A 117,090-nucleotide genomic window follows, 5' to 3' on the forward strand; every position below is an offset into this window, starting at 1 on the left:
GATACTGATTCTCCTTGTGAAATCCAGTTCCCACTGTGATGTGGATTGTGCCTACACTGTATATTCATGAAATCTGTGAATCTGTGATAGCAGATTCTACTGTCTATCTGATGGACCTTCTAAAATCATCCTCATTGGTCTATATTTGAGAGACTATATTGTGAACTATCATTTAGTCCTACAAATCCTATTTATTCTTTTTACCTAAAATACAATGATTCTTTATATGTATTTACTATGTTTATTTTTTTATTATTTTTTTTTACATTCCTGTACAGTGATCCCTCAACTTACAATGGTTTCAACATACAATGGTCTTTTCTGGACTATTGTAACTTGAAACCAGACTCAACATACAGTGTACAGACAGTCCAGATCTGTGAAATATGTCATTGGCTGGAAGAACCGACCAATCAGAATGGACATTTCACTGGTAAAACCCCTGTATTACTGAAGTGTATGCACTGACTGGTGTCTGGTAGCGCCCCCTACAGTACAGAGTGGTGAGGGCGGCTCCATGTTACTTTTTTAGGACATTGGCCCTTATCTACTAAGAGTGTTGTGTAGGTTTCTTTGTGGGTTTTAATTCCCTACAATTTATTTTCCACGGTATTTACTAAGGTTTCCCTACATTTTCCACTTTTCCTACACTTTGCTTTTTTTATCCACATGCTCTGATCTGTCGGGTTTTCCTCAGCTCAAATCCACCACATTTTATGTGGAAACCTTAGTAAATATGTTGGGTTTTTGTGAAAATGTCAGGAACACGCCCCTTTTCGGGGAGACCACGTCCCCTTTTCCCGGCGACCATGCCTCTTTTTCGGGTTTTCTTAGCAAAATGGAGAGTTAGTCGGGGTTTTTTTTTTTTTTCAATTCTGGCGCAAAATCTGGCGCAGACAGAATTTCTGGCGCAATGCGACAGAATCTGGCGCCCAACCCGACAAAACATGTCGGGTTTGCAATAGTAAATGAGGGCCAGTGTGTGTTCTGTACAGGACCCTGAAGAAGCTCCTGTCCTCTACATAGACAGTGATTTACAGCTCCCAGAAGATCTTTCTTACTTTTATACGTAAGGATTTGCTTTATCTATATTAGTTATCTACTTATTTTTCTTTAATTCTCACTTTTTCCTATTTTTTGGATGACATTTTGGTGGCTTCAGAACCAATTACCAGGTTTCCATAGAGTTATGGTTTCAACATACAATGGACGTCCTGGAACCAATTAATATTGTAACTTGAGGGACCACTGTATATGGTTCTTTCCTCCATACCACATCCATGCATCTGACTTCATATGCTTCTCTCTCAGGTTTGATGGACCGCCTGCATATAAACCACCACCACCATCTTTGAAGCTGCAGACAGAACAGGTAAAATATACCTCCTGCTTTACAAATACACTCTAGGTCTGTGTTTCCCAACCAGGGTGCCTCCAGCTGTGGCAAAATTACAACTCCCAGCATGCCCGGACAGCCAAAGGCTGTCCGGGCATGCTGGGAGTTGTAGTTTTGCCACAGCTGGAGGCACAATGGTAGGGAATCACTGCTCTAGGTACTTGCCTTTTAACAATAATCCTCTCTCCTATTAATCCCCATCCCATATGGTGCGGTGGGAGTCACTTCCTAGGAGGACGTCTGTGTCCTCCTGTAGAACATGTGCTTTCCAGTAAACAAATGCTTTCCTCATAGGTGATATTATTTATTAGATTAAAGGGGTTATCCAGGAAAAAACTTTTTTTTTTTTTTTTATATATACTGTATATATATCAACTGGCTCCAGAAAGTTAAACAGATTTGTAAATTACTTCTATTAAAAAATCTTAATCCTTTCAGTACTTATGAGCTTCTGAAGTTTAGGTTGTTCTTTTCTGTCTAAGTGCTCTCTGATGATACGTGTCTCGGGAACCGCCCAGTTTAGAAGAGGTTTGCTATGGGAATTTGCTTCTAAACTGGGCGGTTCCCGAGACACGTGTCATCAGAGAGCACTTAGACAGAAAAGAACAACCTTAACTTCAGAAGCTCATAAGTACTGAAAGGATTAAGATTTTTTAATAGAAATAATTTACAAATCTGTTTAACTTTCTGGAACCAGTTGATATATAAAAAAAAGTTTTTTCCTGGAATACCCCTTTAATATTACTGAAATATTATTTCTATGCCATGTTGTCTTTTGCTGTTTACCTCTCAGGGTGCATTCACACGGCCGTCTGTCCCCGTTTTTTTTTTTTTTTTATCCCCGTTTCGGTTCCGTTCTTGCAGGCTGTGTAAACGGATAAAAAAAAAACGGTTTAAAAAAACATCCGTTAACATCCGTTTGTACCCGTCTGCACTCATTTCCTTTTTTTTTTTTTGACGGCAGAAAAAAAGGCACATGCAGTATTTTTTTTCTTCAGTCAAAAAAACGAAAGAAAAATACGGATACAGTAAATTTAACACTGAAGTCTGCATCCGTTTTTTCAATCCGTTTTTTGATCCGTTTTTACTTCTGAGCATGCTCAGAGCAAAAAAAAAAACATATATTTTTTTTGGTTTATTAACTGAACAATAACGGAGACAAACGGATAAAATCCGCGTGCATCCGTTATTGTCTGGGTTTTTTTAAGTATGTTTTTATTTTTGACGGGAAAAGAACAGGACGGGTATAGACGGCCGTGTGAACGCAGCCTAACTCTCAAGTTGGGGAAAAAGAAATAAGTAAATAAATAAATAAATAAATAAAATACATAAATAAAAACTATTTAATTAATAAAATGGAGAAAATGAAATAAGCAAATACATAGATAAAATATATGAATAAAAAACTAAAAACAATTTAATGAATAAAATAATAATATAACTATATAACTATATACCGTATTTTTCGTCCTATAGGACGCACCGGTGTATAAGACCCACCCAATTTATAGGTGCAAAATCTAAAAAAATAAAGATTTTGAACCCAAAAGTGGTCTTCAACCTGCGGACCTCCAGATGTTGCAAAACTACAACTCCCAGCATGCCCGGACAGCCGTTGGCTGTCCGGGCATGCTGGGAGTTGTAGTTTTGCAACATCTGGAGGTCCGCAGATTGAAGACCACTGCATAGGAGGTAATACTCACGTGTCCCCGCCGCTCCGGACCCGTCACCGCTGCCCTGGATGTCGCTCCATCGCTGTCTCCGTGTCCCCGTCACTCTGGAACATCTCTGCTGCCGACCGGGTATCCTCGCTCTCCGTCGCCGCCATCACGTCGTTACGCACGCCGACGCACGCCGACGCACGTACGCGACGACGTGATGACGAGGAAGGAGAGCGCCGGCCATACAGGGGATCCCTGAACGGAGAAGACACCGAGGAGGCAGGTAAGGTCCCTCCCGGTGTCCTGTAAGCACTAACCCGGCTATTCAGTCGGGCTGTTCGGGACCGCCGCGGTGAAATCGCGGCGGTTCCGAACAGCCCGACTGAACAGCCGGGTTAGTGTCACTTTCCCTTCAGATGCGGCGGTCAGCTTTGATCGCCGCGTCTGAAGGGTTAATACAGGGCATCACCATGATCGATCATGTCCTGTATTAGCCGCGGGTCCCGGCTGCAGGGACCGCCGCGATAGGGGTATATTCGCCGTATAAGACGCACAGTTTTGGGGAAGAAAAAGTGCGTCTTATACGGCGAAAAATACGGTAACTATATAACTATATATATGTAATATATATATATATATATATATATATATATATATATATATATATATATATATATCATAATTTTTGGTAATCTATCTTCAGGCAGATCTGAATATATTAAGGCAAAGGGGAAAGCGGGAGGCGCCCGTGTACATTAAATAGTTCCGGTCCTACCAAAATGGTGGGTTTGTCTATATCATATAAATATATAATATAAATAATATAATTTATATGAGGTGAACTGGGGTGTTGCAATAATGCTACAGGGTCTGGTGGTATTAACCCTTACTTGTCGTGATGCCAGGGTGGGTTTGCTTAGTATTAGAGATCCTAACATTAGAGAACAGATCCTAGTATTAGAGAACAAGTGCAAGAGCGTGAATTTAGAGACTGCAGCCCCTTATATATCAGGGGGGCTGGACTAATCCCATTGGTTGCAAAGCATGTAGATCCTGATCACATGGCATTAACACATGACCCAGGAAGGTCCTAAATATCTGTACAACCATTATAACCTATCACATGACCTAGGAAGGTCCTTTACATTTAAATTACCTCTATATACATTAAATAATATACAGTAACACATTTATGTGAGGCGAACGAGGGGTAAGCCCTGCAGGAGAGCCCTGTGGAAATGGGGGGACTCTAGCTGAGGGGACTTTAGACAGGGACATGACAAGGTCATGTACCGGGACATCACACACACACACACACACACACACACACACACACACACACACACACATATATATATATATATATATATATATATATATATATATATATATATATAAATATAATATTCCAAAAGCACAGGGCGGCACTAAAGCGATCCAGTGAAAAAATTTGGGTGAATAAAACAATTTTTTCGCTGTAGTGCTGCCCTGTCTTTTTGGAATTGTACAGTTTAGGACTTAGTGGTCGAATCTCTGATAGGACTGAGCACCCGCTTGGATCCCGGGATTGAAATCCCACACAGTGCCACTGTTTTCTCTGTATTATATTATATAAAATAGATGGTGCTCCATACTGAATACATGAAGGCTTAGCTGAGCATTCACACGTATATGGGGGTGGGGATCAGAAGAAATAACTGTCAGGTGAACATGCTATCTTATATGTATTGCTACTAGAGATGAGCGAATTTACAGTAAATTCGATTCGTCACGAACTTCTCGGCTTGGCAGTTGATGTCTTTTCCTGCATAAATTAGTTCAGCTTTCAGGTGCTCCGGTGGGCTGGAAAAGGTGGATACAGTCCTAGGAGACTCTTTCCTAGGACTGTATCCACCTTTTCCAGCCCACCGGAGCACCTGAAGGCTGAACTAATTTATGCAGGATAAGTCATCAACTGCTGAGCCGAGAAGTTCGTGACGAATCGAATTTACTGTAAATTCGCTCATCTCTAATTGCTACCTTTAGAACAGCGGTCGGATGGTTAATCAACAGCTATTTCTCCCCTCCCCATACCCATGCACACTCAGTTAGACAAAGCTTGCATATATTTTCAATAGAAGAGGTGGATTAAAGTGACCAAACCTCTTATGGGGTGTGCACCCATGGCAAAATAAAGAAAGGGAAGATCAAAGAAATTACATTTTCAATACTGATCCTTGGAAAACTTTTTTTTTTAAATCAACTGGTGCCAGAAAGTTAAACAGATTTGTAAATTACTTCTATTAAGAAATCTTAATCCTTCCAGTACTTATTAGCTGCTGAATAGTACAGAGGTAATGGTTTTCTTTTTGGAACACAGAGCTTCTCTGCTGACATCATAACCACAGTGCTCTCTGCTGACATCTCTGTCCATTTTAGGAACTGTCCAGAGCAGCATATGTTTCCTATGGGGATTTTCTCCTACTCTGGACAGTTCTTAAAATGGACAGAGATGTCAGCAGAGAGCACTGTGTTCCAAAAAGAAAAGAATTTCCTCTGTAGTATTCAGCAGCTAATAAGTACTGGAAGGATTAAGATTTTTTTTAATAGAAGTAATTTACAAATCTGTTTAACTTTCTGGCACCAGTTGGCTTAAAAAATGTTTTTTTCCCCCACAGGAGTACCCCTTTAATCCTCTGCTATAGATATCTGGCAGAGGCTTATTCCCATCTTTCCCTTTCGGCTGAGCCTGTATTTTATTTTATTTATTTATTTATTTTATTTATTTACATAGCGCCTACAGACTCCGCAGCGCTTACAATTATGGGCTACCATCCAATACATGGGAATGTATTGGATGGTAGGAGGAATATCTTTTGTTGTATTACTATTGAAGGTGTATGGTCACCTTATCTAGTAGCAGACGCACAAGCAATGGCTGCTGTTGGGGGGAAAGTTGTGACCCCCTATATGCATTTGATCAGTAGTCTCCAAGCTGTGGACCTCCAGATGTTGCAAAACTACATACTGTACACCTTGCGCTGCTCCAGACCAGTTTATCCGCCATAAATGTTAAAGGGGTATTCCAGGCAAAAACATATATATATATATATATATATATATATATATATATATATATATATAATATATATATATATATATATATATATATAATATATATATCAACTGGCTCCGGAAAATTAAACAGATTTGTAAATGACTTCTATTAAAAAATCTTAATCCTTCCAATAGTTATTAGCTTCTGAAGTTGAGTTGCTGTTTTCTGTCTAACTGCTTTCTGATGACTCACGTCCCGGGAGCTGTGCAGCTCCTATGGGGATATTCTCCCATCATGCACAGCTCCCGGGACGTGACATCATCATTGAGCAGTTAGACAGAAAACTTCAGAAGCTAATAACTATTGGAAGGATTAAGATTTTTTTAATAGAAGTAATTTACAAATCTGTTTAACTTTCCGGAGCCAGTTGATATATATAAAAAAAAGTTTTTGCCTGGAATACCCCTTTAAGGATTTCCAGCGCTGTTGCTTGCCATGATATGTACATTGTTCTAGTAATTCCGCCAAGAAGGAACAATAATATGACTGCTTCAGTGTTTGTGCTCTACAATATCTCAAGGTTATTCTCCAGCTTTAGCGCCAACATGAATGGTGTTTTTTTTGTTTTTGTTTTTTTTTTTTGTCTTTTTTTCTTTTGATACTACTCAAGGTTACCCAGTGCCTTTTGTTACTTTTTCTAAATACAATTTGCTTTCCTGTTGCTGTTGGGTTCATACATCAAGGTTAAAGAGGTACTCCGGTCTAAAACTATTTTTCTCAAATCAACTGGTGCCAGAAAGTTAAACTGATTTGTAAATTACTTCTATTTAAAAATCTTAATCCTTCCAGTACTTATCAGCTGCTGTATACTACAGAGGAAGTACTTTTCTTTTTGAATTTCTTTTCGGTCTGACCACAGTGCTCTCTGCTGACACCTCTGTCCATGTCAGGAACTGTCCAGAGCAGGAGAGGTTTGCTATGAGAATTTGCTCCTACTCTTGAAAGTTCCTGACACAGACAGAGGTGTCAGCAGAGAGCAATGTGGTCAGACTGAAAAGAAATACAACTTCCTGTGGAGCATACAGCAGCTGATAAGTACTGGAAGGATTGAGATTTTTTTTTAAGAGAAGTAATTTACAAATCTGTTTAACTTTTTGGCACCAGTTAATTGGAAAAAAAAAATGTTTTCCACCGGAGTAACCCTTTAAAGTCAACGAAACAGCAGACTGAGCCTAATGTAAGCGCAGTCTGTAGTTTCTTGTTAGCAGCCGGCTGGCCACACACAATAGCTGAGCTTCGGGTCAATCCTGTTGATTTTAGCAGGACTGGCCGACTATATAATGCAGTGGTCTTCAAACTGTGGAACTGCAGATATTGCAAAACTACAACTCCCAGCATGCCCGGACAGCCAACGGCTGTCCGGGCATGCTGGGAGTTGTAGTTTTGCAACATCTGAAGGTCCACAGTTTGGAGACCACTGAGCTAATGAATATAGGGGGTCCAAACTTTCTCCCGACAGCAGACATAGTACTAGATAAAGCACCGTTGGCTGTCCGGGCATGCTGGGAGTTGTAGTTTTGCAACATCTGGAGGTCCACAGTTTGAAGACCACTGAGCTAATGCATATAGGAGGTCCAAACTTTTTCTCCCGACAGCAGACATAGTACTAGATAAGGTGACCATACACCTTCAATATTAATCCAACAAAAGATATTCCTCCTACCATCCAATACAGGCTCATCCGAAAGGGGAAGATGGGAATAAGCCGCTGCCAGATATAGCACAGGGTTAACGGGGTACTCCGGTGAATTATTATTATTATTATTTTATTTATTTTTTCATATCAACTGGCTTCAGAAAGTTATACAGATTTGTAAATTACTTCTATTAAAAAAAAAAAAAATCTTAATCCTTCCAGTACTTATCAGCTGCTGCTGTTGTATAGTTCTTTTCAGTCTGACCACAGTGCTCTCTGCTGACACCTCTGTCCGTGTCAGGATCTGTCCAGAGAAAGAACAAATCCCCGTAGCAAACCTCTCCTGCTCTGGACAGTTCCTGACACGGACAGAGGTGTCAGCAGAGAGCACTGTGAGCATACTGGAAAGAACTACACAACTTCCTGTGGAGCATACAGCAGCTGAGAAGTTCTGGAAGGATTAAGATTTTTAAATAGAAGTCATTTACAAATCTGTATACCTTTCTGGCACCAGTTGATTTGTAAAAAGATAGTTTTTCACTGGAGTATCCCTTCAACCCCCTTGATGATAAAAGGATCAGTATTAAAGGGGTACTCCGGTGGAAAACTATCTTTATATATATATTTTTTTTCAAATCAACTGGTGCCAGAAAGTTAATGATGATAAAAGGATCAGTATTTAAAATATAATTTCCTAGATCTTCCCATTCTTTATTTTGCCATGGGGGTACACAGTGCAAATGTGAACAGAGCCTTTATGTTCTCATTATAGATGAGCGAACTTACAGTAAATTGGATTCGTCACAAACTTCTCAGCTCGGCGGTTGCTGACTTTTCCTGCATAAATTAGTTCAGCTTTCCGGTGCTCTGGTTGGCTGGAAAAGGTGGATACAGTCCTAGGAAAGAGTCTCCTAGGACTGTATCCACCTTTTCCAGCCTACGGGAGCACCGGAAAGCTGAACTAATTTATGCAGGAAAAGTCATCAACTGCCGAGCCGAGAAGTTCGTGACGAATCGAATTTACTGTAAGTTCGCTCATCTCTACTTCTTGTGTCTATGATTTGGTTGGCTGAAGCAGGGGAACATATGTGGGCCTATGCTCTGACACAATAGCAAGGCCTATACCCTACACAAGGTTTCCCTTCGGCTGTCCAGGCATATTGGGAGTTGTAGTTTTGCATCAGTTAAAGGCACCCTGGTGATCCGAGGGGGATGAAATGGTACAAGTGAGGATCAGAGGGGGAATAAAATGGGCACAGGGGGTATGAAGGGTGTGATGAAGAGGCACAGGGGGTGATGAAATAGCATAGGGGGTAGCAGATACATTTGTAAGGCTGATATTGGATACTGGTATCACGTTGTGCGTTGGCATCGCGCAACGTGATACGCGCAATTGGTGGTACGGTGTGTCCCCACACTATGCATGTTTAAAGTGTACCTGTCGTCAACAATTTTTTTTAATAAAATGTAGATAATACCGTTATATGTATATTTGAAATATACATTGATAAAAAATTGTGTATATTTTTGGGCGAAAAAATGCTGTCCCTGCAGCTATTGCCTGTGTGTCTCTACGAGGAGTCCAAATACAGGAAGTGAGGGCAGGACAAGCAGCGTTCTGTGCAGACTCCTGGCTTGTCAATCATCCTGATGTATGAGCCAGGAGCATGTTATAGAGCCTCAGTGCACACTGCCCTGGTTTTCCTTGGTTCGCAGATCCCTGCTTGTCCACCCTCACTTCCTGTATTTGAACTCCTCATAGAGACACAAAGACAATAGCTGCAGGGACAAAAATATACACATTTTTGAACCAATGTATATTACAAATATACATATAATAGTATTATCTACATTATATAAAAAGTTTTTTGTTGACGACAGGTACACTTTAAAAAGGGTGTCGCCAACATGGAAAGTTTGGAAAGCTCTGGTCTAGCTGATCTGAACATCCATGTGTAAGGAAGGATGGGGAGAGAGAGCTGTTGACCGAAATAACATCTGACCGCTATAGTAAGGATATGGAGGCCTCAAAGCTGATAAGGGAGCAGATCACTTGCCCCTGATGTTTTATCAGGATTGTGCGTTGGTCCAAAAAATAGACTACAGCTAAATAGACTGAGCTACGGTACGACAAGTATGGATGTTGCTGTGTCGCCTGGTGTGGAGGAGGGGTCTACCGCACTCCAGCAGACATGGCCGTCACTTCCTTCTGCTGATTAATGGGGGTCTGATGACCGGGACCTACTCTGAACATAGATTGATAGCCTGTCCTTAGGATAGACCATTAGTGTAAAATCCTGTAATACCATTGGCCATGTACCTGTTCTAAATAGTTTGAAGTAGGTGCCTTTAATCATTCCCTCTGATGGGCCCAATCCACCATGATAACAGCTGCCGGCATCGGAGATGACATCTGAAGCACATCGGGCAATATGTACACATTTTCTTCAGTCAGCAGTGATCATTTTGTCTCTCTAGACGTCTAGATTATCAGTGTAGACGGTAATGATAGGTCATTTTGGCTGTCCGGTCTTTCCCATAAATAGACTGAACAAACACAAGTGAATGATTGGTCAATTAGAGTTAAAGCTGGATGCAATACTGAGCGTTACATTTCGGGTTTAAAATATCCACCCGTCTGATGTACGACATTGCCGGCACAGGCTCAAAACTGGACTGCACTTTTCGTCTAGGAGAAAACTGGGTTAACCAAAAAAGTTATGGCTGCACTACCAGAGAACCAGAAGAAGGTTTACAGCTCTATCCAAAAGGTCTGGCTGAGGGCAACCCAATCGGAAGAGGACTTTGGAGCAGATCATTTGCTACTTTGGGGGTCTGTCCCATTTTAGGGGTTAATTAATAAATACTTACTATGCCTCATTGATGATGGACCTATGATGCAGTTTAAAGGGGTACTCCACCCCTAGACATCTTGTCCCCTATCCAAAGGATAGGGGATAAGATGTCTGATCGCGGACATCCTGCCACTGGGGACCCCCGCGATCTTGGCTGCAGGACCCCAGACATCCGGTGCATGGAGTGAATTGTGCTCCGTGCCGGATGACTGGCGATGCAGGGCGGAGGCTCATGACATCACATCCATGATCACATCCCCTCAATGCAAGTCTATGGGAGGGGGCGTGCCGCGCGCTATTAGCCAAGAGTCCCAGCTGTTACTAGGTACTGGGCCATACCCGCTATGATGTGGGGCCACACCGTGGCCCCACGTTATAGAAAGGGAGAGGACTCGGGACATACTGGTACGTTCTGGGTAATCAAGGGGTTAAATAGAAGTAGTTTACAAATCTGTTTAACTTTCTGGCACCAGTTGATTTAAATAAATAAATAAATAAATTTAAAAAAAGTATTCCACCTTGTTACTACTACTGTAGGCAGGAATTAATTCACGCAACTCTCTGTTTTCAGTCTGGGAGGATTCACGTTTCTTTAGTGATATCAGCCGAAAAGAATTTAGTGGGTTGGGTTTTATTTTGTTTCTCATGCCGGGAAGTCCAAAGTCCAAAACGGTTATGATACACAATTGCTTCGTAAATATGTGCGGCCAACAGGCTGATACTAAGGTTAGTGAGGTTATCATAGTATCACAAAACACTTTGGCCCAACTCACCGGTGCGTTGTCCATAAAGTAGTGTCTATAAAGTGTGAAACAGCAGTGTCATAGGACATTTTTAAATTGTTGATATTTTCTAATTTTCCTTTGAGGGTCTTTTCACACGGCAGAATTTCCGCCTCAAGTTAAAGGGGTACTCTGGTGGAAAACATTATTATTTTTTTTAAATCAACTGGTGCCAGAAAGTAAAACAGATTTCGGGGGAACCCACAGAATCCCTATTAATGAACCCTAGAGATAATTCCTATTTTGGATCTTCTTCTAATGCTGGAGGATTCTGCACCTTCATCCCTTACATTACAGGAACTGTGTAATCCTGAATTAAAGGGGTACCCCAGTGAAAAACATTTTTTTTTAAATCTACTGGTGCCAGAAAGTTAAACAGATTTGTAAATTACTCCTATTAAAAAATAATTACCCTTCCTTTACGTTTTAGCAGCTGTATGCCACAGAGGAAATTCTTTTCTTTTTGAATTTCTTTTTTTTTTGTCTTGTCCACAGTGCTCTCTGCTGACACCTGATGCCTGTATCAGGAACTGTCCAGAGCAGGAGAAAATCCCCATTGCAAACCTATGCTGCTCTGGACAGTTCCTGACACGGACAGAGGTGTCAGCAGAGAGCACTTTGGACAAGACAAAAGAAGAAATTCAAAAAGGAAAAGAATTTCCTCTGTAGCATACAGCTGCTAAAAAGTACTGGAAGGGTAAAGGTTTTTTTTATTAGAAGTCATTTACAAATCTGTTTCACTTTCTGGCACCAGTTGATTTAAAAAAAAAAAAAAAAATCCACCGGAGTACCCCTTTAAGATTCTCTAGGTGTGGATTATAGGGGTTGTTTGTATGCACTTATAGGGTTTATAATAGGATATGTCCAATTGGGATCACCCGATTAAAGTTATTTAGATTTTCAGTCACTATAAAGTCGGTGTTCCCATACCGGTGAGTTGTAAAGAACAAACAATTGTAATATTGTCTTGTTTGTTTGGTTTTTTTCAGCCTTCCACACAAGAGTCTCTACTGAAGAGCCCTGCACCCCAACATGAAATTACATACGATGAGGAAATGGTAATAAATACAAGTCTCCAATATCCATTTATAATTTAGTCTGTGATTTCAACATGTCTGAATAGAAAGGTGAAGATGGTGCAGATAAAAGGAAGGACAGAATTAGAGATGAGCGAAGTTACAGTGATTCAATTCGTCACGAACCTTGCAGCTTGCCGGTTGCGGACTTTATCCTGCATAAATTAGTTCAGCTTTCAGGTGCTCCGGTGGCTGGAGACTCTCCTAGGACTGTATCCACCTTTTTCAACCCACCGGTGCACCTGAAAGCTGAACTCATTTATGCAGGATAAAGTCCGCAACCGGCAAGCCGCGAGGTTCGTGACGAATTGAATCACTGTAACTTTGTTCATCTCTAGATAGAATGCAAGGGTGGATATATACATGGGTTGTTGGATAAAGGGGTATATGTATGAATGAGTTAAAGGATATTCCAGTAAAAAAAAATTATAATTTTTTTTCATATCAACTGGCTTCAGAAAGTAAGGCTGGGTTCACATCACGTTTTCTCCCATACGGGAGCGCATACGGCAGGGGGGAGCTAAAACCTCACGCTCCCGTATGTAATTCATTTCAATGAGCCGGCCGGAGTTAAACGTTCGGTCCGGTCGGCTCATTTTTGCGCCGTATTCGCTTTTTCCCCGGACATAAAACTGTGGTCAACCACGGTTTTAGGTCCGGTTGTAAAAGCACATACAGTGCAAAAATGAGCCGACCGGACCGAACGTTTCACTCCGGCCGGCTCATTGAAATGAATTACATACGGGAGCGCATAGAAAGGCATACGGGAGCGTGAGGTTTTAGCTCCCCCTGCCGTATGCGCTCCCATATGGGAGAAAACGTGATGTAGCCGTAGACAGATTTGTAAATTACTTCTAATAAAAAAAATCTTAATCCTTCCAGTACTTATAAGCTTCTGAAGTTGAGTTGTTCTTTTCTGTCTGACCACAGTGCTCTCTGCTGACATCTCTGCTTGTCTTGGGAACTGTCCAGAGTAGGAGCAAATCCACATAGCAAACCACTCCTGCTCTGGACAGTTCCTGAGACAGACAGATGTGTCAGCAGAGAGCACTGTGGTCAGACAGAAAAGAACAACTCAACTTCAGCAGCTGGAAGGATTAAGATTTTTTTTAATAGAAGTAATTTACAAATCTGTTTAACTTTTTAGAGCCAGTTGATAGAATACAGGGGTAGTTGCATGAACAGATGGGTTAGATGGACAGGTGAAAATAGGAATAGTATAAAAGGATAGATAGGTAGATGGAGAGGTGGGTAGATAGATATTATAGATGGATAAATAAATAGATATGATATAGATATGAGATAGATATACACAAGCGGGAGGAAGCAGCACATCCAAACAAAAGATAGGTGCCAGCAGGTCTAAGAGGCATTGGTCCCAGCCCAATATCAGATCTACACAAAAGAGGTGACCACAGCACACAGGAGTATCAAAAAGTGCAGGTAACTTTTATTCCACGAACAGGCAGTGTGAGGTTTCTGTGTTATCACAACACCAGGCTCATGGAATAAAAGATACCTGCACTTTTGATACTCCTGTGTGCTGCGGTCACCTCTTTTGTGTAGATAGATAGATAGGAGAGAGATAGGAGAGAGATAGATAGATAGGAGAGAGATAGATAGATAGGAGAGAGATAGATAGATAGGAGAGAGATAGATAGATAGGAGAGAGATAGATAGATAGGAGAGAGATAGATAGATAGGAGAGAGAGAGATAGATAGATAGGAGAGAGAGATAGATAGATAGGAGAGAGAGATAGATAGATAGGAGAGAGATAGATAGATAGATAGGAGAGAGATAGATAGATAGGAGAGAGATAGATAGATAGGAGAGAGATAGATAGGAGAGAGATAGATAGATAGGAGAGAGATAGATAGATAGGAGAGAGATAGATAGATAGGAGAGAGATAGATAGATAGGAGAGAGATAGATAGATAGGAGAGAGATAGATAGGAGAGAGATAGATAGATAGGAGAGAGATAGATAGATAGGAGAGAGATAGATAGATAGGAGAGAGATAGATAGATAGGAGAGAGATAGATAGATAGGAGAGAGATAGATAGATAGGAGAGAGATAGAGAGATAGGAGAGAGATAGAGAGATAGGAGAGAGATAGAGAGATAGGAGAGAGATAGAGAGATAGGAGAGAGATAGAGAGATAGGAGAGAGATAGAGAGATAGGAGAGAGATAGAGAGATAGGAGATGGAGAGAGATAGGAGATGGAGAGAGATAGGAGATGGAGAGAGATAGGAGATGGAGAGAGATAGGAGATGGAGATAGATAGGAGATGGAGATAGATAGAGAGATAGATAGAGAGATAGGAGATGGAGATAGATAGAGAGATAGATAGATAGGAGATGGAGATAGATAGAGAGATAGATAGATAGGAGATAGATAGATAGGAGATAGATAGATAGGAGATAGGAGATGTAGAGATAGATAGGAGATAGATATGAGATAGATAGATATGAGATAGATAGATAGATAGATATGAGATAGATAGATAGATAGATATGAGATAGAGAGATAGATAGATATGAGAGAGAGAGATATGAGATAGATAGATATGAGATAGATAGATATGAGATAGATAGATAGATAGATATGAGATAGATAGATAGGAGATAGATAGATATGAGATAGATAGATAGATAGATAGATATGAGATAGATAGATAGGAGATAGATAGATATGAGATAGATACCAATTGTCATATTCATGAGCTTTAATAGTAACCCCAGTTTTCTCTTTTCAGACACCCCCCAAACTCAGAGAGTCCTCACAGCCTCCGCTCCATCTAGAAGTAGACGACTACTTGGAACAAGAGAACCCAATCTACAATGAATATACCCCTCATGAGGGGGACTCCCCGAGAGAGGACCAGGGCTTCGTGATGTCTCCTGCCGTGTACGTTTGAGGAACACGAACTTCTGTAAGGGGAAAAGATGGAGCTCCTGCCTGGACAAGCTCACTGACCTGCCTTTCATGGACTCTTGTCTTTACACCACAGCGCAGAGCTATATAAGCGTTAAATACCGGAATGACATTCTGATGCAAAGCAACGCATGACACTATGTTCTGCCATCAAGACTGGGACATTGGCATGAAAGGAGGTCCGGCATAGACATTGCACACAGTGACACACATAATGCAGGGATATTGACATGGATTGTACACAGTGATGTCGGTACTGTATATATACTACATTGTGATACAACAGTGTTTCCCAACCGGAATGACTCTAACTGTTGCAAAACTACAACTCCCAGCATGCCCGGACAGCCAATGGCTGTCCGGGCATGCTGGGAGTTGTAGTTTTGCAACAGCTGGAGTCACACTGTTTGGGAAAGTCTGAGATACAGTGTTATGCACAAAAGTGACGGTAAGTGTGAATCAGATGGGTCCGGGGAGTGTGTGGTTGTACGTATGTAAATTTTACATGGGTTTATGATGAATTCTTCACTAATACTGTGATTAAATATCTGAGGTCTGTGACTTTTGTTGAATATTTGTGGTCTATTTTAATAAATCATTAAATCTTTTTATAACCCTGTGAAGAACGTCCATTCGTTTCTAGTTGATGTAGCAACCTGTTCTGCTGAAACCTTTCTCGTGAAAGTAGAAAAAGCCTCAACTCAGGATCTTGATGGAGATATAAAGGGCCAGAATGGGTTAAGAAGAGACAGGGGGATCAGTAAGGTGAGTAAGGGTATGTGAACACGGCAGAATGGTTCCGGGCAGACATTCCGCAGACAGCGGGTGCTGACAGAATACGGTGATGCTAGGAACGCTTGGAAACGGGCCGGCTTCATAGACGGCAAATGCATTTCCGAGTTGATTCTGCCGGAAGAATGAACATGTTCATTATTTTGGCGAAGGGCGAAATGGAAATTTCCGCAGCAGAAAAATCTGCCACAGAAATTCCACCATGTGCACAGTGCAGCAGAATCCCATTGAAATGGGATCCCAATGGGATTCCGCTGCAACTGAATTTCTGCTTGGAAGTTCCGCCATGTACACATACCCTAATACTTATCTTATTATTGTATATATGTGTGTGTGTATATAATATATTTATTTGTGCTCAGGGCTTCACATTTGTGCTCTTAACAAAGCGGTCAGATTTGTGCCCATAACCGCGAACGGAGGGCACGCCTTTAGAGGGCAAAAAGTCACTGGGTAGGATAAATAATAGAATTCATATCCATAAACCAATACCACAACCACTAACACCAAACCCATATTTAGACTGTGACTTGAGTGACAGAAGTAAAATCTGTGAACTAGCTGTCCTAGTAATCGATACCTAGTACTGAGGAGCTATAGGTCACGCCCACTCTGGAAGAAACACGCCGGCACTGGAACAGGACCGGGCTGCCCTACTAGCTAATGTACACATCTTTCACATACTTACCTATGACACCATGGCAAGAGTAAAACCGATGGATACCTGTCAGGCATAACATGAGACTTATCGAAGTCCCTGCTATTAAGAGGCCAAAAATAAACTGTTAGCAAAAAGAGACACAATAACAAAACTACATGACAGACCTTCGGTGATAATAAACTTGTAGCGCCATGTCGCCTGAAAATCAACTACACTCGAATAAACACCTTACCTGAAGACTAACCATACCTTAACTGCCAAGCTTCCGACTGAAAACTGAACTCAGGAGTGATGTCCCGCTGCGAATGACCGATTCCTTCATCGTCAAGATGCCTGTAAATGTGACAGGTTAAAAATAACAATCTTACCTGTAGGCAAGAATGGTCTTTCCGCAACCATTGTGCCTGTAGCTGTGACAGGTCTTTCTGCAACCATCTTGCCTGTAGACGTTACAGGTCTTTTCGTAACCATCGTGCCTGTAGACGTGACAGGTCTTCTCATAACCATTGTGCCTGTGACAGATCTTTGGGTGACCCTTGTGCCTACAGACGAGCCAGGTATGAAAGGTATGCAACCACCTATGTGTCATGATGTTGTTGCTCTGAAGACGTGTCAGTAAAAACCACTACGCAGTGGATGCCACTGCAGACGTGGTAGGTATGAAGGGTATACAACCGCCTATGTTTCATGATGTTGCTCTGAAGACTTGTCAGTAACAACAACAACAACAACTATGCAATGTATTCATCTGCAGACGTGGCAGGTATGTTGGGTATACAACCACCTATGTGTTGTGATATTGTTGCTCTGAAGACGTGTCCATAGCAACAATTATGCAGAGCATCCCCTGCAGACTTGGCAAGTATGACTGGTATACAACTGCTTATGTGTCGTGATGTTATTGCTCTGAAGCCGTGTCAGCAACAATATCTAAGCAGTGCATCCCCTTGCAGACGTGGCAGGCATAATGGGTATGCAACTGCCTATAATCTCTCTGAAGACGTGTCAATAACAGTAAATATGCACTTTGTGCCCCTGCAGACATGGCAGGCATGATGAATACCATGATGTCAACAACTACTAGGGTAGTGCATACCCTTGGAAAAATTGTAAGTTAAGTGCTGAGTGTAACATAACAAGCTGAACAAATGAGTGACTGACTTGGTGACATATGTGATACAAATGGTATTGTTGCTAAGTGTAACATATCCGCTGTAATAATCAATAGCCAGCACTTCCACTGGAACTAACATACATAGTAACACAACTGGAAAACATATGCGTGATTTCAAAGATATCCAACACATGCATGGGGTGATGACTAAAGTAGTGCTAGCCAATGAACGTTATAAGCCTATCGAGTATATATATATAAATTCTAGAATCGACATCTGTATATAAACCTATCTATGCCAGGTAAATGGTCATGGCCGTATGACTGATATTAAAACTAAGAACCTATGTACCATATAAATGCTGTGTATAACTGCACAGTGTAAAAGAACATGAAAAGCTATCAATACTTAACAGTATAGTAGTATACACATTGAATGTATGCCCTGAATAATGTACTGTGTGAGTACGATGAGCCCATAAAAACAATCTAAAGCTAAGAGCAAATGTACCGTATAAAGCTATGTGCGTATGCACCGATATGCGTGAAAGTACCGCAAATGATGAGCGAATATACCATATAAACTATATGAGCGAAAGTACCATATAAGCTATGATCGTATGTACAGTAAAAATACTATAAGCATATGTGCCGTACAAAATGTACAAATGCCACGAGCATCCAAACAGCACAAACGCCATGGGCGCACGAACACAGATGCCACGAGCACATGAACACAAATACCAAGTGCATGCGCAGCACAAACGCCACGAGCGCATGAACAGCACAGACGCCAAAAGTGCATGTGCCGCATAAAAGCTATGAACGAATGAACAATGACAGCGTATGAACAGTATAAATATCATGAGCAAATGACCGTGTAGATGCTATGAGCGTAAGAACTGTTTCATGTCAAGAAACGTATGAAAAGTATAAATGCCATGAGCATATGAGAGTATGAAAGCCATGAGTGTATGAATAGTATACAAGCCAGCTAATGGACAGAAAAAATACCATGAGCGTATGGACAGTAAGCAATAAACATATGAACTGTATAAATACTATAAGTGTATGAACTGTATAAATGCCATGAGTGTATAAACAGTATGAATGCCATGAGTGTATAAACAGTATGAATGCCATGAGTGTATGAATAGTATACAAGCCAGCTAATGGACAGAAAAAATACCATGAGCGTATGGACAGTAAGCAATAAACATATGAACTGTATAAATACTATAAGTGTATGAACTGTATAAATGCCATGAGTGTATAAACAGTATGAATGCCATAAGCGTATGAACAGTATGAATGCCATGAGTGTATAAACAGTATGAATGCCATGAGTGTATAAACAGTATGAATGCCATGAGTGTATAAACAGTATGAATGCCATAAGCGTATGAACAGTTTGAATGCCATGAAACCTATGAAATGGTATAAATGCCAAAGCGTATAAACTGTATATAGTGGTCCCTCAACATACGATAGTAATCCGTTCCAATCGGACCATCGTTTGTTGAAACCATCGTATGTTGAGGGATCCGTGCAATGTAAAGTATAGGACAGTGGTCTACAACCTGCGGACCTCCAGATGTTGCAAAACTACAACTCCCAGCATGCCCGGAGAGCCAACGGCTGTCCGGGCATGTTGGGAGTTGTAGTTTTGCAACATCTGGAGGTCTGCAGGTTGAAGACCACTGATAGAGGAAGTTGTACTCACTTGTCCCCGTCGCTCCGGACTGTCACCGCTCGTCACCGCTGCCCTGGATGTCGCCGTCCATCGCTGTCGCCTCGTCCCCAGGGTGTCCCCGACGCTCCGGCAAGGCCTCTGCTTCCCCGGCATCCTCGCTCTCCGTCGCTGTCATCACGTCGTTACGCACGCCGCTCCTATTGGATGACGGGACGGTGTGTGCAGCGACGTGATGATGACGATGGAGAGCGCCGACGATGCAGGGGATCCCGAGGAGGACGCGCCGGAGCCCCGAGGACAGGTAAGTGATCGTCAGCGGAGCACACGGGGCACCGTAAACGGCTATCCGGGGGCAGCTGAAGCAGTCTGCACTGCCGGATAGCCGTTTATGCAATGGCCCCGACATACAAAAGCATTGTATGTTGATGCTGCCTCTGAGAGGCCATCGTATGCTGAAATGATCGTATGTCGGGGGGGTCACTGTAAATGCCATGAGCATGTAAACAGTATGAATGCTATGAACGTCTAAAAAACATAAATGCCATTAGTGTATGAACAATTCAAATGCCATGAGCATATGACAGTGTAAATATCACGTGTGTATGAACCGTATGAATGCCATAAGCATATTAAGAGTAAAATGCCATGAGTGTGTGAACAATATAGATGCTACGAGAGTATGAAAAAATGATATAACTATGAGCATATGAATAGTATAAATGCCAAGAGCATAAGAACAATGGAAATGCCATGAGCATGTGAACAAATAGAAATGCCACAAGCGTATGAACTGTAGAAAAGCCATGGGCGTATGAGCAGTATAAACGTATATAACTGTATGCACGGGTAAATACCAGATGTAAATGTGAGAATGTGTCTCATTGACAGACAAGCGATACCACCCTACTAACAAAAGAGGTTGCGCAGCAGCCAAGGTGTGCCAAGAAATGACATTACCCTGTATAATAACGTTCCCCCCATAAGTAAATGAGTGACCAGCATATACAATGAGTGAATCTATATCCTGTAGTGTAAGAGCAACCGAGAAGCAGGGGATCAGACAACATCCGTAAATGGGCACTGTCACCAACTTTATTTTTTGATATGTTGTAGTACTTATGTACTACAACATATCTCTAATATATTGTCATTATTTTTGGGGGAATTATCAAGGTGAAATTTACGTTTGAAGACCGGCCACTAGGGTCACCCTCCTAGTGGCCGGCTGCAGCCTGGCGTGACGTCATGCCTGAAAAAGGACTGATTTTGGCCTGGCAATCAGTCCTTTTTCATTTAGGCTGCTCTCGCTCCCTGCCTGTCAATCAGACAGGCGGGAGCGAGCGCATTGGCTCCCCGGCCACTGGCTGGGAGGCCACTCCTCCCGCACATGTTGTCGTGGCCGCTGTCCCCGCACGCCCGCTGCCGGACTCTGCAGGTATAAGAACGGAGGGAACGGGGTATTATGCGGCCGGGGGGGGGTTGTGATGGAGGGAACGGGGTATGGGGGTTTGACGGAGGGAACGGCTAGCGCCGTAGCGCCGCATGGCACTAACTTATAGTTTATCTACACAGGGTGCCTCCAGCTGTTTCACTACTACAACTCCCAGCATGCCCTGACAGCCAATAGATGTCAGGGCAAGCTGGGAGTTGTAGTGGTGAAACAGCTGGAGGCACTCTGTGTAGATAAACTAAGGGCGGAAGTGTTGTCCCCAGCAGGCATCAGTGATGTGGTGCCTACTGGGGAAGTCTGCCTGGTAGCGAGCACACTACCAGGCAGACAAAAAGTTATTTTTAATATAATAAAAATAAAAATTAAAAGCAGGGAGGGGGTTAGGGATAGATTGGCAATAGGCAGGGACAGAAAAAAAATATATAGGATGGTGGGAGCTACCCTTTACATTTTTTTATTTTATTTTTTAGCATGCCATAGTCAAATATACATGAGAATTGTAGCGACCATATATCTGGTATAAAACTTGCCGTGACCGAACGCCTGATACATGTGTTATGAAGTCTGTATATCAAGTAAAAAAAAAAAACGTATGCAAGGTATTTGTGTTGTAACGTCCTCATAATGTAGAGATGTATGCATGGAATAGTGATGTATGTGGTGTGGTAGCGTGTCTAATCTATATGTACTAGTTATGTGCCTGGTATGTGTATGTATGGAATAGTGATGTATGTTGTATGGCAGCGTGTCTAATCTATGTGTACTAGTGAATGTGCCTGGTATGTGTATGCATGGAATAGTGATGTATGTTGTATGGTAGCGTGTCTAATCTATATGTACTAGTTATGTGCCTGGTATGTGTATGTATGGAATAGTGATGTATGTTGTATGGTAGCGTGTCTAATCTATATGTACTAGTTATGTGCCCGGTATGTGTATGCATGGAATAGTGATGTATGTTGTATGGTAGCGTGTCTAATCTATATGTACTAGTTATGTGCCTGGTATGTGTATGTATGGAATAGTGATGTATGTTGTATGGCAGCGTGTCTAATCTATATGTACTAGTTATGTGCCTGGTATGTGTATGCATGGAATAGTGATGTATGTTGTATGGCAGCGTGTCTAATCTATATGTACTAGTTATGTGCCTGGTATGTGTATGTATGGAATAGTGATGTATGTTGTATGGTAGCGTGTCTAATCTATATGTACTAGTTATGTGCCTGGTATGTGTATGTATGGAATAGTGATGTATGTTGTATGGCAGCGTGTCTAATCTATATGTACTAGTGAATGTGCCTGGTATGTGTATGTATGGAATAGTGATGTATGTTGTATGGCAGCGTGTCTAATCTATATGTACTAGTTATGTGCCTGGTATGTGTATGCATGGAATAGTGATGTATGTGGTGTGGCAGCGTGTCTAATCTATATGTACTAGTTATGTGCCTGGTATGTGTATGTATGGAATAGTGATGTATGTTGTATGGCAGCGTGTCTAATCTATATGTACTAGTTATGTGCCTGGTATGTGTATGTATGGAATAGTGATGTATGTGGTGTGGCAGCGTGTCTAATCTATATGTACTAGTTATGTGCCCGGTAGGTGTATGTATGGAATAGTGATGTATGTTGTATGGCAGCGTGTCTAATCTATATGTACTAGTTATGTGCCTGGTATGTGTATGTATGGAATAGTGATGTATGTGGTGTGGTAGCGTGTCTAATCTATGTGTACTAGTTATGTGCCTGGTATGTGTATGTATGGAATAGTGATGTATGTTGTATGGCAGCGTGTCTAATCTATATGTACTAGTGAATGTGCCTGGTATGTGTATGTATGGAATAGTGATGTATGTTGTATGGCAGCGTGTCTAATCTATATGTACTAGTTATGTGCCTGGTATGTGTATGTATGGAATAGTGATGTATGTGGTGTGGCAGCGTGTCTAATCTATATGTACTAGTTATGTGCCCGGTATGTGTATGCATGGAATAGTGATGTATGTGGTGTGGCAGCGTGTCTAATCTATATGTACTAGTTATGTGCCTGGTATGTGTATGTATGGAATAGTGATGTATGTTGTATGGCAGCGTGTCTAATCTATATGTACTAGTGAATGTGCCTGGTATGTGTATGTATGGAATAGTGATATATGTTGTATGGCAGCGTGTCTAATCTATATGTACTAGTTATGTGCCTGGTATGTGTATGCATGGAATAGTGATGTATGTGGTGTGGCAGCGTGTCTAATCTATATGTACTAGTTATGTGCCTGGTATGTGTATGCATGGAATAGTGATGTATGTTGTATGGCAGCGTGTCTAATCTATATGTACTAGTTATGTGCCCGGTAGGTGTATGTATGGAATAGTGATGTATGTTGTATGGCAGTGTGTCTAATCTATATGTACTAGTGAATGTGCCTGGTATGTGTATGTATGGAATAGTGATGTATGTTGTATGGCAGCGTGTCTAATCTATATGTACTAGTTATGTGCCTGGTATGTGTATGCATGGAATAGTGATGTATGTGGTGTGGCAGCGTGTCTAATCTATATGTACTAGTTATGTGCCTGGTATGTGTATGTATGGAATAGTGATGTATGTTGTATGGCAGCGTGTCTAATCTATATGTACTAGTGAATGTGCCTGGTATGTGTATGTATGGAATAGTGATATATGTTGTATGGCAGCGTGTCTAATCTATATGTACTAGTTATGTGCCTGGTATGTGTATGCATGGAATAGTGATATGTGGTGTGGCAGCGTGTCTAATCTATATGTACTAGTTATGTGCCTGGTATGTGTATGCATGGAATAGTGATGTATGTGGTGTGGCAGCGTGTCTAATCTATATGTACTAGTTATGTGCCTGGTATGTGTATGTATGGAATAGTGATGTATGTTGTATGGCAGCGTGTCTAATCTATATGTACTAGTTATGTGCCTGGTATGTGTATGCATGGAATAGTGATGTATGTGGTGTGGCAGCGTGTCTAATCTATATGTACTAGTTATGTGCCTGGTATGTGTATGCATGGAATAGTGATGTATGTGGTGTGGCAGCGTGTCTAATCTATATGTACTAGTTATGTGCCTGGTATGTGTATGTGTGGAATAGTGATGTATGTTGTATGGCAGCGTGTCTAATCTATATGTACTAGTTATGTGCCTGGTATGTGTATGTATGGAATAGTGATGTATGTGGTGTGGCAGCGTGTCTAATCTATATGTACTAGTTATGTGCCCGGTAGGTGTATGTATGGAATAGTGATGTATGTTGTATGGCAGCGTGTCTAATCTATATGTACTAGTTATGTGCCTGGTATGTGTATGTATGGAATAGTGATGTATGTGGTGTGGTAGCGTGTCTAATCTATATGTACTAGTTATGTGCCTGGTATGTGTATGCATGGAATAGTGATGTATGTTGTATGGCAGCGTGTCTAATCTATATGTACTAGTTATGTGCCTGGTATGTGTATGCATGGAATAGTGATGTATGTGGTGTGGCAGCGTGTCTAATCTATATGTACTAGTTATGTGCCTGGTATGTGTATGCATGGAATAGTGATGTATGTGGTGTGGTAGCGTGTCTAATCTATATGTACTAGTTATGTGCCCGGTAGGTGTATGCATGGAATAGTGATGTATGTGGTGTGGTAGCGTGTCTAATCTATATGTACTAGTTATGTGCCCGGTATGTGTATGCATGGAATAGTGATGTATGTGGTGTGGCAGCGTGTCTAATCTATATGTACTAGTTATGTGCCTGGTATGTGTATGCATGGAATAGTGATGTATGTGGTGTGGCAGCGTGTCTAATCTATATGTACTAGTTATGTGCCTGGTATGTGTATGCATGGAATAGTGATGTATGTGGTGTGGCAGCGTGTCTAATCTATATGTACTAGTTATGTGCCTGGTATGTGTATGTGTGGAATAGTGATGTATGTTGTATGGCAGCGTGTCTAATCTATATGTACTAGTTATGTGCCTGGTATGTGTATGTATGGAATAGTGATGTATGTGGTGTGGCAGCGTGTCTAATCTATATGTACTAGTTATGTGCCCGGTAGGTGTATGTATGGAATAGTGATGTATGTTGTATGGCAGCGTGTCTAATCTATATGTACTAGTTATGTGCCTGGTATGTGTATGTATGGAATAGTGATGTATGTGGTGTGGTAGCGTGTCTAATCTATATGTACTAGTTATGTGCCTGGTATGTGTATGCATGGAATAGTGATGTATGTTGTATGGCAGCGTGTCTAATCTATATGTACTAGTTATGTGCCTGGTATGTGTATGCATGGAATAGTGATGTATGTGGTGTGGCAGCGTGTCTAATCTATATGTACTAGTTATGTGCCTGGTATGTGTATGCATGGAATAGTGATGTATGTGGTGTGGTAGCGTGTCTAATCTATATGTACTAGTTATGTGCCCGGTAGGTGTATGCATGGAATAGTGATGTATGTGGTGTGGTAGCGTGTCTAATCTATATGTACTAGTTATGTGCCCGGTATGTGTATGCATGGAATAGTGATGTATGTGGTGTGGTAGCGTGTCTAATCTATATGTACTAGTTATGTGCCTGGTATGTGTATGTATGGAATAGTGATGTATGTGGTATGGTAGCGTGTCTAATCTATGTGTACTAGTTATGTGCCTGGTATGTGTATGTATGGAATAGTGATGTATGTTGTATGGCAGCGTGTCTAATCTATATGTACTAGTTATGTGCCTGGTATGTGTATGTATGGAATAGTGATGTATGTTGTATGGCAGCGTGTCTAATCTATATGTACTAGTTATGTGCCTGGTATGTGTATGTATGGAATAGTGATGTATGTTGTATGGCAGCGTGTCTAATCTATATGTACTAGTTATGTGCCTGGTATGTGTATGTATGGAATAGTGATGTATGTTGTATGGCAGTGTGTCTAATCTATATGTACTAGTTATGTGCCCGGTAGGTGTATGCATGGAATAGTGATGTATGTTGTATGGCAGTGTGTCTAATCTATATGTACTAGTTATGTGCCCGGTAGGTGTATGTATGGAATAGTGATGTATGTGGTGTGGTAGCGTGTCTAATCTATATGTACTAGTTATGTGCCTGGTATGTGTATGCATGGAATAGTGATGTATGTGGTGTGGTAGCGTGTCTAATCTATATGTACTAGTTATGTGCCTGGTAGGTGTATGTATGGAATAGTGATGTATGTGGTGTGGCAGCGTGTCTAATCTATATGTACTAGTTATGTGCCTGGTATGTGTATGCATGGAATAGTGATGTATGTTGTATGGCAGCGTGTCTAATCTATATGTACTAGTGAATGTGCCTGGTATGTGTATGTATGGAATAGTGATGTATGTTGTATGGCAGCGTGTCTAATCTATGTGTACTAGTGAATGTGCCTGGTATGTGTATGCATGGTAAGCTACGCAAAGTACGAATTATATAACATACCCAAGGTATGGCCACATATCGCAGTCATGTGACCACTTTACGGCTGGAGTGATGGGAAAATACTGTTGTCATGAGGATGTACTTTAGCATGCCAGCAGCACAACGACATGGAGTATATATCATAGTGAAGTGCTTGTAAAGTATTCATAACATGTTGTTAGGCAGTGTTACTATGAAGTGCCCAAGGGTAACCTCGCAGGCCGAAAACACGTAAAATACAGAGTGAAAAAGACTGTGCCCACATCCTGCGCGCTGGTAATGAGTGTCCCCTATGGAGCCAACAACCTAGAGAAGAAATAAAGACAGTCCCTACAGATTACTGACTCTTCAAGGACTGAACACGGGAGCCAAACCAGGGCTCTGCCCGACACACCAAGTGCAGCTTACGGACAGCACTGGAGTATGGCTACCTGATCCCAAACCATTCCCCCCCCCCAGCGGAATCAACAACTTGACACAGCCCTCAGGAACAGCCAGGCCATGAGACGGGGAGCTGACGGGAGAAGTACAAATGTGGCGGAAGATTCAAACACCAGCCACAGACATGTCGCCTTCGTCAGCAAAACGGCACGTAACACCCCGCCAGGAGGTGCAGGGGTGTTATATACCCCCCGCCCCATTCACACCACTTCTGGATGTCCCACCTAGAAGTGCAGGGGGGGCGGAAGATATCCACGCCCCTCGCACAAATACAACCTGATAGGCTCTAAGGGGTAATCCCCTGGAAAACATTTTTTTTCTTAAATCAATTCGTGCCAGAAAGTTAAACAGATTTGTAAATGACTTCTATTAGAAAATTTTAATCCTTCCAGGACTTATCAGCTGCTGAATACTACAGAGGAAATTCTTTTCTTTTGAGTTTCCTTTCTGTCTGACAACAGTGCTCTCTGCTGACACCTCTGTCTATTTTAGGAACTGTCCGGAGCAGGAGAGGTTTGATATAGGGATTTGCTCCTACTCTGGACACTTCCTAAAATGGACAGCAGAGATCACTGTGGTCAGACAGAAAGGAAATTCAAAAAGAAAAGAACTTCCTCTGGAACATACAGCAGCTGATAAGTACTGGAAGGGTTAAGATTTTTAAATAGAAGCAATTTACAAATCTGATTAACTTTCTGGCACCAGTTGATTAAAAAAAAAATGTTTTCCAGTGGAGTACCCCTTTAACACATATACACTTATATTTTTAGCCCAATATGTCCCTTTTTAAACAGGACCTGTGGCCAACCCAAAATATTGAGATAATGTTAGGTTAGGTTGCCCTGATCACACACATTTTTACAGTTTCGTGATAAGCCCTTTTGTTCCTGAGATATGAGGGTTTATAGTTTGTCTAACAATTTGAGGAATCAGTCAGATGGGTGGGAACTAATTTTAATAATAGGAGGGGCTATCAGGTGATGGGTGGAGTTATACAGTCAGGGGCGTTGGGCGGGATTATACAGTCAGGGGTGTGTCTGCCTAATAAACACCCCCTGAATGTATAATCCCACCCATCACCATTTTAAAAAAATTACGTTTCCGCCCATCTGACTGATTCCTCAATTGTCAGATGAAATATAAATCCACAAATCTTGAGAACAAGAAACTGTAAAATGGGGTTGGCCATTAGTGTTGAGCGCTAATATTGGAAATGCTAATTTTTACCACGAATATCGGCATTTCGCGAATATTTAGAATATAGTGATATATATTCGCAATGACGAATATTTGTTTTTTTTATGTGAATATTTATGTGAATATCGGCACTACCAGTCTGGACACTGATCCCTCCCTTCTTTTAGGTGAAAAATGTGAATATGCAAATTTTTCAAACAGGACAAATATTCGTCCTTATATTGGCGAAATATTGCGAATTCGAGTATGGCCCCTGCCACTGATCACTATTGGCCATAGGTCCTTTTGAACAAAAGTACAATCAGAGAATCTTCCCCTTTTCTCATATGAAGTCTATATTGTTCCAAAATTTTTGTGCACAATAATGTCTTATACAGGGGTCCCTCAAGTTACAATATTAATTGGTTCCGGGACAACCATTGTATGTTGAAACCATTGTATGTTGAGACCAGAACTCTATGGAAACCTGGTAATTGGTTCTTAAGGCACCAAAATGTCATCCAAAAATAGGAAAAAGTGAGAATTAAAGAAAAATAAGTAGATAACTAATATAGATAAAGCAAATCCTTATATATAAAAGTAAGAAAGATCTGCTGGGAGCTGTAAATCACTGTCTATGTCAGTGTTTCCCAAGCAGGGAGCCTCCTGCTGTTGCAAAACTACAACTCCCAGCATGCCCGGACAGCCTTCGGCTGTCCGGGCATGCTGGGAGTTGTAGTTTTGCAACAGCTGGGGCCACCCTGCTTGGGAAACACTGGTCTATGTAGAGGACAGGAGCTTCTTCAGGGTCCTGTACAGTACGCAATGTCCTAAAAAAGTAACATGGAGTCACCCTCACCTGGTGTCCAAAGGAGCAGCTAACCCTGGTACAGGTAAGTGTACAGAACATGTAATACCTCCCTGTACTGTAGGGGGCGCTACCAGACACCAGTCAGTGCATACGCTTCAGTAATACAGGGGTTTTACCAATGAATGCCCATTCTGATTGGTCGGTTCTTCCGGCCATTGACATGTTTCGCAGATCTGGACTGTCTGTACATTGTATGTTGAGTCTGGTTTCAACTTACAATGGTCCAGAAAAGACTATTGTATGTTGAAACTATCGTATGTTGAGGCCATTGTAAGTTGAGGAATCACTGTATATTCTTAGGATACAGTTGTTTTTCTTTTTTAGGATACAAAGCTCCACATCCTCTACATCAAGGGTCGACAAGATTTCTGGTCCAGGGGTCAAATTGTATTGCTCCCAAGCCATAAAGGCATCAGAGATATTTATAGCTTATCGTCCATATGCCATTAATGTCTTACACTTGGGGATTTCCTTTTTGGGGACTTTCCACCTATCAAGAAAACAGCATAGATAAAACACAACATAAAGCATCATACATGTAAATACACATACCGGTAATAGACCTAGATATGTAATGTTTACCAATCAGGGTGTCTCCAGCTATTGCAAAACTACAACCTCCATATCTATGACCTATTGTGGTGTCTCGGGGTGTGAAGGTGAAGTGAATGGGGGAGATGTTATAGTCATGGGGCAGATGTTATTAATCCCTAAATGTTCGTGACGCCAGGGCGAGGTTTTCCCGGTAACCACCCGAACGGTAGTACCGCTATCCCAAGGTTAGGCAAGGCAAGACCAGGTTAGGGTTAACGGTATCCTTTAATGAGGTAGACAGATGGAAATAGTTTTTACAGCTAGTCCAGGATCCCAGAGAGGTGGCCAGTAACACAGAAGGACCTTGCAGCTTGCTGGGACTTGTAGTGACTTTGACAGACTTTAGGACAGCCACGCAGTATATAGTTTAAAAAACCCATACGGTTTACTTTTTCCCATACTGTTCCATCCGTTTTTTTTTTTTGCCATAAGGTTTTCTTTAGAAAAACGGATTGAAAACAGTAACGCAAAAACGTGATGTGAACCCAGCCTAAGGCCGCACGGAATTGCGCCGTCTTGATAGACGGCAATGCATTCGCGTGCGTTCTCCACAAAAGCATTGAACGTGTTCAATGTTTTTGTGGACGCTGCCATCAGGATTTCCGGAAATTCTGCCGTCCGCACAGTGCAGCGGAATCCCACTGAAAACAATGGGACTCTGCTGCTGCACAGAAATTCCGCCGTGTGAACATAGCCTGAGGAGATAAGCTGACCCCAGTGGTTTCCTTCCTCCACATGCCTGCTCAGCCAGTCTGAATGTGTACGAATTGACCAGGAGAGATAGGGGTCAGTCGGATGAGCGTTCGTATGTGTACGGCCAGCAATAGTTTTCAAACTTGATCAATACGACCAGTCAGTCATATAAAAAAAAACTTCAAAAACCAGCCTTGGACCACTTTCGCCATAAATATGTCCAGTGATACGTTACTTTTTAGAAAGAAAGTGTTGCTAAGGCCCCATTCACACTACAGGTATCATCCTGCTTTTTTACTGCCGTTATTTTACAATAATGGATGAAGAAAAAAAAAAACGGATGCAACAACTGGTAATAAGGGATGAAAACTGATGACCATCATCCATTATTTTTAATGGGTTTTTTCTTAAAAAATCTGATGTTCATCCGTTATCATCCGTTATTACCAGTTACATCTGTTTGTTTGTTTTTTTTTTATCAGGTTTTTAACCCTTTTTTTGTAAAGCTGTACTGAGCATGCTCAGTACAAAAAAAACGGATGTTAAAAAACCTGACAATAACTGATGATAACGGATGCTTTATTTATTTATTTGAACATCCGGTTCCCATAGACTTCAATGTTAAATTTTAACGTCCGGTTTTTCACCATTTTTTTTTTTGCCGGTGCAGTGCCGTAGATTGCAATTTGCCATAGAATGTAATGGAGTGACTCAGCACTTTTCCCTGCTCGAGGGCTCCGCCTCCATTACATTCTATAGGCTGACACTCGCACACCACCCCCCAACCATTGGTTACTGCGGGGGCGGGGGGGGGGGGGTGCGCGAGTGTCACGTGACATAGTTAATCATCAGGCATCGCAGCTCACGGCAGTCTCACTTGGGCTGTCACAGGCAAATTGCAATTTTTTTTACAAGATGACGCCTATAGTGTGAAAGGGGCCTAAAATGTATCTAATGTAACCTTTCTGTATTCTATCTGAACATAAAGGGCTTAAATACTGCCACCTCCTGGTGCAAAGAGGAAAGACGGGAAGTAAGTAAAAATGATATATGTCAGTGTTTCCTAACCAGGGTGCCTCCAGCTGTTGCAAAACTACAACTCCCATCATGCCCGGACAGCCGTTGGCTGTCCGGGCATGATGGGAGTTGTCGTTTTGGAACAGCTGGAGGCACCGTGGTTGGAAAATTCTGGTTGGAAAACGTGTTCTCATTCCACCACTACTTTTAATAAATGTTTCTATTCAATGACAGCAAGGTGATATATGGAAGTGAATCACAAAAATCACAAAAATAACATGTACCGCACTATACAAGGCAGGGCTGGATTTGTACAAATGGAATTTGGTGCCAGGATTAAAGGGGTTGTACACAATTGCCACCAGGGACATTCACAGACATTTTGAGGGGCAGGGGCTGAACTAAAAAAATATATTATTTAATATAATTATTATTTAATATAAATAATTATTTATATAAATGTCCACATGATGATGCCAGACTTCCCAGGGCACTTATAACAGGAACATCAAAAGGACAGGGGCTCGAGACCCCTTTCTGGATGTGGCCACGCCGCTTAGGATGCGGCGACATGGACTGTTAGGGGTTAATAAAGAAAAGTACATACCCAGCTGTATGATAGGTGGGCCATTGGTAGTCAGGTGGAGTTAAGGGGACAAAATAGCAGGAGTAGAGAAGAGGTGATAGGCTGTCGGCATAGGAAGAGGAGGAGTTTCAAGGGGTTAAAAGGAGCGCACGTGTATCCGGCCGGCCTCTTCGTTGGATTTCTGGCCGGGCAGCAAACAGCTTCCCGCCCTCCCTCCCCTTTTTTGTTGACTTTCTGTACATGTGTTTTTTCAACAAAAAAAAAAAATAATAATAATTGTTACGTGTGTTGGTACACAAAAAAAAAGATGAAGAAAATATATATATAAAAAAAGATGAAGAAAAAATATATATAAAAAAAATGTAAAAAATGTACCAAATTAAAAGATGAAGAATATATATTTATATATATATATATATATACATATATTTTTTTTTTATTTATTTATTTTTTTTTTTAATAAAAAAGACCCATTTTGGAAATACGGGCATTATTTTGTTTTTGTTGTTTGGGTAGCAATGCCACTGGGGCATTGTGGTGTGTTCTTGTCTTGGGGTTGTGGTGGCGTTTGGCGCTTCTGTGCCCTTGTACTGACGTTGTTTTCTTTTAGGATAAGTCACAGCGTGGCGGACGAGAAATGGAAATGAGGATTTCATGGAGGGTAGAGTGCTTTGCCCGTCGAAGAGGGCGGCCGGCAGATCACTTACCTCCGACTTTAAGAAGGTTGAGAATTTTGAGATTCAGAATGTTTGGACTCAAATGTAGTGTTGAGCGGCATAGGCCATTTTCGAATTCGCGATATTTCGAGAATATATGGCCGAATATTCATCATATATTCGCTAAATTCGCATATTCGTAATATTCACGTTTTTTCGCATATGTGAAAATTCGCATATGTGAAAATTTCTGAACTTTATAGCAAGTATACCAGTGTTACTTGATAGAAGAAGAAGGGAGGATCAATTTTCGTGAATATTCGCACGCCAGTCTCACACAGTAGTATTAGAGCCTTCTTTAGACCACACAAGCTGGAAGCAGAGAGGGATGATCACTGTGATGTGTACTGTGAAAAAAAAAAGGGAATATTCGTAATTACGAATATATAGTGCTATATTCGTGAATATTTGCAAATTCGCAAATATGCGATATTCGCGAATAAAATATATTCGCGAGCAACACTACTCAAATGGTTATTTGAGATGGTTTACCAAAATAAACGCTGTGGCGGACCCCCAGTTGTCCAGCAAAGGTTTTCCTGTTGTCGGTGTTATTGTTATTATTAGCATACAGCAGTTACATGTAACAACGCAGAAGTAATACGGACAGTCTAGTTAACCTGTGCACGTCCCTGATTTCCTCCTTTTTCCATAAAAAGCGCAATTTTTCCCCATTAAATTCAAGGATAAATTAATGGTAATGAAGCACACATTTTGCTGATCTATAATGATAGCATAGTGTTTCCCAAGCAGTGTGCCTCCAGCTGTGGCAAAACTACAACTCCCAGCATGGCCGGACAGCCGTTGAACGGTAATGAAGCACACATTTTGCTGATCAATTATGATAGCATAGTGTTCCCCAAGCAGTGTGCCTCCAGCTGTTGCAAAACTACAACTCCCAGCATGGCCGGACAGCCGTTGAACGGTAAATAAACGGTAATGAAGCACACATTTTGCTTATCTATTATGATAGCGCAGTGTTTCCCAACCAGTGTGCCTCCAGCTGTTGCAAAACTACAACTCCCAGCATGGCCGGACAGCCGTTGAACGGTAAATGAGCGGTAATGAAGCACACATTTTGCTTATCTATTATGATAGCGTAGTGTTTCCCAAGCAGTGTGCCTCCAGCTGTTGCAAAGCTACAACTCCCAGCATGGCCGGACAGCCGTTGAACGGTAAATGAGCGGTAATGAAGCACACATTTTGCTTATCTATTATGATAGCATAGTGTTTCCCAAGCAGTGTGCCTCCAGCTGTTGCAAAGCTACAACTCCCAGCATGGCCGGACAGCCGTTGAACGGTAAATGAACGGTAATGAAGCACACATTTTGCTTATCTATTATGATATCATAGTGTTTCCCAACCAATGTGCCTCCAGCTGTTGCAAAACTACAACTCCCAGCATGGCCGGACAGCCGTTGAACGGTAAATGAATGGTAGTGAAGCACACATTTTGCTTATCTATTATGATAGCATAGTGTTTCCCAAGCAGTGTGCCTCCAGCTGTTGCAAAACTACAACTTTCAGCATGACCGGACGGCCGTTGAACGGTAAATGAATGGTAATAAAGCACACATTTTGCTTATCTATTTTGATAGCATAGTGTTTCCCAAGCAGTGTGCCTCCAGCTGTTGCAAAACTAAGACTTCCAGCATGGCCGGACAGCCGTTGAACGGTAAATGAATGGTAGTGAAGCACACATTTTGCTTATCTATTATGATAGCATAGTGTTTCCCAAGCAGTGTGCCTCCAGCTGTTGCAAAACTACAACTTCCAGCATGGCCGGACAGCCGTTGGCTGTCCGGCCATGCTGGAAGTTGTAGTTTTGCAACAGCTGGAGGCACACTGCTTGGGCAACACTATTATAGGGTATGGGCCGTAACAAAAAAATCTCTATACCAGACTCCAGCAGGGATGTAGAGTTTATCCTCGTGCTCGTCCCATTAGGACATCGCCATATGGGGGGATGCGCGCCATTTTAATGCTTATTATTCATTATGGATTCCTATGCAGGGTGTACGAGGAGTTAAGGATGATGCATGAAGCCTGGATGTACTGTACAATAGACTAAGGCCCGGATAGACAGAAGCCATTAATCAGCAGTGTAGGGAACACACAGGCGGGACTTGATATTGAGCAAAGTCACCGAGCGGAGATGGAGGCTGAGCTCATGGTGGGATGTGAGGAGCATGAGAAGTGGATGTGAAGTGTGTGCAGGAAATGGAGAACACTTCAAGAACACGGAGGATGGAACGGCTGCGGATGCTGCAATCCGGGGGGATAATAATCCCGGTTTTTATTATTTGTCCTCTGAGAAATGAATGTATTTTCAGCTATCCACATGGGGCCTGAAATACTATTCACCCAGAGTCCCTTGGGATTCGCCGCAGCGGAATGTACGTCCGCTCAAAGAATGAACATGTTCATTTTTTGGCGGAATTTCACCAGGACTGCATTGCCGTCTATGGATCCTGCAATGTCTGTGCAGTCTTAGGCTTCTTTCACACTACAAAATTCTCCGTTTTTAAACATCCGTATGAAGTTCCGTCTGAAAAGCAGCTGAAAACGTCATTAACAAAATCCTATACGTCCGTTAGAAAATCCCATTATAGTCTATGGGATTTTCTAATAGCCGTTTTAACCCATTATAGTTCGTTATTAAGAACGCACGTTATTTTGTGACGGAAGATAGTAACGGGAGAAATAGTTCATGAACGCACGCTGACACAGGCTGTAAATCAGGTCAGTCTAGCTTTAAAGGGTAGCTCCCACCATCCTATTTTTTTCCTGTCCCTGCCTATTGCCAATCTATCCCTAACCCCCTCCCTGCTTTTAATTTTTATTTTTACTATATTAAAAATGCCTTTTGTCTGCCTGGCAGTGTGCTCACTACCAGGCAGACTTCCCCAGCAGGCACCACGTCACTGATGCCTGCTGGGGGGGACTTCCGCCCTTAGTTCATCTACACAGGGTGCCTCCAGCTGTTTCATCACTACAACTCCCAGCTTGCCCTGACATCTATTGGCTGTCAGGGCATGCTGGGAGTTGTAGTATTGAAACAGCTGGAGGCACCCTGTGTAGATAAATTAGTTACTTACATGCGGCGCTAGCCCATCCCCTCCGTCTCCCTCCCCCCCCCCGCGCCATACCCCGTTCCCTCCATCACAAACCACCCTCCCGCATACCCCGTTCCCTCATTACACTTACTGCAGAGTCCGGGAGCGGGCGTGCAGGGACAGCGGCGTTGACGAGGCGGCGGCGGCGATGTGTGGGAGGAGTGGCCTCCCAGCCAGTGGCCGGGTTGCCAATGCGCTCGCTCCCTGCCTGTCTGATTGACAGGCAGGGAGCGAGTGCAGCCTAACAGAAAAAGGACTGATTGCCAGGCCAAAATCAGTCCTTTTTCAGACGTCACGCCAGGCTGCAGCCGGCCACTAGGAGGGAGACCCCTAGTGGCCGGTTTTCATATGTAAATTAAACCATTTTAATTAAAAAAAAAATAATAAAAGTATATTAGAGATATGTTGTAGTACATAAGTACTACAACATATCAAAAAATTAAGTTGGTGACAGTGCCCATTTATGTTCTCTTCACTGCTCACAGATTCTTTCCTGCTACCAGCACTAGATTGTGTCTCTCTGCTTGCTCTCTGGATCTGAAAAATTCAAAATGGCCACAAGCACATGTCCAAAAAAAAATCCTTCTTCCCCAGCTGTAGTCACTTCTCAGTTCATTTGCTTTTGCAGTCCTCCATCTACTGGACACTTCATGTAATTGCAGGATAATACCAACAATAATCCCAGGGAGCTACATAAGGAAACTTAAACAATTACATGTTATGACTTTGAGCTGCAGTTTTCCTGCCATAAATATTAGATTTCGGGGTTCTCTTCATATGAACCCCAGTCTCTCAGTTTGAGCTGGTGAACCCTGGATTTCTGAAGCACATGATAATTCCTATAAATGTAAGGCCGCTCTTGTAAATTCTCTCCTGAATGCTAATGCATTCAATGCGGGTGCTGAATCTCCAGTTTCGGAAACCTCCGGGTTTCCGGGACTGGGGACGTGACGTCACGCCACGCCCCCTCCATTCATGTCTATGGGAGGGGGCGTGACTGACGTCACGCCCCCTCCCATAGACATGAATGGAGGGGGCGTGGCGTGACGTCACGTCCCCAGTCCCGGAAACCCGGAGGTTTCCGAAACTGGAGATTCAGCACCCTCATTGAATGCGGGTGCTGCAGGAAGATCGCGAGGGGTCTCAGCAGCGGGCCCCCTGCGATCAGACACCTTATCCCCTATCCTTTGGATAGGGAATAAAATGTTTTTGCCTGGAATACCCCTTTAAGATCTGTAACCAATAGACATATAGGCCACACGGTGATGAGTAGATAACCAGAGCTCCGTTCACTTCTGTCAATAAATGATGCATTTGACATCCTTTCTGAATTACCCACGCTGCATTATTCCTCAAGTCTGAGCCTTTTCGACTGCACAAAGCTCTGACCATAGAGAGAATGGATGTGCGCCTGGTCCTGCCTGACCCACCTCACCCACAATGCAATTTTCCAGTGTGCTCCAGTTCACTCTATACTGCAATAACCTAGGTAGAAGTAAATTATTGATGCTGAAGGTATTTTAACATGAAATATTTACTCTAGTCAAGGTGAATTAAACCGGAAAAGTTGAAGTTATAAAAAAATAAATTGGGTCAAATTTAATTATAAGCGAATCCGGGAGCGGACGCCAATTATTGAAGAAATGATTGTATTTTCTGTTAAGTCAGAACGGTAAAGTAAATGTCTATAGTACAGTATATCATCATCTGTATTTCATCAATCTTAGCTCTGACATGTTGTGCTGATTCATTTCTCAATACATCTTTATAGCAATTGGAGCTTAAAGGGGTATTCCAAGAAAAAACTTTATATATATATATATATATATATATATATATATATATATGTATATATATATATATATATATATATATATATATATAAACTGGCTCCAGAAAGTTAAACAGATTTGTAAATTACTTCTATTAAATAATCTTAATCCTTTCTGTACTTATGAGCTTCTGAAGTTAAGGTTGTTCTTTTCTGTCTAAGTGCTCTCTGATGACACGTGTCTCCGAAACTGCCCAGTTTAGAAGCAAATCCCCATAGCAAACCTCTTCTAAACTGGGCGGTTCCCAAGACACGTGTCATCAGAGAGCACTTAGAAAAGAATAACCTTAACTTCAGAAGCTCATAAGTACTGAAAGGATTAAGATTTTTTAATAGAAGTCATTTACACTGTGTAATTTACAAATCTGTTTAACTTTCTGGAGCCAGTTGATATATATATAAAAAAAGTTTTTTCCCGGATAACCCCTTTAATTTTCCTGATACAAAGCTCCAAATCTCCAGCATAGACATAGATTTAGGTAATACATTTCTGACTGCTTGCAGCCACCATTGAGGGAGGTTAGGAGCATACATTGTACCATTTATACCAGTGTTTCCCCACCAGGGTGCCTCCAGCTGTCTTAAAACTACAACTCTCAGCATGTCAGGACAGCCAACGGCCATTTCTTTTCTCCCCCTTCACCCCTTCTGTCACTTTATTCCACCCCCCCCCCCCCCCCACTTGATCCTCTGCTATCCCAAGACTCTCCTGGTCTGTGTCTTTTCGGCAGGCTTGGTGGGTGTGACGGGTGAAGCATCCCGCTCTGTGGCGCAACGTCAGAAGTTCCGACAGCCACCGCAGCATAGTGGTTTAAAGGGGTACTCCGGTGGAAAACTTTTTTTTAATCAACTGGTGCCAGAAAGTTAAACAGATTTGAAAATTACTTCTATTAAAAAATCTTAATCCTTCTAGTACTTATTAGCTGCTGAGTACTGCAAAGGAAATTCTTTTCTTTTTGGAACACAGAGCTCTCTGCTGACATCATGACCACAGTGCTCTCTGCTGACATCTCAGTCCATTTTAAGAACTGTCCAGAGTAGAAGAAAATCCCCATAGCAAACATTTGCTGCTCTGGACAGTTCCTAAAAGGGACAGAGGTGTCAGCAGAGAGCATTGTGGTCATGATGTCAGCAGAGAGCTCTGTGTTCCAAAAAGAAAATAATTTCCTCTGTAGTATTCAGCAGCTAATAAGTACTAGAAGGATTAAGATTTTTTTAAAAGAAGTAAATTACAAATCTGTTTAACTTTCTGGCACCAGTTGATAAAAAAAAAAAAAAAAGTTTTCCACTGGAGTACCCCTTTAAACTTTCCCGGTGTCTTTCGGTTCAGGATCAGCATCATGGGCCGTGGCCACTTAAAGGGGTTATCCAGTTTAGTAAAATGTCTCCCCTATCCAAAGCATAGGGGTTAATTGCCAGATTGCGGGGGGTCCGACTACTGGGATCCCCCTGCGATCTTTCTGCACAGCGCTCCGTGTATCTCTGGCTCGTGTTCTAGTGTTTTCTATGGCTCTCCCATAGAGACACATGGAGGGGCACGTGTTGACCACAGCTTCGTGCATAGGGAGGTGCAGGGCAGGAGATAGTGGTCTCACACTTATAAATTTTACTAAACCAGACTACTCCTTTAAAGGGGTACTCCGCCCCTAGACATCTTATCCCCTATCCAAAGCATAGGGGACAAGATGTCTGATCGCAGGGGTCCCGCAGCTGAGACCCCCACGATCTCTGTGCAGCACACAGCGTTTGTTTAGAATGCTAGGTGTGGGCGGCGGGAGTCGTGACTTCACTGCCATGCCCCCTCAATGTAAGTCTATGGGAGGGGGAGTGGCGGCTGCCATGCCCCCTCCCATAGACTAGCATTGAGGGGCCGTGACGTCACGAGGGGTGTGGCAGTGACGTCTCGACCCCCGACAAAATGTTCCGAATGCTGGGGAAGCAGAGTACCCAGGGCTTAAGTCCTGCAGGAACATGTGGGAACTGAGTTCCTGCACTTTTTCCACAGCATGAACATCGTTCCCATTAGCAAGAGTCCTGCAGGACCAACCCTTATGTGGAAGAGCTCCCACACTTCTTTTTCTCCAGGACTTGACCCCTGGGAGTATCCCTTTAAGAACAGTGACCAGCGGCGGCTGCTGCTGCCGGAGGGGACGGTCCTGCGACACACTTGGGGACTGCCGTCGGCCCACTTATGTGTCGCACCACCCACTTTGGAAAGCACTGCTCTATATAGGGATAAATACGGTATAAGAAAACCTCTGAATAAGATTCTATGTTCTGTAGAGCAACTAGGAGAAATTGTGGTCGTCGACTGGTGGGTGTGAATAGTGGTCATAAAGTGGGTTATAAAGGGTGTTATTAACCCTTGTCAGTCGTGACGCCAGGGTGACGGTTAAATGCTGTATGACTTGGCCTATCGCCACCCTTCCCAAGGACGATAGGTGTTTGCAGAATAAAGTATTGTCCACAACCAGAGCTTCGCTGAAAACTTGCATAAACTTTACTGAAGATTTTCTGTAACATGCGAACATAAGAACAGTCTTTGTAACAGAGTCTATTAGCAGCTTGGCTGAGATTGACCGTTGGTTGGGACTTTTAGTAAGTTCTTTAACTTGTAGAAATTTAGTATGCACAGATCCGCTGGATTTAGGGTTAGGTTTAGGTCCAGGGTCCTTGCCAATAATTGCGGAGAATTTATAAGAACTCACTGTGTAATTCAGCCGAGGCCGCAAGGCTTTGGCCTAGTAATTGTCGTTGAAAGTTGCGGAGGTCCTACCTCATCCAGTGACAGCAACCCAAGAGAGCGAATAATGGCCGCTACTCCCTTATATGGGCAGGGGCTGGCCATTTTAGGATTGGTCCACCCCATCTGTCAATCAGCCTCACAAGGCATTGTGGGTATCACATGGCCTATGAACCTCCAAAGGTCCTTTTGCATTACCCATAGAGACTAAAGCCTCGTCACGTGACCCGCAGGTCCTGCGACGCTAGCGCAAGGTAAGTACACTTTCTATATACATTTATTTACATTTACCTGTGCAATATATTAACTATCTAAGGGGTGACTAGGGGAAGACTAAATCTGAGGACCCCACGGTTCTTAGGAACTCTGACTTTGGGGACCCCTACCAAGGTACTGTATGTAATACGGTACCGGGACACCACAAAATAAAGCTGCATTGGGAGAACACAGGCTGCCAAAAACAGCAAGATACAATCTACTATGAGCTCCAGCCGGGCAGTAATACAGAAAATTACATTCCCTGCAGGTTAAGACAACATTTTGTTATTTTCTATTAGTTATGAAATTCCTTAAATAGTCTTAATAGCGTCTCCAAGGGGGCGGCTCTTCCATGTTTGTATTGTCACCCAGCCTCCAAGGAAAGGCGAGTCCCTGGAATGAATTGTTCCACGCCAGAAGATATTTACTATAATTATAAGAAGATAAAAGTATCCTTCTTATTTAGGGGAGGGGATCGTCCGCCTTGTATCTTAGTGTCACGAAAAAAAATCATACTTTTCAACATTGGGAGGGAACCAGGAAAAGGTATAGGGGGAGATTTATCAAAACCTGTCCAGAGGAAAAGTTGCTCAGTTGCCCATAGCAACCAATCAGATCGCTGCTTTCATTTTGCAGAGGCCTTGTTAAAAATGAAAGCAGCGATCTGATTGGTTGCTATGGGCAACTGGGCAACTTTTCCTCTGGACAGGTTTTGATAAATCTCCCCCATAGAGCTACACTTGTTGATAATGTTGTATACACCCACATTCCAAATTTTGGGACAACGCCCGTAACATCAAAGTTATAGGCACAGTAAAAATTTACGTGGAAACTATTTACATTGAGGTAAACACACCACTTCAAGGTATTTTTCGCCCTTTGAAATTTATATCTTTATTCTGCTTTCCTACTTGGCACCTACCACAGAAAAAAACGAAACCTAGAAGACGCCCTATTAGAACGGGACAGAAAAAAACTCTGTTTGCTGTAGAACAGTGGGCTTTAAACTGTGGACTTACAACTGTTGCAAAACTACAACTCCCAGCATGCCCGGACAGCCGTTGGCTGTCCGGGCATGCTGGGATTTGTAGTTTTGCAACAGCTGGAGGTCCAAAGTTTGAAAACCACTGCTGAAGAATAAAGGTCCACTCCATTACAGAACACCTTGTGGGTGTGGGTGGCCGTGTCGGCTACGGAAGGTCATCCCCACTGGCTGTCCGGGCATGATGGGAATTGTAGTTTTGCAACAGCTGGCTGTCCGGGCATGCTGGGAATTATAGTTTTGCAACAGCTGGAGGTCCAAAGTTTTAAATCCACTGCTGAAGAATAAAGGTCCACTCCATTACAGAACACCTTGTGGGTGTGGGTGGCCGTGTCGGCTACGGAAGGTCATCCCCACTGGCTGTCCGGGCATGCTGGGAATTGTAGTTTTGCAACAGCTGGAGGTCCAAAGTTTGAAAACCATTGCTGAAGAATAAAGGTCCACTCCATTACAGAACATCTTGTGGGTGTGGGTGTGGGTGGCCATGTCAGCTACGGAAGGTCATCCCCACTGGCTGTCCGGGCATGCTGGGAATTGTAGTTTTGCAACAGCTGGCTGTCCAGGCAAGCTGGGAATTGTAGTTTTGCAACAGCTGGAGGTCCAAAGTTTGAAAACCACTGCTAAAGAATAAAGGTTGACTCCATTACAGAACCCCTTGTGGGTGTGGGTGGCCGTGTCGGCTATGGAAGGTTATCCCCACTGGCTGTCCAGGCATGCTGGGAATTGTAGTTTTGCAACAGCTAGCTTTCCGGGCATGCTGGGAATTGTAGTTTTGCAACAGCTGGAGGTCCAAAGTTTGAAAACCACTGCTGAAGAATAAAGGTCCACTCCATTACAGAACATCTTGTGGGTGTGGGTGGCCGTGTCAGCTACGGAAGGTCATCCCCACTGGCTGTCCAGGCATGCTGGGAATTGTAGTTTTGCAACAGCTGGCTGTCCGGGCATGCTGGGAATTGTAGTTTTGCAACAGCTGGAGGTCCAAAGTTTGAAAACCACTGCTGTAGAATAAAGGTCCACTCCATTACAGAACCCCTTGTGGGTGTGGGTGGCCGTGTCGGCTACTGAAGGTCATCCCCACTCGTATGAAAGAACCATTCTGCTAAATAAGTGAGGTCACTTTTTAAAAGTTAGGTTCTGCTGGCTTGCCGAAAAAAGTTCTGGTTTTAATGATAGAAAAAGGGCTGATAATTCCATTTCAGTAAAATTAAAGGAGTACTGCCCTGGAAAATATATATATTTAAATCAACTGGTGCCAGAGAGTTAAACAGATTTGTAAATTACTTCTATTAAAAAATCTTAATCCTTCCAGTACTTATTAGCTACTGTTATGATCCACAGGAAGTTCTTTTCTTTTTGAATTTCCTTTCTGCCTGACCACAGTGCTCTCTGCTGACACCTCTGTCCATTTTAGGAACTGTCCAGAGAAGAATAGGTTTTCTATGGGGATTGGCTCCTACTCTGGACAGTTCCTAAAATGGACAGAGGTGGCAACAGAGAGCACTGTGGTCAGGCAGAAAGGAAATTCAAAAAGAAAAGAACTTCCTGTGGATCATAACAGCAGCTGAAGGACTGGAAGGATTAATATTTTTTTAATAGAAGTAATTTTCAAATCTGTTTAACTTTTGGGGACCAGTTGATTTAAAAATAAAATAATAATGGTTTCCAGTGGAGTACCCCTTTAAATGCAAAGTCCTTTTGCTGCCCGTTTATGGCATTTTTTTTGGTCAATATTTGTTTATAAAAATGTCATAGCAACATTTGCTGCAATAAAAAGATCACAAACAAAAAATGTCTAAAAAGAGTTTCAAAGGATACAAAAAAAAATGCTAAAAGAAATGGAAAAATGGGTGATGTTTTCAGTTTTTCTTCATTTTTAGGCTTGAACTATATAAACCAAATACATACGGTATGTACACATCGCCAAAAGATAAAGGGAGAGATTTATCATAACCTGGGCAGAGGAAAAGTTGACCAGTTGCCCATAGCAACCAATCAGATCTCTTCTTTCATTTTTCACAGGCCTCTTTAAAAATGAAAGAAGCGATCTGATTGGTTGCTATGGGCAACTGCACCACTGTTCCTCTAAACCGGTTTTGATAAATCTCCCCCGAAATCTTTGTGGTCTTCTGAAAAGGTGTTTTTTTTTAGAGGTTTCTTATTTTTGGAGGGGGGCAGGGAGGTCTTTGGGGGGTATTTATGAAGCCTTTTACTCTTTTTTTTCATTGGTAATTTTGTTGCATAATTTTGGCACAGTGCCATTTTATATACGTGCATTCCTGTTTTTTGCTGTGACAGACGCGTTTTGAGTTGTGTTTTTGCAGTGGTCATGAATTTATGAAACGGTAACTTTTTTAAAAAGTCGCATACTTTGTCCCTACCCACCTAAAAGGGTACAAATCACCACAAAAAAAACATATTAAATAGGTTACAAAACACACATTACAACTCATCTTTCAAATTCCTCCTTAAAGGGGTACTCCGGTGAAAATATTATTATTATTTTTTTTTAATCAACTGATGCCAGAACGTTAGGCAGATTTGTAAATTACTTCTATTTAAAAATCCTTAAAATCCTTCTACTTAATCCTTCCAGTACTTATCAGCGGCTATATGCTCCACAGGAAGTTATTTTCTTTCTGACTACAGTGCTCTCTGCTGACACCTCTGTCTTTTTCAGGAACTGTCCAGAGCAGGATAGGTTTGCTATGGGGATTTGCTCCTACTCTGGACAGTTCCTGAGACAGACAGAAGTGTCAGCAGAGGTGTCAGACTGAAAATAAATTTAATAAGAAAAGAACTTCCTCTGGAGCATACAGCAGCTGATAAGTACTGGAAGGATTAAGATTTTTTTTATAGAAGTAATATACAAATCTGTTTAACATTCTGGCACCAGTTGATTTAAAAATGTTTTGTTTTTTTAAATCTTTTAAATCTTTAATAGAAGCCTACCACCTTGTTTGATAACAAATAAAAAATGACATTGATATTATTACAGCTAAAAGAAAGAAAATGTGAAATAAAGTACACTCATAATGAAACTACTAACCTGCCTTGGAGTAACACAAAAGGAATCACCTCCGAAATAGCTTCCTGGAACCGTCACCTGAAAGGTGGGTAAATTCACACAGACGATAGTTCTCAAATTGCTCCAATTTTATAGCCTGACGTGCGACTTTACGTAAATGTGGCGCACTTAGTTGAAAAGCAAAGCATAAAAAACATTAGTAAAAAGATTCATACCACAGCAACTCTTTGTAAATACCCCTTTTATCTCTATGCTGGATTAGCTTTGGAGAAACATAGAAAAGGTTCTTTTTTTTTTTTTTTGGGGGGGGGGGGGGGAGGGGATAAAGTATTTGAAGGGAGAAAATAAAGATTGAGGCCTCATAGCCCAATATGTAATGATGTAAATCATCAACAGTAGGGGGCCACATACAGTCAAACTGGCTCACCAGAGGATGCTTTGGTGGGCCCCGGCTCTGACAAAATACAGTGACCCCCCGACCTACGATGGCCCCGACATACGATCATTTCAGCATATGATGGTCTCTCAGAGGCCATTGCATGTTGAAGGCAGCATCAACATACGATGTTTTTATATGTCGGGGCCATCGCATAAACGGCTATCCGGCAGCGCAGACTGCTTCAGCTGCCACTGGATAGCCGTTTACGGTGCCCCGTGTGGTCCGCTGACGGTCACTTACCTGTCCTCGGGGCTCCGGCCCGTCCTCTTCGGGATCCCCTGCATCGTCAGCGCTCTCCATCGTCGTCATCACGTCGCTGCGCACGCCGTCCCGTCATCCAATAGGAGCGGCGTGCGTAGCGACGTGATGGCGGCGACGGAGAGCGAGGATGCCGGGGAAGCAGAGGCCTTGCCGGAGCATCGGGGACACCCCGGGGACACGGCGACAGCGATGGAAGGCGACATCCAGGGAAGCGGCGACGAGCGGTGATGGTCCGGAGCGGCGGGGACAGGTGAGTATAACCTCCAATACCAGTGTTCTTCAACCTGCAGACCTCCAGATATTGCAAAACTACAACTCCCAGCATGCCCGGACAGCCGTTGGCTGTCCGGGCATGCTGGGTGTTGTAGTTTTGCCACATCTGGAGGTCCGCAAGCTGTAGACCACTGTCCTATACTTTACATTGCACGGATCCCTCAACATACGATGGTTTCAACAAACGATGGTCCATTTGGAACGGATTACCCTCGTATGTTGAGGGACCACTGTAATGGGCCCTATAGATCCAGCGGAAGACATTACCACTTGGAGGTGACTTTGGAGACAGTCACTTGTCTCCGGTCTATTTCTTATAGACTTATTAACAAATAACTCATTAGATCCTATTGATGATACATTATATCCTATGTGTACAATAATAACAACAGATAAACATACATTTCCATAATTATCAATTGACAAATACAAATGAAGGATCTCAGTTGACATCTCCTATGAGAGAAGCGGTAATGTGAGTGACATATCTGGGTCCTCCTTCAAGATGCCAAGAGAGATTTCTTCCATCCCTGGAGACGCTCCTGCCTTACTTTGGACACTAGCTGTCTTCATTTCAGATATATCTATTTATGTTGCTGTTTGCTGCATCTCTCGTCTTCCTAGTATTGTCTGCTCTGTATCTGCCGGAGTTATTTATATGAAGAATATTGTTATATTGTTTTGTCTGCTTTGTGAATTGTTCTTGTCTTTGGTTCCATTAAAAACTTCATAGTCTCTATTAAAAGTTGAACGTTCTCTCTCTCTCTCTCTATATATATATGTTTTGTTGAGCAGTCATGTGCCTCCTCCGATTTCTTGTGTCGTATTGCATAATCTGCTTTTGGCATTGATCATCTCGATTTAATGTAAAGTAATCAAAGGAGTTTCCACAGAAAAGACATCGCGGGCATACCGGCGGGCGACCCTTACAGACTGCCAAAAAGCAGTGGGTAACTTAATCTCCGCTTTCTCCAGAGGCAGCTTGTTCAGTACCAAAGTATATAGTACATGCCTCCAGATTGTCCCTTTATTGCACCAGATTGTCCAGCAAAATGAAGCATGGGAATAGTCAACGCAAATTATACTGTGGAATCAGGTGTGTTGATGATGTAACACACGGTTCGTGATGCCAGGGTAACATTAATCCCAACGTTCTAAGGTTTAGATAGCATTCCTGGGCCAAGCGCTGGGACAGAAAACTATCTTTACTGAGGCAGGATAGATGGTAATTCCTTTACACTACAGATTGATGCAGGGGAAGTGCAGAGTGACTGCGTGAAGCCTATTTTCTTGTAGACTGTCTGACTGAAAATTATTGTTCCCCTGGAGCTTTGAGCTTACCACCAGGCTTAAAGGGGTACTCCGCTGCTCAGCGTATGGAACAAACTGTTCCGAACGCTGGAGCCGGCGGCGGGAGCTCATTATGTCATAGCTCCGCCCCCTCATGCCGTCACGTTCCGCCCCCTCAATGCAAGTCTATGGGAGGGGGCGTGACAGCCGTGACTCCCCTCCCATAGACTTGCATTGAGGGGGTGGGGCGTGACATCATGAGGGGCAGGGCTATGACGTCACGAGCTCCCGGCGCCGGCTCCAGCATTCGGAACAGTTTGTTCCATACGCTGACAGCGGAGTACCCCTTTAACTTTCACCTTTGCACAAGTAACTAGATCCTCCCCCTTAAACTACATAAGGACCAAGCTAGGGGCCTCCCATTTGTATCAGGATCACATGGTTCACTCTGCATCATCACTCCTTAAAGACACTTTCAGCATTTATTAAAGGAAAGGTAACAAACATATTATAATCAGCAGACAATAAACAGTGTAGTGGGGCCCAACACAGGCACCTGAGGCAATGTTTACCTGACATGTCCAACTCCTGTACTGGGACACCACAATTCCCTCTCAGACGTTTTGTGGACATATGTGAGTGGATCAGGAGTGGGCTTAGAATGTCCGACAAATATGGACATTCTGTAGATCAAGGGTCTCAAACTGGTGGCCCTCCAGATGTTTCAAAACTTCAACTCCCAGCATTCCCGACAGCCATTAGCATGGTGGGAGTTGAAGTTTTGCAACATCTGGAGGGCTACAGTTTGAGACCCCTGCTGTAGATGATGAGGGCTATGGGGCCAACCGGAGTTACAACCAGATCCTTCAAGCCATATATCACCAATGCCTCTCTCAAAACCATTGAGTGCCTTCTCTAAGACAGTAAAAAACCTAGTTAACACTTTGGGGTTCAGTCTGCTGCAAGCTGAATCTGCATTAGAGGGGTACTCCGGTGCTAAGACATCTTATCCCCTATCCAAAGAATAGGGATAAGATGCCTGATCGTGGGGGTCCCGCCGCTGGGGACCCCCATAATCTTGCACGCAGCACCCTGTTATAATCAGTCCCGGAGCATGTTTGCTCCGGGTCTGATTACTGGCGATCACGGGGGCCGGAGCATTGTGACGTCACGGCCCCGCCCCGTGTGACACCATGCCCCCTCCCATAGGCTTGCATTGTGGGGGTGGAGTGTGACGTTACACGGGGGCGGGGCTGTGACCGCCAGTAATCAAACCTAGAGTGAACACACGGCGGGACCCTGGTGATCAGGCTTCTTATCCGCTATCCTTTGGATAGGGGATAAGACGTCTTAGAGCTGGAGTACCCCTTTAAATTTCCTTGCAGAAATTCTTTAGTGTGGACAGGCCCGTAGATTATGTTTCATATAATCCTATCATGTTATGAGCAAAATTACAAACCATAGTAAATGCGTCAGATAAACTTGTATCAACTCGCATGATATTTAAACCTAAGTTTAATGATGGTTTTGGCTACATATGATCAGATATTGTTTTACTTTCTCATGATTTTCAGAATATGCCTAAGAATTCTAGGACTCTGGACACACCAGAGAGACACCTCAAAATTGAGCGACCCAGGTGGGACTTGAACCCACAATCCCCAGCTCCGGAGGCTGATGCCTTATCCATTAGGCCACTGGGCCTATTCTCTGAATGTTCATTCTTTGCGCGGAAGTCTGCAAGCACTGCATAGCCGTCAATAGTGACGGCTCAGGGTCGCGCGGTCCTATCGCCGCCGTCGGCTGCCAGTCTGAATCTCCGCTCGCGGAATTCTGCGAGCAGAGATTCCGTTTACACTCTGTAGTGTGAACATACCCTAAGGGTATGTTCACACTACAGAGAGTGAACGGAATCTCGGCTCGCAGAATTAAGAGAGCAGAGATTCAGACTGGCAGCCGGCGGCGGCGGTAGGACCACGCAGCACTGCGCCGTCACCATTGACGGCTATGCAGTTCTCGGGGACTTCCGCGCAAAGAATGAACATGTTCTTTCTTTGCGCGGAACAATTTCAGCGGTGGAATTGTCTGCCGCTGAAATTCCGCAGTGTGAACAGGTCGCGTGGAAGACCCATTCACACTGATGGTAATGTTCACTGTGCGGACGTCTGCGGGGATTCCGCAGTGTGAACATACCCTAAAGCAGGCCTCAAAAAGAGAAAAGTCGGGTGGCTAGACTTCAGCGGGGCAATAGAAAGTAAGGAAACCACACAGGGCCTCCAGAAACAAAGCACTGAACAATACCACAAAAACACAAACCACAAAGACAACATATGGGGGGAAGAAACAATTAGGAAAACAAAGGGAGGGAAAAAAAAAGGAGAGTCAGGGAAAGAGAACAGATTAAGGGGGTTGCTGGGCAGAGAAGCGGTCCCAGGGTTCCCACACAGAAAGAAACCGTGGCACAGAATTGTTCAAAGAAGCAGTAAGTGATTCAAGAGAACAGATCTCTGTAATATGGCAATAAGGTCGTCATACGAGGGGGGGGGGGGGCGGGGGGTAGGCCTTTTCCAGCATTTAGCTATCTTAGGAGCTAATACTATATGCATAAAGAGGCGGAAGGGACACATTGTCAAGGCTCCATGGGAAAGATGTAAGAAATATATTAAAGGATTAAGGGGGACCAAGATCCCCAGCTCCGCACTAATAAAATGTTGCACCATCTTCCAATACGGCAGAATGCGAGGGCAAGACCAAAATATGTGAAAGACAGACCCTAAGCCCACTCCACACCGCCAACATTGAGGGGGATAGATGGGTACAATCTATTAAGCAATTCCGGCGTGTGATACCAGCCCATGTGCAGTTTATACTGAGTTTCCTTATAGACGGTGCAAATAGAAGCTTTGGAAGCCCTCTCCCAGATTATTTCCCATTGCGGGAGTGTAATGTTGGCGTTCAGGACCTCCTCCTAGCGACTCATATAACAGTGGGTCGGAGCAGTATCGTCAGGAGGAGCATTGAGGATGGAATAAATATTTGAAAGGAGACCTTTTTCTGTGGTCCACCACGGCACAGTCGTTCAAAGCCCGTTAGCAAGGAAACCACCATGGAACCCAGTTTATAGAACATAAAATGACTACGCTGTAGATAGTGAAGTTGTTGGGACGAGGGAAGGCCATTCCTAAATACCAATTGGTCAAAGGGTAAGAGAGAACGAGAGCGAGGATCCACAACATCCGTCCAACAAAAAAGACCCCTGGAACACCACTCCCCCACCATACTCGAGGACAGGCCAGGCAGAAAGTCAGGATGATAGAGAAAAGATTGAAGAGGGGAGGAGGAAGAGGAAAGATGAAACTTCCTAGAACAATACACCGAAACAAAGCGAGAAAAGGACACAGGACCTAGGAGGGGACCTAAGGGAACAGGAGAAGGAAGAGAAGACCAAAGGAGAGTGTTCGGGTATACCGGGGCTAACAACAATTTTTCCAGTTACATCCATCTGCTGTAAGCTTGATAAGTGGACCAGGCGGCCAGCTGGCGTAAGTGAGCAGCACAATAATATTTAGTGAAATCAGGTACCGCCAGCCCACCAGACGACCGACCAGCCATCATCACAGACATGGGTAGATGGTGCCGTCTGTCATCCCAAATAAAACGGAAAACAGCAGACTGGAAAGAACAGAGAGCAGACAGGGGAACACGGACGGGTAAAGTCTCAAAAAAATACATCAATTTGGGAAGAATAGTCATCTTAACCGCCGCCATACAGCCAAAGAATGAGATGTAGTGAGATCACCATTTCTCCAAAAGGGCCTGAAGATCCCGAAAGAGAGGAGGAAAGTTATCGGCAGAAAGCAAAGAATAGTGGGGAGTAAGCAACACACCTAAGTATTTAGTAGAAGAGGAAGACCATTTAAAAGAGTAGTCTGCACGAAGAAGAGGAAAGACGGAGGGAGGTTCAAGGGCATCGTTTAAGTTTTAGAGAAATTGACTTTCTAACCCGACACTATGCCATAGGAATGCAAAACCCTGTAAAGATTAGGGAGGGAAAGCAAAGGACGGGAGAGAGTGAGGGAATTTTGTATTTTATTATTGTCCTTCGCCTGCCTAATAAAATAACAAAAACTTCTCCTTCCTCTTAGTCTCCCCAACCCCTCTTAGTACCCCCCAACCCCCCCTGGATTTCCTGTACGGGGCCCCGGCTTTGCCATGGCTCTTCCCTTGCAGGAGGCGTGTGGACCGCAGCATAATGCCACGGCCGACACCCCCCTCCATGTATCTCTATTGTAGAGGCGGAGATGCATTGTTCATGCATCGCCGCTTCTCCCATATATAGGGCATAAATTATCTATGGCTGCAGTACTCCTTTAACCCTTTAAATGCAGTGACCTATGCCAATCACTGTGTATAAAGGGAAAATGGAGGTATAGGCTCATTGGACCCCCCCAGTGTGATTGCGGTCTAGGCAGTGGCCAGAGGTCTCTTACACTCCTCTGTGCTACAGGATAACCAATCTTCCTGTGCAGGCTGTCTAGGCAGGTTGTACAAGAAAATCGCTAATAGAACTAAACATTACTATGTTTGTACATAGTACTGAACAGTACATAGCAATCTAATGATTGCATATCATAGTTAAAAGTGTAAGATAAATGATAAAAAAAAGTTCTAAAAAATATATAAAAGCATACTTACAAGTCAAAAAGTTAGTACAATCTTAGGAAATCTATGTAAATTTAGGTAACATTTTAATTGTATTGACCCACAGAATAAAGATTGCATTTCAGTTTTACTGTGCCCTGTGTAACAACAAAACCACCCAAAAGTTTCAAAATTGCATTCTTTCCAACACCACAAAAAAAAAAACTTGGTCCCGCAAAAAGCAAGCCCTCAAATGGGTCTGTCAATGGAAAAATAAAAGGCGAGGAGGAAAAAAAAGCAAAAATTATAAATTTTGTCCTCAAACAGGGAGCCTTCTTTCACTGTCCAGGAATGTTTGGGAAACACTGATATAGAGTACAGTCCTTAAACACAAAGGTGCCTGGCACTGCTGTGTAGCCATCCACTAAACCGCTAACGCTGCACTCTGTCAGACCTTCCCGATGCTCACATCAGGTAAGTGTAATGGCAAGTCCACAATAAGCAAAGAAGAAATGGAGCACTCACCAGGTCTTGAAGGACCATTCAAGCTTCTTTATTTCATCTTCACATAAACACGAAAGGGAGAGCGGACAGTACAAACAGGTGGGGGAGAGGATAAGGGCGGTGGTCCATATTCGCACGCGTAGCACTTTGTCAGGCCCTTTTGTGTTTATGTGTTGTCAAGCAAGATTAAATAAAGAAGCTTGAATGGTCCTTCAAGACCTGGCGAGTGCTCCATTTCTTCTTTGCTTACTGTGGACTGATATAAAGTATTGCTTACTAGGACTCTGGACACACCATGACACTTTAAAATGACCGACCCAGGTGGGACTTGAACCCACAATCCCCAGCTCCGGAGGCTGATGCCTTATCCATTAGGCCACTGAGCCTGTACTTTAGACATTGCTTGGTCATTATAAGCTATCATTATGAAAATAGTTGTGAAGACAAAGGGGAACATAAGAGATGTGGAGATGCATTCAGGAAGCTTCCCAGAAATTGCAAAGTGCCAATATTTGCGGTAAAAAATATGCATTTCGAATATTCGCGCTCAACACTATTCCTAAACAATGTAAATATTCCACTTCTACTCCATGCTCTCATAGACACTAATGTTACTAATGCCATCAAGACCCTTAAAGGGGTTATCCATTGTTAGATTTAAAAAAAAACTGCCCTTACCTGTCACTGCTCTCCGGTATCTCTGTCATGCCTCCACTATCCTCTTCCTGATTGCCGGGGATCGACAAGTCAGACTGTAGCTCAGCTAATCACAGACCACAGCAGTGTCCCGCCTCAGCCAGTGATTGGTTGATCATCAGTGTGATGTATTGGGCCCGACAACTAGGAAGAAGATTGCAGTGGAGACCAGGGCAGCAACACCAGAGGTAAGGCACCGGGGGAGCTGCTGGAGTTAAGTCCAGGTTTTTTGTTTTTAAGCCATCAGCCTGGACGGGCACAGATGGTTTGAGTGCCAAGCACTATAAAATCTATACCTTTATCCTTATCCCCTATCCTACTAGGTTTTTAAAAAATACACCTACTACTTAGTGCTGGGCAGTATACCGATTCTTACCGAATACCGATTTTTTTTTCCTGCACGATCTTAATTTTTCCCATACCCCAATACCGGATGGACACCCGACCTCCCCCCCCCCCTCGAATGAATGAATTATCAGCCGCAGCGGGCTGTCCCTAATCATATGTGACCCGCTGCTGTTCTGCTTCTCTTCCCCTCCGCAATGAATTATCAGCCCAACGCTGCGCTGTAACTAATCAGATGTCACCCGCGAGTGCTGCTTCTCCCCCACCCACCCCACCCCCCACAAATAATTATCAGCCGCTGCGCTGTACTGTACTATCCTGTGCCCGGGCTGCAAAAAATAAACAAAATAAACTTTAACTCATCTTCCAACGTTCCCCGTTACCGGCCTCACGGTCTCTCCACTGCGGTCCTGGGGATGGGATGTTCCACTTCGGCCGGTGATAGGCTGAGCCCACTGTCATGTAAGGAGCCGGCCTGAGCTTCTTACATGACAGTGCGCTCAGCCTATCACCGGCCGAGGGGGGACATCGCTGCGGCCGGTAATAGGCTGATGGCTCTGTGATGTTCCCATCCCCAGGACCGCAGCGGAGGGACCGTGAGGCCAGTAATGGTGAATGTTGGAAGGTGAGTTAAAGTTCATTTTGTTTATTTTTGCAGCCCGCGCACAGGATAGTACAGTACAGCAGCTAATAATTATTTGTGGGGCGGAGAGAAGCAGCGCTCGCGGGTGACATATGATTAGTTCCCCGATGTGGGGGACAGCGCGCAGCACTGGGCTGATAAACAGGGGGGGCGGGGGGAGAGAATCAACGCCCATGGGTCACATGATTGGGGGGGGGGGGGAAATACCATTAAATACCGTGGAACCGCCATAACTTACAAAAATACTGTGATACACATTTTTGGTCATACCGCCCAGCTCTGCAACTACTACTTCCAACCCTTCCTCTCTTTTGGCAGTGATCTCGATGATCCCTGAACCCTATTTACCGACCCATCTCACTTACTTGCATTAACTTCAAAATCCTTGCCAAAAATTCTAGCGTGTTGACTAAACCAAGAGTTAGGTAAGCTGGTAGGGAAAGCTCAAGTAGGGTTTACCCTTTGCCAGCAGGAGGCTGATATGAGTTGCCCACCTCATGGAACACCTGCCATCTTCCTACTATGCTCCTGTAAAGGCAATTAGACTCTGTAGGTTTCATACTTCACCTGGGGTTTTCATCTATTCACGTAGGTCACTTGGGTTCAGAACTTTAGTTCAGAGTACTTGTTAACCCCTTGAAGCAGAAAGAATACCAGGCCTGGACCACAGGGCAGCAATTCCAGTGGCACTTGGGACACAGTGGTAGGTTAGTCAAGGTATATTGTTTTAACCCCAAGATCCCAGCCCATTTTGGCCTGAAAGGGGTACTCCGCCCCTAGACATCTTATCCCCTATCCAATCTCTCCTGCAGCTCCCACATGTCATCAGCTGCACGGAGCGAAGATCACTCCATGCTGATGACTCACGATATAGGCGCCAGAGTATTGTGACGTCATGGCCACGCCCCCCTTGTGACATCACGCCCCACCCCCTCAATGCAAGCTTATGGGAGGGGGGCCCTGTATTGTGAGTCATCAGCATGGAGCGATCTTTGAAGTGGGTGCTGCAGGAGAGATTGCGGGGGTCCCCAGCAGTGGGAACCGCATGATCAGACATCTTATCCCCTATCCTTTGGACAGGTGATATGATGTCCAGGGGCGGAGTACCCCTTTAAGGACCAAGCCAATTTTGTTTTTGTATTTTTGTTATTTTCCTTCTTGGCTCTATTCTGACCCCTATAACTTTTCCATTTATCCACATCCGGGGCTGTATGAGGGCTCATGTTTTGCACAGTGATCTGTAGTTTTTATCAGTACCACTTTTGCGCATACGTGACTTTTTGATCACTTTTATTACATTTTTCTGTGAGGTGATGTGACCAAAAAGCAAACATTTTAGACTTTTTTTGACCAGTTACGCACGCGGCTATACTGCAGCAAAACTTTATATTTTCCCCAATAGGGGACTTTACAAAGCAAACATTAGATTGCTATTACTGATCAGTACTATGCATATGCATAGCACTGATCAGTAACATCGGTGATCTATTGCTCTGGTCTATTATAAGGCAAACCAGAGCAGCAGATCAACGAGGGGACCTGACGGAAATTCTGACTGTTCGATTCCCTGCGATTTTGCCACAAGTGGTCAGATCAGTCACGTGCAGCAACGCTGATGACGCAGATACCTTGATTGGTATTGATCACAGCATCTGAGGGGTTAATGGTGGACATCAGCACGATTGCTGATTTCCTGAACTCACTTCATGTACAGAACATAAATGTACATCCCAGGGCGTTAAGTGCCAGCGCATCAAGACATACGTTCCAGTCCATTATCCTTAATGGGTTAACAATGGCATTCTGGGGGATATTTTTTTTTTAAGTAAATGAGACAACCGCTTTAAATTGGGTTAACTCCCCCCTCCACCTTTGTTGAAGGGGTACTCCGCTGTTCAGTGTTTGGAACAAACTGTTCTGAATGCTGGAGCCAGCAGCTTGTGATGTCATAGCCCCGCCCCCTCATGACATCACAGCCCCCCTCAATGCAAGTCTATGGGAGGGAGTGTGACGGCTGAGTGAGACTTGCATTGAGGAGGCGTGGTGTGACGCCATGAGGGGGCGGTGCTATGACATCACGAGCTGCGTTCGGAACAGTTTGATCCAAACGCTGAGCAGCCGAGTACCCCTTTGAGTTACACATCCAGCCCATTCCACATCGCTCAAGGGGAATCTTACTTGCTATGTACATTTATAAAACCCCAACATTCTCGGTGTTGAACTGGTCCCAGTTTATCACAAATTCACTAGTTTTTCATGATATGTCTCGGGATCTTTTGATATTGAATTTGTAGAATCAGGCTTGTGATGTATATAATAGGACTTTTTACACACCAGTACATTTTAAAACTGAACGACCCAGGTGGGACTCGAACCCACAATCCCCAGCTCCGGAGGCTGATGCCTTATCCATTAGGCCACTGGGCCTGTATTCTTTAGCTGTTTCCTAACACGTTTACTGCTGCTCTTCTAAGTAAAATCGTTTTGAAGATAAATGTTCATGTCAATACAAATCAAAAGAAAAGACCCAGAAATGTATTTTTAACATAAATGTATCATGGTAACATACACCAGGACATATTTTATTACATTCTGTATAACATCATTACCAAATTTATGTCATCACCTATGGGTAATGTGGATGACTATAGAAGCCTTAAAGGAGAAGGCTCATGGAAAACTTAAAGGGGTACTCCAGCGCATAGACATCTTATCCCCTATCCAAAGGATAGGGGATAAGATGCCTGATTGCGGGGGTCCTGCTGCTGGGGACCCCCATGATCTTGCACGCAGCACCCCGTTAAAATCAGTCCCCAGATCACAGGGCTGGAGCGGAACGTAAAGGCTCCGCCCTGTATGACGTCACGCTCCGCCCACTCAATGCAAGCCTATGTGAGGGGGCGTGACAGCTGTCACACCCCCTCCCATAGGCTTGCATTGAGGGGGGCGGAGCGTGACATCACACGGGGCAGAGCTGTGACATCACAACGCTCCGGCCCCGTGATTGACAGTAATCAGACCCGGAGCGAACACGCTCTGGGGACTGATTTTAACGGGGTGCTGCGTGCAAGATCATGGGGGTCCCCAGTGATCAGGCATCTTATCCCCTATCCTTTGGATAGGGGATAAGATGTCTAAGCGCCGGAGTACCCCTTTAAGTTTTAGATCGCGTGGGTTCCGAGTGCTGTGCCCTCTCGATCCTCTGTATGGAGCCCCGGCTCTTTCATGGAGCGGGGCATCACGACCCCCGCCCCCTATATCTATCCCATCTATATATATATATATATATATATATATATATATATATCTCTATGGGAGAGCCATTCGGCTATCTTCGGGCTCTCCCATGAAGATATCCCCTATCCTATAAGGTTTTTATCCATGAGATATCTACTTTAAAAGGGGTTGTCTGGTGGAATTTGTTATTTTATTCTAGTACTGGCCGCAGTCTTCCTTAAAGGGATACTCCGCTGCTCAGCATTTGGAACAAACTGTTCCGAACGCTGGAGCCGGGAACTCGTGACGTCATAGCCCCGCCTTCTCATTACATCACACCCCGCCCCCTCAATGCAAGTCTATGGGAGGGGGCGTGACGGCTGTCATGCCCCCTTCCATAGACTTGCATTGAGGGGGCGATGTGTGATGGCATGAGGGGCCGGGGCTATGACTTCACAAGCTCCCGGCTCTGGCTCTAGCGTTCGGAACAGTTTGTTCCAAATGCTGAGCAGCGGAGTATCCCTTTAATTCACCTTTCTCTGCTCCCTTGTAGCAAGCGCTCTGTCTGCGGCCGGTGCCACTGCCTTCCGCCGAGCTGCAGACCGCAGCATCTACAGGTGAGGAAGCTGACAAGAGCCACTCACCAATCACTGATCGAGGCAGGACAGCTGGTGGCTCATAGTTTGGGAAACACCGATATAGAGTATTATTTACATTATATTTACTAAGACTCTGGACACACCAGCAAACACTTTAAGGTCACACATAGCTCATCTGCAGCGTATTTGACCCTGCGGATGCACTACTGACCGCCCTTGGGGCAGGCTGCTACTTTGCCTGGGTGTCCCGCTGCTCATGGCAGCAATATGCTGCTATGAACAGACCCAGAGCGATCCGTGAGATGCTTGTGTGCCTGCACAGTGTAATCAGACATCACAGTTGCCCCCTAGGCTAGGCTGAGCAGCTGTGATGTCTGTTGCGAAGACTCGCAGCTCAGTCTGTGTCTGCTTGTACTGGTGTATTGCTGCTACACAGGCAAAGTAGGAGGCTGAACTCTAGGGGCAGTCAGTCCGCAGCATTAAATACCCTGCAGATGCGCTACGTGTGACCTTACCCTAAAGTTGAACGACCAGGTGGGACTCAAACCCACAATCACCAGTAGTGATGAGTGGCAAGGGCCATATTTTGTGAATATATGGACGAATAGTCGTCCTATGGCCAACAATTATCATTGTCTTTAGACAGTTTTTGTGTCTAGAAAAAGCGCAAAAAAGGCGCAAGCAGGGTTTATTTGCGCCTTTTTTGGACATTTTGGTTTACACACTTCTGCTGATTTTGAGTTGCAATCCACTTATTTTGGCAATACATATGGAAGGGTTTTATCAACTGTGCCTTTTTGTGAAATGGCGCAAAAAAGGCGCAAAGCCACTGAAAAGTCTCTAAAACTACACCAGCCCAGACTTAGCTTTGCTTTTTGGTGTATGTGAAGAGAGAAATTTGAAAATGTGACCTGCACAAAATGTATCATATGCTCTGTGACCATTTAATATATCTGGTGCTGCTACACATTACCAGCACACAAAAAAAAGTGTAGAAAAATGCTTCACTTACACCTACAATGATAAATGCTTCACTTACACCTACAATGATAAATGCTTCACTTACACCTACAATGATAAATGCTTCACTTACACCTACAATGATAAATGCTTCACTTACACCTACAATGATAAATGCCGGCCATTGTGCTTAATTAAGTTCAGGGTTAATGCATCCGTCTACCAGGAGATTTTGGAGCTTCCTTTCCTTTTAAAAGCCCGCGGGAAGGGGGGGTGTTGACCACCTTCGGCAATCTCCGGCTCTGCCATACCGATGTATTGAGGGGGGCATGTCAGACGCCGCTTTGTGCAGTGGTCAGCAAACCGGGGCCCTGTGCGGAGAGATCCCCCCGCTATCTGAAACTTATCCCCTATCCTAAGGGGATACGTTTTTCACCACTGAAATACAATGGACTTTTGCCAATATTCTAATTTTTCGAGTTTCACCTGTATGTCTTAGAATTCTGAAATTGAATTTGTAGAATCAGGATCATGATGTATATACTAGGACTCTGGACACACTAATAAACACTTTAAAACAGGACGACCCAGGTGGGACTTGAACCCACAATCCCCAGCTCCGGAGGCTGATGCCTTATCCATTAGGCCACTGGGCCTATTCTCATTAACTGAACATGGGCACTGAACATGTTCCTCCCACAGGCATCTTTTATCATTAAAGGGGTACTCCGCTCCTCAGCATTTGGGAAAAACAGTCCGAACACTGGAGTCGGGAGCTCGTGATGTCTTAGCCCCGCCCCTCATGATGTCAAGCCCCACCCCCTCAATGTAAGTCTATGGGAAGGGGTGGGGCTAAGACGTCACAAGCTCCCGGCTCCAGCGTTCTCAACATTTTTTTCCAAACGCTGAGCAGTGGAGTTCCCCTTTAACTGTCACCACTTACTGGCAATGATGCAGTCATTGTGCCTCAGAGTGTTGGGTTTTTACTAGTGGGAAATGTTGTTTCAGACTTGTAGGATTCCTCTCTATTTACTATGGGGATCACAGATTTACAAGTCGGAAACATTTTCTGACCAGCTTTTTCTAAGTGGAAATTTCCAGCCATTTATTCAGAGGATTTTCTGTGAATTCTATAGTAAATAGGTTGGGTTTACTAAGGTTTCCCTACATTTTCCACTTTCCCTACATTTTACTTTTTTTAAACCTGCTCTGATCTGTAGGGTTTTCCTCAGCTTAAATCCACCAAATATTCTGTGGAAACCTTAGTAAATATGTTGGGTTTTTGTGAAAATGTCGGCAACACTCCCCTTTTCGGTGAACACGCCCCCTTTTCACGTCGGCCAAACCCCTTTTTTTGGATTTTCTTACCAAAATGGAGAGTTAGTCGGGGGGGGGGGGGATGGGGGTTCTATTCTGGTGCAAATCCTGGCACAAATTCTGGCCCAGACAATAGTAAATGAGGGCCACTATGCACCAAAATAACTAACCCGACAAAAACGAGTGTGTTTTAGCTTAGTAAACGAGGGCCAATGTTGTTAGAAGTAAACGGCTTTCCATCATCTTCCTGACTGCTCTTGCAGACAATTATTTAAAGCTAATCCTACATAGAAATTTTTCTTAAAGGGTGGTGCAATGAAAAAACACCTTAATCCATGTTCACAGGATAAGGGGATAAGTGTCTGATCATGGGGGGTCCAACAGCTGGGAGTGGGGGGATTTTACTTTGCTGTCTAAATCAGAGGTCTCCAATCTGTGTCTCCAGATGTTGCAAAACTACAACTCCCAAAATGCCTGGACAGCCAACACATAGTTACATAGTTAGTACGGTTGAAAAAAGACATACGTCCATCAAGTTCAACCAGGGAATTGAAGGGTAGGGGTGTGGCGCCATATTGGGGAAGGGATGGGATTTTATATTTCTTCATAAGCATTAATGTTATTTTGTTCCAGGAATGTATCTAATCCTGTTTTAAAGCTGTTAATTTTTCCTGCTGTGACCAGTTCCTGAGGTAGACCGTTCCATAAATTCACAGTCCTCACGGTAAAGAAGGCGTGTCGCCCCTTGAGACTAAACTTTTTCTTCTCCAGATGGAGGGAGTGCCCCCTCGTCCTTTGGGGGGGGTTTAACCTGGAACAGTTTTTCTCCATATTTTTTGTATGGGCCATTTATATACTTATATACGTTTATCATATCCCCCCTTAAACGTCTCTTCTCAAGACTAAACAATTGTAACTCCTTTAATCGCTCCTCATAGCTAAGATGTTCCATGCCCCATATTAGTTTAGTCGCGCGTCTCTGCACCCTTTCCAACTCCGCAGTGTCCCTTTTATGGACAGGTGCCCAAAACTGAACAGCATATTCCAGGTAAGGCCGTACCAATGCTTTATAAAGGGGGAGTATTATGTCCCTGTCCCTTGAGTCCATGCCTCTTTTGATACATGACAATATCCTGCCGGCTTTGGAAGCAGCAGCCGGACATTGCATGCTATTCTGTAGTCTGTGATCTACAAGTACACCCAGATCCTTCTCTACCAGTGACTCTGACAGTTTAATCCCCCCTAAGACATACGATGCATGCAGGTTATTAGTACCCAGATGCATAACTTTACATTTAGCCACATTGAACCTCATTTGCCAAGTGGATGCCCAGACACTTAGTCTATCCAAGTCATCTTGTAACCTATACACCTCCTCTATAGACTGTACCCCCCTCTATATACACAGCCCCAGTGGCATTGCTAGGGTTGGTGTCACCCGGTGCGGTAGAAAATGGTGTCACCCCCATACCTACCCCCTCAGTAAGTTTTTAGCCTGTTGTGACAGACACCACTGTTGTAGCGCATTGTGAGAAATTCCAGTATAATAATCAGATATACCAGTTTCCACAGAATAGGAAAGTGTTAAAGAAGTTTTCACCATTTAAATATACAGCTCCCAGAATTACTTAAAGGGGTACTCCACTGGAAAACATTTACTTTTATATCAACTGGTGCCAGAAAGTTAAACAGATTTTTAAATTACTTCTATTTAAAATCTTAATACTTACAGTACTTATAAGCTGGTGTATGCTCCACAGGAAGTTGTGCAGTTCTTTCCAGTCTGACCACAGTGCTATTTGCTGACACCTCTGTCCATGTCAGGAACTGTCCAGAGCAGGAGAGGTTTGCTATGGGGATTTGCTCCTACTATGGACAGTTCTTGACATGGACAGAGGTGTCAGCACAGAGCACTGTGGTCAGACAGAAAATAAATTAAAAAGGAAAATAACTTCCTGTGAATCGCTTATACAGCAGCTAATAAGTACTGGAAGGATTAAGATTTTTAAATAGAAGTAATTTACAAATCTGTTTAACTTTGTAGCACCAGCTGATTAAAAAAAATGTTTTCCAGTAGAGTACCCCTTTGAGCAGTGGTGAGGTTATGCTGGGAGTTGTAGTTTCACTGACCTAACTGTAGAAATGACAAGTGACTACAGCTCTGATGTAGAGAGGAGAATGTACAATGATATCAGTGATTACAGGTGACGTCTTCTCTATAGTCTTCCCTTATCTAATTCAGATGGTACATACCGCCAGGACTTGTTCCAGCTAAAACTTCTCTCTGCAGAATGTGATGCCCAGACGTCTCCTCACTATGTCAGCGCATTCTCATCCTCTATATGAAAACAATTATTATTATAAACCTGCCAGACACTGTATCCTCTAAATATAATACTACTATACACTATACTCTTTGATTATAAACCTTCCATACACCATACCCACTGAATATAATACTACCACACACTGTACATTCTGAATATAATACCAACACATACTGTACCCTCTGAATATAAATCTGCCACATACTGTACCCCTGAATATAATACCGCCACACACTGTACCCACTGAATATAATACTACCACATACTGTACCCTCTGAATATAATACTACCACAAACTGCGCCCTCTGAATATAAATCTGCTACATACTGTACCCTCTGAATATAAATCTGCCACATACTGTACCCTCTGAATATAAATCTGCCACATACTGTACCCTCTGAATATAAATCTGCCACATACTGTACCCCTGAATATAAATCTGCCACATACTGTACCCGTGAATATAAATCTGCCACTTACTGTACCCCTGAATATAAATCTGCCACATACTGTACCCCTGAATATAATACCGCCACATACTGTACCCTCTGAATATAATACTACCACCCACTGCGCCCTCTGAATATAATACTTAGAGATGAGCAAACTACAGTAAATTCAACTCGTCACAAACTTCTCTGCTCGGCAGTTGATGACTTTTCCTGCATAAATTAGTTCAGCTTTCAGGTGCTCCCGTGGGCTGGAAAAGGTGGATACAGTCCTAGGAGACTCTTTCCTAGGACTGTATCCACCTTTTCCAGCCCACCGGAGCACCTGAAGGCTGAACTAATTTACGCAGAATAAGTCATTAACTGCCGAGCCGAGAAGTTTGTGACGAATCGAATTTACTGTAAGTTCGCTTATCTCTAATAATACTACCACAAACTGCGCCCTCTGAATATAATACTACCACAAACTGCGCCCTCTGAATATAACGTTGCCATACAGTGCACCCTCTGAATATAATACCACAACCGCAGTAACACCCCTCAACATCCGTTAGCTGATGCTATTACGACGGGAGGGGGGTATTGGTGGTGTTGCTAGTGGATGATGGGGGTGCTACTACTCGGGGGGTGTTGCCGGAGGATGATGAGGGTGCTACTCTGGCCATCCCCCCTGGCAGTATCACCCCCATCATCCATCCGCAGGATCATCCTCCTGGCAGGAGCACCGCCATCATCCACCATCAGGATCTGCTGATGGAGGTGCTGCTGGGGGGGGGGGGTGTTTCTGGTGGATGATGAGGGTACTACTGCCAGGGGGGGAGCATTAGGTAGGCAGCAGTTCCCCCGCATTAGGTAGGTCGCAGTTTCCCCACATTAGGTAGCATCTATTCCCCACATTAGGCAGCATAGATTCCCCACATTTGGTACCAGTTCCCCCACATTAGGTAGGTACCAGTTACCCCACATTAGGTAGCAATTTCCCCACATTAGGTAGCACAGATTCCCCACATTAGGTAGCACAGATTCCCCACATTAGGTAGCACAGATTCCCCACATAAGGTAGCATAGACTCCCCACATAAGGTAGCATAGACTCCCCACACTTGGTAGTAGTTTCCCCACATTAGGCCGCAGGTTCCCTTGCAGGTTCCCCACAATGGGTCAAAGTCTCCCCACAATAGATTGCTGGTTATACCACCACCACCCCCCCCCCCCCCCCCCCACACACACACACACAAAAAACACATACAACACAGAGAGAGAGACACACACAAACACACACAGTCAGAGAGACACTCACAGACACACACATACACAGTCACACACACACACACACACAGAGTCACACAGTCACACACACACAGAGTCTCATACACACACACAGTCACATACACAAACATAGATAGAGACAGACACACACACACACTCACCCATCCATCGCAGCGCTCCTTCTCACCGGGCGCCGTGCGAGTGACGTAACTGACGTCCTCCTGCGCGGCCATGCGGTGTGACGTCAGGCCGGCGCAGACGTGGGAGCGGAGGCCGGGCACAATGCTGGTGAAGGTGAGGGGGGTGTGTGATGATGGACGGGCGCACAGTGCAGGAGAAAGAGGGGGGTTGCTGACGGACGGGCGCACCGCAGGGGGTGCTGACGGATGGGAGGCCGGTCGGGCACAGATGGGGGGGTGGGTGCTGCGGAGCGTCTTGGTGTCACCCCATTAGGTTGGTGTCACCCGGTGCGGGCCGCACCCCCCGCACCCGGGTCGCAACGCCACTGCACAGCCCCCCCTCTATATACACAGCCCCCCCTCTATATACACAGCCCCCCCCTCTATATACACATCCTCTATAGACTGTACCGTGCTACAAAGCTTGGTGTCATCTGCAAAGATAGAAACAGAGCTGTTAATACCATCCTCTATATCATTGATAAATAAATTAAACAACAGCGGGCCCAGTACTGAACCTTGGGGTACACCGCTAATTACCGGGGACCAATCAGAGTACGAATCATTGACCACCACTCTCTGGGTACAATCCATGAGCCAATGTTCAATCCAGTTACAAACTAAAGTTTCCAAACCCAAAGACCTTAACTTACCTGTCAGACGTCTGTGAGGGACAGTATCAAAAGCTTTAGCAAAATCCAGAAACACTATATCCACAGCCCCCCTCTATATACACAGCCCCCCTCTATATCCACAGCCCCCCTCTATATCCACAGCCATTCCTCTGTCAAGGCTTCTACTCACATCTTCATAAAAGCAAATTAGATTGGTTTGACAACTTCTATCCTTAGTAAACCCATGCTGGTTATCACTTATAATACTATTATCCCCTATGTATTCCTGTATGTAATCCCTTATAAGTCCTTCAAACAATTTACCCACAACGCACGTTAGACTTACCGGTCTATAATTGCCTGTGGAAGACCTAGAGCCCTTCTTGAAGATTGGCACCACATTCGCCTTGCGCCAGTCCCTTGGCACAATACCAGACACCAGAGAATCTCTAAATATCATGAACAAGGGTACAGATATTACTGAACTTACCTCTCTAAGAACTCTTGGGTGTAGTCCATCCGGTCCTGGAGCTTTGCTTACATTTATATCACTTAACTTACCTTGTACCATCTCTACATTAAGCCAGTTCAGTACATTACATGATGTGTTACCAGCACTGACCTGTCCAATGTCAGCTCCTTCTTCCTTAGTATATACAGAACTAAAGAACCCATTCAGTAACTCCGCCTTCTCTTTATCGCCTGTGACAACCTCCCCATTATCATTATTAAGGGGTCCTACATGCTCTGTCCTTGTTTTTTTTGCATTTATATATCTAAAAAATATTTAGGGTTAGTTTTGCTTTCTTTGGCCACCTGTCTCTAATTTTGAATTTTAGCTGTTTTTATTACATTTTTACAGATTTTATTAAGCTCCTTGTACTGTTTAAATGCTATAGCTGACCCATCAGATTTGTATTTTTTGAAAGCTATTTTTTTGTTGTTTATTGCTCTTTTAAAATCATTTGTCAGCCATGTAGGATTTAGTTTTAATCGTTTATATTTGTTCCCCTTTGGTATATATTTAGCTGTATAGTTATTTAGAGTTGATTTAAAGATGTCCCATTTACCTTCTGTATCAGTATTTGAGAACACCTCCCCCCAGTCTATGTCCTGTAGTGCAGCTCTCAGCCCAGGAACACCTGTCTGGGCATGCTGGGAGTTGTAGTTTTGCAACATTTTGAGGGCCACAGTTGGTAAAGCACTGGCCTAGAACACCAAAAAATACCTTGTCCTGGCCCTGGTCTCATTTACATTTATTTGCTCATATGCTGTAGCCCAAAAAGGAAAAAATAAAAAAATAAAACAAAATAAAAAAGCAAAGTAACTTTTTATTTTTAAAGGGCCAAAAATAGTCAATATTCAAAAAAGGCCATGCAGCTGAAAAAAAGTGTATTTTTTTTTATCAATGATTTGACTAATAGATTTCTAGAGAAATTACTATTTTACTAGATCTCACGTGCAGTCCACATGGAACACGGGTGACATCTGCTGGTGGAACCGAATACTGTACTAACAAAGGGTCCAATGTCTACCCAAAATACTGGTGTATGGTTTTAATGATTTATCTGGTAAGAAAATGTTTTTTTTTTTTTTTCCTTCCATAGACTTCTATATGTGGAAACAAAAGTGAGCATGAATGTTACTATTCTTTTATGGAGTTTTTTTTCCCCTCCCAAATCACGAGTTGTAATGAGAAAAACGTAGAGGATCAAATAGCAAATACAAAAATGCCTATACTTATACACACATTTTTGGGGAAAAAAACATAATAAAAAATAAATAAATAAATAACTGCATCATGGAGTAGAATAATTAGGGGACGGCCAGTTTTTGCACAATCTGTACAATGAATCTGGTCACTAAGGGGCATTAGGTCAGGACGTCACCTTCTTATGGCAACAGCCTAGCCAAACGGCTTGGGTCACCCATGTCAAGAATGCAGAAGCTTGGCTGTCCGTACTGACAGGAACAGACGTACCTCCAATCCTGGCATTTTAACCCCTTACACGCTGCAGTCAAATCATGAGAGTGGCATGTAAGGGACCTGTGGGGCTCTGTCACCCCATTGGCAGACGGGCAACACAATCACCGGGTGCCCATAGGTTTTCATGTCAGCCAGGGGACATTTGAAGACCCCTGCATCGGTATACAGTCTTGCTGGAGGTATGGCTGTATACGCCGCCAATCAGTATAATGCTGTGTAAGATCATTGTAAGATTGCTGATAAATGTCCCCTTATGGGATTAGTTAACCCCTTGAGGATACAGCCAATTAAAATGTTTGCATTCTTGTTTACACTCCTCGCCTTTTAAAGCGCAACTGTCACTTGGAATCAGCCTATATAAGTATGTGACGCGGGGTGTATGCTGTCTTGATGTGTAATGCAGCCACACCAAAAATCTTTTTTAAGACAGTCAGCAACAGTCAGGTGTCCGCAGTGTTCCAGGGCCACCACGCCTCTCTCCACCAACCTCAAAGCCCCCCCCCCCCCCCCCGCCCCGCTGCGTGTAAGACACAGAGGTCCTCTGCGCATGCACCTTCGTTCAACATCATATCACGTGCGAGATGTACGTGCCAACGCTCGCTCCTGCTGGCTGCAGACACTCAGCGAGTCTATGTGGTAACAAAGGCAAAGATCTTGTAGTACCTTAAAGGGGTACTCCGCTGCTCAGCTGGAGCTGTGATGTCATAGCCCCAACCCCTCATGACATCACACACCACCCCCCTCAATGCAAGTCTATGGGAGGGGGCGTGACACTGTCATGAGGGGGCGGGGCTATGACATCACAAGCTCCCAGTGTCGGCTCCAACGTTCGGAACAGTTTGTTCCAAACGCTGAGCAGCGGAGTACCCCTTTAACCCCTTAAGGACGCAGCTAATTTTCATCTTTTACTTTCATTTGTGCTTTTACGTGGAAGGAATTTCGGAGCGGAATCTGGCAAAAGAATCCCACGCGGAAATTCCGTCAGTGCAAAGTCCTATTGTTTTTAACGGAATTCTGCTGCATTGTGCAGGCTTCAGTGATGTCGCGCCTGCTGGGGAATGCCCACTTTCTCCTGCCCGGAGCTCACACAATGTGAGAAAGGGAAAAGGTATGATACACATTTTTTTAAAGAGGTACTCCGACGCTAAATATCTTATCCCCTATCAAAAGGATAGGGGATGTTAGATCACGGGGATCCTGCCGATGGGGACCCCAGCGATCTCTCCTGCAGCACCCCCGTTTTTCAGCTGCACAGAGTGAGAATCGCTCTGTGGCTGATGACGGGTGATGCAGGGGACGGAGTATTGTGATGTCATGGCTCCGCCCCCTCATGCTGCCATGTCCCACCCCCTCAATGCAAGTCTATGGGAGGGGGTGTGGCGGACACCACGCCCCCTCCAATAGACTTGCATTGAGGGGGTGGGGCGTGACGTTACGAGGAGGCGGAGCAGCGACATCCCGACACACTCCATCCCCTGCATCACCCGTCATCAGTCACAGAGCGATCCTCTCTCTGTGCAGCTGAAAAACTGGGGTGCTGCAGGAGAGATCGCAGGGGTCCCTTTGATAGGGGATAAGATGTTTAGCAACGGAGTACCCCTTTAAAGCTTGGAAAAAAAAATTTAAGGTCAGGAGGGGTGTTAGGAGTAGTTAGGGAATATAATCTGAGTTAGTTTAGAAAATATGGTTCGATGATAGTTACTCTTTAATCGAATAATAACAACCCCCCCCCCCCCCCCCCAAAAAAAAAAAAAAAAAAAAAAGCATAAATTAAAATATAAAAATCCCCTAAACATTTTATAAAAAAAAGAAACCCTTTACATGTTTGGTATCGCCATGTGTTAATGTCCTGGACTATATAAAAATACAACATGATTAAGCCCACGTGGTGAACGCTGTAAAAATAAAGTTATAGATTTTAGAATGTGACACTAAGGGGTTAAATTCCCATCCAAACAACTTACACCAGTGTTTCCCATCCAAAACTACTGTTGCAAAACTACTGGAGGCATCCTGGTTGGGGTAACAGTGATCCACATAGAATTCCAAAATACAGGGGGAGATTTATCAAATCCTGTCCAGAGGAAAACTTGCCCAGTTGCCCATAGCAACCAATCAGATCACTTCTTTCATTTTTAACAAGGCCTCTGCAAAATGAAAGAAGCGATCTGATTGGTTGCTATGGGCAACTCTTCCTTTGCACAGCTTTTGATAAATCTCCCCCATGGTTCGCTAAATAATGTAGAACCACAGGTCTCAGCATGCACTGCTCACGAACAGCGCTTTAAGAGCTCCAGGGATTACGTAAATCGCATAGGCGTGGCTCAATACGTCATCAGAAGTCGCCCGTGGAACGTCACGGTCACCATAACAACGACCTGAAAAATGGCGAAAAGAAAAAAAAAACGTGTGGAACTGTGGGGCGGCTCACATGACCTTGCCCTGCGACCTCAGTTCCTGTTTCGACCAATGGCAAGCCTGGTTTGCCGGGCAACCATCCAATCAGAGGAGACCACCGCGCAGGTTAGATTGCGCCGCGAGAAGCCGGTTGATTGACAGGAGCGACGAGCCTATGAATGTGAGAATTTGGGGCGGGGCTTGTTTTTTTCTCTCAATAACCTGGGAGAGGAGGCGGGGTTTGCATGGCTAGCAAGTTCGGCTGCGCGTATCGTGTGTGAGTGAATGTGAAAAACTCCCTAGAGCCCCCCCCAAGCAGGAAAGAGAAGAGGTATGGAGATGGGGGGCAGTGGGGTGCGGGGTGGTCGGGACGAGGGGGGGGCGATAACGGGAGGGGGGGTCACGTGTAACCGCAGAGAAAGGGAGACGACATGTGACCGGTGCACACTGTATGAATGGGACATGGTGGGAAGGTTATGGGAACATGGAGGGGACGAGTGCTCTAGGGGCCCCTGGGACTGTAGGGTGGACGGGCCCTGCCCTCTCCCCCCTGACTCTATCATGTCTGGTCTGGGATGTTTAGGGGGGAAAAAAATACATTGTCCAGTAATAGAAAAAATAAAATAAAAATAGCAGGAAATTTCTTCACAAAACAGTGCCACCCCTGTCCTCAGTTTGTGTGTGGTATTACACCTCGGTTCCATTAACTTCAATGAACTGAGCTGCAATACCACACACAACCTGAAGACAGGGGTGGTGCTGTTTTTCTAATGCTGGATTTACCCCTTTTAATCACAATTCTTCCTACTGTGTGCATTGTGAGGATTGCTATTTAGGTCATTAAAGATAGGAAACTAAACCCCCCCCCACTAAGTCTTTTAAAAAATAAATAAAAATAAGGCATGCTGGGAGTTTTAGTTTTGGGGTCCTGCTGCACCATGCACCCGATGGTACACCCCGCAAAAATTCTAAATTCAGGCCTCTGCAGTACAATTGTCATGGATTGCTGGGTGAATGATGCAGTGTTTCCCAATCAGTATGCCTCCAGCTGTTGCAAAACTACAACTCCCAGCATGCCCGGACAGCCGTTGGCTGTCCGGGCATGCTGAGAGTTGTAGTTTTGCAACAGCTGGAGGCACACAGGCTGGGAAACACTGCATCAGCCGTGAAGGTACATGGCAAGGGTCAAATTTCTTCGGTTACCGCAGGCAACTTTGCAAAAATACTGTAGTGTTGAGCCAATCTACTGTAAGGCTGTGTTCACACGTCCGAAAGTTCAGCGCGAAATTCCACTGGAGATTCCGCGACAGCAGAGCCCCAGTCGTACTTAATGGGATTCTGTTGCGCTGTGCACCCGGTGGAATTTCACCAGATTTCCGTGTCCGCAAAAAGATCCGTTCTTTATGTGGAATCCTCCAGGAAATGCATTGCCGAGGTGGCGTGGCGTCACGGGGGGGGGGGGGATTCGGCATAACCATGACGTCGCAAGCCTCCGGTGCCGCAACCAGTGTTCTAAAAGAACGCCGGGTGCTGGGAGATCACGCGATCACACATGATCACACATCTTATCCCCGTGATCACACATCTTATCCCCTATCCTTTAAATAGGGGAAAAGATGTCTAGGGGTGGAGTACCCCTTTAATTCCCCATTTGCCGCTCTACGGATGAGTTCACACTTTGGAATTTCATTCGGCTCTAGGATGGTGCAGCCATAGACGGCAATGTCTGCAGAGCGGAAATCTGCCAGAACATTGAATTTTTCGAGCAGATTTTCCGGGCCTCGAAAACTCAGCAGTGCGCACTGTGCAGCGGAATCCCATTGCCAACCATGGGACTCTGCTTCACAGGAACTTCCGTAGTGTGCACCCGGCCTAAGGGTATGTTAACGCTGGCGGGTAACAAGCGTCTTGCCCGGTTTAGCTGCCGCAGGTGTTCTGCAACCAATTTTCCGCAGCAGAATTTCTGTAACGGAAAATCTGCAGCAGGTTATATTAACCTCAATGGGGTCTCCTGCGGAAAGTCGGCTGCGGAAGACCAGCAATGGGAGACGAGGCCGTGTGAACGTATCCGAAGGTTGTGTTCACACAGGATTTTAATGCTGCAGCTTTTTCTTTTGGAGATTTTATCTTCCCTATTGAAATTATTCAGGACAGTCCGTTACTGGTCTGCAGTATTTCAGTCCAGTGTGAACGCACCGTCCGAAACGTTTACACTTACATAATATTCTGCAGACTCACTGACGTCAATGGGTAGAAAGGGGGAGATTTATCAAAACCTGTCCAGAGGAAAAGTTGCCCAGTTGCCCATAGCAACCAATCAGATCACTTCTTTCATTTTTAACAAGGCCTGTGAAAAATGAAAGAAGCGATCTGATTGGTTGCTATGGGCAACTGAGCAACGTTTCCTCTGGACAGGTTTTGATAAATCTCCCTCATAATCCGCTGTGAAAATTCTGTTGCGGATTATGTAAGTGTGAACGTTCCCTTACAGTAGATCGGCTCAGCCCTACAGTATTCTTGCAAAGTTGCCTGCTGGTACTTGTGGTAACCAAAAAGAGACCCTTCCCATGTACCTGTATGACTGATAAAGTGTTTACCAACTAGGGGGCCTCCAGCTGTTGCAAAACTACAACTTCCAGCATGCCCGGACAGCCTTTGGCTGTCCGGGCATGCTGGGAGTTGTAGTTTTGCAACTGCTGGAGGCACACTGAATGGGAAACACTGGACTAATAGATGCCCTTAGATAAGTGATGGTGATGTGTGGCTGGAATAAGGGGAACTCCAGTGGAAAACTTTTATTTATTTTTTAAATGAACTGGTGCCGGAAAGTTAAACAGATTTGTAAATTACTTCTATTAAAAAATCTTTATCCTTCCAGTACTTATTAGCAGCTTTATGCTCCACAGGAAGTTCTTTTCTTTTTGAATTTTTTTTTTGTCTTGTCCACAGTGCTCTCGGCTGACACCTGTCCGTGTCAGGAACTGTCCAGAGCAGCATAGGTTTGCTATGGGGATTTTTCTCCCGCTCTGGACAGTTCCTGATAGCATAGTCAATAAAAAAAAATAAAAAAATCCTGGAATACCCCTTTAACTTTCTAGCAACACTTGATTTAAAATTAAAAAAAAGTTTTCCACCGGCATACCCCTTTAAGGGTAGGGGTCACACGTAATGGATCAACAGCGTATTTTACGCTGCGGATCCGCCGGTGACCAGACCCGTACTGTGCCTCCAGCTGTTGCCGCCTCCTGGCCTGTTTGCAGCGGGAATCCGCCGTTCCAAGTAGCCACTCCCAGCTTGCGAGCTGCCGAGTAGCCGTGATGTCTGAGTACACTGCGCATGCAACAGCTGGAGGCACCCTGCTTGGGAAAAACACTGCTATACCGGTTCATGCCCAGCATGTGAACGTACAGGCAGAGGGCAAAGCAGGATAATGTGTTTTGTCCAATCCAATGGAGCAGGTAGGTGGACAACACTACAGCTTCCTGCACTGCCTGTGATTGGTAGAGGTTCCTGGTGTCGGACTTATCTGGAGGATAGCGCCTTTAAGTTGGGCAACTACTGGATATTTATTGCCTGGACTACTACTTTATTTTAATTCTGTTATTTTTCTCCTACAGCAAATATGGGGAACGTTTTAGCTGCCAGTTCTCCTGCGCCCCCGTCTGCCGGATCTCCCCCAGCCCCTGGCTTAGTGACGGTTCCCCCTGGATTTACTATGCCCCCGGTTTCGGGCATTGGCCCTGCTGCTGAGAAGAAAGAACCACAGGAAGAGCGGTTACCTAATCCTGGCACCTTTGAGGAATGTCACCGTAAATGTAAAGGTGAGAGATCTATGTGTGGCGACGTGACCTGACGGATAGCGGCGAGGCAGACAGAAGTCATGTGACAGCGGGCATCTGAGTGATTTGTCTAGGTCACATCATGTGATTCTGCTGTCATACAGGGTGTGTACTGTGAACTTCTCAGGCCAGGAACACACATTGCAGATATGTTGCATATTTTCTGCAGTGGAAAATGTGCGTAAGGGGGTAATATTAAAGGGGTACTCCGCTGCTCAGAGTTTGGAACAAAGTATTCTGAACACTGGAGCCGGGAGCTCGTGACTCCATAGCCCCGCCCCCTCAATGCAAGTCTATGGAAGGGGGCGTGACGACTGTCACGCCCCCTCCCATAGACTTGCATTGAGGGGGTGGGGCTATGATGTCACGAGCGCCCGGCTCCAGTGTTTGGAACAGTTTGTTCCAAAACGCTGAGCAGCGGAGTACCCCTTTAGGGATTGTTATACTTCCCCTTTCCAATATGAGACTACAGCTTTTTTTTAATTTTTTTAATTTTTTTGTCCCATAGACTTTTATAGAATGAAAAAAAACTCCAACAAAATACAAATGCGGGTTTGATGTTTTTTTTTTTTTTTTTTTTTCTTTTCTCAAGGATTTCTTCAATAGAATTCAAGTCACATGACGAATGTATCACATACATTTTAATAAAAGCACAGAGGCAAAATACTATAGTAATACTGATTATTATTATTATTCTTTTTTTTTTATTTTTTATATAACTTCACAAAAACTGCATCTAGTGAGTGTAAAATGAGGGGGGCATTTTTTTATTTTTTTTATTTTTTTTATTTTTTATTTTTTTTTGTGGCAGTATTTTCTGAAAAAAACACCTAAATAAGCTGTATGGAAACCTATAGGTCTTGTATAGTCTTCTTCATATGTTCTAGACCCCATTAGCTTGTTTGGCCATAATTTAAAGGGAATGTAATGTCTAATTTCTTTCTGATCAAAACCAGATACTGAAACACGTGTGTTTTTTTTTAATTTTTTTTTATTTATTTCTATGTTATGGGGGCAGCCATCTTGAGCTGTTTTTAACAGCATTTAAAGATCTTATTTACAGCAGGACCCATGGACGTTTTGACAGTGAACTGAAGCTGTCTTATTTATACGAATAGGAAGGGTGTCGGAGCTCACGGTTACCTTTGCAAAGGTCATTTTAGAGGGGGAGGCTGAGCTGTGAGCAGCAGCTATTGTGTGTACCTTTCTTATCTATATATACTGGTGTCGCCTTTCATCGTTCTGTCTGTGATAAGGAGACTGTAGTTTATCATTAGTTTTAACCAGGCTTTTTTAAAATTTTTATTAAAATTGTTGTGCAATGTGTAAATTGCGCTAAAATTTAGCGACTTTTACGCCTACATTCTTTCTCAATAAGTTAGTGTGGTTGAATTCAAAAGAGCTTTGACTTTTGCAAGGGTAGCTGATTTTAAACTTGCTTTAATGTTAGCTATTTATCTGTTTATGAAGAACGAGCACCTTTTTGATAAATATGGGGAAGTACACATGATGTACAGCTATGCAAACAGGCGGAAAAAATATCTTGATTTAGTCAGTGATAAATTCTGCGTCCTGCAGGACGCAGAATTTATCACTGTCTAAATCAAGATATTTTTACCCCTTTGCATTGTAAATTTTTAAGGAACAGTCCCAGGAATAAGCAGCACCAGTTCTTTATGGAATGATCTTCCTGCCTTTAACCCTATACTGGGTCTACACCAGGGCTACTCAACTGGCGGACCGCGGTCCAGATCTAGTCCACGGTCGCCAGTCATCTGGACCTCCAGCCGGATCTCACCTCATTCATTTGTATAGCTGTCTTTAAGACACCGTTACAAATGAATAGCCGCGGCTAACAGCACGATTAGCACTGCCTGCATTATCTGCTCTGGCCAGGCCTGACTAGAAGAGACCAGAGCAGCGCGGCACCTGGGATGGGACTCTCCAGTTGTTGTAGAACTACAGCTCCCATCATGACCTTCTGTCTGCATGATGGTAGTTGTAGTTTGCAACAGCTGGAGAGTCACAGTGGCAATGTTCATGTAGGGGCACAGTGGCATCACTAATTCTGGGGGCACAGTGGTACATTTAGTCGGTACAGGACAAAGTGTTTGTCGAAAAATGTATTTGGCGGCATAGTGTGTGGCCGTAATATACCAGGGGCCCAGTGTGTGGCATTATTATATTCAGGGGGAACAGTGTGTGGCAGTGATATACCAGGGGTACAGTGTGTGGTAGTATTCAGGGGTACAGTGTGTGGCAGGATTATGTTCAGGGGTACAGTGTGTGGCATTATTATATTCAGGGGGAACAGTGTGTGGCAGTGATATACCAGGGGTACAGTGTGTGGTAGTATTCAGGGGTACAGTGTGTGGCAGGATTATGTTCAGGGGTACAGTGTGTGGCACGATTATGTTCAGGGGTACAGTGTGTGACAGGATTATGTTCAGGGGTACAGTGTGTGGCAGGATTATGTTCAGGGGTACAGTGTGTGGCAGGATTATGTTCAGGGGTACAGTGTGTGGCAGGATTATGTTCAGGGGTACAGTGTGTGGCAGGATTATGTTCAGGGGTACAGTGTGTGGCAGTAATATGTTCAGGGGTACAGTGTGTGGCAGGATTATGTTCAGGGGTACAGTGTGTTGCAGTAATATATTCAGGGGTACAGTGTGGCAGTGTGTTATGTTCAGGGGTACAGTGTGCGGCAGTATTATGTTCAGGGGCACAGTGTGCGGCAGTATTATGTTCAGGGGCACAGTGTGCGGCAGTATTATTTTCAGGGGTACAGTGTGTGACAGTATTCAGGTCATACATCCTCCATAGTTGCTCGTTTGCTCTTTCCTTCATGGCACTGAGGCCGCTATTTGTGAACCAGGCCTTAGCGTTCAGCTCGGACCTTCCCCGGATATCAGACCTGGATAAGCAGACCCTCACTAAAAATAGTTGAGTACCCCTGCTCTAAACAATACGCCAGGAGCCTGCAGCCGCCATATTACATTTAACAAACAGTTAAAAAATAAAAAATAAACTTTTTTTTTTTGTTATTTTTGTAATCTGTTTTCTGACTTCTCATTTTCAGAGTTATTCCCCATGCAGATGGAAGGAGTGAAACTGACTGTAAATAAGGGGTTGAGCAATTATTTCCAGGTAAGGATTTTATTAAGAGTCTTAAAGGGGTACTCCAGTGGAAAACAATTTTTAATTATTATTATTTTTTTTTATTAACTGGTGCCAGAAAGACAAACAGATTTGTAAATGACTTCTGTTTAAAAATCTTAATCATTCCAGTACTTATCAGCTGCTGAAGTTGAGCTGTTCTTTTCTGTCTTACCACAGTGCTCTATGCTGAGATGTCTATGCTGACATCTCTGTCCATGTCAGGAACTGTCCAGAGCAGCATGTTTGCTATGGGGATTTGCTCCTACTCTGAACAGTTCCTGAGACAGACAGACAGGTGTCAGCAGAGAGCACTGTGGACAGGCAGAGAAGTAATTTACAAATCTGTTTAACTTTTGGACACCGGTTGATTTAAAAAAAAAAAAAAAATTATAATAATAATTTTGTCCAGACACTACCCAGTCTTCCACTCCCCAGTGCTGGGTGCGGGCTTCAGGGATTCGCCACGTTCCTTGTGATGTCATAGCCCTGCCCCTTGTGATGTCACACCCTGCCCCTTAGTGCAAGTCTATGGGAGGGGGTGCCCCCTCCCATAGACTTGCATTGAGGGGGCGGGGTGTGAGGCTACTCCCGAAGCCCGCACCCAGCGTTCGGAACTAAATGTTCTGAATGGTGGGGAGTGGAGTGCACTTCTTAAAAGGGTTTCCTCTCAAGTCTTTGGTGGAATATTACTTGATTGGTCAGCTTTTGATTATGGACCAACCGTGTCCGTGAAGCCGAAAGGGATGTTAGAGGACTGATCTCTGAGTATTTGCATATCCCAGCTGCATGTCCTCAGTGATTTAACCCCTTTTTACGCTCTCTATATTACATGCAGTCCTATATTGTGTTCAGTCAAGTTAAGATTGTGCCACCATTCTGATTTTTTATTTTTTTTAAAATAACTATTAGTTTTGTGTTCCAGGTAAATCACACAATCTCACTCAGCACCGTTGGCGACTCAAATTATCATTTTGGAGCCACATATGTAGGAACAAAGCAGCTGAGCCCAACTGAGGTAAGATGTGGTTAAATGTCTTGTCCTGTTATAAGCAGAGATTCTGGTTCTTTGGCAATCCTTGGGATGCGAGGGCGGTCAGTAAACGGAGGTTCTGAAACCTACACCGATCAACCATAACAATAAAACCACAATAAGAAAGTAACAATTGAGCACCAGTATCCAATCCACCTTCAGACTTAAAGGGGTACTCCGATGGAAAATATATATATTTAAAAAAAAATAAAAAATTATATATATATATATATATATATATATATATATATATATATATATATATATAGTGCCAGAAAGTTACAGATGTGTAAATTACTTCTATTAAAACATTTACCCTTACAGTATTTTTTAGCAGCTGTATCCTACAGAGGAAATTCTTTTCTTTTTGAATTTCTTTTTTTGTCTTGTCCACAGTGCTCTCTGCTGACACCTCTGTCCATGTCAGGAACTGTCCAGAGTAGCATAGGTTTGCTATGGGGATTTTCTCCTGCTCTGGACAGTTCCTTATACGGGCATCAGGTGTCAGCAGAGAGCACTGTAGACAAGACAAAAAAGATTAAAAAATAAATGAATTTCCTCTGTAGCATACAGCTGCTAGAAAGTACTGAAAGGGTAAGCATTATACAGGATTAAAAAATAAAGCTGATTTCTTCAAAAACAGCACCACACCTGTCCTCGGGTTGTGTGTGGTATTGCAGCTCAGCTCCTTTTTCATTTAAATGGAGCCAGGTTGTAATATGCTTGCATTTTTTTTTCCACATATACAGTATCCTGCACATATTTCATGTTCAGGATTTGAAACTGCAGACTTTCTTACAGCTGCCTCCTGCGTGTCCGATCGGTGATTGATTGCTCCAAGCCTGATATCCAGGCTTGAGCAATCAACTGCCGATAACAGTGATCAATGTATTGCAATGCCATTGATCAGTGTATTTAATCAGTATACTGCCCTATGGGGGCTATAATATTGTGGAAGAAAATTTTTTTTTCTTTAATAAAGATGATTTTACCCCTTCCCTAATAAGTCTGAATTACCCCCCTTTTCCCATTTAAAAAAAAAAAAAAAAAAAAAAAATAATTATTAAAAATAAATATGTGGTATCGCTGCGTGCGTAAATGTCCAAACTATAAAAAAATATAATTAATTAAACCGCTCAGTCAATGGCGTACGCGCAAAAAAATTTCCAATTCCAAAATAGGGTATTTTTGGGCACCTTTTATACCATAAAAAAATGAATAAAAAGCGATCAAGAAGTCAGATCAATACAAAAATGATAGAGATAAAAACTTCAGATCATGGCATAAAAAATGAGCCCTCATACCGCCCGTACGTGGAAAAAAAAAGTTATAGGGGTCAGAAAATGACAATTTTAAACATATTCGTTTTCGTGCATGTAGTTATTATTTTTTTCCAGAAGTCCGACAATATCCAACCTATATACGATTTTAATCGTGTAGACCTATAGAATAGAGGGTTAATTTTTACAGGAAAATGTACTGCGTAGAAACGGAAGCCCCCATAAGTTACATGCATTTTTTTTTCCTCAATTTTGTCGCACAATGATTTTTTTATTGTTTCGCCGTAGATTTTTTGGGTAAAATGACTGATGTCATTACAAAGTAGAATTGGTGGTGCAAAAAATAAGACATTAGATGGATTTTTAGGTGCAAAATTCAAAGGGTTATGATTTTTAAAAGGTGAGGAGGACAAAATGAAAGTGCAAAAAAACGCTTGGTCCTTAAGGGGTTAAAGGGGTACTACTGTGGAAAAACTATTTTCTTTTCACCTCAACTGGCTCCAGAAAGTTACAGATTTGTAAATTACTTCTATTAAAAAATCTTAACCCTTCCAGTACTTGCTGTATACAAAATAGGAAGTTGAGTTGTTCTTTTCTGTCTGACCACAGTGCTCTCTGCTGACACCTCTGTCCATGTCAGGAATTGTCCAGAGTAGGAGTAATTCCCCATAGCAAACCTATCCTGCTGTGGACAGTTCCTGGCACGGACAGAGATGTCAGCAGAGAGCACTGTGGTCAGACTGATCAGTACTGGAAGGATTGATTTTTTTTATTTATTTATTATTTTATTTATTTATTTATTTTTTAATAGAAGTAATTTACAAATCTGTTTAACTTTCTGGCACCTGTTAATTCGGAGGAAAAAAAAAATTCTAGCGGAGTACCCTTTTAAAAACATGGACTCCACAAGACCTCTGAAGGTGTCCTGTGTTATCTGGCACTTATTCTGTAGGTTGTGAGATGGTTCTGGTGGCTGTTCTGATATTACATTGCACCAGTGTTTTCCCAACCAGTGTGCCTCCAGCTGTTGCAAAACTACAACTTCCTGCATGCCCGGACAGCCAAAGGCTGTCCGGGCATGCAGGAAGTTGTAGTTTTGCAACAGCTGGAGGCACACTGGTTGGAAAACACTGGGTTGCACAGTCTTCTCCAGAAGTGGTTATTATTCAGAACCAGGATTTTAAAGTCCTAATTTATTTTTTATTTTTTATTCCGTGCTCCATTGTGGTGCAGTCCTGTGTAACAAAGGCAGAGAACCCATGACAGTGTATGAGCTGCACGTTTCTGTAACTTATTTTTTATTTTTATCTTTTTATTTCTTCTCTCTAGGCATTCCCAGTATTAGTAGGTGATCTGGATAACAATGGCAGCCTGAATGCACAAATAATTCATCAGTTATCTCAGCACGTTAGATCAAAGGTGGCATTACAGGTAAGAGATGAAAGAAGCGGATATTGCCATCCTTCTGTAATTTATCATTTAATTTGCCTTTGATCTCTCTCCCTTACCTTTTCCACATATGTAAAGCAGTATTACCTAAAATGATTGCATATAGAATCTGCCGTCACTTTAGGATCATGGGTAGAGATGAGCGAACTTACAGTAAATTTGATTCGTCACGAACTTCTCAGCTCGACGGTTGCTGACTTTTCCTGCATAAATTAGTTCAGCTTTCAGGTGCTCCGGTGGGCTGGAAAAGGTGGATACAGTCCTAGGAAAGAGTCTGGCACCAGTTGATTTAAATTTTTTTTTTCCAGGGGAGTACCCCTTTAACCTATATGAGGCCAGCTGCAGTGTTATGCACAGTTAGGCACTGATATGTGGGGTAAGGCACTTTTTATTCTCAGTTGTTATCCCAGAGGTCGGACCAATCGTAAAGTGATCTGATTTTGTTTAGTCTACCTGATCCCTTGTGTGTGTTCACATTAAATGGGCACTGTTATTAAAACTTTTTTTTGCTATTGCACTCCTTTATAGTAAATAAAAAAATCTTTCTAATGTACTTTCTTTAAAAACAAATAAACCGTTTCCTATGTTTTGTGTTTAAAAAAGCTGCCACTAGGTGTCTCCCTACTTGTCCAGAGCACAATTCCCACACATCTCTTGCACAGACTGTGGACTCCTGCTGGCCTGGCAGAAGTCTAAAATCAGGAAATGCAGTCTGGAGTGGTGGGGGGTCTGTGTGCAGCCTTAGCCAATTATAGCTCAACTCACAATGAACTGCTCTGGGCTGTGTGTTGCAGAATGAGGGAGGAAGTTCTCCCCTGTATGGCTTCAGATGATGTCACACCTGCTGGGGAACGCCCCTTCCCAGTCTGAATCTGACTGAGCCTACAATACAGAGCAATATCAAGGTAGAAAACTAAAAAGTAATAAAAAAAAATAAAGGCAGGGGGAGGTTTATCATGAAGGGGGAAGTGAACTGGGAGGATTATAAAATTTAACAAGATCATGACAGGTACTCTTTAAGGATATAAGGAGAATAAATCAGTATAAATAAACACAGCATAAAATCTGCAGCATACACAATGGGGAGATTCAAAACGTGCTGAGGAAGAGTGGTGCAGTTGTCCATAGCAACCAATCAGATGGCTTCTTTGTTCAGAGGCCTTTTTAAAAATGAAAGAAGCGATCTGGTTACTATGGGCAACTGTGCAGCTCATCGTCTACACAGGCTTTTATAAATCTCCCTATATGCGTGTACAAACCCCTGAAACCTGACAACCCTGCTTATTAAAAACATATCCCCTAACCCAGCGGATGGACCCCCTGCAATCTCCAGATAAAGGCCTGTCTCTTACCTCACAGCGTTCCGGCCCCCACCTTCCAAGACGACCTGGTCTCGGCCATGACTGCCTGCTCGGCCAATCACTGGTGGAGGCGGGACATCACTGCAGCTGTTCATTGGCTGAGCGGGCTGTCACTGCCGAGACCAGGTCGTCTTGGAAGGTGGGGTCCGGAACGCTCTAAGAGACTGTCCTCATTCCGGAGAGCTCAGTGGTTGATCAGATACTTATCCCCAATCCTGTGGATAGACAGAATAGAATAGTATACATTTTTAAAGGGGTCCTCCACTGGCCAGCATTCAGAAGTAAATGTTCCAAATGCTGTTTTGTGCCACGCCCCTCGTGACATCACGGCCACGCCCCTCGATAGTCTATGGGAGGGGGCGTGACGGCAGTCACTCCCCCTCCCATAGACTTTCATTGAGGGGCGTGGCCATGATGTCATGAGGAGTGTGGCAGAAAACCGCGTTTGGAACATTTACTTCCGAACGCTGGCCAGTGAAGTACCCCTTTAATAACCGGACACCCCCAATTCCAAATTTTTCTTTTTGTACTGGTTCTCATAAAATTACGCTAAAAAAATCCTTATATTGGTTATAGTGTTCCATAATCTGGTATCTTTCTCCCCGGTAGTAATTCATTTTCGTTTTTTCTTTCTAGACTCAGCTGTCCAAGTTTGTGAACTGGCAGATAGATACAGAATACAGAGGAGAAGATTTCACCGCAGCAGTCACCCTGGGCAACCCGGATGTATTGGTGGGATCTGGTGAGCAGATTCTAAACATTACTTTCTCTACAAGGTTACGTTCATGTGTTTTAAGGTTATCCAGGATTAGAAAAACATAGCTGCTTTCTTCCGAACACCGCACCACACCTGTCCTCAGGTTGTGTGTGGTATTACCACTTTGCTTTACTCACTTCACTGGTACTGAGCTGCAATGCAATGGCCAAACTGAGAACAAAAGTGGTGCTGTTTCTGGAAAAAAAAGTAGCAACGTTTTTCAATCCCTGGATGAGCGTGACACATGAGCGTGACACATGAGCGTAGATATCTTTGTTCCTATTGCGCTGCTCTGTTAAATGGAGGTGGGGAACCGGCTCGCCAAGCTCCCTTGCCTCAACCATGTTATCAGCCCGGCCCGCTCCTCTCGTTAATATGCAAAGTTTCTTCACTAGCCTGCCGGTGGGGGTGAGCCGCTACCTTCCAAGTGTAGGCTCCAGCAGGCTCTCACGTCCTAGTAGCGTGAGAGTGTAGAGACTGCCAATATTCAGCAAAGGGGAGGGCCAAGTGGTGAATATTGAGGAGCCAAGGGAGCTCGGTGTGCCGTCTCCTCACCTCCAATTACACAGAGCTGCGCGATAGAAAGAAGATATAAACAGACATAACTCTGCAAGTACTTCACAGATTAATGTAAGTAACCCTTCTTTTTTGAGCTGTTCACCAACACTATAACCCAGTATATTGGTTGAGTGCGGGTTAACAAGATGTCAGTTTTTTTTTTTTTTCAACATTATCTATGTTAAAGGAGTACTCTGCCAGAAATCGTCTTATCCCCTATACAAAGGATAGGGATAAGATGTCTAATGACTGGAGTGCCGCAGCAAAGATCGCAGGAGTCCCCCGTGGCGGGACTTCCAACGATCTCTGCTGCGGCACCCCAGTCATCCGGTGCACGGAGCGAACTTCACTCTGTGCCGGATGACTGCTGACGACAGCTGCCATGCGCCCTGCATTCAGGTCTCTGGGAGGAGGCGTGACGGCTCAGGGGTGTGGAAATTTTAATAAAAAAACTACTTGTCCACAGGACTAAAACGGAGCAAAATCTACCTGTCCCTCATGACGCTCCACTTGTCCGGGCCAAATTTTGCTTTTACACTCTCGTATTTTCCTCCTCGCCCTATAATAGCCATAACTACCTACTATGATACCTTTTAATTTTTCAATAACACATTTTTTTGGGGGGCTTGGAGAATGTATGTGTGTGTGTGTGTATGTAATATATATAATATAATATAAATATATAATATAATATAAATATATAATATAAATATATAATATAATATAAATATAAAAATATAATATAAATATAAAAATATAATATAAATATAAAAATATAATATAAATATAAAAATATAATATATAATATAATATAATATAAATATATAATATATAATAAATTATTATAATGTCGGTGAAGTGAAATTGAAATAGTAAAAGATAATTTAGCAGATTTGGTGGTTTTCTTTTCGACACTATTTTCCTTGTGGTTGAGATAACATGTTGTTTTGATACTTTAGGTCGCCTGATTACAGCAATACCAAAATTCTATAGTTTCCGTCAGTATAATTTTTCGCATACCAGGCTGTATGAGGGCTCCTTTTTTGCGCCATAATCATTTTTTTTTTTTTTTGTATCTGTACCACTTTGGTATTGAGCTGTTGTCGCCTCCTCGTTGTCAGGTTCGGCCCTGCTTGCCCCGAAGCAGGACTAAGGGCAACGGAAAAATTCACCTGCCCGGCGCCTGGAACTGTATGTCTCGGCTGATAGGAATTCCACATCCCTGCGGCTACATATTAGCCCTCACATCCCCTCCCACAGACCTGAATGGAGGGGCATAGTGTGACATCACAAAAAAAACAGAAGCTTCAATCTTCCGTGTTCTGGACACTGCCGCTGCTGACCTGGAGATCGCGGGGGTCCCCAGCTCCAGAGCCCCAGTGATCAGACATCTTATCCTCTATCCTTACGATAGGGGATAAGATGTTTTCCTGCAGAGTACCCCTTTAAATGAAGAAAACATGCAGTGGATGCGTGTATAACACACAGCTATTATTGCAGCTTCGCCATGTTGAAGGGATAATATCCATTGTGAAAAAAAAAAAAAAAAAATTATATATATATATATATATATATATAATATATATATATATATATATATATATATATATATATATATATATATATATATATATATTATATATCTTCAAAAAAATGGTGCGGCACTCCAAATGTCCAAAAAAATTACTTATTTATTCCACATGTCAAACAGTGCGACGTTTCAGCCCCTCAATGGAGCTTTTTTCAAGTTATCAATTGGCTGTGATCGAGCCTGAGGAGCTGGCACCCGTCTACTGTGGTATAGTAGTGCTGCATTTCCACAGCATGTTGGATGGGATTGAAAAAAAATCTCATTCACATGCCTGGTACTGTGATGCACTGCTTAATTTAACCGGAACAAATCCTCTGCAGCATTTTTGTCACGTGTGTATATAGACATAGAAGCTTTAGAGTTTACAATAGTAAGTGATTATGTCAGTGTTTCCCAACCAGGGTGCCTCCAGCTTTTGCCAAACTACAACTCCCAGCATGCCCGGACAGCCAAAGGCTGTCCGGGCATGCTGGGAGTTATAGTTTTGCAACAGCTGGGGGCACACTGCTTGGGAAACACTGGTCTATGGAACCAAAGAACTGTTTAAAATGTTTATCTCTTATGATCTGTGGATGTCGTAATGGGAAAATGAGATCCGCTGTATGACAATGGCTTCTGTGCTGCTAGACTTGAGCGATCCTGGTGTTACATGGACAGCTATTCATCTGAATGGCTCCAGTGCAATACTGCGTTTACCCTGCAACAACTGCTTTCCCTGGTGAAATGAGATGTTTGCTGGGAGCAGAACCTGGGGCGTTTAGAACGTGGTCGTCTCTGATGTGTGAGCAACAGCCTTTACTTATATTAAAAATGCCAACAGAGGGGGAAAAAAAACTCCCAGCAGCACATAAAATTCATCCAATCTTTATTTCACATATATATAAAAAATAAAAAAGTTTTTTTTAAATAAATAAAATTATATATATATATATATATATATATATATATATATATATATATATATATATATATATATTATTTATCATTGCATTTTATTTATTAATTATTGCATAAATAAATAATATTTGAATGAATATTTTACATTAAACTAAAGCTGCTCTTTGCATTTTTCCTTTTTAGGTATCGTAGTCGCTCACTATCTGCAGAGCATTACTCCTAATCTGGCAATGGGAGGTGAACTAGTCTACCACAAGCGTCCTGGGGAGGAGGGAACAGTCGTGTCTCTAGCAGGAAGATACACAGGTATTTTAGTAATAGAAATAGTAAAAGTGTTGAGAGAGTACTAAAGCAGCACCTAGTTTGGCTTTGTCTTTTTATCTGGGATACAGGATCTATTCATAGCAAGGGGGTGACAAGTACACCCTGTATTGTCTAGAGCAGTGGTCTTCAACCTGCGGACCTCCAGATGTTGCAAAACTACAACTCCCAGCATGCCCGGACAGCCGTTGGCTGTCCGGGCATGCTGGGAATTGTAGTTTTGCAACATCTGGAGGTCCGCAGGTTGAAGACCACTGGTCTAGGGGTTAAAAGGAAAAGAGGGGGAAAAAATTTTTGAAATAAAATATAAATTGTCTGTGTCCTCATGGAATTAAATCTGCCCTAAGCCACTAACCGTATTTATCACCTATTCTCTGGACTTTAAAGGGGTACTCCGCCCCTAGACATGGATAAAATGTCTGATCGTGGGGGTCTGGCCGCTGGAACACTTCTTCGCCCCCCCCCCTGCAATCTCTGTGCGGGCACCCCGGCGTTGAATGGAGGGGGCATGGCATGACTCCATACCACAGCCAACAGACGTCAGCGTTCTTAACATAATGTTTAGAATGCTGGGGTGCCCACGTGGAGATCGCGTGGGGTCCCAGAGGCCAGACTCCCGCGATCAGACATCTTCTCCCCTATCCTTTGGATAAGGGATAATATGTCTATGGACGGAGTACCCCTTTAAGTCCAGGGGCACAAGTCTGCATGGGACCTGTGTATATATGTGTGTGTGTATGTGTGTATATAAAGTGGGGTCCTAATCAACGCCAATTGTAAAGTTGCTTTTTAGAAAAATTTCATATGCGTTGAAGCAACAATGAAATGGCTGCAAAAGTGTATATTGCACCTGTAATGGCCGCACACATTTTTGAAGTATACAGTTTTATCCGGCAGCTTACATAGGATTCCAATGGACTAGGCATCTACAGTGGGGCAAAAAAGTATTTAGTCAGCCAGCAATTGTGCAAGTTCTCACACTTAAAAAGATTAGAGGCTGTAATTTTCATCATAGGTTATAACCTCAACAGAGACACATAATGAGGAAAAAATCCATAAAATCACAGTCTGATTTTTAAAGAATTTATTAGCAAATTATGGTGGAAAAAAAGTATTTGGTCAATAACCAAAAGTTCATCTCAATACTTTGTTATACACCCTTTGTTGGCAAGGACAGAGTCAAACGTTTTCTGTAAGTCTTCACAAGGTTTTCACACACTGTTGCTGGTACTTTGGTTTCATCTGACCATATGACACACTCCCAATACTCTTCTGGATCATCCAAATGCTCTCCAGCAAACTGCAGACGGGCCCGGACATGTACTGGCTTAAGCAGGGGAACACATCTGGCACTGCATGATTTGAGTCCCTGGCCCTAGTGTGTTACTGATGGTCCCAGCTCTCTGCAGGTCATTCACTTGGTCCCCCCCCGTGTGGTTGTGGGATTTTTAGATAGGGGATATGTTGTCAGCACGGTAGTACCCCTTTAACTTTCTGGAGCCTGGAATACCCCTTTTTAACTTCAATGGAGCTGAGATATAATACTAGACACAACCTGTGGTCATGAGTGGTGCTGTTTACTGACAACCCCTTTACTTGCCCACTTTGACAATTACTGGGGACATCTAGTTGATCTTTGGAGTTAGGAGATCAACCACTGAGGCCCCCACCAATTGCGAAAATTAAAGGGGTACTCCACTGCTCAGCATTTGAAACAGACTTTTCTGAATGCTGGAGCCGGCGCCGGGAGCTCGTGGCGTCATAGCCCCGTCCCTGCCCCTCGTAACGTTACGCACCGCCCCCTCAATGTAAGTCTATGAGAGGGGGTGTGACTGCTTCCACGCCCCCCTCCCATAGACTTGCCTTGAGGGGGCGGGCATAATGTCATGAGGGGGCGGGGCTATGGAGTCATGAGCTGCCAGCTCCAGCATTCAGATCAGTTTGTTCCAAACGCTGAGCAGTGGAGTACCCCTTTAAGTTCAAATGTCCCCCAAGGTAATGGAGCGGCATGCTGGGCCATGCTCCTTTTTACGGTCTATGGAACTTCTGAACAGTGTGCTTAAGGCTGGGTTCACACCACGTTTTGTTAAATACGGTTCCCGTATATGGATGGGAGAAGGGGGGCGGGACTTAATTGTGGCGCCCGCACTCAGCCGTATTTAATGTATGTCTATGAGCCGACCGGAGTGAACCGCAGCCTCCGGTCGGCTTTGTTTTCGGCCGTATGCGGTTTCCCGACCGCAGGCAAAAACGTGGTCGACCGCGTTTTTGCCTACGGTCGGGAAACCGCATACGGCCGAAAACGAAGCCGACCGGAGGCTGTGGTTCACTCCGGTCGGCTCATAGACATACATTAAATACAGTTCCCGAATACGGCTGAGTGCGGGCGCCGCGATTAAGCCCCGCCCCCCCTCCTCCCAACCGTATACGGGAACCGTATTTAACAAAACGTGGTGTGAACCCAGCCTAAGCAATGTTCGCAATTCCCATAGAGCAGAGAACACTGATAGAAATTGCGCACTGTTGCTTGGGGAGGCGATTGACCTCCAATCTCATGATCAATTAGGGGCCCCAGTGCTTGGACCCCCAACCATCAGCTTGTTATCCCCCTATCCTATTATTTTTGGAATAACCCTTTTAATTCTTTCTTTCTTGTCTAACACAAGTTTCCAAGCTGCTTTGTACTGTGTGGGGGGGAGATTTATCAAAACCTGTGCAGAGGAAAAGTTACTGAGTTGCCCATAGCAACCAATCAGATCGCTGCTTTCATTTTTAACAAGGCCTCTGCAAAATGAAAGCAGCGATCTGATTGGTTACAATGGTCAACTGGGCAACTTTTCCTCTGGACAGATTTTGATACATCTCCCCCTGTAACAGCAGAGGTTTCTAAAATGACTTTCCTCTGCTCTTATAACAATGTATTTATTTTTTTCACGAAGCTCCAAATTGGACGGGAACACTCACACTAGGACAGGCCGGAGCACATGCAACGTATTACCATAAAGCCAATGATCAGGTAGGTCATGTGATCTCAGTCTACTAGTATTCTCGCCTCATTCACACAGTGCAGATTTGGTGTCGTTTATCCATTCTTCTCCAATCCTTTCGTAATAAGACATCGATATGTGTCCTCTTCATATGTACGTAGGACATGGCAGACATACTCTTTCCAGTGTTGATCGTTGTATGCAGCCATTTGTGACAACCATATAATATAACCCGCAGCACTCCAATGTATGAAGGTGGAAAAGGTTTATTGACCCAACATCAAGGAACAACGTTTCAACTGCCCAATTGCAGTCTTTCTCAAGCTCCTTTTTCACCTTCATACATTGGAGTGCTCCGGGTCCTGTTTTTTGGTGTGGATATCTATAGGACCCCTAACCCGGGACCTTTCCACCGCCTGCACCTGCCTTTCCTTCTAAGAGGTTCTATCTCTATATCTAATATTTTACATACACATACTCACACTCTCTCATTATATTTCTGGTCACATTGTATCGTGTGTGTATTATGTGCTGCAAAATAAGAGCTGGTTTTTAAGACCCAAGTTTTATCAGATTTTATTTTCACATTCCTAGCGTAACCTTCTGTTTCTTCTATCCATTACATTTAGCTGCAAGTAGGAGTAGAGTTTGAAGCCAGCACTCGGATGCAGGACACTAGTGTCTCCTTTGGTTACCAGTTGGACCTCCCCAAAGCCAACCTGCTTTTTAAAGGTAATTGTAGTTATGTTTTATCCCCACCAGTGGGCAGTGTGTATCTTTTCTGCAGGACTGTTTTTTGTTTACCCTTTTTTGTATTTTTCAGTGGCTGATTTGTTTGCAGAAATTTCTACATATGTGTGAATGGGACAGTCCGAGAAATTTCAGAAACAAATCTGCACCTGTGAACCAATCAGAATAAGAAATAGGGGGCTGCTCTTTTGCGCTGTGTATAAAAAAAAAAAAAAAAAAAAAAAAATATATATATATATATATATATATATATATATATATATATATATATATATATATATTAATAATAAGAAGACACCTTTTAGGCCTTGTCGGGTTTTGCTGCTCAATCCATTCACATGTAATATCTGTACTATTGTAGTATACCAAAAAAGTTGGTCTTCTAGATCTTTCCCTCTATTGAAATATCCTCATAAAATAGGTCTATGGTCTTGCTCTGGATAAGTGTCTAATCATTTTAATGAGAGTAACTAATATTAAACAAATATGTAGTGAGTTGATTAATGGATAAATATTTATTTAATAAAATGTAACACATTGTCTGACAACCAGAGTGCCTCCAGCTGTTGCAAATCTACAACTCCCAGCATGCCCGGACAGCCTTTGGCTGTCCGGGCATGCTGGGAGTTGTAGTTTTGCAACTAAGCTAATCATGTAGCCCCACCCTTAAACTAAAAAATGCTGATTGTACGGAGCCTTGCAAAGGTACAACCAACTCTCTTGAGAAATCACGGGATTGGAGTGTTGGCGCGGCCGCTGCGGGGGGACAAGGAGAGGTGGAAATAACTTGTTTGTTATTTTTACACCTCTTTCTGTCATGGAGAATTCCCCCCCCCCCCCCCCCCTCCCCAGAACTTTTTGACCATCACGGCGAACACTGTGTAACAAAAATTTGAAAAATCCCCACAAATAAAAATGTCAAATGTCCCTTTTTCCCATTTTACCCCCAAAAAGTGTGTGGTAGGGGTAGTGGGTAGTAGTAGAAATTTATAAACATATTTGGTATCGCTGCGTGCATAAATGTCTGAACTATTGAAATGTTAATGTTAATGATCCCCTACGGTGAACGTAAAAAAAAGTCCAAAATTGCTTTTTTTTTTTTTCACATATTTTAATAATAAATAAAAAATAAATTAAAAAAATTAAGTTTTATATACACAAATGTGGTATCAATAAATGTACAGATCGCGGTGCAAAAAATTAGCCCTCATACCGCCTCTTATACGCAAAAATGGATTGTCGAACAGTGTGTAGTGTTTTCCTGGTGCTCGAGTTCTGCACATCGCGGATCGGGTTGACAGGTTGCTGGGCGGGGCTGGAGAGGACTTAGCGGTCATGGTACATATCGGCACCAGTGACAAAGTAAGAGGTAGGTGGAGTGTCCTTAATAATGACTTCAGGGACTAAGGCCGCAAACTTAAGGCAAGGACCTCGAAGGTGGTATTTACTGAAATATTACCTGTACCATGAGCCACACCAGAGAGGATCGGAAATACGATGTATGATCGCAGGAGTCCCGCCGCTGGGGGCCCCTGCCATCTTTGTCCAGCCCCTGGCATTCTGTGCTGTGAGCTGCCTCTGAGACTGGGACGTGATGTCACGGCCACACCCCCTCCATTCTTGTCTATGGGAAGGGGCGTAACTGCCATCACTCCCCCTCCCATAGACATGAATGGAGGGGGCGTGGCTGTGACATCACGTCCCCATCGCGGAGGCAGCTCACAGCACAGAATGCCGGGGGGCTGCACCAAGATCGCTGGGGTCTCCTTTGGATAGGGAATAAGCTGTATGAAGCCAGAATACCCCTTTTAATCCATCCTTATTTATACATTAGTGTCACCCTACACTTTAATCCTGTCTAGGAGGATAATAAGGAGGCTGCTGGGAAATTATCTGTACAGAACAGGAAGTCTCTGTTTAGTTTTAGGCCTAGTGGCCGAAATGGAAACTGCAAGATTTCAGGATAATTTTAAAAATATTAGTAAAATAGAAAATAAGAAAAAACAGAAATTCCCAGAAACTCTTTCAAGGGGGTTCTCCCCGATAAGGTGATTTTAGTACGTACCTGGCAGAAAGTAATGGACATGCTTAGGAAGGATCTGCGCTATGTCATGAGATTTCCATAACACTGTGGTAGCTTTTTGTGAACTGGCATTTCCTGTTTGTTTTCATTTTGCCTACAAATCCCATAATTCAATTTTCCTCCCTCCCACACATCAGCCACCCCACCCATTGAAACATAAATGAGCTGCATCCATTCAAAAGACCTGTGGTTTCCAATCAGGGTGCCTACAGCTGTTGCATTAGTTGCAGATTGATCCCTCCACCCATTGAAGCAGACTGGCTCCCTGTCATCAGCTGACTAGTAAGTCAGGTCTCGGCCGCATGGCAACCTGGGAAAAATCTGAGACAACAGTCATTTTGTATGCTGTTAAAATAAATATTGGGGTGAAAATCACATTAAAATTGTGAGAAAACCGTCACACACAGGTACAGACACTATATTATGAACTACACTAACTTTACAGCCCCTGTAGCATAGTCAAATAAAAAAAAATCCTGGAATACCCCTTTAAGATTTTTACATAATGCAACCAACGTGAATAAACACCAAAGGCAGAATATTTTTCATGACACTTTAGAATTTGTTTACCCGCTTATTCGCCTTTCGTTATTTTTCATGTCCCTTCTCCAGCCGGTCCATTGTTCCGGTCTGTAACCCGTTTGTGTTTTTCTTTCCCTTTAGGTTCGGTGGACAGTAACTGGGTAGTCGGGGCCACCTTAGAAAAGAAGCTCCCGCCGCTGCCCCTCACGCTAGCCATGGGCGCCTTCCTCAACCACAAGAAGAACAAATTCCAGTGCGGCTTTGGCCTGACCATCGGTTAACATCAGCTTCTCGTGCACAGCTTGTGGTCTCCCCTCCGCAGCCAGACATGTGACCTCCCCCTCCTGCTTTCTGAAGGCCCCCAACCCTCCAGATCCTAAACTTGCTCTTCCTCCCCCCCCCCCCCCAATACTCCTGCCAGGCACATTTTTTATAAAATTTAATTTTATCATTGGGGCAGGGGAGGGGCAGTGTAGGACCTGTCTGTGAATATTTAATTGTAGGTACCTAGAATGGAGCGCGCTGGCCCTGTCCTTGTCTCCATCTCCCCTTCTGTTTTATGTATGTTCTGGATGGGGGATGGGTCTGTCCTTCCTACTCCTTGGGAATCGTTTTTATTTTATCGTCCCTCTCTTCTAAGCCATTCGTTGGGTCTTCCCAAGTGTGAATCTAGAGGTGGTGGTGGTGGGGGGGGGGTCTTCATTATGTGGTGAGTTCGCTGCCTGTATACCTTTCTGCTGCATCTTACTAGAGAATTGTTGTGTCGAGGAGGGGGGGGGGGTCTGTTCTGGGTCTTAGCGGAGCCCTGTGTTCTTATGGACCAGTGGTCTCCAAAAATGTGGACCTCCAGCTGTTGCAAAACTACAACTCCCAGCATGCCCGGACAGCCGTTGGCTGTCCGGGCATGCTGGGAGTTGTAGTTTTGGAGGCACACTACTTTGGGAAACACTGTTATAGACCTTGTGCTGCTGCTGTCGGAGGGGGGGGGGGGGGTGAGTCCTGCCGCCGCCTGATCTCCATCTTTAGGAGCGTGGATGTAAATCATGTTTATAAGTTATAAAGAGAAGAAACAATATGACATTGATCTTTTACACAAAACACATACGTAGCCCAAAGCGAAGTCCTGGCCGGGCCTGTACAGTACCAATAAAGTGACTTCTGCAATGGGAATCTTATTTCTGATGTCTTGTCTAGTGTCCTACTGAAAGGGTAAGGAACTTGTGTGTTTTATTTTTTTACAGGAGCAAAAACCACCTAATGTAGACAAACATGGCTCTGTTTAGGAAGTAAGCTGTCCTATGTGTATAGGAGTTCTCTCTGAGATTGTAGCTCTGTTTTATTGTTAAAGGGGTACTCCGCCCCTAGACATCTTATCCCCTATCCAAAGGATAGGGGATAAGATTAGAGATGAGCGAATTTACAGTAAATTTGATTCGTCACGAACTTCTCGGCTCGGCAGTTGATGACTTTTCCTGCATAAATTAGTTCAGCTTTCAGGTGCTCCCGTGGGCTGGAAAAGGTGGATACAGTCCTAGGAGACTCTTTCCTAGGACTGTATCCACCTTTTCCAGCCCACCGGAGCAACGGAAAGCTGAACTCATTTATGCAGGATAAGTCATCAACTGCTGAGCCGAGAAGTTTGTGACGAATCGAATTTACTGTAAATTCGCTCATCTCTAGATAAGATGTTTGATCGCGGGGGTCCCGGAGCTGGGACCCCCGCGATCTCTGTGCAGCACCCAGCGTTCATTTAGAACTTTCTGAGCAAGGGTCGTGATGTTACGGTCACGCCTCTCTTGACGCCACGCCCCTCAATGAAAGTCTATGGGAGGGGGCGTGACGGCCTTCATGTCCCCTCCCATAGACTTGCATTAAGTGGACGTGCTGTGACGTCACATCCCCCACCGCCCGCTGTAAGTGTTCGGAACAAAATGTTCCGAACCCTGGGGCAGCGTAGTACCCCTTTTAAAGGGGTTATCCAGGGGTTAAACAGATTTGTAAATTACTTCTATTTTAAAAAAATCTTATTCTTTTCAGCACTTATGAGCTGCTAAAGTTGAGTTGTTGTTTTCTAAGTGCTCTCTGATGACAAGTGTCTCGGGAACTGTCCGAAGTAGAAGCAAACCTCTTCTAGTCTGTGCAGTTCCCGAGACAAGCAGAGATGTCAGCAGAGAGCACTGTTGTCAGACATTAAAGAACAACTCAACTTCAGCAGCTGATAATTATTGGGAGGATTACGATTTTTTTTTAATAGAAGTAATTTACAAATCTGTTTAACTTTCTGGAGCCAGTTGATCTTAAAAAATAAATAAATAAATAAATAATTTTTTTTTCCTGGAATACTCCTTTAATAGGGCTGAGCTGCAATAACCATGCACAACCAATGGGGCAGTGGTGGTGCGGTTTGTGGTAGAAAGCAGCTGTTTATAGAGGGTCAGTCTGCTTTTCTGATACAATACAGAGTGCCCGTCTTTTTCTCTGTTAGGCCAGGTTTACTCAGGCGAAAAAGTGAAAAATGTCTAGATGGAATATTCTGCACGGATATTTTGCTGCCTCAGAGTCCCATTAATTTCGATGGGATTCTGCTGCACTGTTCACACGACAAAGCTTTCATCTGGCGAGGAAATTCAGATTCCGGCATCTGCAGAAAGGATAGTAAAGTCTATTCTTTCTGCGAAGTCCCAAGTAAATGCATTGCCTCCTGTGAGAGGGCACATCTCTGAGCGGGCTTAGCGTCTGCCGATTCGTCAAACTTGCGGAATGTCCACATGTGTTTTTCAGTGCGGACATTCTGCACATTTTTTGCTCGTGTTAACATAGCCTTACAGGAAATGAATGAATACATTGATAACTAGGTTTTGCATTCCCCTGTATCCTTTATACATCCACATGGGCAATCACTTGCGGACTCCATGATGTAGCTGTAGGGGTCGCACCTGCCACCAAGCTACTGCACCATACTTAAGACATTGCTAGCCAATGGCATTTAAGTTCAGGGCCTGTACCCCCGAATTGCAGGTAGCGATTATTTAAATGGCCAGTGTCATTTCAAACATTCACAATATTAATCAAAAATGGTTAATTACACAAGAAACCAAAGTTTGGCCAATAGGTGTCAGTCTTCCCTTCATCTGCTCTCCACTGCCTGTCAGTAGGTGCATAAACTTTCTAGAACCAACCACAGCAAAACTGAACACAGTGAGGATCTGTGCTGGAGAGAGACCGTGTACATGCATAGGTGAGTTTCCAGAGGATGTGCTCTATCCATGCAAGGTAAATCAAGGCTTCCCTCTCATTTCAGCAGCCCCAGTCCTTACTGCAACCCTTTCCTGGTTTTGCTGCTGTTTATTTTCTTTCTGCCTATAGTATCTTGCAAAGCCAGTGCATCAGTAACCCCTCTTCCCTTTTAAAGGGTACCTTTCATCAAATAAACTTTTGATATATTTTAGATTAATGAATGTTGAATAACTTTCCAATAGCATGTTAATGAAAAATATGCTTCTTTCTATTGTATTTTTCCCGATCAGTCCTGTCAGCAAGCATTTCTGACTCATGCTGGAGTCCTAAACACTCAGAGCTGCCAGCCTGCTTTGTTCACAGCCAAACAGGCTGTGAACAAAGCAGGCTGGCAGCTCTGAGTGTTCTCCTTTGTGAACAAAGCAGATTGGCAGCTTGTAGTGTTTAGGACTCCAGCATGAGTCTGAAATGCTTGCTGCCAGGACTGGTAGGGAGACCCCTAGTGGTCATTTCTTCAAAGTGGAAAATTAAATAGAAAGAAGCATATTTTTTAATAACATGCAATTGTAAAGTCATTCTGCATACATTAATCTATAATATATCAAAAGTTTTTTTGATGAGAGGTACCCTTTAAATGCCAGCCATAGTAGTGTATTTGGTAAATCCACATAGTAGTGCTTAGGATAACCTTTTCCTTGCTTTTCTCTTCTTGCAAAAGCCCAGTGGATCAGTCGACCAGCCCCTTCAATGCACGCACGTGACCTCTTTAGTAGTGTAGAAGTCAATCCACCCCCCCCCCCCCCCCCCCCCCAAAGCACAGTTAAAGCCTGTTCAGTGCACCTTGACTAGCACTATGTGATGGCAAAGCAGACAGGAGTATGTGATGTGTTTTGCTTTGATTGGTTAGAGAAGTAAGGAAGCCCTGTGTGTGTACTACTCTCCAACAGCCCAGCTTGGGTGCCGCCCCAAGAAATGGAGAGAATGAGAGCACCATGGAGAGGACTCTTAAGGCAGCGGTTTCCAAACAGTGTGCCTCCAGCTGTTGCAAAACTACAACTCCCAGCAAGCCCAGACAGCCGACGGGGCACTGGGAAAATACTGCTCTAAGGGGCTCGATAACAGCAGGGTGAGCACTAAAATCATAATTACACTCTGAAGGATTTTTTTTTTTTTTTATATATTTTTTTATCTTCTAAAATAAGATAACAAATAAGATATAGAATGAAAAAATAAAAAAAATTATATAAAATATATATTTTTTTTAAAGCTAGGTGTACTTTAAATAGGAATGGAAACTATCTTCGTATGAGAGCTAAAAGGGTCAAAGTGTTCCTGCCGCAGGGACACGCAGGAAAGTGCTTGAAATCTTTCTGGTTCAGTAGGTGATCATTTCCAGGGAGTTTGTGTGCGGAGACAAGTTGTAGCTGGAAGAAGAAAAGGAAAAGTGAAAAGTTCGATTTGAACCCTGGACCGCAACGCTGCCATGAAGCCGTGTTATCCAGGTCGCCCCGCTGCCATATGACTCTCTTAGCGAACTGCTGTCAATTTAGGAGTCCTTACATTTTAAAGGAAAGGTCCCAAAAAAAAATAAAAAAATTATTATTATTATTCTTACCAGAAGCAGTGTTACTCTTGTCAGTAAGTGGTTTCTGGTATTGCAGTTTATCTACATGCAAGTAAATAGGGCATTACAGCACAGCTGCATCTATGTGTTTGGTTACTGTAATTTGGTCACGTGATCTCCAGTAATCCTCTAAAAGTGACGGCCTAATATCAAAATTCAGTTCTGGGTCAGCTAACTTTTTGTGAACTTCAGGATGACATCATCACCTATTAGATCACTCCTTATAATTCAGAGACCCCTCCCACCTCTATCTGTATACTGCTACTGCTATCTCTATGGGATCAGGATATATAGTAGTTATATACCTCCCCTCCAGCTCTATCTGTACACTGCTGCCTTTATAAGATCTGGATATATAGTAGAAATATGTCCTGAGACATTTTTCACACAATGCATTTGTTTATTTGTTGGGACTGTCTCAGAATTGTGCTATTTTACTGCAGTTGTGCAAATTACGGTTAAACTGCGTAATTTTTACCAACATTTTTGAAAATGTGAGCAAAAATAGCCAAAATTCAAAGTGCAAACACTGATGAAAAAACACCAATTGTGACTGTAGGTCAAATCACTTTCACTTAATTGCAATATTTCTGTAAAAAAAAAAAAGTTTGAATAAAACAAATGCATAAAAACTGCACATGATGTGGACTGATCTCCACCTAGTGGAGTCTCACCTGTTAGGTTTCTGGACCTAGCCAGGTGTCAAAGTTAGTCTAAAACCATTTCCTCTATTTGCAAAGCCAGAAAGTGAATGGGAAATGTTGACCGAAAACTGATACCTGCCAGATCAGATAAGAGAGGTAAGCACAAGGCATGCACCAGAACCTCCACATTAGGCTTCTTTCACACTACCGTCATGTTCCTGCATTTTTTTACTGTTGAAAGAGGTCATGAAAAAATAGATCAAATAACCGAACTTAACGGATGACGTACTGAGTTGTGATGTTGTACTGAGCATGCTCAGTAACAATAACGGATCATAAGGGAAGTATAATGGGCACCAACAGATGTTCTTTGTGAACACCCGTCAGCCATAGACTTCAATGTTAAAATGTTAACGTCCTTTATTCCACCGTTATATGTGACGTGACAAAAATAATGGCACGCATCGGAAAAATGACGGACGTTAGTCATAACAGGTCATAACTGATACTAAAGGTTGGTCATGACATGAATGGGATTTTTTTGACGGCCGTTTTATGGACTTTCTGATGGAACTCCATGATGGGGGTTTTTGCAGGAGCATAACGCTAGTGTGAACGGGGGCTTATTCTGTATTAATGGCCTATGTTGCACTGTATAAGCAAAAATTTTTAAAAAAAAATGCAATGGGAGGGACCAGTCGCCCTTCATCATGTAATGGACTTTTTAGGATGTAATCACGTGCCGCAGACTTGCTTCAGAAATGTGTGAAACTAAACCCACTTGGTGGACTGGTAACACTGGACACCGCTGCTGACCGGACACCGGCTGGGGGGGTCCAAGAAGAACACCTCCAAGTAAAAAAGCCTGCAAACATTACAATTGGAAGTTTTTAGCCTGCACAAGTCACAACAAAACCAATTTTATTTAAAACTACATAATAGAAAACGTGTTTCGTGTTTTACCATGAACACTTCATCAGGTCTGAGACGTGGACAGTAGAGGCTTATACAGTGGGGCAAAACATTTTTTAGTCAGCCACCAATTGTGCAAGTTCTCCAACTTAAAAAGATGAGAGGCTATAATTGTCATCATAGGTATACCACAACTATGAGAGACATAATGAGAAAAAAATCCATAAAATCCCATTGTAGGATTTTTAATGAATTAATTGGTAAATTTCTTGATAAAATAAATATTTGGTCACCTACAAACAAGCAAGATTTCTGTCTCTCACAGACCTGTAACTTTTTCTTGAGTCTCCTCTGTCCTCCACTCCTTATTTGTATTAATGGCACCTGTTTGGACTTGTTATCTGTATAAGGGTGCATTCCCACATGGCGTATTTTGCTGCGTATTTTCCTACCCATTGACTTCAACAGGGAAAATAAAATACGCAGCAGCAAATACGTAGACACCTGTCCACAACCTCAAACAGTCACATTCCAAACTCCACAGTGGCCAAGACCAAAGAGCTGTCAAAGGACACCAGAAACAAAATAGTAATTTCTGTTTCTGGGCACAAACTAACGTCAAACATTAATAGAAAGCCAACAGACTGCAATTCAACATTGAGGTACGATAGCCATTATCCTTCCTCATAACATGATTTGTTCCTTGTCCATCAGTCAGATGATTCGTGCAAAGAGAATCATTAGTGAGGAGGACAGAATAGAATCAGCACTAAACACAAAGATGTGTAATTTCAAGAAACGCCGGTATCCACAAAAGTTTTGCCCCTGGAGAGATCTACCCTATTGGAAAGTTAACACAATAAAGGCCAGGAAAAATGCATTGCCTTTGAAAGTACATACTTTAAGGTATCAAATAAAATCACAACTACAGTGGTCCCTCAACATATGACGGTAATCCGTTCCAAATGGACCTTGCAATGTAAAGTATAGGACAGTGGTTAACAACCTGCGGACCTCCAGATGTTGCAAAACTACAACACCCAGCATGTTTCTGTCCGGGCATGCTGGGAGTTGTAGTTTTGCAACATCTGGAGGTCCGCAGGTTGAAGACTACTGGTATTGGAGGTTATACTCACGTGTCCCCGCCGCTCCGGACCGTCACCGCTGCCCTGGATGTCGCCTTCCATCGCTGTCGCCGCGTCCCCGGGGTGTCCCCGCCGCTCCGGCAAGGCCTCTGCTTCCCCGGCATCCTCGCTCTCCGTCACTGCCATCACGTCGCTACGCACGCCGCTCCTATTGGATGACGGGACGGCGTGCGCAGCGACGTGATGATGACGCGCCAGAGCCCCGAGGACAGGTAAGTGATCGTCAGCGGACCACACGGGGCACCGTAAACAGCTATCCGGTGGCAGCTGAAGCAGTCTGCGCTGCCGGATAGTCGTTTATGTGATGGCGCCGACATACAAAAGCATCGTATGTTGATGCTGCCTTCAACATGCGATGGCCTCTGAGAGACCATCGTATGGTGAAATGATCGTATGTCGGGGCCATCGGGGGGGGGGGGGGGGGTCACTGTATTGTAAGGAAACATTGGCACATTCTGAGTAGTTGTTTAAGTCACATCCCAGAATTTGCCAACTTTCCTCTGATGTCATTTCGCCGTACAACTAATCTAAGAGACAAAATTGTAAAAGCAGATGTATCTGTTAAAAAACCTACACAACGGTATATTTCCACCATCAGGACGGGGTCATTTCCCTGACTTTCTTGTGTCATCTGTTCTTACATGTAAAAAGGTACTTAATTTGTTCATCCCATGACTTTGAAAAATTACAGGATTAATTTTCACCTTACATGTGATGCGGATCATGTGATTTATATACAATCCATGCAATCTACTCTATGTAGGAGAAACCACTTTAGGTGTAAAAACAAGAATGAACCAACATTGATGCTCAATACGTAAAAAATGCATGGACCTACCTGTCCCAAGTCCTTTCATGGAATGCGGCCATAATGAGAAGGATCTGATGTTTACTATAGTAGATCATGTACCCCCATTGAAAAGGGGTCGAAATCGCACTGCAGTTCTCAAACGTCGGGAACTGTGGTGGATTTATGAACTAAATACCCTAAAACCACATGGTCTAAACGTAGATTTCAAAATTTCATATTCGTATAGGTTAGATTAATTTTGTGTATTAATTTTACTTTTGTCTCTTTTTTTATTCTGCAGATGGAGCTGAGATATGGGAGTATCACTCACTAAAAATGTACCATGTTTTCCAGCGTATAAGATGACTTTTCAACCGTGGAAAATGTTCCCAAAATTCGGGGGTCGACTTATACGCTGGGTGCTGCAGTCGGCCGGGACCGCCGACTGCAGCAACCGCCGCGTTGCCCCCCTGAGATTAATTTCCCCAGTCACATTCGGAACATCTCTGTGTCCCGAAAGATCTTTTCGGCACGCAAGGATATCCCGGTTACCTTTCTGCGGCCCCACATTAATTGACGTCCCATGTGTGTGCCCATGCAAACAGCAGAATAGAGCAGCGAGGACACGCGCATGGAAAGTTACCTGCGGCACGTCATCTTCGGTGCTCCGACCTCCGGTCCTGGGACCTATAGGCCATAGCAGTAGATCATGACCCCGGACCGGAGAAGCGGTGGACGTAGCACTGAAGTTGGGCAGTACACAGGCATGCAGCCTCCAGCCATACACTGTATATGGCTGAAGGCTGTATGTCTGTGGGGGCCACTGCCTACCAAATGTGGGGGAACTATACTGCCATCCTAATGTGGGGGGAACTATACTGCCAACCTAATGTGGGGGGAACTATACTGCCATCCTAATGTGGGGGGAACTATACTGCCATCCTAATGTGGGTCCGGGGACTATACTGCCTACCTAATGTGGGGGGAACTATACTGCCATCCTAATGTGGGGGGAACTATACTGCCAACCTAATGTGGGGGGAACTATACTGCCAACCTAATGTGGGGGAACTATACTGCCAACCTAATGTGGGGGGAACTATACTGCCAACCTAATGTGGGGGGGACTATACTGCCAACCTAATGTGGGGGAACTATACTGCCAACCTAATGTGGGGGGAAACTATACTGCTCACCTAATGTGGGGGAACTACAACCTAATGTGGGGGGAACTATACTGCCAACCTAATGTGGGGGGCGGGGGACTATACTGCCAACCTAATGTGGGGGGGGGGAACTATACTGCTCACCTAATGTGGGGGGGGGGGAACTATACTGCCAACCTAATGTGGAAGGGAAACTATGCTGAAAACCTAATGTGGGGGAACTATGTTGAAAACCTAATGTGGGTGGTTAGTACCTAGAGGGGTAGTCTTATACGGCGAGTATATCCCAAACTCTATATTTTAACTGTAAAAGTTGAGGGTCGTCATGTGCACCGGAAAATACGGTAATATACAACATTCTCTGCATAAGCAATTTTTTATGTACATGTCTGGTTTGATATAACTTACAAATAGACACACAGGTCACCAATATGTTTTGCTTTTTTCATTGGATGCACTTCTCCTGAAATGAGCTGGTGGGCACCCATCTAGTACGGGTGGAGTTGCCTATGGTAACGCCGCCCAGTCGGGATGGTACGGGGATCTAAGTGTGCGACGCTATGCACTGCACCTTGGTTAACCCCTGTGCAAATAGATCTCTGTATAGGGGATTGCTGTGCACCCGCTTCACATTGCAACATAGTGACCTGTTTAAAAATGGCGTCCACCGTTCTTTTGCTCGACACTGCGCATGCGGTGGCGGTGGCCAGGTAGGATGCGTTGTCAGGACAACCAAGTCATGTGCTACAAGCCGGAGCGCAACACCCGGTTTCATTAACTCACTGGATCGGTCGTCTTCATGCTTTTACAGTAAAGATACAGCATGGTGAGTGATTCCTACCCTCTCTGCCTATCTTATTTAAGGGGTACTCCACTGGATAATGTATTTTTTTTTTTTTATCAACTGGTGCCAGAAAGTTAAACAGATTTGTAAATGAGTTCTATTAAAAAAATCTTAATCCTTCCAGTACTTATCAGCTGCTGTTATGATCCACAAATTTTCTTTGTCTGACCACAGTGCTCTCTGCTGACACCTCTGTCCATTTTAGGAACTGTCCAGTGTAGAAGCAAATCCCCATAGCAAACCTCTCCTGCTCTGGACAGTTCCTGACATGGACAGAGGCGTCAGCAGAGAGCACTGCGGTCAGACAGAAAGGAAATTCAAAAAGAAAAGAACTTCCTGTGGATCATACAGCAGCTTATAAGTACTGGAAGGATTAAGATTTTTTTAATAGAAGTAATTTACAAATCTGTTTAACTTTCTGGCACCAGTTGATAAAAAAAAAAAAAAAAAAAAAGTTTTCCAGTGGAGTACCCCTTAAAGTACACATGTGCACCTCTTTGATGATTAACACAATTGGAGCATTATATATATATATATATATATATATATATATATATATATATATATGCATAAACATGTACAGCGCCAAAAATGAAAGAATTGTAGTCCATGTGAATGCACAAGTCACTTCATTGTGGGAATCATGTGACATTTTATATACTGCCACTTATATTTATATTGATTATTTAATTACTGTATTGGTTGCCGCTGTTCCATAAGCCAGGACCGCATTGCAGCTGGCACCCGTGCACCTTTACTTTATGGAGTGCTGCCCATTTTGGAAACCTATATACGTGTATATATTATGCTGAAGCAGTGTTTACCAACCAGGGTGCCTCCAGCTGTTGCAAAACTACAACTCCCAGCATGCCCGGACAGCCTTTGGCTGTCCGGGCATGCTGGAAGTTGTAGTTTTGCAACAGCTGGAGGCACCCTGGTTGGGAAACACTGTGCTGAAGTGACGGGCGCCCCCAGCCAGTATCCAGTTACCAGGCTCCAAATAGGTGTCAGTTTCTGTAAAAACATTTACCAGGACCATCTGCATGTAAACTTGACCTATGTACACATAAAGAATGATGGGAATGTGTCTTTTGCAGCGATTGTTTAGGGTCATTTACAATCGCCATCCAGATGTTCATTATAGTTGCAAATTACAGTACTAGTTTTGCAACAGCTGGAGGCACACCGGTTGGCAAATGCCTTTGTGGTGTATCAAATGTAAAACTGTCCATATAGGTTACATTACAGGTAACTAAAGGTTGTCATCCCTTCACCTGTAGATAAATGCATCAAACTTTCCGAGATCAAACGGACAAAACTCTGCCACGTCCCAACCTGAAGTTTACTCGTTGTTCCTAGAGGGCAAATTCCATCCATGAAAAAGAAAAAAAAAAAAAAAAAATGTCCATGTATTCAGCAAATTCCTGCAAAAACCTTGTAAATTTAAAAAAACGCACAATGAACAATATTGTGTTTTAACATATGATGTAGGGGAAGGTTTTAAGTTTTTTATTGATGCTAATTTAATTTCAAATATTTGCACTTTTTTTATTTTTTCTTAGGTTATAATTAGGGATGAGCGAATCGAATCTGTCGAATTCGTTACGAATTTCAGGTAAAATTTGATTCGCAGCGAATGCGAATATCGCTGCGATTCTATCGCGCGAACCGCTTCATTAAAATCCATTTAGTGTGGTCCAGGCTCCAGGGCATCTAAAATGGCGGATCAGCATGTGAAGACATGAGGCAAGGAATCCTGGGAAGGCGGGAACAAGGGTAGGCGGGATGACCCTGAATCACATGCAGAATGCAGCCTATCAGCAGCCAGTCACCCCTGTGATGTCACAGCCCTATATAATCGGCAGCCATATTGCGGCCAGTCACTTCAGCCTTTCACTGCATAGAGGTAGATAGGACAGACAGCGCTGGGTGAGAGAGGGACAGAGAGCTATGTGTGTTTCACAGAAAAGCATTCTTACTGCAGCTATTCACTTCCCAGTCACTACAGCATTCTCTTACAGAGAGGAACAGAGAGCAGTGTGTTGCCCAATGTGTTGCACAGAACAGCGGCGATTCAGCTCAAGCACAAATCCTGCCTAGAAGCGCTGATAGGGAAGGGAGTGAGATTGAGAGAGTGCAATTTTGGGTGTAGTACACAGCGACTATTTGCTGCCGCACTGGTGTGTACTGCTGGTGTTGTGCACAAATACTTTTTTAAGCGTACTGTAGCGCATTTTTCTCCCCTCATAAGTACATACCACATGGTGTATTATTTTGTTTCTGTTAAAGTCTCAAGGGCCTAGATACTGTGAAAGGCCAGACAAAAGTACTCACCGGCCGGTGTTGTACACAAATACTTTTTTAAGCGTAGTGGGGTGTATTGTACTCCCCTCATATACTCACTAAGTATGTCAGGCAGAGAAGTGCCAGCACATGCACAGAGGAGTGGCAGAGGCCTTAATTTATCAGGCAGAGGTCGCAGCAGACTAGGGGCGAGTGGCAGCAGGAGTCGCAGCGAGAGGCCTGAGCTCCCGTTATCAGCTAGCGGTCGTGTCTCGACCAGCAACCCATCTGCCGTCATCGATTGGTTAACACGGTCATCCACTTCATCACAAGTGACATCTGACAACCCCAGTCAACAGTCGGTGGGTTCCTCAGACACAACCCTCAGTTGGCCCGGGAGCAATCCCTGTCCTTCCATTGCCTCTGTCCTATGCGGTTCCCTCCCCTAAAGAAGTATCTTATGCTGTGGGTTCAGCTCCACTATTTAGTGAGGACGATACACTAGAGGACAGTCAGCAGCTACTGCCCAGCCAAGAATTGGAGGAGACATCCGCCGCTTCCAACGGAAGGCGAGCAAATCGTGATGAGGAGAGTGGTGTGGGAGGTAGTGTTGCAAGCGTTCAGGCTCCTGAAGTGGACACTGTTGAGGAACCTGAGGAGGACATCAGCGACGTGCACACACCTGTTGATGATGTTGAAGCCGATCGCACTTGGGAGCCGGGTGCAGAAGGGGCTTCATCATCATCAGGAGAAGAGAGTTGCAGGTTGCCCGTGAGGCAGCAGCTGAGCCAGCAAGGTGGTAGCATGGTTGGCAGTCAGCATGGTGTCAGAAGTGGAAAGTCTGGATCCAAACATGCCCAAGGGAGACCACCTGCTTTACGGCAGCCTTCCTTTACCGGGAGGTAGTGGAACAGGGGATCCTGCATCAACATATGCAGCATCACCATGAAGCGGCCTGGGAGAAACGTGGCTCCGATGTGGTGGTCCAGCCTGCTGCGTCACCCTGTGGCACGCCACTTCCTGTTTCAGTCAGCCAAGGCTCCACCACCTCAGCCGAAGGGAGCTGTGTGTCAAACCCTCCTTCTGTCGCTCCAGATGCTCCTGCTCCTCCTACTTCGAGTCAGTCATTCCGCCAGCAATCCATTGGCCAGCAATATATATATTTTTTTAAATCAAACCAGGTGTGCAAAAAACACCATGTGCCACCTTCACCACCAAGTATTGATGTGATGCAAAGACCTCTAAAAGGTGGAAGGGAACAACGTATGGTTCATTGTAACCGGTGGGGGTAAAAACTTCCCCTGTAAGGCCCTAAAAAGGGCAGCCCCACACAGGAACCTCTCCCTGTTTCTATCTACAAACACTGCCATTTCCCAGGAAATAGAGAGTTTCCTGTGTGGGGCCGCCATTTTTAGAGTCAGTAACATTTGCCAAGAAGGGAATTAATAATGCGAGAGTAGGGCCTCACAGGGGAAATTTTTAACCCCACCAGTTACAATGAACCCTACGTTGTTCCCTTCCACCTTTTATAGGTCTTTGCATCACATCAATACTTGGTGGTGAAGGTGGCACATGGTGTTTTTTGCACACCTGGTTTGATTTAAAAAAAATATATATTTTATCCTAAGCATATTATTAAAAGTTAAGTTTTACGTAATGCACATCCTCAATACTTACTTGTGCACACTAACACTTTTACAAAAGAGACAGTTTTCTTCTGCCTACCTGCCTCAGCTACTATTCTGATCCTGCCACCCACCTGATGCCAAGTTCTCCTTTTTTCACCCACCTTCGTCACCGGGTACTGGTATTGCCACCCACAGCACCACTCTGTCACCAGGTCACTTTCAGGACTCTTGATGCTGCCACCTCCAGGCTGTCTCATTCTGCCACTATATGTTCTCCCCATGCTGATGCCAGCTACAAGCTGTCTCATACTGTCACCATATGTTTTCCTCATGCTGCTGCCACCTCCAGGCTGTGTCATTCACCTACTATATGTTCTCCTCATGCTGCTGCCACCTCTACGCTGTGTCATTCAGCCACTATATGGTCTCCTCATGATGCTGTGACCTCCACGCTGTGTCATTCAGCCATTTTATGTTTTCCTCATGCTGCCAACACCTTCATGCTGTGTCATTTAGCCACTATATGGTCTCCTCGTGCTGCTGCCAACCCCAGGCTGTGTCATTCAGCCACTATATATTTGCCTCATGCTGCCACCACCTCCACACTGTGTCATTTAGCCACTATATGGTCTCCTCATGCTGCCGCCACCTCCACGCTGTGTCATTCAGCCACTATATGTTCTCCTCATGCTGCTGCCAACTCGAGGCTGTGTCATTCAGCCACTATATGTTCTCCTCATGCTGCCACCACTTCCATGCTGTGTCATTCAGCCACTATATGGTCTCCTCATGCTGCAGCCACCTCCACGCTGTGTTATTCAGCCACTATATGGTCTCCTCATACTGATGCCACCTCCAGGCTCTGTCATTGTGCCGCCATGAAACATGTGACTCCTTGTTAGAGTTGGTCTTTTGTAACCATACTATTGATTCAAAGTAAATGCCGGGGCCCGGGACATTAAACTTGGGAGTGTAATATTAAATTTAAATTTCAAAATCTTTCATTTAAATTTCAAAAAATCAATGTAATCTTTTCAAGACTGAGGCCCTATGGTCGTCTACATCATATATGAGCTGTGGAATTACAACAAGAATCCAATGAAACAGGTTGGAGCGATAACAATGAACCATAATTTATTAAATGAAACATTTGCAGTTCCACAAAGAGTGAGAGAGGGGGGGGGGGTGCTGAGAGGCACGGGCTGGAACAGGTGGTAGCTCACAGAGACATACAGGCAGTAGCTGCAGGGACAGCATGTTTTCACCCATGAATGTAAAAAATATTTAATCAATGTATATTACAAATATACATATAATGGTATTATCTACAATATATGAAACGTTTTTGTTAATGATAGGTACACTTTAACAAGCTGAGATTAGGAGCACTCCCTTAAAGCGAGTGTTCCTTTTCTCATCTTGTTACTTCTTTAAAAGAAACCTGTCCACAGAACCAATCAATCAGATTCCAAACTCTCCACCATGGCTAAGACCAAAGAGCTGTCCAAGAATGTCAGATTGTAGACCTACACAAGGCTGGAATGGGCTACAAGACCATCGCCAAGCAGCTCAGTGAGAAGTTTATAAGTTTGTGCCATTATTTGCAAAAGGAAGAAACAAAAAAAAACATCAATCTCCCTCGGTCGGGTGCTCCATGTAAGATCTCACCTTGTGGCGTTTCAGTGATCACGTGAACAGTGAGAAATCAGCGCAGAACTACACGGGAGGATCTTGTCAATGATCTCAAGGCAACTAGGACCATAGTCCCCAAGAAAACAATTGGTAACACACTACGCAGTGAAGGACTGAAATTCTGCAGTGCCCGCAAGGTCCCCCTGCTCAAGAAAGCTCATGTACAGGCCGTCTGGGGTTTATCAATGAACATCAGATTCAGAGTTTCATTGACAAACTCCAGATGGTCTTGTTCATGTGTTTTCTTGAGCAGAGGGACCTTGTGGGCGTTGCAGGATTTCATTCATGTCATTCAGGCTAGGAGGAAAGCTGGGTAAGAACCTAGTTAAGTATTAGTTGTCTCCCAGCTGTTGTTCTTTTAGAATATCCAAGCATGCGTTTATTCTGAATGGAATGTAAATTACCTCTATTAAAAAATCTTAATCCTCCCAATAATTATCAGCTGCTGAAGTTGAGTTGCTCTTTTCTGAATGGAAAGAGGAGAGAAAATAGCTGCCAGACTCCTTGCGGTCCCTGAAAATAAGTGGGTAGAGCATGTGGAAATTCAACATGTTAACCCTTTCTCCTCCTACTTTTTATGTCAAGACAAAGTTTTGAGTCACCCAATACACAATTAGATGATCATCCAGTTTTACCAAAATTTGAGGGTCCAGCCAACATTATTCAAATTTGTATGGGCAGATTTATTTAAAGGCATACTCCGCTGCCCCATCCTTCGGAACATTTTGTTCCGAATGCTTGGAGCTACTGGGGGGGGGGATTGTGATGTCACACCACACCGCCTCAATGCAAGTCTATGGGAGGGGCGTGGCGATGCCACGCCCCCTCCCATAGACTTGCATTGAGGGGGGTGTGGTGGGACATCACAAGGACATCACGACCCTGCCACTGGCACCCAGCGTTCTAAACTGCCCAGCTGCGGGACCCCCAAAATCAGACATCTTATCTCCTATCCTTTGGATAGGGGATAAGATGTCTAGGGACGGAGTACCCCTTTAAGAGGACTACAGGAATGGGGGAAAGGTGAGTAACAGTAGTGTTGGTCTGGGGTCTATATGAATATAAGGGGTCTGGCATCTTTATTTGGAGGGTCAGGGATCAATATTATTTTAAGTGTCGGACCTGGTGTCTGCATTAGAAGGTCTGGGGTAGGTTTTAGTTTAAAGGGGTATTCCAGGAAAAAGCTTATTTATTTTTTTTTTTCATATCAACTGGCTCCAGAAAGTTAAACAGATTTGTAAATTACCTCTATTAAAAAAAATCTTAATCCTCTCAATAATTATCAGCTGCTGAAGTTGAGTTGTTCTTTTCTGTCTGACAACAGTGCTCTCTGCTGACATTTCTGCTCGTCTCGGGAACTGCGAGTAGAAGAGGTTTACTATGGGGATTTGCTTTTACTCTGGACAGTTCCCGAGACAGGTGTCATCAGAGAGCACTTAGACAGAAAAGAACAACTCAACTTCAGCAGCTCATAAGTACTGTTTAAATTTAGGAATTCTGGGGTCTTTAACAATTTAGAGGGTCTAGTTTGGAGTCCATATTAGTTTAGAGAGTCTGCAGTGGTCAGATGCACTATGTGTGATTAAAATGCTGTAGATTGGGATGTTCTCTATGTAAATCGGCAGGTCATATGGTAAAACTATTGATTTTTTATCCATCTCTTTTCAGAATCTTCCTGGAACCTCTTCCCAGAAGTTGTACTGAACACTCTGCACCATCATTATACAGTGATCCCTCAACTTACAATGGCCTCAACATACAATAGTTTCAACATACAATGTTCTTTTCTGGACCATCTAAAGTTGAAACCAGACTCAACATACAATGCTACAGACAGTCCAGATCTGTGATACCTGTCAATGGCCGGAAGAACCGACCAATCAAAATGGGCATTCGCTGGTAAAACCCCTGTATTACTGAAGCGTATCCACTGACTGGTGTCTGGTAGCGCCCCCTACAGTACAGGGAGGTATTACATGTTCTGTACACTTTACCTGTACCAGGGTTAGCTTCTCCTTTGGACACCAGGTGAGGGCGACTCCATTACTTTTTTAGGACACTGTGTACTGTACAGGACCCTGAAGAATCTCCTGTCCTCTACATAGACCAGTGTTTCCCAGGCAGGGTGGCCCCAGCTGTTGCACAACTCCAACTCCCAGCATGCCCGGACAGCCTTTGGCTGTCCGGGCATGCTGGGAGTTGTAGTTTTGCAACAGCTGGAGGCTTGGGAGTTGTAGTTTTGCAACAGCTGGAGGCTCCCTGGTTGGGAAACACTGACATAGACAGTGATTTACAGCTCCCAGCAGATCTTTCTTCCTTTTATATGTAAGGATTTGCTCTATCTATATTAATCTACTTATTTTTTTATCACTTTTTCCTATTTTTGGATGACATTTTGGTGGCTTCAGAACCAATTACCAGGTTTCCATAGAGTTCTGGTCTCAACATACAATGGTTTCAACATACAATGGTCGTCCTGGAACCAATTAATATTGCAACTTGAGGGAGCACTGTAATAGGATTGCAGAAGCATAAATGCTATAGAGAAGCTACATACGCAGGTTTATCACTTTTTGTAAAGAATGCCAACAATGTATCACTGACCCGGAGACTGTACACATGTTACTTTGCTACTTTGTTTTACTTGTGGATTGTGGAGCGTTGACTGGACATGTCGAGAAGTCGTAGGGACGATTCACGGAAGAAGGAAGCTGTGCAGTGCTGACCCAGCAACAGGGATTATAGAGTTACTGATTCTGGACAAGTAGTATGGAATAAAAATAAGAAAGATTTATTTAAAGGGGTACTCCGGTGGAAAACAATTTTTTTTTTAAATCAACTGATGCCAGAAAGTTATACAGATTTGTAAATTACTTCTATTTAAAAATCTTAATCCTTTCGGTACTTATCAGCTGCTGTATGCTCCAGAGGAAGTTGTGTGGTTCTTTTCAGTCTGACCACAGTGCTCTCTGCTGACACCTCTGTCCATGTCAGGAACCGTCCACAGCAGGAGAGATTTGCTATGGTGATTTGCTCCTACTCTGGACAGTTCCTGACGTGGACAAAGGTGTCAGCAGAGAGCACTGTGGTCAGACTGCAAGGAACTACGCAACTTCCTCTGTAGTATACAGCAGCTGATATGTACTGGAATATAATTTTTTTTTAAATAGAAGTAATTTATAAATCTGGCACCAGTTGTTGTTTTTTGGGAAAAAAATGTTTTCCACCGGACTACCCCTTTAATAATCAACAGACCATGCTTTTATTATTAAATAAATCTTTATTATTTGTATTCTTTACTGCTTGTCCGGAATTGGTTGCTGATTTATCTTGTCGAGTCAACACCACAAAGCTTCTTTCTCCTGTACGATTCCTTGGATGGTGTCCATGACGTCTCTTCAGTATACGGCTCCAAGTGTGGATCCGGGCCCCGATGTTGGCAGATCCTAGGTCATTATATATATATATATATATATATATATATATATATATATATATTCAATACGTATTCTGGTATTGTGCTAATATAGCAACACTGAAAGGTGACACATTACTATCACCCCATTACTCCACTAAGGGATTTAGGGCACATATAGCAACTATTCTTCTTCTTATTGTTTATATACCAACTGACAACCTAGTATTGTGTCCAGGACCCAATAAAGGTTGTTGGAGGCCCTGGGCAAAACATTCGAAAGGGTTAATGCATGGATAATACATAAAGGGTTATATAATGTATGGATAATACATAAAGGGTTATATACCGTATTTTTCGCCCTATAGGACGCACCGGCGTATAAGACGCGTCCAATTTATAGGTGCAAAATCTAAAAAAATAAAGATTTTGAACCCAATAGTGGTCTTCAACCTGCGGACCTCCAGATGTTGCAAAACTACAACTCCCAGCATGCCCGGACAGCCAACGGCTGTCCGGGCATGCTGGGAGTTGTAGTTTTGCAACATCTGGAGGTCCGCAGATTGAAGACCACTGGTATAGGAGGTAATACTCACGTGTCCCCGCCGCTCCGGACCCGTCACCGCTGCCCTGGATGTCGCTCCATCGCTGTCCCCGTCGCTCCGGAACGTCTCTGCTGCCGGCCGGGTATCCTCGCTCTCCGTCGCCGCCATCACGTCGTTCCGCACTCCGACACACGTACGCGACGACGTTATGACGAGGAAGGAGAGCGCCGGCCATACAGGGGATCCCTGAACGGAGAAGACACCGAGGAGGCAGGTAAGGTCCCTCCCGGTGTCCTGTAAGCACTAACGTGGCTATTCAGTCAGGCTGTTCGGGACCGCCGCAGTGAAATCGCGGCGGTCCCGAACAGCCCGACTGAACAGCCGGGTTAGTGTCACTTTCCCTTCAGACGCGGCGGTCAGCTTTGATCGCCGCGTCTGAAGGGTTAATACAGGGCATCACCGCGATCGGTGATGTCCTGTATTAGCCGCGGGTCCCGGCCATTGATGGCCACAGGGACCGCCGCGATTGGGGTGTATTCGCCGTATAAGACGCACTGACTTTTCCCCCCCCAGTTTTGGGGAAGAAAAAGTGCGTCTTATACGGCGAAAAATACGGTAATGTGTGGATAATACATAAAGGGATATATAATGTATAGATAACTCAGCCAATCACCTTCGGCAGTGATGACCTACCTCTGCTGGCGATCGGCTGAGTGCGCCATCACTCCCAAGACTAGTACATCTCGGAAGGTGGGGGACGGAGCTCTCTGCGGGCAGAGATGGGCCCAGCTCTGGAGATTACAGGGGGTCCCAATTGTCAGACCCCCTGCGATCAGCCACTTATTCCCTATCCTGTGGAAAGGGGATGATACTTGTCCTTTAAAGGGGTACTCCAGAGGAAAACATTTTTTTTTAAATCAACTGGTGCCAGAAAGGTAAACAGATTTGTAAATGACTTCTATTAAAAAATCTTAATCCTTCCTGTACTTTTTAGCAGCTGTATACTACAGAGGAAATTATTTTCTCTTTGAATTTCTTTTTTTTGTCTTGTCCACAGTGCTCTTTGCTGACACCTCTGTCCGTGTCAGGAACTGTCAAGAGCAGCATAGGTTTGCAATGGGGATTTTCTCCTTCTTTGGACAGTTCCTGATATGGACAGAGGTGTCAGCAGAGAGCACTCTGGACAAGACAAAAAAGAAATTCAAAAAGAAAAGAATTTCCTCTGTAGCATACAGCTGCTAAAAAGTACAGGAAGGGTAAAGATTTTTTAATAGAAGTCATTTACAAATCTGTTTAACTTTCTGGCACCAGTTCATTTGACTTTTTTTTTGCCAGTCAGGGCCAAGGGTTCTTGATTATGACAAAGGTGCAAGTCCAAGAGATGGGATCCGATCCACATCTACCAGACGGGGTATGTCCTTGGCCATAACATGTCCTAGATGGAAATACCCCTTTAAATTATGATCCCAGAACCATAATGGTCAACTAGATTGTTTTTTCCATACTGCAGTGGTTCAAATGCTTGATGGTTATAAAACACACAGTGGCACAATTGGCTTGGTGGTTGCAGAACAACACTTATTGGTACTTAAAGGGGTACTCTGCCCCAGATATCTTATCCCCTATCCAAGCGATCTCGGCTGCAGAACCCCAGACATCTGGTGCACGGAGCGAACTTCACTCCGTGTCGGATGACTGGTGATGCGGGGCGGAGGCTCATGACGTCACGGTAACGCCCCGCTTGTGAAGTCACGGCCATGCCCCCTCAATGCAAGTCTATGGGAGGGGGCGTCACGGCCGTCACGCCCCTCCCATAGATTTGCATTGAGGGGGCGTGGTCGTGATGTCACGTGCCTCCGGCAGAGATTGCGGGGGTCCCCAGTGATGGGATCCCCGTGATCAGACATCTTTGGATAGGGGATAAGATGTCTAGGGGCGAAATACCCCTTTAAGTACAATTTGAGGGATCTTTTACAGGGGATTGTGCAATACTCCACAAGCCCTACAAGGGTCAAGTTGAGCCCAAAGTGCCTGCCGGCTTTTGCCCATCCTTCAGTGCCACGGTATATCTACAGGATGCTATGGCCTGACACATTCTACCCTGCCTGGGTGTTTTCATATGGTTGCGCCACACAGCCAACTACACTTTGCCACACACAGTACACCAGTTACACCATTACTGTGCGGGGGAGGAGAAAGGTTTCTTCTGTAATGTTCCAGTACAGGACATGGTCCTTTACTACCCTTAGTCAGGTTGAGACCCTCAGTGCCCTGGGGGCTCCCCTGCAGGGTCTCCCCCTGTTGTTTCCAGAATGTTGCGTATACTGCTTTAATGTATAGACAGGATCCTAATGTATAGATAGAGCAGATGACCTGCGAGAGGTTGTCTCAAGGACCTGTAAGTCTGTCACATTTTATGCTATCCAGTCACATGATTTGTTGTCACATGTTCTCCCAGAGAGCACCAGCTTAACCTATGACCTGCAGCTTGACCAATGGGCTATAGTCCAGCCCCCGACTATATAAAGGGGCGGCCATTACAATTTCTCTCAGATTCCATCTGCTACTGAACACAGCAAACACCAGAGATCTCAGTGCTAGTGATCAGCATCTGGAAGGCCACAAAGCTACAGTCATTCCAGTAAGTCTAAAGTCTATGTCTGCTGTCACTACAAGTAGTCAAGCCCAGCTTATAGTCAAGTCAAGTCTATTACAATTATTATTGGTCCCAGCAAGCTGCGAGGTCCTTCTGTGTTCCTGGCCACCTCTCTGGGAATCTGGCCTAGCTGTGAAGATAATACCATCTGTCTTAAACTCAGTAAAGCCTCTGTTAAACCATAACTGGTTGTGGACTCTCCTTTCCTGTAATAGCCATTAGAATAGCGGAGATACCGTTCGTGGGGTTCCGGTACCAAAAACCATTCTGGCGTCACGAACACTAGGGGTTAACAACATCCTGCCCCCCGGGGTTAATACCATCTGATCCCACCACCTACACCGCTACACCCCATGGTCCCGCCACACACCGGTGGTCCACCACACTTCTCTAACTCCAGTTTTCCTTTCAGGCATCCTCTTGTCTTCTGCAAATATTTTTAGCCAATCCACCAAATTCATACGCCCCTAGGCTATTACACTTTCTCATCACTTTATCTATCATTTGCCCTGAGGTAACACCATTATATTGGTTTGGCCTTCATAAAATGCTGTAGTAAGTGTTTTGGATTTGTCCTCAGCTGTCTCATGTCCTTATGATCATAATGACACAGAAGAAGCCACAATTGTCAGCTTTTCATCGTGTGGACAGCGGCGTGCCTCCATTATTATTTTTTTTTACCCTGGTTAGGAAATGTTCTCTATGTCTGGGATAAGAAAACCACAACTTCTTCTTTCTGACATTTATACATTTTATATCATTAATGAGGATTCCGAAATGTACACAGAGGTATTCACAAGGGGGAAACTTAAAGGGGTACTTCGCCCCTAGACATCTTATCCCCTATCCAGCGGCGGGACCCCCACGATCTCCCTGCTGCACCGGGCGTTCGATTAGAGCGTCGGGTGCAGTGCTGGAGGATTATGACGTCACGCCCCCTACCATAGACTTGCATTGAGGGGGCATGGCCGTGATGTCACAAGTGGGGCGTGGCCATGTTGTCACAAGCCTCCACCCTGCATCGCCAGTCATCCGGCATGGAACGAAGTTCGCTCCGTGCACCGGATGTCTGGGGGTGCTGCAGCCGAGATCTCGGGGGGTCCCCAGCGGCAGGACCCCCACGATCAGACATCTTATGCCCTATCCTTTCCCTGTTTAAAGAAACTACAGGAAAAACTGCCTGGGTACTGGGACTGTGCCACCAAAATCAGTTGTCAATATGGTGTTCCTGGAGCAGTAGTCGAACTACCAAGACTTTTCCATGTTTTCTCCATTTGTAGCTTCCACTATTTTTCAATGGAGTCCTGGAGAATTAGAACTGGCTTTGTGACCCTTCCCAGACTGACATTTTCTTAAAACTTTTTTTTAAATTCTTACTCATGTCACAGTATGCTGCTCTGCGGGACCTTTATCCTACTTCATAGCTGTAAAGTTTATTATTAATTTGTGTATAAATGTAACAGGGCCAGCGGTAAACCATCATGTGTCTCATCTAATTTAACCCAATTATCATGGAAATTTGACTATTTGGTTGTGCCCAAGCACACCACAAAACCATGGAAAACCTTTTCACACAGGTTTGTTACCCCTTCCAAGCCCTCTCCGTGATGCTTGCTTTCTTACCTCTGTCTTAAAGGGGTACTCCGGTGAAAACCTTTTTTCTTTTAAATCAACTGGCTCCGGAAAGTTAAACAGATTTTTACATTACTTCTATTAAAAAATCTTAATCCTTCCTGTACTTATTAGCTGCTGAATACTACAGAGGAAATTCTTTTCTTTTTGGAATGCTCTCTGATGACTTCACGAGCACAGTGCTCTCCGCTGACATTATTATAATAATAATAATAAGTCTTTATATATTTATTGTTGTCCTTAGTGGGATTTGAACCCAAGGCTCCAGCACTGCAAGGCAGCAGTGCTAACCACTGAGCCACCATGCTGCCCTTAGCATACATCTACTATGCACAGTTGCTAAAATGGACAGAGATGTCAGCAGAGAGCACTGTGCTCGTGATGTCATCAGTGTTCCAAAAAGAAAGGAATTTCCTCTGTAGCATTCAGCAGCTAATAAGTACTGGAAGGATTAAGATTTTTTAATAGAAGTAATTTACAAATATGTTTAACTTTCCGGCACCAGTTGATTTAAAAGAAAAAAGGTTTTCATCGGAGTACCCCTTTAACTCTAAAGAAAGTAGCAATGGTTACAGTATCAACCAGGAACGTTAATATATGTTGGTATTCATGACCACCCCAAAGACCAATCAAAACTTCTGATAAGTTCCTTTCAGGTATCACTAAGGGTCCTTTTACATGGACTGAGAGGCTGCACAGAATGAGCACCACTCACTAATCGGGCCCTTGTTTTCTGAGCCTCTCCCTGTGCCCATATAGCCTGACAGTGCCCCTACCGAGATTAGACTGTGGATCTGCCACTACACAAGGCTCAGTCAATTGTGTGGCCCTTCTCTTCATCGTTGTCCACCACACACCACCCACTACATAGGGCGATGTGCGAACAATCAAGAGGATTTTATTGGATGAACAGAGGATGGGATCAGCTGACGAACAAGCTAATCATTGGCGCTGTTACATAGTTACATAGCTTATAAGGTTGAAAAAAATCCATCATGTTCAGCGGAACGCTCATCTACTCAACAATAGTGTTGCTCGCGAATATTCGCAATGCGAATGCGAATTTGCGAATATTCGCGAATATAGCACTATATATTCGTAATTACGAATATTCGTTTTATTTAATTTTTTTTCTTCACAGTACACATCACAGTGATCATCCCTCTC

The 117,090-nt window shown here is 43.7% G+C and overlaps 2 protein-coding genes and 4 non-coding genes across 6 annotated transcripts in view; 2 read left to right on the top strand and 4 right to left on the bottom strand.

The window, feature by feature from the left end:
* NECTIN2 (nectin cell adhesion molecule 2) overlaps positions 1–16,060 on the top strand; it is a 97,279-nt gene extending 81,219 nt beyond the window's left edge. The window contains exons 7-9 of the mRNA XM_056542413.1: positions 1,312–1,372; positions 12,417–12,485; positions 15,261–16,060. Coding sequence (XP_056398388.1) covers positions 1,312–1,372; positions 12,417–12,485; positions 15,261–15,422 — 292 coding nt within the window. The 3' untranslated portion in view covers positions 15,423–16,060. The remainder of the gene's footprint in view (positions 1–1,311; positions 1,373–12,416; positions 12,486–15,260) is intronic.
* Positions 16,061–48,614: 32,554 nt separating this feature from the next.
* Positions 48,615–48,687, bottom strand: TRNAR-CCG (transfer RNA arginine (anticodon CCG)). The gene has a single exon. It is a non-coding gene; the product is annotated as a tRNA-Arg (tRNA).
* Positions 48,688–52,441: 3,754 nt separating this feature from the next.
* TRNAR-CCG (transfer RNA arginine (anticodon CCG)) lies at positions 52,442–52,514 on the bottom strand. The gene has a single exon. It is a non-coding gene; the product is annotated as a tRNA-Arg (tRNA).
* A 3,652-nt stretch (positions 52,515–56,166) lies between these two features.
* TRNAR-CCG (transfer RNA arginine (anticodon CCG)) lies at positions 56,167–56,239 on the bottom strand. The gene has a single exon. It is a non-coding gene; the product is annotated as a tRNA-Arg (tRNA).
* Positions 56,240–59,170: 2,931 nt separating this feature from the next.
* Positions 59,171–59,243, bottom strand: TRNAR-CCG (transfer RNA arginine (anticodon CCG)). Its single transcript has one exon. It is a non-coding gene; the product is annotated as a tRNA-Arg (tRNA).
* Positions 59,244–69,319: 10,076 nt separating this feature from the next.
* TOMM40 (translocase of outer mitochondrial membrane 40) lies at positions 69,320–92,885 on the top strand. The gene is made up of 10 exons (XM_056542183.1): positions 69,320–69,457; positions 72,744–72,947; positions 76,045–76,112; positions 77,047–77,139; positions 79,764–79,865; positions 81,881–81,986; positions 85,231–85,353; positions 88,308–88,384; positions 88,985–89,087; positions 91,852–92,885. Exons 2-10 carry the CDS (start codon positions 72,749–72,751, stop codon positions 91,989–91,991), a joined length of 1,011 nt encoding a protein of 336 aa, XP_056398158.1. The 5' UTR covers positions 69,320–69,457; positions 72,744–72,748; the 3' UTR covers positions 91,992–92,885.
* The last annotated feature ends 24,205 nt before the right edge of the window (positions 92,886–117,090 follow it).

Source organism: Hyla sarda, chromosome 10 (assembly GCF_029499605.1).
Source record: "Hyla sarda isolate aHylSar1 chromosome 10, aHylSar1.hap1, whole genome shotgun sequence".
Taxonomy (NCBI): Eukaryota; Metazoa; Chordata; class Amphibia; order Anura; family Hylidae; genus Hyla; species Hyla sarda.

What these genes read in the sequence shown, in the direction of transcription:
- TOMM40 (XM_056542183.1), top strand. Translation starts at nt 72,749, where the DNA reads ATGGGGAACGTTTTAGCTGCCAGTTCTCCTGCGCCCCCGTCTGCCGGA. An exon ending in AGCAGCTGAGCCCAACTGAG is followed by an intron (nt 77,140 to 79,763) that starts GTAAGATGTGGT and finishes TCTTCTCTCTAG; the next exon opens with GCATTCCCAGTATTAGTAGG. An exon ending in GGATGTATTGGTGGGATCTG is followed by an intron (nt 81,987 to 85,230) that starts GTGAGCAGATTC and finishes TTTCCTTTTTAG; the next exon opens with GTATCGTAGTCGCTCACTAT.